The following is a 121,896-nucleotide window of genomic DNA, read 5'->3' as shown; positions in this document are numbered from 1 at the left end:
TCTTCTGTTAACAACGAAATCAAATAAAGGCTGTTTAAATATAAAATCGATAGTCAATTCGACACATTACAATCTGCAGCTCTGTGAGTAACAAAGTTCTCAACTATAAACACTATCGGATGCGATAGTCTCATTATTGGAATGTAACAGTTTTTGATATTGATATATTTATCGTTTGAATTTTCGATAGGACAATGGTGATGGTGAGGTTGTGTGATTGAAGCAAATATTGGTGGACAGTTGAATCAAAGATATTACATACGATTTTACTCATTGTCAAAAACCTTATATAATGAGTCTAGAAACATGATTCACTATGTAATTAACGGGGAAAATTCATAGTAATTGACCATTTTATTGATAGGAATGGTGCTCGTGAGTTCTTAGTCACGATAAGCAGTCCAAATTTCAAGGTTAAGTCTTTCTATGCTCTGTTGAGTTTACAATTTTATCACAAAAGAAAAATACATACTCAGTATGTTTTGTACATAGAGATATTGCGGATAGAGGGGACAAGGTTCATCGAAAACTGTCCATTGAAAGGGGTGAGAGATGGTCTACAAAAAATATTTGAAATTGTTTTCATGTCATAAATTTCTCTCGGTTGTTGGACATTGTTTGTGCATTTTCATGAAACTCACTGCAAAAATGAAAGTAATGAATATGCAAGGCACTACTGTAGTCCTTCAACTACTTTCGCTTTTTATATAATTCAGAACCTCATAGGATATTTCGAAAAAACTGAGTGTCCAATCAATTATTTTTCTATACAATATACTTGGTACATACTGGATGACCCACATAAAAAAGTCCAGGTGAATAATCTTGAATGGAAATAGTAGTGGAGTGATATATCACCGCGAAGATTTTGCAATTCTATTGATTGCGCTCGTCCCCTCTTTATACAGGGTGAATCTTTAAATTGTACATATATTGTAACAGAAGATACCTGAGTTAAAATTCAACGCTTTTACCATGTTTTCCAATTCGGTTCGGTTGAAAAGATACAGGCTATAGAAAATCTAAAAAAAAATATATATATTTTTTGTTATTTCTCACAAACGATTGTATCGAATGAAATGATTTTCGGAATAACGTTTTTCAATGATGTGATGAACACAAAATTCCACCCACATAATTGGATTCTTGGCTGAATACAAATCTGTTTGACAGATCCACTGATGTGTAGTGTCATAGATTTAGCTTAGGGAATTTTGTTTTTCCAGGGGTGGCATAGCTCATTATGAAAACTTAAAATGGCTATATCTTTTCATATAGATCGAATCGGAAAAAATGGCAAAGGAAAAAAGTGTTTCTTTTGAGCTCATAAATCTTCTGTTTGAATAAGTGTTTTACTCAAAGACTGTACAATATCTCTATGAATCTGGATCACATCAATTCTTAACATCGCAATCAGATGGTGCCGAGTTGCGAGTCCACGATCCATCTCGTAACAATTATTGCACAATTAGTTTAGTTTAGTCCAACGGAGAACTAACCAGACCCTGAAGTGACAAATGGCTAGTGGCTAGTACTGAACACTAAATGGAACAAGTGTGAAAAATTCTATAAAAATATGACTTTGGTGTAACCGCGAACGTTTTTAACCGAACCATTTTTCTCAAGTCAATGCCAGGTCCGCACTCAGTTGCGAAAGTCTCCTGGGATCTCTGCGTCCCCTATTCGAACCTCTGGTACCGCTCGTGTGGTTGCTGTAACCGGAGTCCGATCCGAAAGCCGAGTCCTGCGAGTAGGGCTTCGGCCTGAAGGTGGCCAGATGGCCAAGAACCGGCACTGTTTCGTAGGGCCCGGGCGTCTGGGCCAAGCACTGAATCCTTTCGTCTATACTCGGAATCTGCCTCCTGGGAGGCTGCTCGACACTACCCACCCTCGGATAAAGCTGCAGCAGGGCGTCCAAGAGCATGCCTTCGTGGAACTCTTGTCTCCGCCTGTCTAAAGTCCTGTTGCGTTTACTGTTAGGGATGGGGGGTAAGGGTTCGTGGGGGCGCCTAAATCGCGGTATATCCCTTCGCATAGATTGCACTTCACTCCGATAGGGGGGCGGGGGCATGTCCAGACGTCGCCTGTCCATGTCGCCGCCCAGACTTAGTTCGTCTTCGGCGAACTCGTCCTCGCTGTGCGTCGCGGGGTGCATATCACTTTCGGCGTCGCTCAGTTCTTCGTATACGGGGTTGTAGAGGTCCTGGGAGCAGTACGGGTCCGGCCCTGGCGACGAGCACAGGAACACCGGGGGATGCGGTGATATGGGGTAGCCGCTCGGGTAGTGGATGTTGTTCTTCACGTCAATCATCTGGAAAAAAGAAATGAATTGAGCAATTTTTCAAAAATTTTGCATTTTTTTCTCAAAAATAATGTAATAGTCCAGTAAAATTGGGACACAATAAGGATTTGATGCCTACAGAAGGTTAAGGAGTCTTTCAAGTTTTCATTTTCGGGAGAGAGGAGATTTGGTGGACAGAAATGGGCCTTCAAAACGAGCGTTTCTGTAGTTTTTTGCTTGTATCCTCTCAGGAAATACGAATGCCGACTAAACGCCCAATATAAGAGTTTTAAAACGCGATATTTTGCATCGAATGAGATCAGAAGCATGTTTTTTGCTCTTGACGTTTCCATGCTGCGGAGGACCTCAAATTTGGACCAATCAATGGGGAGACTACTTCTGGTTTTAGAAAATAATATCATTTAAAAATGTCATAGAACATTTCCTGCCAACCTATTACTATAGGCAATATATTATATTGCCATTTACTAATGGCAATATAATAACTTCTGTTTAAAGTTGTGCTAGTAAAAATGTCATCATCACTTAGAGATAGTTTGCATGAATTACCTGATAACAAACTGATAATATTTTTATTTGAAAAAAGTTTTATATAGCAATTAGCGCGAATCGTTATAAAACTGTTAAGTAAATCCACCATAAATTTTATAAAAATTGACATTTGGTTTCCTCGAAAAAATAACAAAAGATCTTTCTTTATTGCTTTTTCAAACTGACACATCTGCCTTTTAAGAGAAGTTTGACTAGATCTATAGGGTGAGTCTTTGACTCGTACAAATATTTTAACAGTTGATTCTTGAAGTAAAAAAAACATAATTTTTGTTCACCATTTTTTTCGAATCGGCTCGGTTTGAAAGATACAATTGAAAAACCATGAAAAAATGTTATTTTTAGTTCTATCTCACATTGATTTCGGAATATATTTCTTCATTCATTTGATGAATCCTTTTCTCATTAAGACCATTACGTATCATAAAAATACCAAAAATTCAAAGAAACCAACGCTTGAAACTAAGTTGGCTGCTATCTAATGAATATTTGAAGGTTTTATAAAATAAAAGTATTCTTCATATTTTCTCGTATAATGCGCCGTTTTCAAGTAATTTGATTTTCAAAAATCAAAAAGTATCTGTGAAATTTGAAAAATTAGGGACTTTGGCTGATTACAACTCTGTTTAAAAGATCCACAGATGTGTAGTGTCATAGATTTAGCTAGTTATTCTGAAGGTGATTTTGTTTTCCTAGGGGTGACAGAGCTCATTATGAAAACTTAAAATGGCTATATCTTTTTATCAGGACCGAATGGGGAAAAATAGTAAAAAAAAGTGTTTCTTTTGACCTCAAGAATCTAATGTTAATATATTTGTACGAGTCAAAGACTCACTCTGTATAGGTAACAGAGAATTTATTCCTGTATCCGACAGTCACCTTAAATTTTTTGTACGCTGAGATATCGATAATCTAAGACAAAAAGATCCATTTCGATTCAAAGTCCGATAGCTCAACAAGAAGTGGTCGTATCAAGGTCTTCAAAAAAAGCAATTGAAGTTGGTCCATATAGAAGTTGAGTATTTCAAATCTGTCTACCAAAAATTTTTCGAAATGATAAGGATAAATTCAGATGCATACCACCTGCCGATAGGAATATCAACAAGTGTTACGATCTGAATTGAACTAGCCAATTTGCCATCGTCAAGGCCCCAAATGGAGTACGCTCCACCGAAGAAAAGCAGATGCTGACCATGGTTTCGGTCTCATCAGAGAAACATAGCATTTTTCTCATCGGACAACGTTTCATATTGGGTGGCGCTCTGGGTAAATGTATAGTACTCAGTAGCGCGTGCCAATATTGAATAAGTTTCCATCAATTCCAAACGTTCTCCATCGGAGAAAAATGCTATGTTGCTCTGATGAGGCCAAATGATACCGAAACCATGGTCAGCATCTGCTTTTCTTCGATGGAGCGTACTCCATTTGGGGCCTTGACGATGGCAAATTGGCTAGCTCAATTCGGCTCGTAACACTTGTTGATATTCATATCGGCGGGTGGTATGCATCTGAATTTATCCTTATTATTGTATTCATTGCCTTTAGGCGTGATCATTCTATTATTTTCGAAATGTTTTTTGTCGGTGGTAATCTCAAGATAACTCAAAAACCGCTGAAATTTGGATGTTCAGATCTGCGAACTTGACACATCAGCCACCGAATCGCAAAATTCGCCACCCAAACGTCAGCGTTACCTAACATCCCCATTCACCCCCCATTCTCGACAGCATTTTTGCGGCGCGAACGAACGAACGTGTCAGAGATACTTCCGGTTCGCGTAATACGAATAGTTTGTTGGAATTATCAAGACCGCCGCCGTAACAGCGAAAATGTTTGTACTCCACGCCCCCGTTCCGGCAACCACCCCCGACCATCCCCGAATAATTGGTAGACGGATTCCGCTAGAACAAGGCACCACGGAATCGGTGCGGCTGTAATGTAGCCGAGGGAATTTATAAAACGGGAATATCTCTTCAACGCAGCTGTTCACGAGTTAATTTCGAGTTCATGTATACGTCATTCCTTTCATCAATTAACTTTATTTACAAAGCCGAACGGCGGCGCTCAAACGATACCAGAATATTACCGTTCATTGCTGGGATCTCGGCAAATACGAGAGAAGAGATAGATGTACACATTGATTTATAATAAGGAAGCCGTGTTTGAACGCTTGACGGTTTTCTTAGGTTCATAATGATAACGTTCAGGTTTGATCATACAGGGGAGGCTTTTTTGACAGGTAGAACTCATCAAAATAAATGGTTTAACCATAAATTGTCTATATAAAATATCCAAGATGGCTGAGATACAACCCCTAGAAGTTCGACAAAAATTCATTGAATTTAAGTACGGCACTGTGGAAGGTGACTCCGGCATCGCAAAATCGAAACAAAACATAAACATATGCCTGGACAATGAATGGTTCAGTACCAAGTTCATCGGATTAGATGCATCAGGTCACTTTTTAGAGCATCATAATGTTGTATCGTGCAATTTAGGGTGAAAAAAAATGTAGAAAATCGAGGCAGTTCCTTGAAAGTGCTTATGGTTATGTTGAAAAAGTGCTATGATGTTTCCAAATTTCATCCCATTTTTACGACGATTGTTGGATTGTTCGAACAAGAAGATTGTGATGCCCATTGTGAAAAAAATCGTGAATAATTTAGACGAATTTTATTGGTGAGATTTTGAAGTATTATTCTATTGTTTACACTTGTGTCCTAAGTCTCTTGTGTCAGATATCGAAATAACCATTTCATAAAATCGTGTAAGTTACTAAACAATAATGAGAACAATTCGACAATCCTAAGTTTCCATTTTCATTACCACGTAAATATCGAACGAGCCAATATCCTAAACGAAACCACATGGTCGAATCAGGAGATAAGTTTTTCTCACTGATTTTTGATAATTCAGCTGACAAACGGTCTAGGGTCGTATTCGGATCTATTTCAGTAATCATTTTAAATTTTTGTTCAACTTTGTCATTTTGAAAGTTTTGTGTAGGTGATTTTTGTTGAAACGCTTCATTTTGACCAGTTCTACCTTCTGTTGATAAAAAACATCACCTTCAAATACACCCTGTTTTTTTTAAGGAGAAGTAATACCTCAAGTACCCCCATTCAGAAACAGCATTCACTAGTTTTTAATTTACGCTTTTAATTTTTCCTGTAAAGCTTTGATTTTTTCTGTAAATTGAAGTGAAAAGACGTCTTGATGTCACCTCGTCTCTTTCTTTCCAGTTTAGTTGAACTTTAGTGTCTATAAAACTTGTTTTCACGATAATTTTTCGAGGAAATTCGTTTTCAGCTAAACTCACCTCTATCGTTGGGGCAATACGTCCCCCAGCAGGGTGGTTGTATTGGTGGTGGTGATGGTGATGATGCGTGGGGGTGGCTCTAGGCAGAACATCGTGTAAATCCTCGTAGATTACACCAGGAGCAGTGGGACCATCACAGTTATTCTGGGGCGAGTTTTTGCAGGGGAGGAAGTTTTGTACTTTTCTTTTGTGCCTGCAATAAAAAAAAAATACGAATTAGAATATGTGTACGAGTCATCATCATAATTTGATGCGAGAATGATATTTTGGATGCTCATGATTGGATTATCGATTGAAATAAATAATCCTCCAATCAAGCGTTGATTCCCCGATCAAGCACAGTTAAACCGAGGGTAATTTGGTTTTTTTTGACATTGTCAGTTGGAACAGTTCTAATATGTCGATAACTCGGTTATTTCTTCCAGTATTCATTTGCAGCATGCAGTGGAAGCATTGAAATTCGGAATAAAGCTACCTATCTGCAGTAACGTGTCAAACTGTCAAAAAGAATTCGATACCAGTGAAAACGAAACGTGCAAATCGCAGGTGAAAATCTAGATCCGTCCAGTGGAAAGCATCAGTCAGAAAACCGTTCGTTTTTATCGGAGCCAGACCCATTGAAACAAAATGACATGCAGTATCTCCGCAACTCCCTTTGTTTTCTGCACGGGGACGAGATATATGATGCTGTCGATTTCCGTGCTACGCGGCGGCTATTTTTGTCAGATGAAATGTCGGATTAGTTGATAGAGCGCGGATCAGGGGTAAATGTACCGGTTATCGTCGGGTTTGTAGGGAGTCGGGTGGGTTCCATTTACACCGAACTACACGGCAATCGAAACGGGTTGGAAGCGGATACACATTGTACATTCCCGATATAATTCTTCCAACGCACAATACATCGGAATGCCGCTCGTATTTCGGACAATCACTGTAGAGTCAGTTCATGCACTCCGGAACAGTTTGGTGATACTGTTGGTGGCATGTTATACAAGAAAGTGTGAAGGCTTCGCGTTTAAAGCGGGTACAGACGACTGAAACTACTCCAGTGTGCACTGGGCATTTATTTGCGTGCATATCAATCCAATTATAAAAATTATCAGCAAAGGCGAGTGGAAATAACTACTCTATTGATAAATGTTTCAGTGACTTCAGGATGGAGTACTCCATGTTGATGTAGATTATCAATCTTTCCAAAGAACGAGGAGTCCGGGAGTCCTTTCACTATGAAACTAATGCAGTGCCGGAGCAGTATTTTTTTTAGGGGCTGTTTTGGCTGACTAGAATTTGCAATGTTCACCATCAGATTACATTTAGGTGTGTTGAATGGATTCACAGATACACCATCTATAGCTCTCCTCTAGTTCTTGAATTCCAAGGAACTCGTATGTAGTATGTGAAAACCAGACATAAGTCAATGAAGAGAATAGTTGAAGTCGGCCATCAGGAGTACAAGGCCTTTGTTGATTTTGCGAGGCATAAGAATAAAGAACTCAGACCATTGTGGTGATTTAGGAAGAATGAAGTTATCAAAGATAAGCCTCATCTAGCAGATACTTGGAAAACCAAATGAATACAGCTTTCCCAAGAGCTCTTACGCTTACCATGATGACAAGGCCAAAGCAAGATTCAAAATCTTTCACGGACCTGGATTAGATCCTGTAAAGTTTGTGATGGTATGGGATTGCCTAAAAAACTCAATGAAATAATCATGAATAACAAGGTCCCTTTAGTCCCCAGCATTAAGGAATCAAAAGTAATAAAGAGTACAATACAGTAGCCAGATAATGGGCGCAAACTCCTTTCGTTGGCTTGAAACTCTCCTGTGGTATAGGAAAATATATGGGGAGTCCGGGAGAGTTGAACCCCTTTTTATTCTGAAGCCACTTAAGTTGTATCTGTAAAGAGTAGCAACTCATTTTTTTGCGAGAAGATATCATGCCCAAATAGGTTACCATAGATAATAGTAGAGTGATGGTGAGATGAACATTTTGAGTACAGCAATTCATTTTTTAGGAACCGAAAATTGGCTCATGTCTCCCTAACCCATGGGAGAGTTGAACAGGGGGCGAGAAAGACTTGACCATTTGTTTATCAGGAAAAACATTGAAAGAAAACAATTTCCAATGACCAACGATTGTCTATGTCAAGGTTTTCATCATCAGATGTATCAGCGTATGAAATACATATGTTCTATTTCAGAGTCACTCTCACTTATTTCCGAGATGTTTTTTACTTTTTCGAACCTTTGTATATCTTTTCATATTTATTTCTATTATTCAATTTTCTTTTTTTGAAGCAAACTATTATGTGAGCTCAGTGAAGGATACTCGGACCACTGATTATGTCTCCCAACCATTGCATGGGTCTATTCTCCCTTTCAGTATATTCAACAGCTTCACGAACCTCAGTTTGGGCTAACAGTAGGCTCATCAGCCTCAATATCGAAGATGAATATCCTCCAAGATCCTGTGAGCTCACTACGTCATTTTTTCATAAAAATAATACCATTGAAGGTGTATAATTCGAAGTCCATACTTAATTCACATTGTGCTTTCGATCGGACACATGTCAATACTTATTTTCATTATGAACGAGGTATTCAAGTCCGAGAATAAGATCCTAGCCCACGTCTCCTGCACATGCCACCCACCCATAAAAATAGGAAAAATACAGCCAGGGCTCCCAGTCAGGACAAGCTCAATTTTATATCAACGAGTAAGAATGGCCGGTGTATTATATTTATCTTTCGACATGGTGTAGGATCAGCTGTGTCGGATGTGGAACTCGACTATACAGCGTGAGCATGAATAAAAAAACTTCCCTTTGATATCGACGTATTTATGTGAGCTGGTAGTGCGAAAGGCGTAAATGTTGTTTATTGTGAGTGGGTAAACATTTTCTACATCACTCGAATCCAGTAGAGGGTAGGCGATGAATGTGAATTGATAGCGGGACGTAAGGTTCTATCTGCCAAGCTTCTAAGCCAGTTTCCCTGCATACAGACAACATTTCCGAGAATTCATGGGGTGAGACCGATTTTCCAAGGTGAAAATCCCACAATGGGGAATTCTCCTCAATTTGGGTTATCACTGCATATGCAAGTTTAAACTGAATAATTATGAGTTTCATTAATGATTTTTTCAAATTCCCCGCGGAAACTATTCAAAATCATCCTTCAAATATGGGGTTTTAAAATTTAAATCGCCTTGTGCGAAGTTTACGATTTGGCAACAGCGTCTACAAGACAATGAAAAGAACAATGTCCGATCAGCTTGTTTATAAAATAACAGCTGTTGATTTACAGGCGCGTACTTACTGGCGAGCTTCAACTGCAACCGGCCATAAAAATCTCATAAAATTTTAAGACCTTCCTCGTTCGTCGCAGACTTCATAGCCAGCTTGTGCAATTCTCACAAAACGCTTTAAACTTTAAATACCCATTTTTATTTTTCATTTTTAAGTGCTTAAAATAATTTTTTTTGGGAAACGGTTGAAATGGTTATTTCAAAATGTGACGTTTCAAAGATATTTCATAACGAAAACATCATTTTCGTCAGAAGAAGTATTCCCTATAAACTGATAATACAGTGGTAGTCGACCCCTCCCGAGGGATATACAGGGTGAGTCCTTGACTCGTACATATATTTCAGCAGTAGATTCTTGAGGTCAAGAAAAAAACACTTTGTACGTTTACCATTTTTTTCGAATCGTCTCGGTTAGAAAGATACAGGATGTTGAAATAACATTAAACATTGTTATTTTTAGTTCTATCTCACAAAGGGTTTTATCGAATGAAATGAATTTCGGAATATAGTTTTTCATTTATTTGATTAATCTTTTTCGAACACAAGATATGTATAACCCACGTCTTTCAGTTTTCTCATTATGACCATTACGTACCATGAAAATATCAAAAATTCAAAGAACCTAACTTTTGAAACTAAATTGAACGCTATCTAAGGAATATTTGAGTGTTTCGTAAAATAAAAGTATTCCTCATATTTTTTCGTGTAATTTGACGTTCAAAAATTAAAAAGTGAAATTTGAAAAATTGGGTACATTAGCTGAATACAACTCTGTTCAAAAGATCCACAGATGTGTAGTTCCATAGATTTAGCTAGTTATTCCGAAGGTAATGTTGTTTTTCCAGGGGTGGCACAGCTCATTATGAAATCTTGAAATGGCTATATTTTTTATCAGGGCCGAATCGGTAATAATTATTTAGAAAAAAGTGTTTCTTTTGACCGCAAGAATCTACTTTTAAGAAATTTGTACATGTCAAAGACTCACCGTGTAGAAACAAGATTATCACAAATAAAAACATCGAGCTTCAACCAATATAAAAAAGAAATAACAAACTTAACACCAATAATCCCCAAGAATCAAATTGAGGCATAACTCAATACCGCCCAAAATCCGCCCTAGCCTTTGTTATACGTTTTAGCGGTTTCGGAGTTAGCTCAATGCGATCTCCGATCAGGCATGAACCCAAATAGCGTCAGAGCATTAAAATAATCCGCCAAAGAGTCTACAACAAAGCCGTCCCCGAAAACCTGCAACAATCGGACACATATAAGATGCGACGGTAAAGAAGCCGACAAAGAAATTAGAAATTGTGGTCAATTGTAACCTGAACTTATATACACTCATTCAGACCGAGAATTTCAATGGAGCACGTAAACTACGGGAGTACAAAACAAGATATATTATCGGTTTACACGAACGAAGGCAAAAACACAATGGTTAAATTCGTGTAGACTCGGTCGACAAGAGAATTCGGGAAACAGCCCGGTATGGTTTGCACAGGGGAAAGACTCCCAAGATATCCACCGTTTCTAATTAGGAATTACCATAGCAACTGACTCAGTTTTGTAAATATGTCTCTGGGTGTACAAAAGGCCAGTTTGTGTGACATTGCCGACAATAATTATGAAGTTTCGACTGCTACTACCACTAATTTGAAGATTGAAAAACTAGAACAATTTGTAGAACTAGATAATCTTATGCCTGACGAAAGTTCCATTTATACCAATTTAAAATGAATGCAGTTTTTTGTTGCTCGAATAGGTCACTTTGTATTTTTAATTTCGTTCTTTTTGATGTAAGAAAATGTTTTAAAGCTTGTTCCAAACTTGGAATATTGCGTCATGAATAATTCTTTTAAGGCAATCCTCATTTTTTTACGACTATTCTCTATATCCAGTGACATATGCGTACCAAATACGAAGATATATTGAAAAATTCTTAGCCTACTAACCAAACAAAATTTCTTTGTCAAAATATTTAATTACTCAACATATTCTCCTCTTAATTAGATACAATTATTACAACGAACCTGCAACGTCTCTAGACCTTTCAAAAAAATGATTCTTCTTGCTCTGCAAACCAGACCTCCGCAGCTTTTATTACCTCCTCGTTGGAAGAATATTTACGACCTTTTGAACTTTTTTTCAGTTGAGGAAAGAGATGATAGTCGGATGGAGCCAAATCTGGTGAATAAGGGGGGTGTTCTAGTAATTCAAACGCTAAATCACTAATTTTGTGCATAACAACATGAGATTTGTGTGCAGAGGCGTTGTCCTGTAAAAACAAAACACCTTTGGATAGCTTTCCGCGTCTTTTCTCTTTAATTTTTTTTCGTAGAGTTATCAGTAATATCGAATAGTAATCTCCGGTTATTGTTCTATCCTTATACAAAATATCAATCATGAATACTCCATGGCAATCCCAAAATACTGAAGCAAGAACTTTTCCAGTAGATATAGCTTCTACCCTTGAACGCTTTTGATTCAAACATTTGGGGATCCATTTTGCAGTGATTTTTCTTATGTCCAAATTGACGTGACTATATGATGAACGCGTTCGTATGAAATATTCTGTGCTTCAGATATCCGATCTAGCCTGCATCGATATTTTCGGGGACTGACACAGAAACTTGCCTTCCCGATCGGTCATCATCTTCAGTGGAAAATTTACCTCTTTTGAAGCTTGCAGTACAATTTTTCACGGTCGCATACGAAGGACATTGATCACCAAGAGTATTAAGCATATCTTCGTACCTCTCAACCCTTTTAAATACAAGTAAATACTTGATGATGGCCGATACTCCAATTTTTCGATTTTCACAATTTCGGTGGACATCTTCTTTCTTTTAATCTTCTAATCACCATCTTACTCGAAAATGAAGGAATTTGCTATTGAACTCAATGAAATAATAGAGGCAGTCCATGAAAAAAATATCGAAGGGTACCTATTTGTTCATCATTTTTTGTCAAACAAAAAAGTTGAGTATCGCATTTTGTCCTATTAGTGGTCTCTCGTTGAATTTTCTTTGTTTTTGTTCACTCCTAAATTCGACCTATAATTGGATACATTTCCAAACCAGGCCCCATTTCCGTAAAAGCCTGAAAGCGTGGAAACTACACCAGTAACTGAAAACTTTCCAACTATAACACGATTCAACTTCACAGATAGATCTGGGATTTATCCGACCGCTATGAGCTGAAGTTGATCCGTATGAATTATTAAGCCAACATATTTCCTTGGGGTAGTAACACACAATATCGACCCATAACATAACCATCAATGACGAGTTGCCTCGTAGAGCAATTTGACGCTGTCATGGTCCATAACACCCCTAGCGTGCGCGGTTTTCGAATGCGATCCATTTTTCATGATATCTAGTGGGGACATGTGCGACCAAAGTTGTGGAGAATAAGGGAATCGTTAAAAAATGATTGGACCATTGTTGAAGTGGTCTCTGGTTGACAGTAAAGATCGAGGTACGTTTTGTATTTCCAAATTTATGCTGTAGGGAGCTTCACTACGAATTTCAACAGTTTGTATGTAGTGGCTGAATTTAGATGGAAAATAAATGTGCAGAATTCTGAAATGAGTCAGATAATGATGTTTAATACCACTATCTATGGTGTAATACTGCTTTATTAGTAACCCTCTAAATTGTTAGCTGTCAAATTGCTTTTCTTCTGGATTTTCAACCAACACTTTACTGTTCAAATGGCGACAAATTCAAATTTCGCGTAGATTTTGTAGTAGGTACTTGATGCTACTGGTTCAGTCGGAAACAAAAAGAGGGTGCATGAAAGAGACGATGCGCATGACGTGGCTGTCTTAGGTCATGTAGCAATGTATCCGACCTTTAGTACTATACTCCATTCACTTTTATTTTAGCACTCGATTGGCCATGGAAATTTGACACATTTCACTCTGTATAGTACGAAAATGTGGGGTTATGACGCTTGTCAAAACATTTTTGGGTTTTAAATCAACGCTATGTTGCCCGTTCTACGTAAAAGTTTATGTTATTACGTATTCAATCACAATGTCGAATCTCTTCGGAAAATATGTGACGAACATAATTGAAGTTTATACAAACTGATTGAAGGCATACCAAATCCAGTTATTTGCATGGAAAATACAAGAGATCGGTATAATATCATAATATGCACTAGCTTGAGGAGTGTTAATGTTCGTTATCTTCCTTGGCCAAAGTTTGAATACGTTACATCAGTTGTAGATTTCAAAAATATTAACCCGAAGATGAAATGCATATGATGAAGTGGTTGGGAATGGACATCTCTCGAAGGAATTGACAGATAATTATAAGAATGTTGAATTATTCAACAAAAATCATCTTGCATCAATATAAGTAAAAGGAATTAAAGGCTGTTTCAAGTCAAGATGAACTTCACCTGTGAACAAAAATTTCACATGAATAAACAATTAATAGGATAACTGGCGCGTATTTGTGGCTGTTCATTTTAATACATTGATATAATAATAATAATTAGGTATTTATTGATACCCAGACATTAACAATGTATAGGACAAGTCAAATGAAAAAAAGAAAAATCAATTTTCGGGAACTTATTCTACGATGACATTCATCGAAAATCCTGTAGTAAACTTTTCGCATTAATTCACTCAAATATAAAATACTCAAATGCCACCACCTTTTCGGGTCTCCCTATAGAAGCAAATTCTTTGTCATCCCCTTTATTCACAATATTTCTGATTGTGGAAATATTCAGCTGAAATATAAGTCGTTTAGATTTAGATGAAACATTATATAAATTCTCTTACATTGAACATGTTCGCCACCGTCTGACGTATTGTGGATTTTAAAATATCAGGGTATAACTATTTGAATGAGCGGACCTGAATTCTAAATAGCACTTCCTGAAACCCTGTCTCTTTTTTTCAATCACTTTCGGCATTTTCGTAATAAAAATTGATATTAGTTGTGGCAACGGCGTTATAACATTAACGACATTTCATGAGTACCAACCTTACTCGGTTCTAGTTACAAAAACTTGAAAAAATTATTTCGTGGCCAACCGACTTCTAAAATAAATTTGAATGGAGTACAGATGTATGTCCGATGTATCTGGTAATACACGCACATCATGGAGAATCCTCAAATGGTGCCCATTTCCAGTATTTATAATAACCTAATTAAAAAAGTAGGCACTCTTCCACTATTTTACCTGTCATTTCGTTATCGATGGAAATTTTGAAGCGAAACTTCAGGATAAGATAGAACTCGATAATATCTTCAACATGAGGTATCGCAACACCCCTCATCCCTTCTCAAAATCAAGGGGTTGTGCTCACGGAGAAGTTGTTCCCTCTCGAATCAGAAATTGACTTGTCCGATCGATTTTTCACATTTTTCTTTTAAAGCCGGAAAATCTCGGTGTATAAAATGACCTGTTTCGATGCGGCGGGGATCTTTCCTTCCATCTGCGGTTATAACCACGAACAACCCCCGCCTACTCGATTACAAAATAATTGGAACAATAATCGACGGCCATTTTTCTGCGGTCGACCTTCGTGTCGGTATGCGCTGTTAGGCCAATGGAAGAATGGACGAATTCACCAGCCCACTGATTCCATTTCCTGTTCGTTTACCACATATGAAGAGATTGTAAATATAGTGTTTCCGCCTTTGCATTAAAACATGCTTATTCAATTTAATCCCCACGTCAACTGGGACAAATGATGGCGGTGGAGAAGCAAAAAGTAAACAGAACCATTAGCTGGCTAAGATGGATTTGTGATGCCGAGAACTGAGCTCAGCTCTGGCTTGAGTCACCCGGAATACGAGAATATTTCATAAGGAAACAGGAAATCTGCGGCATAAACAATGTTCTGGACGGAGGGGAGGAAAATATCAGGGTGAGAAAGATTCCCAAAGTGGTCTATCATTCGATATCATTCGCATGATTTAAAAAATTCTCTTTCGTCATAGATACTACCATTTTTTTCAAATATTGAAGATATATTCAGCCTTCCCAGGTAATAAATAGTACCTATATTATAATACCCACAATGAAGGTGAGGTTTTTTTTTTTCAACAGAAGATACTGGTCAAAATGAAGCGTTTCATCAAAAATCACATATACAAAACTTTCAAAATGACAAAGTTGAAAAAAAATTGAAAAAGATTTTTGAAATGGATCCTAATACGACCCTAGATCCTCTGTTAGCTGAATTATCGCAAAGCAGTGGGAAAAACTCATCTGATTCGACCATGCATGTGGTTTCGTTTAGGATATTGGCTCGTTCGATATTCACGTGGCAATGAAAATGGAAACTTAGGATTGCCGAATTGTTCTCATTATTTTTTAGTAACTTACACGATTTCATGAAATGGCTCATTTCGATACCAACTGACAGATGAGACTTAGGACCTGTTGAAAAACCATAAAAAATTTTATTTTTAGTTCTATCTCAAAAACGATTTTATGGAAAGAAATGGCTATATCTTTGTATCAGGGTCGAATCGGAAAAAAATGGTATAGGAAAAAAGAGTTTCTTTTGACCTCAAGAATCTACTGCTGTTAGAATATTTGTACGAGTCAAAGACTCTCCTGTAGGTAAAAGTTGTTATACGCCGCCTTACATTCAGAAAAAAAAAGTAGTAATTTTGAAGCTGTCGAACTCAGATGACTTTATGGTGCTCCCTCTGGTATCAATTTTGTAACTAAAGTGTTACATCTAGAAACAGAAAAGATTTTTGTTGTTTAGTAAGAGTTTTCATGATCGACGAAGGCCGCGTATTAAATCCATTTCGAAAATCTTGTTTTAGAAAGTGTAGAAATGTCACTTCGAAGCTTGTTTCCATGATTCAATTTACAATTTTCGATTTTCAGTTGGAAAAAATAATGGTGATACCATGGAGTGAAGCCAGCGAACACAAGAGACAAGAGAATTCTTTATTCGCTAAAAAAGGCATTTATCAAAGTCCGACGACCTGAAGCATAGACTAAATACCCTCCTTCCAAATGAAAAACTATTGTTCTTCAGCGATAAATTCATAGAACCATTTCGCCCAGATTTATGGCTTCCCGTGAGATAAAGAAATCGAAAGGACATTAGCGTTTACTTTATCAAACGCTAGACTGGTGCCAAGAATGGTATTTACCCAATTCCACGTATTTTATGGCTCCTACCCTAATGTATTTTTAGCCAGGAACAGCCAAATAGAATTTCAGGATAATCTGAAGAAGATATTTCAAACAGTGCTAACTATTTAGTGAACTGACAGTGAGCACACACACAAACCTGGGCGTTATCTTAAGTATGCCACTTGAGGGCTGATTTTAGTGGCTCTAGCCGTAAAAGACCACCTCAAACAGCGCCAAGAGTCGATTGTTTATCGGGAGATATCGCTGACGAAATGGAAGTAAGGAAGGTCTCTGATACCAGATGCCCCGTTCTAATGATTGTCGTAAAGATGAAGCAATTCCAAATGAGAAATTAACGAGTCCTTATTTATTGTGTCACTTTGGGAAGCGCGTCTTGAAATCGGCCCGCAAAGGAAGTAATCTTGTATTAATCGGCTTTTCGGTCGAGATAAAAAGACCTGGTGGCCGTTTGAAGTGAACTGTTCTCCAAGAGGTTTTTATTCGGTCGTTAGTATTGAAATTTTGCCGTGCGGATGCAATGGATGCGATCTTTTCATGTTGCGCCTTTGATTATTATTACTGAAGTTCTTGGGTATTTTCGTAGCACATAAGAAGCGGTCTTTCAAGTTCCTTTCTACGAATAATGAGGTATTCCGCAACCCTCAACACTAGTGGGTGCAACCGAGTTGATAATATACAAAAACTACCATAGAAAGGTACAAAGCCTTTGATGTAATACTCAGATTTTCAACGAACAGCTTCAGAAAACGCTGCAATATTCAGGCACTAGTTAATACCATCTCCAAAATTCTCCATAAAAGAATTACTCTTATTTTTTACTATTATGTAGATAACACAACTCTTTTATGATTTTCGATTTTCAAATGAGTGCTCTTTCAGAATATGTATCACATTTCCATCTACGGTTACTTTTATGGAGAGACAAACGACTCGAAATCTGACCTTCGAAATATCCTGAAAAAGATGGGTTATTTAAAAATTCGTCAAGACCGAACGGTTGCGCCGAGATGGATGAAATTCTCAGATTTATTACTAAAAGAGTTGCTCTTTCAGAATATAGATCACATGTGCATCTACGCTTACTTTTATCGAGAGATTAACGACTTAAAAGCTGACCTTCGAAAAATCCTGAAAAAAATGAGTTCAGTTAAAAATTCGTCAGGACCGAATGGTTGCGCCAAGATGGATGAAATTCTCAGATTTATTACAAAAAGAGTTGCTCTTTCAGAATATAGATCACATTTCCATCTACGCTTACTTTTATTGAGAGATAAACGACTTAAAAGCTGACCTTCGAAAAATCCTGAAAAAGATGGGTTCAGTTAAAAATTCATCAAGACCGAACGGTTACTCACTATTTGACAGCTGTCAAAAAATTCCGCCATATTCTCGCAGAATAGCTTAAGAGCGGTTTCTCCTATCAAGCCCCTTCCTTAACCACCTCAAAATCGATTCGAGCAAAGTTCCTGCAGTCTGGCCACCCAATATCCTGCAGTTCCCCACAATGATATCAAGATGTAGCCAGAAAACAAACTTCCCAACTTCCAGCAAAGTCGTCGGCGTAGGTAGACCCTTGACCCCTCGCATTATCCTCCGTCATCGGTTTTCCTACGGGTCGTATTGTTTCCCAAGCTTTATGGGAGACCGTCTTATGACCGAATAAAAAAATAGTCGATCGAACACAATGTCCACCTCATTTAACTTTATGCAAAGGGTATACTGTTTCAGCTCGTCGAGGTTGTATGGGACGGGTGTATGGCTTAACTCTTAATCGAATCAAACTATATCAACGTTGGAGAAGTCTTCTTGATTTATGTGCAGAGGGATTAATTAATGAAGGATTGGTAGGATATCACGTTCTAGACAGCGTTATTCATATAATAAGAATATTTCGCTGACGACGTTATACACTAGTTGGTAACGGCTTGTCCTTAACATAACAGCTTGTCCTCAAACGTAACAGCTGTTATATTGTAATTAGTTGTGGAGGCATATGAACGCTTTGATAAATGTATGACATTTTCATTTGAATTGTACTGGTTTTTTCGTTAAGTTGAAACGAGTCTACGACGTACGTTTCAAGCTTAATTTCCCTGTTTATTATTCGCTTCCATTGGTTCGAAAAAGTAGAAGAGTATATACAGGTAATTTTCAAAGATAAGGCTTTTTTGACAGAAGGTAGAATTCATCAAAATAAGTCGTTTCACCAAAAATTGTCTATATAAATATCCAAGATAGCTGAGATACAACTCCTAGAAGTTCGACCAAAATTTCATTGAATTTCAAGTACGGGGCTGTGGAAGGTGACTCCGGCATCGCAAAAACGAAACAAAACATAAACGTATGGCTGGACAATGAATGGTTCAGTACCAAGTTTATCGGATTAGATGCATTAGATGCAGCCTACATCTTTTAAACCGAGTCGATTCGGAAAAAATGATAAAGGAAAAAAGTGTTTCTCTTGACCTCAAGAATCTACTGTTGAAAAATTTGTACGAGTACAATTTCTTTCTGTAGAGCAGGAGCTGAAAAAATTAGGACAAGAACAAATTTCTTTCACCAACTTAAAAATACCCCAGTATGAGACGTTCCATATTGATTCCTCACGATTTTTAATCGGAGATCAAAACTCGGTTATCAAATAATGATCAAACTTTCCCTGATTCTTTCAATGCGTGACTTCCGCCGAGTAGCAAGTCATTCGACCAAATAGAATGGAGCAACCACTGCGGATGATCGTTTCCAATCTGATATAACCTATAATGATGGCGTTTGGGATTTGAATCGACTCGGCAGGAAGTGCTATTGTTGGAAGGTGGAAGGAAATGAATTAGCAAGAGATATTCCGAGCGATAAACAGAATCGTGATATCTTCATTCAATCGAGAACGCATCAGCCGTTTGCCGACAACTAATTCAATCTTGAATGGACAATTTTTTTGAGGTTAAATATGTTTCTCTTGACATTTGACATTTCAACAGTTGGTGTACTGATTCTGAGTCATTTTCAAAGGTTGCTGCCCACAATCTTGGCTATCCTCTTTCGACAGCTGCATTTTCTCTACGTTTTTTCAAACTTCTCCTACTCTAAACCATAAAAAACTCTACGAAACAAGACAACACCATAAAATTTGGTAATTTCCGAAAAGTTGGCCAACGCTAATCTGCGAAATTGTATCCTAGGTGTATAAATATTTAGATTGGGAAAGTTTGGCCGGTAATTAAGCCTTGAAGGAGTACATGAATCTTCCCGGATAGTGCAGGGGCCATAATTCTGATCCGTTAACTGGAGTCGTTGTGCGCCGGGATTAAAAAGCCTTCTGAGATTTATTTCCAGCATCCAGCGGCTTCTCACGGGTATTTTAAATCTTATCGCATCCGAACTGCTCGACGATCTGATGCGAAGGACCAAATTAAAACATTGGCTGGAGGATTCTCAGCTGACCGATCTTCTTTGGTTGTCGCCCTGATAAGCTCCCTCACCTGACACATTGACACTCGGCTCTGCGAGAGCTGATTAGGCGCAAACTTTAAGTTTCACGAAATACGATACTTTTGGGAAGACGATAATTGGGCATTGTTCACGTTTTGGGATTTTGAGACGAAGCGAAGGTGTGAGTTCAAAACAGTGTGCTTTGAGGTTGAGATAACTCAACTTCAGGGACTTAATACCGCGAATTATTAAAATACTGAACATTGGTTGGCAATACTGTTTTATTGTCATCTCTATGAATCGAATAATTGACATACGAGGATATATTGAAAAATTCTTAGCCTACTATAGAACCAAACAAAATTTGAATGTCAAAATATTTTATTACTCGACATATTTTCCTCTTAATTGGATACATTTATTACAGCATCTGTAGTTCTTTCCTCTTCTTGCTCTGCAAACCAGACCACCACAGCTTTTATTACCTTCTCGTTGGAAGAAAATTTACGACTTTCTAAACTTTTTTTCAGTTGAGGAAAGAGATGATAGTAGGATGGAGCCAAATCTGGTGAATAAGGGGGGTGTTCTAGTAATTCAAACGCTAAATCACGAAATTTTTGCATGGCAATATGAGATTTGTGTGCAGAGGCGTTGTCATGCAAAAACATAACACCTTTGGATAGCTTTCCGCGTGTTTTGTCTTCTATTTTTTCCCGTAGAGTGGCCAGTAATGTCGAATAGTAGTCTCCGGTTATTATTCTACACTTATCCAAAAAATCAATCATGATTATTCTATGGCAATCCCAAAAAACTGAAGCAAGAACTTTTCCAGCAGATTTTTGGACACGAAACTTCTTAGGTTTTGGAGAACCAGAGTGTCGCCATTCCATTGATTGTTGCTTTGTTTCTGGATCGTAGAAATGTACCCAAGTCTTATCGATAGTAACTATTCGGTTTGAGAAGTCTACATCGTTTTCAAATCGAGCAAAGATCAAACACGATGCTTCTACCCTTGCACGCTTTTGGTCAACATTCAAACTTTTGGGCATCCATTTTGCAGCAATTTTTCTCATGTCCAAATTGACGTGATGACCTAATGATCATAATGCGAAAAAGATTCATGAAATAAATGAAAAACAATATTCCGAAATTTATTCCAATCGATAAAGCCGTTCGTGAGATAGAACTAAAAATAATATAATTTTTTTATGGTTTTTCAACTGCCTGTATCTTTTAAACCGAGTTGATTCGAAAAAAATAGTGAAGGAAAAAAGTTTCTCTTTTGACTTCAAGAATCTACTGTTAAAATATTCGTACGAGTCAAAGGTTTTGGAATTCTATTTATAAATATGCGGAAAATTTTCTGTTTTCGTTCCTTTTTGGTGTAAAAAAACTTGTTGATAGTGATGGTTATAAGTGAAGCATTCAATAGTTGAGAATCGGAATGAATTCTCGGCATTGAGATGTTGGAATTGTTTATCATTTGCTTCTAGCAAGTTATTTGATTCTTATTCAATGTATTCACCAATATGTTGTTGCAGTTAAGGTGTAATTGAAGATCCGTTCGCTCTGAAAGACGTTTGCCAGAGAAAACTATTAGCATGTAATGAAATAATACCATAATTGTTACAGAACATAGGATAAAATGTTGAACAATGGTTATTAACACTACATTAACAATTTGAACATCGTATCAATTGAAATTCGTTCTGAAGCTCGACCACATAAGTATGTAAAGTGTGTTCGATTGGATTTTGTGACTTATTCTTTGGGCCAAATATGCTATCAAAAAAACACAGTTCTTGGCGGTTAAATGCCAGAAATATTAGAATGTAAATTTGAAGTGTGAAGCAATGAACATAATTCGAAAAATCTTTCTTTCTGTGTTTAAAAAAAAATTCTTGATAATTATAATGATAAATTGCACGATATTTGCTTCCAATTAAAAATTCCTGGATTGAGGTATATAATTGTGAAATACTATTCTTCTTTCAAAAGATATCCCACCTCTCGAACAAAACCGACCTCACAGAGCGATCGTCCAATATCTCATTTCTCTCATCCCAAGAACGTTTCCTTTTCAAAGTAAAATAACCCATCCTTATTGTCTCTCAGCTAGTCTCGAGAATCATAAATCGGTAAGAAAAGCTTTCGACATTTCTACGAAATATACTCGCACCAAAACATAAACCAGCCGGATTTCGGTTTTCTTATTAAGACATTCGACTTCATGATTTATATTTTTCGGTATTGCCCATGGCCTTCTCCTTGTATTTCGGTGCCTTGATATCTCGCGGCGATGAACATTATGAAATGTTTCCTAACAAAGAATAAACACGTAACGGATAGGCATATTTCGAACCACCCACGTGTCGATCGGCTACATCTCACGATTCCAATGGATACACCTGACGTAACGCTTTGGAAACCAGTAAAAATCTCACTCACATCGACCGTTCACAGATTGGGAGTGTGAAGGATGTCTTTAGACTTTCAGGCAACGTCACAAATCGATGAGATTTCAACGTTTCATCTGGCGTCTGAAAATTCATGACGTTGGGAAATGGAAAACAACCAAAATCAACTGGGAAATGTCAGCCGAATCAATTCGGAAGACAGCTGGTGAATTGTCGAAATTTTCTGTCGATTGCCCTGCCAATTTTTCGCATTTCCCTTCATTCTCGTCAAGTTGTCAAATTGAAATGAACGCGTGGAATCTTTTCTCTATTTCTATGGCATAATGGACCAAAGACGAGTTCAGAAACGCTTGCCAACCTTGTAAATACTCCACAAAACACTTACAATGGAAACGTATGGCTATCAAACGAGGATGTATTGATATCTAGTTAGCCTAGACCAGTTCCATGCATAAAAAAATATTGCGTTACCATACCAACGAACAATGACTCATTAGAAGTGTCAGTGTGAAGTTTGAGGTCAAAAAAGTAAACCAGAGCTACGCAATAAATTAAAAGAAAGAAGATGTCCACCGAAATTGTGAAAATCGAAAAATTGGAGTATCGAGCCATCATCAAGTACTTGTATTTAAAAGGGTTAAGAGGTAACCAGATTTACGAAGATATGCTTAATACCCTTGGTGATCAATGTCCTTCGTATGCGACCGTGAAAAATTAGACTGCAAGATTCAAAAGAGGTCAATTTTCCATTGAAATGATGACCGATCGGGAAAGCCAGTTTCTGTGTCAGTCCCCGAAAATATCGATGCAGTTCATGACATGACTTTATCAGACCGCCGAATTGGGCTAAAACGGGTATCTGAAGCACTGAATATTTCATACGAACGCGTTCATCATATAGTTCACGTCAATTTGGACATGAGAAAAATTGCTGCAAAATGGATCCCCAAATGTTTGAATGTTGACCAAAAGCGTGTAAGGCTAGAAGCATCGCGTTCGATCTGTGCTCGATTTGAAAACGATGTAGACTTCTTAAACCGAATTGTTACTATATGGATGAGACTTGGGTACATTTCTACGATCCAGAAACAAAGCAACAATCGATGGAATGGCGACACTCTGGTTCTCCAAGACCTAAGAATTTTCGTGTCCAAAAATCTGCTGGAAAAGTTCTTGCTTCATTTTTTGGGATTGCCATGGAGTAATCATGATTGATTTTTTGGATTAAGTGTAGAATAATAACCGGAGACTACTATTCGACATTACTGACCACTCTACGGGAGAAAATTAAAGAGAAAAGACGCGGAAAGCTATCCAAAGGTGTTTTGTTTTTGCAGGACAACGCCCCTGCACACAAATCTCATGTTGCCATGCAAAAACTTCGTAATTTGAGGTTTGAATTACTAGAACACCCCCCTTATTCACCAGATTTGGCTCCATCCGACTATCATCTCTTTCCTCAACTGAAAAAAAGTTTAAAAGGTCGTAAATTTTCTTCCAACGAGGAGGTAATAAAAACTGTGGAGGTCTGGTTTGCAGAGCAAGAAGAAACATTTTTTTGAAAGGTCTAGAAACGTTGCAGTCTTGCAAACGGGCATCAATCAAGAAGAATTGATTTTCGCCATAATACCCAGTCGTTCGAGACCATTTCCGGCTCAAAATTCGTAAATTACACGCAATTGAACATAATGATAAGTCTTTCCTGCATAGAAACCAGCTTCGCATATATGTATACGAAGTCGTAGATTCATCGATTTTATCTGATCACAACGAATAACCACTTCCAACGTCGAAAATTGAGCCATACATTAGTCCGGTTTTTCAAAGCAGGCCCTATTGTTCTTCTCTTTGCTTCATCATCACTTCCGGCCTATGGGCAACCAATGGCGTCCGCGGAAGGGTGGAACTTTCACCAATGGCGACTTCCCATGCATAAATTACGAGACCGAAATAATTGTGGATGAAAGTGATGAATTCATTTTCGTTCACATCGTTAGTAACGCAGAAATAATTAGGGGAAATTCAAATGGGCTCCAACAACCCCGCCTGCTATGATGGTTCCATGAGGATAAGACGGTTTATGTAGAGATGAGGAAGATTGGGTGGATCTGAAGGAAATGGGGAGTTGTTTTATTCAAAGCTCGAACAGCACCTCATCGTACAGAGAATATTTCTGGTGAAATCGAGATAAGTCAATTTTTAAAAATATGGTGGAAGGATCTTCTGATTGCCAATTCGTTGCTGTAAGATCATCTCCCTAATCCTCCTCTAGACTCATGTGATATACAGGGTAAGACTTTGACTCGTACAAATATTTTAACAGTAGATTCTTGAGGTCAAAGGAAACAATTCTTTCCTATACCATTTTTTCCGATTCGGCCCTGATAAAGATACAGCCATTTCGCGTTTTCATAATGAGCTGTGCCACCCCTGGAAAACAAAATTACCTACTTGATGATGGCTCGATGCTCCAATTTTTCGATTTTCACAATTTCGGTGGACATCTTCTTCTTTTAAATTTATTGCGTAACTCTGGTTTACTTTTTTGACCTCAAACTCCACACTGACAATTCTTATGAGCTATTGTTTGTTGCTTTGGTAAAACAATATTTTTTTCATGCATGGAACTGGTCTAGGCTAACTAGATGTCAATTCATCCTCGTAGATGATACAGTTCTCCTCCCAAAATATACTTCATTCAAATTTATTTTAGCAGTCGGTTGGCCATGAAATAATTTTCTCAAGTTTTTGTAACTAGAACGTAGTAAGGTTGGCACTCATGAAATGTCGTTAATGTCATAGCGCCGTTGCCACAACTAATATCAATTTTTATTACGAAAATGCCGAAAGTGATTGAAAAAAGAGACAGGGTTTCAGGAAGTGCTATTTAGAATTCAGGTCCGCTCATTCAATATCATTCAAATAGAATGATATTCAAAATCCACAATACGTCAGATGGTAGCGAACATATTCAATGTAAGAGAATTTATATAATGTTTCATCTAAATCATCTGAATCCGACATATATTTCAGCTGGATATTTCCATAATCAGAAAAATTGTGAATGAAGAGGATGACAAAGAATTTCCTTCTATTGGGAGACCCAAAAAAGTGGTGACATTTGAGAATTTTATGTTTGAGTGAATTAATGCGAAAAGTTTACTACAGGATTTTCGATAAATGTCATCGGAGAATAAGTTCCCTAAAATGGATTTTTCTATTTTTCATTTGACTTGTCCTATACAATGTAAATGTCTTAAGGTACTAATAAATACCTATAATTATTATTATTACATCAATGTATTAAGATGAATAGCCACAAAAACGCGCAAGTTGCCCTGTTACTTGTTTATTCATGTGAAATTCATCCTAACTTGAAACTTCCTTCAATTCATTTTACTTATATTGATGCAAGATGATTTTTGTTGAAGAATTCAACATTCTTGTAATTATCTGTTAATTCCTTCGGGAGATACCCATTCCCGCATCATATGCATTTCATCTTCTAGTTAATATTTTTGAAATCTACAAATGATGTAAGCCAAAGAAGATAACGAACACTAACTCTCCTCAAGCTAGTGCATATTATGACATTATACTGATCTCTTTGTATTTTCCATGCAAATAACTGGATTTGGTATGCCTTCAATCAGTTTGTATAAACTTCAATTATGTTCGTCACATATTTTCCGAAGAGATTCGACATAGTGATAAAATACGTAATAACAGAAACTTTTACGTAGAACGGGCAACATAGCGTTGATTTAAAACCCAAAAATGTTTTGACAAGCTTCATAACCCCACATTTTCGTACTATACACAGTGAAATGTGTCGAATTTCCATGGCCAACCGACTGCTAAAATAAATTTGAATGAAGTATACAATATCATTCGAAATTGTAATGAAACACAGTCATCTGAACTAAAATGGTACTCGATTTGGCATTTACCGCCGCCCTCATGAAGATAAGAGAGTAAGTGCGGGGCAAAAGGGCTCGCCGTTAACCTTACACCCTGTCTAATGACTTCCTGGAGGTAGTAATGGATACCCAGCTGTAATGAGTGCCGACGACCGACGTCTCGCGTCTGATTAATTATTACCATCTTTGCCGACGCCTTGCGTAGAAGCGTCGTGCCCTTTCATATCAATTTCTCGCGGCTTTATCCATTAATGCCCTCGTCATTTCGCGTGCTAGCTGCAGGACGATGATTTTTTATTCGCAGTACGTTTTCAGTTTTTTTGGTCCTTCACATCAAGAAGTCTTATATGATATGTTACGCGTCGTATGAGTCTTGTTTTTGGATGATCAGTGTGTTTAGCATCTTCAACTGATCCAGTTTCGCAGAATTTTTTAATTAATTCTCTTCACAATTGACATTTTTCCATTATTTTTGCGATGTTTAATACTGAAAACACGTTGTCTATCGTGTAACGTTCCACTTAAATTAACCTTGAGGTTGATAAAAAAAGAATTTGACAAGTGACAAATGACATTTTGGACTGTCAGCTGTCAATGTTTTTCAGGGTTGCCAAATGGCGGTAGATGAAAATTTTACGTTTATTTTGGGATACGCTGTGTTTTTAGTAGGGTAGTGATTGATGAATTAACTGAAATGAAATTCACAATTACAAAAATAAATAAACATTGACAAAATCTTGCCTTGTTTATCAGTTACTAGCCTACGAAAAATAAAGAAAAAGGGTTGATAAGAAACCCCATTAATAACCAAATGAAGCCCAGAAACAAAAGGTTCAACCTTATCTGGCTAAAAACTAAAAAGTTGGGTCTGCCATCCAAAAAAATCTACTACCCTTCAACTCTTGTAGAGGGTGAATAGTCAGTTAAAAATTGATTTTTTTACAAACATAGTAGGTAAATATGAAGTGCGTCACTTTTACTCACTCTGCCTACCTCAATGAAGGAGAGAGAGACTTATTTTCTACTCTTTATATCAAGAAAATTATGCTCATAGCTTCCAATCGGAATCCTTCCATCATCCACTAAATATTTCAACGTTGACAGCCACCACCGACTCCCATGAATACACAATTTCAATGGGGAAATTGAATATTCAACCACGAGTTAATATCGCATTTCCACCCCGAAGTAATATAGTCGAACCCATCCGTATTCTAAATTCCACCCCGTCGAGAGATTCCACAATTCCCAGAGGTGAATGGGAAGGCGACACAACACAAAAAAAGGTGGAAGATATCAGTTTCGCGGACAGAGTGGTGTAATGCGAGCCCTGCCACGGTAAAAATAGCGGTTTGGTGACATTTTTGGTGTAATACATGTCTCTCAGACGTTGTTGGGGATTTTCGGAAGGTATTTCGATGGGAGGGATGGGAGTTTCTACGATGTAAGTGTGCCTTGATGGGCAGTTTTACGAAAGGGAAGAGGTTTCTTCGGATTTGCTGTCTCTGATAGGATTTGGAATCATGAACAGAATTGTCATCCTTCACTTAACCATAACAATCCGCTTTCTTGGAAAGAAGCAATCAACCAACGCTGGAAATTTTGAGCATTATTTTGGACATTGCTGGACCAATATATGTCAAGTTTCAACAACTACAGAAATACATTCTTATTTATATTTCAATCCTCAATTTGCATCCTTGAAAATATTGGATTGAAACCGAAGAGAAGAAAGATACATATGGGGAGTTCGGGAGAGTTGAACTCCTTTTCACTTTGAAGCTACTTGAGATGTATGTGTAAATGGTAGGAAGTAGGAACTCATTTTTTTTTTTGCGTGAAGATATCATGCCTAAATAGGTAACGATAGATGAGAGTAAAGTGATGGTGAGATGAACTTTTTGAGTACAGCAATTCGTTTTTTAGAAACAGAAGATTGCCTCATGTCTCCCTAAGCCATAGGAGAGTTGACAAGGGGGCGAGAAAGACTTGACCATAAGTTTATAAGGAAAAACATGGAAAGAAAACAATTTCCAATGACCAACGATTGTCTATGTCAAGGTTTTCATCATCAGATGTATCAGCGTACGATATATGTATATATTTTCAATTACTTCCGAGATGTTTTTTACTTTTTTGAACCTTTGTATATTGTTTTATATTTATTTCTATTATTCAATTTTCTTTTTTTGGAGCAACCTATTACCTAAACTCAGTGCGGGAAACTTGGACCACTGATTATGTCTCCCGACCCATCGGTCAAGTCTCCCGCACTCCCTCTTGGTCTATTCAACAGATATTTTTTTGAAACATTTACAACTATTAATTCAAACATAAATTATTCAATTTTTAAGGTTCAAAAAAGTAAAAAACAGCTCGGAAATAAGTGAGAGTAACTCTGCAATAGAAAATATGTATTTCATACGCTGATACATCTGATGATGAAAACCTTGACATAGACAATCGTTGATCATTGGAAATTGTTTTCTTTCAATGTTTTTCCTGATGAACAAACTTATTGGTTCAGTCTTTCGCCCCCTGTTCAACTCTCCCATGGGTTAGGGAGACATGAGCCAATTTTCGGTTCCTAAAAAAAGAATTGCTGTACTCAAAATGTTCATCTCACCATCACTCTACTATTATCTATCGTTACCTATTTGGGCATGATATCTTCAAGCCAAAAATTGAGTTGCTACCATTTACAGATACAACTTATGTGGCTTCAGAGGGAAAAGGGGTTCAACTATCCCGGACTCCCCATATATTTTCCTATACCCCAGGAGAGTTTCAAGCCAACGAAAGGAGTTTGTGCTCATTACCTGGCTAGTGTATTGGACTCTTCATTACTTTTGATTCCTTAATGGTGGAGACTAAAGAGACCTTGTTATTCATGATTATTTCATTGAGTTTTTTAGGAAATCCCATACCATCTCAAACTTTACAGGATCTAATTCAGGTCCGTAAAAGATTTTGAATCTTGCTTTAGCCTTGTCATCATGGTAAGTGCAAGAGCTCTTGGGAAAGCTGTATTCATTTGGTTTTCCAGATATCTGCTAGATGAGGCTTATCTTTGATAAATTCATTCTTCCCAAATCATAACAATGGTCTGAGTCTTTTATTCTTATACCTGGCAAGATCAACAAAGGCCTTGTACTCCTGATGGCCGACTTCAACTATTGTCTTCACTGAATTATGTCTGGTTTTCACATACTAGTTACGAGTTCATTGGAATTTAAGAACTTAAGGGCGAGCTGTAGATGGTGTGTCTGCGAATCCATTCAACAGACCTAAATGTAATCTGATAGTGAACATTGCAAATTTTAGTCAGCCAAAACCTCGCCAAAAAAAAATACTTCTCCGGCACGGCATTAAGATTTCCAATATTATAAACTCGATTGTAAATGACTGCTCAATTCTTTCGAGTTTCGAACCTCCTCAAGTGTTCCTGGATTTTTGTTGGACTCAGCCATTTTTACCGTTCTCCGCCTCATATCTTCACCGAGATCTTAACCTTCGGGACGTATCGGAAATATTCAGGCGAAGTCCCTTCCGGGATCTCCGAGATTCATCCCGCTGGTAGCTCCCACTGACCCATATAACTCGATGCGAGATAAATTCGTCCCTTTCCCAGGACTGCACTCCTCAGGGCCAATCAACGTTTTACGCCTCTTATGTTATCCACGCGGAGTTTTCCGCTCTTTAAGTGGCCTGTCATTTCCACTGTTTCCGTTTTCCGCAAAAGTTGCCGCCTCCGCTTCGGCTACATCCAGCGATTTCTCCGCTTTTATTTCGTCATCGATTTTCCGGACGGATTCCGGTGAACTTGGCCGTTCCGGGGGTCAAATTTCGATCCGCAGGATAAAAGGGATCCGGTTAGTCCGGGAGAGTCGGACGCATACACGTTCGGATTTGTTTTTCTTCCCTACAGTTCTGTGCTTCGAGCTATACCGGCGATTTTAGTTAGTTATGTTTGTCAGCCTAGGACAAGGCTACCTATGTCACCTATTTGGTGGCTTGAAAGGGAAGTAACAGTTTGTTAATTACCGTTTTGAATAAGGAATACTCCTACTGACGAAAATTATGTATTTTTTATGAAATATCTTGGAAATATCACATTTCCGAATAACCATTTCAACCATTTCCCAAAAAAAAATTATTTTAAGCACTTAAAAATGAAAAATAAAAATGAGTATTTAAAATTTAAAGCGTTTCATTTCGATTGCACAAGTTGGCAACATCGACTGAAATATGCCTTGATAATAAAGGACAACAAATACATTATCTTGATGGGATAGACAAAGATGGCTGTCTATGAAGTCTGCGACGAACGAGGAAGGTCGTAAAATTTTATGGGATTTTTTTGGCCGGTTACAGTTGAAGCTTGCCAGTAAGTAGGCGGCCGTAAATCAACAGCTGATATTTTATAAACAAGCTGATCGGACATGTTCTTTTCATTGTCTAGTAGGCGCTGTTGCCAAATCGTAAACTCCGCACAAAGCGATTTAAATTTTAAAACCCCATATTTGAAGGATGATTTTGAATAGTTTCCGCGGTGCATCTGAAAAAATCATGAGTGAAACTCAAAATTTTTCAGTTTAAACTTGCATATGCTGTGATAAACCAAATTGAGGAGAATTCCCTATTGCTGGAGATTATACACCAGCGAAAACCCATCACGACAGTTTCCAGTACGGTGAAAAAAAGATTTTTCGTAAGATTTCGTAAGCTTTTTCGTAGTTCTCAGAGTTTCCAATTGAACAGAATAGGGATTGTCGATTGAATGAATGTAACTAATATTGAGATCTTTATATTTTGCTATCCGAAACAGCGGTTCACTTTTCAAAGCAACATAAGCAAAATACTCGGTGCCAAACATTCAATTTGTCATTTTTTCAACACCTATAGAATGCTGTTCATGATCATTCGAAAATAATTAATCAATCATACTTCAGAGGCGCAAGATTTAGGTTAAGATAGGTATTCAATATACACAGTGACTCTTTGATTCGTACAAATTTTTACAGTATATTCTTGAGGTCGAAAGAAATACTTTTTTCCTACACTATTTTTTCCGATTCGGCCCTGATGAAAAGATAAAGCCTTTTAAAGTTTTCATAAAGAGCTGTGCCACTCATGAAAAAACAAAATTCCCTTCAGAATAACAAGCTGAAACTATGATACTGCACATCTGTGGATCTTTTAAACAGAGTTGCATTCAGCCAAAGTACCCAATTTTGCGAATATCACAGATATTTCTCATTTTTGAACATCAAATTCCTCGAAAACGGCGTATTATTCGAGAAAATATGGAGAACACTTTTATTTTAAGAAACGTTCCCATATTCATTAGATAGCGTCCAACTTAGTTTCAAGAGTTCTTTGAATTTTTGGTATTCTTATGGTACGTAATGGTCATAATGAGAAAACTGGAAGACGTGGGTGATATCTTTTGTTCGAAAAAGATTCATCAAATAAATGAAAAACTATATTCCGAAATTCATTTGATTCGATAAAACCGTTTGTAAGATGGTCCTTCAACAGCCTGTATCTTTTAAACGGAGCCGATTCATAAAAAATGGCATAGAAAAAAAGTGTTTCTTTTGACCTCAAGAATTTACTGTTAAAAGATTTGTACGAGTCAAATACTCACACTGTATACGGAGTGATAGTAGTTATTCATTTTTTTGTACTGGGTTCTTGACTGGTAGACTGCCTACTCAGAAAACAGTGCATTTCAATGTTCGACGAGAGTTAATGCGAAAAACAAATTGGATGTATGCCATTTTGAATCAAATTCCAGTTCGTTTAAAATTAAGTTGACTTTGAAATATATATAAACATCTCTCACTAAAGAATCAATCAGGAGCTGGGTTCATGATTGTGCAGAGTTAGATTAAGGACTGAGTAAAATGTAAGGCACAAAATTCATGTCTTTGGTATTTACCTACTATTTTAAAAACGGTCAAGCAGGCTGATTTTAATTTTAAGTTACCCAACTCCTGTATTATTGAGAAGTTTGTAATCCACCCTTTACGCGACGTAGTTGGGTATAGGGTAGTTATTGATGAAAGATGAAACACCGTATATATTTATTTTTGAAGTTGTGATTTTTATTTAAATTTCATCAACTACTACTCAGTGAGAAAAGCTTGAGTCTATGAAATTGAACTCAAAATACATAAAAAGTGAGATTACAATTGAAAAGTTCAACTATTTCATCCCCTTTATAGGAAACGTTGATTAGAAAACCCAATCAACAACCACATAATCCTCTGCAACAAAATGTCTAGATTCATTAGTTCCAAAATAAAAACTTCCTTGTTTGAGCATTGTTCTATTGGGTAGTATATACCGAATGCATTTATGTTATGCTATACTTTCCACTTCTACTCATTCTGTATTATCAAGTATTCCACTAAGAAGAGCAAATCTTCAGCTTTCTCTGCAGATTCAAATTAATGTTACTGTATCCCGCTTCATCTTAGAACAAGCTCAACAACAAGTAGCTCTAATAACCCAGTGTAACGGTGCCCTAAAGAATCTGAACATTCAGAACTATCACAAGTTAATTATCATTTGATACTCACTTCCACACAACAATGACGACAATGAAGACAAAAAGACCAAGAAGTACGGAGCACAGCACTATCACAGCCGAGGTCTGGAATGAGGGACTACTTCGGTAACTTGCGTCGATTAGCTGAAACAACAAACATGTCTATTAGAAAATGCTATAGTCGTGATATTGTCGAAGATACAGGCGGCTTGTCTTGGACCACCCAGGTCGATCCAAACGCCAAACAAATTTTAATGTGTCTATAGTCAAGCCTGCCACATCAAAGACGTAAGCAGGGCCTTTTCGATTTCATTAGTTTTTCGAGCCCGCGCTGTATATTTATCAGCAGTAAAATCGCTGGGAACAGTCGATGAACCTTATTATTACAAGAAGAGTTGGAGGGAACATGTGTAACATATGGTGAGGATGGGTGAGGCTAGACAAAAATTTGAATATTGCTGTCAGGATTAAATGGACAACGAAGGAAACTAAACGAGCCAACGCTACCGCCTTTAAATTGCTTTTTAGTAGACAGGTATCATTCTACAGATAATCCTTTGGGAAAATAAACCAATAGACAATGATTTCGGTTCAAGAGTGTTAGAGAAGTAAGAATTAAGCATCCAGAATCAAACTTGATCGAGGAATTAGGTACCTGGTGGACTGATCTAGTCATCAGCTCAAAATTGCAACTATCCCTATTCGTATAATTCAAGAAATACCCCAGATTCACGGCAAAACCCTGCAGGCCAAACATAACCTCTCATCAGCCAAGAAGATTACGTCAAATCCCAACACCGGATCCAGGTAGACAAATATGTATTCATGGCTGATGAAAAGAAGCGAGATAAAATGCAAACAATAATTGTCAACACGGATTTCGACAAAAGAAACAAGCCGCGTCCGGATATCCTTACAAAACCGTGTTGCTGAAGGTGCAAAAATGCTGAATTTTCTGACGTTTCTCCAAGGTACTTTTATACGGTTAAATCAACTGCTAGAAATTGCATGTTTCAGCTTTTGAAAATCCCTGAAAGGAGAAATAAATGGGACTGGGAAGATCACGAGGTGCAGAGATTCCAATTCCAAGATATTGTGGTCACCTCAGGAATGAAGTGTTGTCAACCTTATTTTTTTATGTAGTGAATTAAAAAAATTACATATTGCAAAAAGAAGTGAATTAATTTTAAACTAAACCTCTTCAATTTCATAGCTTGTTCAATTCCTAATAGGATTGCTTTGTTTAGATAGTTGTGAAACTCTTTATAGTCAAATTTCAAATATAAAGTGATTCCACCCAAGTTAGGTTTTTAATTTCTGCATTTATTGTTCAATTTGTGGATTGAAGCGTCCAAAGGTTTTCAAATAATCTTAAAATCTCTCCACATATCATATATGAGTATGCATAACAAAAACACCATCCCAAAAATAAATAAGTCCTTTATGTAACAGCATAACAAAAGTGAGAACCTTCGTTTGTTGTGGATTTCCTAACATAAATATTTGGATGAAAATATCATAAATATATTTACTTTCCAACGTTTGAATATCCCAAAGTGAAATGAGAAGATGGCTCATAACAATGAAATGTTTAAAAATGCACGAATCATCCTCACCAGTTTTTGTTCACTGCAATGCTGGCCAGATAATAGCCAATTAAGCTCTTTTGCGTCTGCATCCATTACTTAAGTAGGTCCTTTCTAACCTTTCACTAGCTTCTCAAGAGTATCTCGATCGATAATTACTTCCTAATGATCTACTGGAGATCGCAATAAGGTACCTCAAGCAACTGGGTATTTCACTGTGTTGTTGCCAATCTACCGTCGAAGATTACTGTTACTCAGTGCTTACAGAATTAATAAAGAGCAGTTCCTCTACTTCATTTGAAGAGTAGAAGTCTAAGAAGAAAGCTCTTTTGAGTCTACTCGTTTCAGATTCAAAATATGTGAATGAAGAAGGCTCGTTTACACCAATCCAACTTCAATCACCTCTTCGAGATCTTCTACGTCAACCCCTAGGACTTTAAGTCTACATCCAACCGCCCCACACACACACGAGAATATATTCACATCAAGACGTGAAATTTGCATAGCTTAATACGATCAGACGTAGACTACGTATAATTGCAATAATTCCATTCACTAATAAATTCGCAGAGTGGAGACTACATTTCCATTCAGCCTTATCAATAGCAATTAGAATCAAATCAAGCCAGATATGCTGCTCGTGATTTGTGGATAACTTGATAAAGGAATGAAATGCAATTAATTTCCTCATGATTCAGTGCCGGCGGAATATGTTGTTGCCTGCTAATGAGATTGGTACAGAGCAGATGCGACAGACTAGATTAAATGACGGAACGGCTAAACTTTAGTTATTAGCCCTAGATTATATGGATTGATTCCAAGTTTTCCAGGGTGGCTAGAAGTTCCTAAGTGGAACTAGTCCAATTATTCAGTTTCCACAACTTAATTCCAAGCGGTGATGATTGGAATTCTTCATTTCCGAAATCTCAGATGTTTACAGCTCACTAAATCGAATATTCTAAGGAATTAGAACGTCAGCTTTAGTAGACAGTGAAAAAATTCCCATTTATCTACCTGAGAAGGCTATTGTTGGCATTATCATTAAGTTTTTTTACGGATCAAACAATTATGATCAAAAAAACTTTCTTTAATGAGAAGCTTTCCAGGGAGCAAATGCATATGCAGAATAACGTGTTTATAGAGGGTGGATCTTTGACTCGTACAAATATTTCAACAGTCGATTTTTGAGGTCAAAAGAAACACTTTTTTCCTATACTATTCTTTCCGATACGGCCCTGATAAAAAGATATAGCCCATTTAAGTTTTCATAATGAGCTGTGCCACTACTGGAAAAACAGGATAACTGTGACACTACACATCTGTGGATCTTTTAAACAGAGTTATATTCAGCCAACGTACCCAATTTTTCATATTTCACAGATACTTTTTAATTTTTGGACATCAAATCACTCGAAAACACCTCATTATACGAGAAAATATGAGGAACCTCCTTTTTTTTAACAAAACGTTCAAATATTCATTAGATGGCGTCCAAATAGGTTTCAAGAGTTGGGTTCTTTGGTATTTTTCTGGTACCTAATGGTCATAATGAGAAAACTGGAAGGCGTGGGTGGTATCTTGTGTTCGAAAAAGATTAATCAAATAGATGAAAAACTATATTCCGAAATTCATTTCATTCGATGAAACCGTTTGAGAGATAGAACTGAAAATAACTTTTTTCATGGTTTTTAAACACCCTGTATCTGTCAAACCGAGCCGATTCGGAAAAAATGTTACAAGAAAAAAGTGTTTCTTTCGATCTCAAAAATCTACTGTTAAAATATTTGTATGAGTCAAAGACTCACCGCGTATATTCAATGCCATTCAAGTTTGGTGAGGTCTTGAAACATTTCACATTTCAATCAACGCGCCTGCAATGAAATATCCGACATATTCCACCATTTTTTCCGTAGAAGGTGAATCTATATGTAGCAGTGCATTGTCATCTTTCCCCTGCAGGCTTGTTTGTCGCACATCTTTTGTTTGCTGGAACGTATAGAGTGTCAGATTCTCATGCCATGACGTCCTAGAGTTTCAGGGCAAAATAAGGTTTCTCTCAGATAAAAACAGGTTGAAGGACAGATTAAACTCAGTGAGTGGTAAAATAATCTGTTCCGAGTATAGAATTTCAGTCGACGTATCAACACTATGCGGTAAGAAGTCGACAATTACGTTTAGATAGGTTCCCATGATGATTCTGTCGATGCATTGGGAAAAAACACATTTTTTTCCGGTTTTCCTATTGAAAAAGCACGTATTCCTTTGAGGGTTTGATCCAAGAACTGAAAACTCATCCCCAACGAAACCGAATGGTTAAAAAAGAGAAATTATGTTGTGAATTCAGTCATCTGACCATATATCTGCGATCCGCCCCAAAGTCAATGAACAACAGCTCTTGACATCTTCAGCTTTTTGTGATCCCTCAATAAATCACAGGCCTGAAAGGGATCCTTAATGAATCGCTGAATCAGAAAGATTTTGCCGCTCTCTGCTCTCAGTTTCACTCTAACTTAATTAGATCCCTTTCATCTATAAGTCCCGGCTAATTAGGTTAAAGATTCGAATATATTGCTACTTTGGTCTTGACGCGGGAAAAATTGTTGCGGAATTGAGCTGCTGAGTGTATCTTCTTCAACGGATGTTCGTATCGTTAAGTCTATGGCACTGAAGCTATGAAATATACTGTGTAATAATTACCCCGGAAAACATTAGGGATTGACCTGCAAATGTCCTTAGCAAGTTGGAACAATTCTATAAGTATTATGGACAATTTGAGTCCGCATTAAGGATTTATATTGATCATACATGTTTTTGCATCATTAGTGAGAATTAAAAAAAAGGTATGCTGAACTTTGCTCTCGATTAAAAGTGACTTCGGAATAAAATAACAATACACCTTTTTTATAAGTAATGAATTCTATCTATCTATCTATATCTAGAATCTGCTGGAAAAGTTATTGCTTCAGTTTTTTGGGATTGCCATGGAGTAATCATGATTGATTTTTGGCATAAGGGTAGAACAATAACCGGAGATTACTATTCGACATTACTGACCACTCTACGGGAAAAAATCAAAGAAAAAAGACCCGGAAGCTATCCAAAGGTGTTTTGTTTTTGCAGGACAACGCCCCTGCACACAAATCTCATGTTGCCATGCAAAAAATTCGTTATTTAGGGTTTGAATTACTAGAACACCCCCTTTATTGACCAGATTTGGCTTCATCCGACTATCATCTCTTTCCTCAATTGAAAAAAAGTTTAAAAGGTCGTAACTTTTCTTCCAACGAGGAGGTAATAAAAGCTGTGGAGGTCTGGTTTGCAGAGCACGAAGAAATATTTTTTTGAAAGGTCTAGAGACGTTGCAGGTTCGATGTAATAAATGTATCCAATTAAGAGCAGAATATGTTAAGTAATAAAATATTTTGACATTGAAATTTTGTTTGGTTCTATAGTAGGCTAAGAATTTTTCAATATATATCCTCGTAGTACAGGTACATCAGTCAGTTTTATTCTACTTGTTTGAAAAATCCTTCGAATGGGATCATTACCGACTGAAGAAACATGGTTACTCTCGATCATTTTGTAAGTTGGCTCAATTTTATTGTCAGCTTCCTGTATTTTTCCACAAATAATTACAATTACTTCAGTTAAAGAAGAACACAATACGATCAGATGTCGCAACCATGTTATTTTCCACCTTGAAGCGTAAATATTGAATAATTCCAACTCTCCAGTCTATAATTATTCGTACACAACAATGTATTTTATGAGGAACAAATTTCCGCTCTTCCATTTCCGAACTGAGCTTATTTCTCCAAGCATAACGAATTTCGTTCATTAATTACGTCGAATTTGAATCCAACCTGAGCTGATTACACGTTTGTCTTCAATTGGAATTGAATATACTATGTGAAATGGAAAACAGAACACCCAGTATGTATTCCTGACATTATTAAGAAGAATTTATGGGAATTCATTTGATAAAAAGTGAGTACTTGATAATTATTGGGTTTTTCAATTCGCATTTGATCGTTATTTGAATATAAGGTAAAATATAATATAAAATAATAATAAGGGCATATTATAATATGCCTCGAAGTTCCTCTGATATGAGAGTACACCGTAGAGGACTAACACATTATTAATTTTGATTGATTACTCACCTAATCAAAAGACACATTTAACAAAAAACTTGTTGTGAGAAATTCAACTGGGTGTTCTGTTTTCTATGCCAAAGTATAAATGTACCAAGGCAGAATGTCCTTTTTTTGGTGCAGACTTTAATTGAATTTCCTTCGCACAAATCAATACATACAGGAGATCATAATGAACTAACTATTAATTAAACAGGTTTGGACGTAGCTGTGGAAACGACCGTGGCCGGCAAAAAGTGGTCTCGCGTAGAGCACTTCCTTGTCATGTGTCATTTTGAGGCAGGATCTCATTGACCCCACTCATTAGCGAACTATGCAACTGTTCAGCTGGATTAATTGCATGCCGCTGTACACTCATCCTGGGCTTTTTAATCGTTAAACTGAAGTTTTAAACGGAAAAGTTGGCAGACCATTACGAGTGGCATCTCAGGTATTGAGGTGAAGGCATTCATTATCGTGGATGCTGAGTAAATTATTTTGTAGGCGATTTTTCAGCTGCCATTGCACGCGAGATATCTTGGAGAGTCGCAGTGCAGTTCATTCTCACAGAATGACGCGAACTTTTTGGTTTTAAACATAAAAATTCGGCGGACCAGTGAATCTTCTGAAAGCTTTCGAATCGTATCGTGTTGGACCTCATCGAGGACCTCATATTTGCAATACCAGGTTTTCTCTGTTTTGGCTTATTCAATATTATACAGGGGTGGCCCTGGCCCAGGATTGATGGGTATAAAAATGAAAATGGTGAAAATTTATGGTAGAAATTCAAAAAGGTTTGTCGATTTGACCCATCTTCAGCTATGAAGGAAGGGGTGAGAAAATTGGTTTCAGGTGCTCTATCCAAATAATTGCTCTGCAAAGTTTCATATTTCATTCGTATTGGTCCTTTCAAAAACTTGAATAAACCCATAAATAAATCATCCATCTTTGAATCCACTAACTCTTCAACGAAATATTTATGTTTATGAATGCCTAATTTGTGATTTGATGATTCCTTTGCAAAAACAATTTGCATGCTTAGCGTTAGGTTTTGTTATTTCTGTCGAACAGAATACTGCGGTCGTTTATCTGGTCCCACAATTCAGACACCCAATATCAGTGGAAATATCAAATCTCTTGGTATATCTGAGCCACAAAGAAATCAATTAGATATGCCTAACTGTAAACTGAGATGCCAGTCACCTAACCGGTCAATATTTATCTTTAGCCAGAAAGTTGGGGAGTGGGTTGAATTTCATATCTTTCTGGTCATAAACTAGATTGCTTGTATGTTAAAATTTGTTGATTTACGCGAGGTTTATATTGCCAGTAGGAGTTAAGTCAATATGAACGTTGCTAATAGCTAAAAGTGTGATTTGTATTCAGTCAGTATTCGATTAAGATCGTGAATTTTCGATAATGAAATGCGATGAAAAGAAATTAGCATTTCAGAGTAGCAATTATCAACAATTCATGATGGACCGGTGAGTATGTGAAAATTCAGAAATTTAACGATGTGTTGCTACCATTTTCAGAGTTTAGAATTTCAGATTTACGAGCTGTGGACGGTTCTCACAACAATTTTGTTATTAATCACCCAGTTGATTTCGATTTTAATATTTGAGAAGAAATTTGAATAGTGGTTCAGTACGAATGGAATTTAGATGAGTTGAGCTTGTCGAATACTTATTATACCTCTCCAGTAGAAAGGAGATATTATCGAATTTATTCGACGATAATTCTCGATTGTACTATTTCATTCTGTCCGGTAAATTGCTCCACTTTTACTTCGCAGGTGCGCTACAGGACTGGAAGTAATTAAATTATGAGAGCTATCCAACGTAAATCTAAATGTAAGAGTTAAATTACACCTTATCGATTCCGATTCTTCAAAAAGCAACACCTAAGCACCTGCGGTAATTCTCACGGAAATCTTCTGGTTATTTACGTCTATAATTCACCATCCAACCCAAGAGAAATTCAGGCCGTAAAAACCCAATTATATCTAGTCCTGGAAGTTAACTATTGGAAATTTATTTGAAGTGAAGCAGAGTCGATCCAGAGGAACTATATCATGGGTTGTCATGACTAAAAACTGAGGAGACCACCAACGTTAAGTTGATGATATTTTCATGAAAACGAAATCAATTTTGCATGTAGTATTAGATGAGAGAGTTATCAGTGAAATGTTCATTAGCGTATAAATTAAATGTCAAGGTTTAAAAACAACATCAATATATAGAATATGTGGGTAATTAAGGTATTGGTTTTCATGTACTAGGTATAATTGGCCAGAAAATTACGTGAAATTCTAGTGTGTGAAAGTGAACAAGAACTTACTTTACCCATTCGATTGATATCAATTGCCAAGATATAAAGGACACATATCAGCTGAATAAATGAACTAAAAGAACGAGTTATAAGTATGAAGCTGAATTAAAATCAGAGTGAAACATTGATGTACAAGGTGAGTCTTTGACTCGTAAAAATATTTTAATAGTTGATTCTTGAGGTCAAAAGAAACACTTTTTTCTCCTACCATTTTTTCCGAATCGGCTCGGTTTGAAAGATACAGGCTGTTGAATAACCATAAAAATGTTATTTTCAGTTCTATCTCACAAACGGTTTTTATCGAATGCAATGAATTTCCGAATAGAGTTTTTTATTCATTTGAAAATCTTCTTCGAACACAAGATATCACCCACGTCTTCCAGTGTTCTCATTATGACCATTAAGTAACATAAAAATATCAAAAATTCAAAGAACCCAACTGTTGAAACTAAGTTGGACCCTATCTAATGAATATTTGAACGTTCTGTAAAATGAAAGTATTCTTCAAATTTTCTACTTAATGCGCCGTTTTCGAGTTATTTAATGTTGAAAAATAAAAAACATCTGTGTATGAAATTCGAAAAATTGGGTACTTTAACCTTATGTAACTCTTTTTAAAAGATCCACAGGTGAGTAGTCACAGATTTAGCTAATTATTCAGAAGGTAATTTTGTATTTCCAGGGGTGGCACAGCTCATTATGAAAACTTAAAATGGCTTTTTATCAGGGCCAAAACGGAAAAAATGTTATATTATAGATAAAAGTGTTTGTTTTGACCTGAAGAATCTACTGTTATTATTTGTACCAGTGAAAGACTCCCCCTGTATATGGGACCAATCTGAGGCTTAGCATCTTCTGAGGTCGTTAAATGCTGTTTGCAGAACATAACAACTAACAATCTATTTTAAAAACCCATTATAATCGTGTAGGTTTGGACAGAATGCCAATTTCTAAAAAAGACCTTAAAACCTTTGTGTTTCTGAGTGAGATACAAGGTAATCAACTATTGTCGTAAAAGAACCATATAGTTCAGGAAGAATGGGGGATGTCAACACTATCAAGAAGGGAATATATTCGATCCTATCAAGATAAAGTTCGGAGCCTTGAATAGGGAGATTTATCTAATTTCAGTGCATCCTTAAATTGAATCTTTCAGCATGCCAGAGACTCTGCAGATGACTGCACTGAACCTCGTGAAATTAGTCCGAAGCGTCAGTCCTTCAGCTTCCTTGTTTATTTTCAACTCTGACACTAAACAGAAAAACTGGAGTAGCGGCCGAGGGGTTAGCTATTTGAAGCTCGTTAATAGAAGTGTTTGACTTATCCCAAATTCTCCGGATTTCTCTAAGATGGAATTTTAATTGAAATTCCCTCCTTTTCCGACGGGATCCTCATGAAAGCACGAAAATAGATCTCTGGCTTGTCGGCCGACGTGAATGATCCGTGAAATGATCCATTGGACGCATGTTTATCATTTCGGAGACGAGCGCAATTTTCTGCATGGCTGAAAAATTAATTTTCGATGTAAGCGGACCATTCTTGAAGACAGCTCAATATCCTGACATCGCAGGACTCACAGGAGAAAATGGATTTCACAGAAACGTAGATGCATCGGGTGAAAATTTTGCGAAATGAAAAATTGTCAAGATGAGGATGACCAGGTGTTGCAACAATATGGTGCAAGTAGGTGTTGACATCCTGATATAAACAGTTTTATTGTATCTGAAGTGCTACTGAAATGCTCATTGTATTCAAGATCTACTATGTTGCCAAACAATGTAACAAGATCTTCATCGTGTTGGATTCTCCTTCTTTGTGAGGTTAACACTCTATCGATCTCTTTCTTTAGGAGATATGTCCATTGGTTTCAGATTGCATGGCGGTTGGATTTTGGTATACAATAGATCGAACAACGAGAGCGGATTTTTTTACCAGAGCCCTTTATGTGTCACTCACGTAAAATGAAGGAAAAATCCACAAACAACCTTGTTTTAGAAATCACGCATAATTCAAAGGAAAACAACTATGTAGGACATCAATAACTCATGGCTTGAGACCTCTAACTTAATGAATACAGGTTTTGGGTAGAACAAAGTTAATATCTTAAAAAAAGGACGATATTTATAAAACTCTACAGTACAATAATGACCCCTTATGTAATTTTCCTTCCACCAGAAATACCCTCAACTTTCCCAATTTGAAATTATTTCCACTAAATTTAGTATGAACAAATTCGAAATAACAAGGTCTCGTAAAATCTGGGAAAATTTATAGGGTGACACATTTAAATTATTCCTATATACTTTGTCCAAACCCTGTATAACGTCTCGTTATGCATTTCAACCTTAATGTCATCATTTGTATCACCTCAGTAGAATAAGCCGTGACAACTCCGTTCAGGATTGAATTAATAAACATTTCAACATTCACAGACTCTCTAATGACGTGCAATTGTATAACACAATAAACGAAGATTTCTTGAGGAGTTCCCATAGTACCTTCGGTAATAAACATGTAGTTATAAATACACTAACAAACTCGTATTTTCCCATCTCGGCTGATGAATATTATACTGATGTTAGATTTGACACGAAATGTAGCACTACAAAGTTGATGGCCGAGGATAATGATGATTTCGAATTATAACTCTACCCTTTTTAAGCGGTTTTTTCTTTAATTTTATATCCTGTACTACTCCCATTAGTTGAACATACTTAATGAAGTTGTTCGTTAGATTTATATACATAATAAATACTTTAGGTTCAGGATACAAGCCTCACTAACCATATACATTTCCCTTTCTGCTTCTCAGGAGTTATCTGTGGTTACCTTCCAAAATCATTCAACATATCACCAGTTCTAAGTCCATGAAAATCCATAAACTCCAGAGATAAAACTTGTAACTTTCCTTTGTGTGTAATCTCTGAGTAGTAAACCGCCAGACAAATAAAACAAAGGCTAATTGAACAGACGAAGTGGAAACTTCCCCAATGTTATCATCATGCCCTGACATGAAGCTTTATTTCGAGCTAGATTCAACCGTAACAAAATATTTTGTGTTTATACGAACCACTTTGAGAATCGCAAAATGAACGCACAGAACGATAGAAGGTTAAAATACAAAGTTTGGGAGAATTAAAATATATTTCCAGAACTTCGATACCTTCGTACCATGAAAATAGCAAAAATTCAAAGAACCCAAATCTTGAAACTAAGATGCACTCTATCTAATGAATATTTGAGCGTTTTGTAAAATAAAAGTGTTCCTCATATTTTCTCGTATAATGCGCCGTTTTCGAGTAATTTGATGTTTAAAAATTAAAAAGAATCTGTGAAATTTGAAAAATTTGACATTTTGGTTAAATACGACTCTGTTTGTGAAAGATCCACAGATATGTAGTGTGACAGACTTAACTAGTTCTTCTGAAGGTGGTTTTTCCAGGAGTGGCACAGCTCATTATGAAAACTTAAATGGCTATACGTTTTTATCAAGGCTGAATCGGAAAAAATTGTATAGCACAAAAGTGCTTCTTTTGAACTCAAGAATTTTCTGTTGAAAAATATGATCGAGTCAAAGACTCACCCTGTATTGTTTAAAAGTACGGATTTATACTCATTCTACACCCATCTATACATTTTCAGAAATCACAGTATCCTCATTTTCCGAGTCATTTTCTTTCTCTTTTAATGAACACCACAAAGAATATTTCTACAATTTCGTTTTGGCCATCTTCAAATACCCTACGCTCCAATTCTCTTCCTCTTTCCAAACATTTCACAGGTCCTCCAATCTTTCACCTGCTTCTCTTACTTCTCTTGAATGTGGCCGCAGAGTTCAATGTTTCACCGAGGTATAATTCCTCGATACAGGGCTGACTGTTCCGCGTCACAAAGATGCTAGAGTTGAAAAACTAATGAAGCAGAAGAACGAACTCATCCGCTTGAGTGCTTCAAGATGTTACCAGATAGTGAGGGAGAGGGATTGAGGTTTCTATTAAAATTGCTCGCGAAAGATTTGTCTCCGCTGGCAGAGGCTGAGTTGGTTTCACTCCGTAAACGGGCGTCGATCTGTGCATAACAGCGTGAAAGGTTTTGGAATCGAAGCTATGCTCAAAAATGCGTCATTCGATAGTGTTTTTGCAACCGAGAGCGTTTATCTTCCTTCCAGAGAAAATTTATAAGTTTTGATAGAAAATTGCTTGACTCCAATTAATTTTTTTTTATAATTTCTAACCATACGTTACCCCGACTGAGAAACACCATCCACCGATCAAATAAGCGTTATTTCATCCAATTTCTATGATTTCTGCAAGGGACCATTACCCAGCAGTTTTTTATGAACACAAATTCGATTTGGGGATTTAGATGACGGACAAATGTGGTCAAATAACTTTCTTCGAAACAGTCCAAACGACACTATATAATTTGCCGACCCTAAGCCAAACCATGGGTGAATAATAACCCAGTCATCAACAAAAGCTGCAATTCCGAAATGACAGAGGTAGTTTCGGAAAACGACTCAATTTCGAACAGAAATCCAAACGGTGGGTAGAAAAACAACAAGAACATCTGTGATCTTTTTAATCGTAACATAACGACGTCTAATAACTCTTATGAAATATTCATAATCGTGACCTGGACAAGAGGTCCCCCAGTCAGCATCTGTTCATCGCCTACCTGCTTTACATACATTTCGTTAGATAGATGGCGGAAAGTATCTTCCTCAACAAAGATGCATCAATCACCTGTGTCAGGCCCTTTTCATAGGTTCAAATTATCGCAGTCCGGAGACGAAGCCGATCTCGAACAGAATAACATATCAATCATTTCTTCCTTTGCCGCGTTTCACCCTCAAAATTTGACCTGAAAAAGCTTGATCGGATGGTACGGGGGCTGGCCGATAGATTTTTGGATAAGTAGAGTCATTCGGGGCAACTGTGCGCACTTTTGCCTTTCAAGCCATACCCTGTTTCAAATGTTGAAGCTAGGAAAATTAAAACATATTCATAACATAGAGAATTTTCTAATCAAAAAAAAAACATCAAATCGCAAACAAACAAAAACGTTTTTTTTTCCGCAAAAAAAATTTAATAGTGAAAGTCGGAGTGCCTTCACATGCCCCGTATTTTGGGTAAGTGTGCGCACCCTCACAGGGTAAGTGAACGCAGTGCTTAGCGAACCACACAATCAAAACAAATCACAAAATAATGTCATCAAAATGTTACAATATTAGAGGAATGCTGTTTATTGTCAATACAGAAGCGCCTTTTTGCAAGCACTGCATTATTGTGCATGCCAACATTCCTGGTGAACACAACACTTGATACATTTCCCTGTTGGTGGCTCTTCATATTTTTCTGAACATATAGGACAATATTGATCGAGTCTTAACCAAGAAAATCAACAATGTCATAATTTATTCCTCACTGAACTAATGCCGAAATAATGAATCTATGCGCACACTTACCCGCGCACACTTTCCCCAGTAAGCCAAATTTTGAATTGACGTTCTTATAGAGTTGAGCAGCTAAGAAAACCTAAAATTTTTTATTATATATTTAGATTAATATACGCATAATCGAATAAAATATTGTTTAACACTGTCGACCTCGGAACTTGGACCTGGCAGAATTTGCGGAGATGCTAAAAATTAACAAGAAAACTAGTGAATTTGATTAATTGCAAATGAAAAGTTAACGAAACGTCGCACGGCGCACTCCTATGAAAAACTAATTTGGCGATTCTGCGCCCTTGCTTCACCCAAATGAACCCCTCTTTCATACATTGCATAGTCGAGATATACGCACTGCGCACACTCACCCACTGCGCTCAGTTACCCCGAATGGAGGTAACTGAGGAAGCCACCAATATTCAAAACACGAAGGGTAGGCTAATGTCCTCGTTGACTAGTGACATCTTTGAGCATCTTAATGGATGTCAGAAAATAAAGTCCTTGTACTCAAGAAGATAAACGAATGAGGCTGCAATTCAATGGCTTGGTTGAGCAGTGTGTTCGAGGAAACCACAAATCAGGAATCGCCATATAAACGTGCCGGCAGATTCTAGATTGACGTCCTTCTGGATTATGAAGCGACGGAATCAGGATTCAATTCTGAGTTCCAATTTTCGAACCGAATGAATACCTCAAGCCGCAGCATTCGCGATCCATCCAGGTTGGGTGACATCCCCCCAATTAAACTGGATTAAATCGATTCCAGGCAGTTTCCACGTCAAAATGGGGATTGAAGATCGTCAGCAGATGCTACGTAGGTGGATTTAAATTGGAAAAGAATCGTGCTATCAATAGTTTCTTCGTATTACGTAAGAAGATCTAGCGGCGGAGCTTGACGTTAATTGCTATTTTATAGGGAAAACATTCCGATGCGAAGCGTATTCGCATAATTCTGTCTGGATTGAACAACTTGGGACTCGGCGTTAATAGACAGGCATTCTTTCCTATTCGAAATACACCAACAGAGAAAAATGTATTTTTTTTTCAATTATTTCGAACAATTCTTCAGTTCAAATCCAGACCAAGTCGTAGGGGAAACTAGGGAGCATTGATACATGGGGAGGCTTGATACAGGCTTATATCCGCGATCTGTAGCCGTTTTCAAAAGTTTTATACTAGTGAACACTATTCTTTGGCAAAGGGCATTGCGTGACGTTAATCTGTAAGGCTTACAGTAGTTTGTTTGTGAAATATTCAACGAAGAGTGTTTCGAGGTGAGAAATTGTAAGTTTTTACTCAAGTTACCTAAGGGTTTTATGATCATGCATTAATTCTTCGGCATAAACAAACATTTCACTGGGAAATATGCATAAAACTACTCAATTTACAGTTTTATTCGCCTTTCAAAATATATGAGTATAATATGAAAACATAAATCCCTTTAAAAATTGCTTTCGGGAAGGTTTGAGACATTTGTCGTGGGGAGGCCTGATGCATGAATCATCTTCAAAAAAATATTCCGTAGCTAGTTGGATAGGCCTACATGAAGGCGTTTTCACCATCCAACATATCAAAGGGATTTTTAACAACTGGAATTTATCCGTACAATCCCCATGTATTTAACGAGGTCGACTTTTCTTGTGCGGAAGTGACTAACCGACCATTTCACGATTTTTCTACACCTATGGGACCAAAGCAAGCCAGTATCATTGCTGACCTACCTACTGAGCTTAATAATCCTCTCGATTACTCTCCCAGTACATCGTATCAATCCTCCCATATGTGGGGAGGCTTGAGACAGTTTGCATGTTTTTGTGTTCAACGTTCTGTATAGAATAAGATGGTTATGTTTTGAGACTTCTATATTTATTTTGTTGAACGATTAATTGAAGAATTGTATAATATAAGAAAAGTCCTGTTTCTCATATAATTCAGTTTCCAGAATAAAAATTCCAAAAAACGTATCAACCCTCCCCAGTCTCCCCTATATTCTATTAGGTGCAAGATATGGCAACTCTAAATTTTCTGCAGGAGCTATGCCACCCCTGGAAACCCCCACTGAAGTTTTTCCAAGCATATAATATATATTATACAGGGTGAGCCTTCGACTTGTATATTTTACCAGTAGATTCTTGGGTTCTATGAAAACACTTTTTTCCTATACCACTTTTTCCCATTCGGCTCTGATAAAAAGTTATAGCCATTTCAAGTTTCATAATGAGCTGTGCCACCCCTGGAAAAACAAAATTATCTTCAGAATGACTAGCTAAATCTGTGACACAACACATCTGCGGATCTTTTAAACAGAGTTGTATTCAGCCAAAGTACTCAATTTTTTGAATTTCAATTTTTGAACATCAAATCACTCGAAAACGGTGTATTATACGAGAAAAAATTAGGAATACTTTTATTTTACAAAACGTTCGAACATTCATTAGATTGCGTCCAACTTAATTTCAAGAGTGTCTGGTATTTCATTTCCTGAGATCATAATTCTAGATTTTTGACAGGTTATAGGAAACGTGGATGGTCCAAAAACTAAACTAAAGGCAACTAAACCCAACTAAAAGGCATTAGTTGAGTTTAGTTTTTGGACCATCCACGTTTCCTATAACCTGTCAAAAATCTAGAATTAATTTCAAGAGTTGGGTTCTTTGAATTTTCTGTATTTTATGGTACATAATGGTCATAATGAGAAAAATGGAAGACGTGGGTGATATCTTGTGTTCGAGAAAGATTCATCAAATGAATGAAAAACTATATTCCGAAATTCATTTCATTCGATAGAACCGTTTGTGAGATATATACAACTAGAATAACATTTTTTTATGGTTTTTCAACAGCCTGTATCTTTTGAACCGAGCCGATTCGGTAAAAATGGTAAAGGAAAAAAGTGTTTCTTTTGACCTCAAGAATCTACTGTTAAAATAGACTCACCTCGTATTTCAGGGGAAATAAGCTACTGATGGTCTGAACTGTAGAAATGCTGTTAAAAAGTTGATAAAAACTGATGATTAGAAACCATCAATTTATCTTCAGTAGTTTCATAGATATGCCATTACAGATTTGTTAATCCCTGTATTGGATTCTTCTAAACAATCTAAACCATAACGGAATCATTCTCTCTTCACTTTTGGACCATTAATATTCCGTTCACTGGCCAATACGATCCAAAGTTTAGTTGAAAAGATAACACGTTAAGTCCGAGGCATACCTGCAATAAGTTTCGGAAACAAATATAGATTTACGTCCGCGTATTTTCGTGACCCGTCCACAGGTTTCTCGTGAACATCATCCAAGGAGGATTCCTCGAACCATTCGCCAGTTTCCACTTTTTCATATAGAAACTTTCTTGTCCGCACGAATTCCAATAATGTCGACCTGTACGTCCAACCGGACAATAAAAATTAATCATGACCCGTTCATCTAGATCCCTTCCAAATTAATTGAACAGATGACGTACGTGTTCCCAGTTGCGTCCATAAAAAGGATCAAAATTGATAGCGTTAATTTGCGCTGCAGACGGGAATAAAACCCGAAAGTAGTAGGACATCCAATTTTACCTTTAACGAAACCTTTGGTGAAATTTACACCACTATAAATTTCCATAGTTAACGATTTCATTTACGGCCTCGTAAATTAGACCGTGTAAAAATAAACCGTTTCCTAATGTCGACTAGATAAGCGCTTTATGGTGCAACAGGTTGTGTATCGAATTATAGTCTATTACGAAAATGAGCTGGTATAATGAGAACTAGATACTTTGTTAACATGATGGGGAACGATTTGACTCAACCATCAGTCGCTACTGAAGATGGGTCAAAAAGTAATATGTATAACCTGTGAACCAAGCTCTTTAGCTTAAGCCATACGAGGATATATTGAAAATTTCTTAGCTTACTATAGCACCAAACAAAATTTCATTGTCAAAATATTTTATTACTCAACATATTCTCCTCTTAATTGGATACATTTATTACAGCGAACCTGCAACGTCTCTAGACCTTTCAAGAAAAATGTTTCTTCTTGCTCTGTAAACCAGACCTCCACAGCTTTTATTACCTCCTCGTTGGAAGAAAATTTACGGCCTTTAAACCTTTTTTTCAGTTGGGGAAAGAGATGATAGTCAGATGGGGCCAAATCTGGCGAATAAGGGGGGAGTTCTAGTCTTAAATCACAAATTTTTTGCATGGCAAAATGAGATTTGTGTGCAGGTGCGCTGTCCTGCAAAAAAAAAAACAACTTTGGATAACTTTCCGCGTCTTTTCTCTTTAGTTTTTTTCCGTAGAGTGGTCAGTGATGTCAAATATTTAGTAATCTCCGGTTATTGTTCTACCCTTATTCAAAAAATCAATCATGATTACTCTATAGCAATCCCAAAAAACTGAAGCAAGAACTTTTCCAGCAGATTTTTGGACACGAAACTTCTTAGGTCTTGGAGAACCAGAGTGTCGCCATTCCATCGATTGTTGCTTTCTTTCTAGATCGTAGAAATGAACCCAAGTCTCATGTCCAAATTGACGTGAACTATATGATGAACGCGTATGAAATATTCAGTGAATGTTTCAGATATCCGGTTTAGCCCAATTCGACGGTCTGATAAAATTATGTCATGAACTGCATCGATATTTTCTTGGACTGACACAGAAACTGGCCTTCCCGATCGGTCATCATCTTCAATGGAAAATTTACATCTTTTGAAGCTTGCAGTCCAATTTTTCACGGTCGCATACGAAGGACATTGCTCACCAAGGGTATTAAGCATATCTTTGTAAATCTGCTTACCTCTTAACCCTTTTAAGTACAGTTACTTGATGATGGCTCGATACTCCAATTTTTCGATTTTCACAATTTCGGTGGACATCTTCTTTCTTTTAATTTATTGGTTTACTTTTTCGAACTCAAACTTCACACTGACACTTTAAATGAGTTTTTGTTCGTTGCTTTGGTAACGCAATGTTTTTTTTATGCATGGAACCGCGGTCTAGGCTAACAAGATATCAATACATCCTCGTATGTATGTGTTTCTGGAGAAGAGAATGTCTACGGTCAATAATATAAGAAATGCTTGCCCATATCTTGAAGTGACTAAATTTAGTGGCACAAAAACGTAGGAATACAAAAGTCCCCTGCCCAATTCTGGCATGAGCGATTTACTAAATAAATTTCAATTTCAAAGGATACCGCCAGAATCGTTAATTATTCATTAAGCTCCGCCATAAAGGCTACTCAATTATTAAACTTGTTTTCGAGCTGTCAGAGTACATTTTATTCTTTCCACTTCCTAATTAATCTCGCCACTAGAACTCATTCTTTTCCAAATTATATAATCGCTCATATTTCACTGGTCCCCGTTCAAAGAAACACTTTCCATTGTATCCTATTTTTAAGAATGAAAGGGAATTGAAGGATTTCTTATAACCTCGTGAACGATATTTTCTTCTCTGAATGGAATGGAATACGAAAAAAAAAAAATTCTGTGACAGTGTTTGCTGCTGTTTTCTGTTAATTGCCTTAATATTGACATGTTAGAACGAGCGAACGACAACAGTAGCTTTCAAAAACTTCCGGAATTAAGCTTGAAATTGGATCATTGTTACTACCTCCAAACATCTATTACTCCGCTGAATGAAGCTCTTGATCGTGGGCACATGTTATCTAATTATCACATCCTGCATGATATAATGATGAATTGCTGTTTGACTTGAGGATTTCCACTTGGAATACCCTAATAAAAGACTTAATTTTCACAGTCAGTTGCACGAAGGTACGCTAACAATGCCGCAATTTTTTTTCGACAGGCATGAATTATGTGTTAAGCGATCGTTTTAATGCATAGGGAAGACGTTATAGGAATTTTCGATTAAGTTGAAGCGATTCCAGACACAATAAGCAGAAGCTGAAGGGTATTGCAAATCGTCTAGATTGGAGAATCGATAAATGAACGTTTGTCGTTCGTTATTTGATGTGACAACCAAATATCGATTCAAAATGAATCCGCCAATCAAGCGCTTGATTGCAACGCTTCGTGAAACTTGGTATTAAATCTTCCTTACTCAAAAATTACCATGAATGATTCAAATAACACAGTTGCATTGTGAATGATAGTCTAGCTACAATGTTGTGGTAACTATGGTTTTTACGAGGATGTATTAATATCTAGTTAGCCTAGACCAGTTCCATGCATAAAAAAAAATTGCGTTGCCATAGCAACGAACAATAACTCATTAGAGGTGTCAGTGTGAAGTTTGAGGTCAAAAAAGTAAACCAAAGTTACGCAATAAATTAAAAGAAAGAAGATGTCCACCGAAATTGTGAAAATCGAAAAATTGGAGTATATCGAGCTATCATCAAGTACCTGTATTTGAAAGGGTTGAGAGGTAAGCAGATTTACGAAGATATGCTTAATACCTATGGTGATCAATGTCCTTCGTATGCGACCGTGGAAAATTGGAGACCTAGGAAGTTTCGTGTTTAAAAATCTGCTGGAAAAGTTCTTGCTTCAGTTTTTTGGTATTGCCATGGAGTAATCATGATTGACTTTTTGGATAAGGGTAGAACAATAACCGGAGATCACTATTCAACATTACTGACCACTCTACGGGAAAAAATTAAAGATAAAACACGCGAAAAGCTATCCAAAGGTGAATATCATATCTTTCCTCAACTGAAAAAAAGTTTAAAAGGTCGTAAATTTTCTTCCAATGAGGAGGTAATGATAGCTGTGGAGGTCTGGTTTGCAGAGCAAGAAGAAACATTTTTTTTTAAAGGCTGAGAGACGTTGCAGGTTCGCTGTAATAAATGTATCCAATTAAGAGGAGAATATGTTGACTAATAAAATATTTTAACATTGAAATTTTGTTTGGTTCTATATTAGGCTAAGAATTTTTCAATATATCCTCGTACACAATTTCAAGCTTTGCTGATTGCAGGCAAAATCTAGAAAGAAGGATATGCAAATTCTACTGATTTTTGGATGGAATACTGTAGGGATTTTCAGTTCATATCCTCGAGTCAACCAGTGCGAGCTAAATTGGTGCCAAAAAAATAAGAACAGTTCAAATACCGGTTGTTTTAAAAGTTATATCCAAGTTGGAGTGAAAAATAATTGCGTTCATTGAACATAAATTAATCTCAAAGCCTTTATTAGAGAAGATAGATAATGAGGTAAATGAATATCCATAATCATATACCTATAAAATGCTCCGGATACACTGCTCAAAAATTGTCGTTAATTAGCGTAATACATGCAGTAATACATGGAGAGAAATAAAAAACTACACTTTGCAAAACCTGCAGGCAGTTTGTGAGTTCTGTTGAGCTGAAGCTTATTTCAACTTCGAAGGCTTCTGAACGAGCTTCTCAACATGTTAAATTCTTGACGATTAATCCACATTTGATACTTAACAATCCCAGATGAGTTGCAATAGCACATACTCAGCATAAAAACAAAATATACACCTACAAGAAATGAGTATTGTGATTTTTTTAAATTAAGCCATTAAGTGTCATGAGGACCATATTTTGTCCGTTTGTAATGCATACGCGAACAGTGCAAAAAGTGAATGTTTTCTTGAATATCCTCTCAAATTTTCGAGCAATTTATTTTCCTTGTCGCAAACTTCAGGATATGATCGAATCATGTTGTTGAGGAAGAAAAGCTCTTCCTACCAAGCTAGCGGTCATTAAAAGATATTCGCATCGTGCTTCAAGTCCTCACGTAAAAGAATCACGTGAATCCGGTTCCTGTTCGACACAATCTTAATTTATCGCATGAAGATCTTCGTTAGACTATTAAAGTATAATGCCCGAAAATTTACGAGCTGTCGTAAAAGGTGCCGTTTTGTTTCACGGACAATACCAAGAGCGTTGGCAAAATCCGAAACCCCCCCTCTTCGATAAACCTCTCTACCAATCGGAAATCCGATACCGTTAAAGTATATCGGCTTAATGAAGTAATAAAATTTAAAAAATCACGATAAATCGTGGCCTTTAATCGATCCACCCAGCCGCCTCTGATTAAGTCCGCTGCCCGACCAATTTCTTAATTTTCGATCCGAAGGCCCCATCTCCTCCGGTATATTTTTTTTATTAACGGCCATTAGCATATTTTGTGAGCTCTTTATTACGGAACATGCTGTGCGTGCTGGTTCTCCGTCTTGTTTTGATTAGAGCGACTGTAGTCATCTCGTATACCGAGAGCAGGGTTGCCAAGGCGATCGACTCAAAAAAAGTGATAATCAAAGTTGTATTTCCATTTTTTTGTACACGCATTTTCGAGAAGGAAGGGAATAGCAATTTTTTAATTTTTTTAGGAATTTCAAATTCAGGTGTTACGATTTTTCGAAAATTGCATTCAGACTCTATATTATACCCGTTTAACTTTCAATTATCCAATCTTTAAAATAATTTGTTAACCACCTACACCAAAGGTTAATCAAGTTCAATTCAATGACTTCAAAAGAGCTAAAAAAGCAGCCTCTTCTTGCGTTCGTTCAAAAAACCAACGTTTTCGTGAAATTTCATGAAGCTTGTAACAGCATAACATAAAAGTTTCAAATTGAACCAAATCTTAAAACAAAGTTGGAAAAAAATTATTTTTGGGAAAAATCTCTCTACTTGGCAAACCTGCGGCCCCATTCTTGTCCCCGGGTCCATGGCGGTAATCTCAGGTATCGGATGATGATCACATCTTGCTCTGTAATTACATGACTGAAGAATAACCTCCGAAACGTTGGAGTACCACTCGAGTCTTAACTGCAGGCTCCGAGAGTGAAAGGGAGACCAGATGGATGAATGCATTACACTGGAAGACTTTCGAAGCCGTTGAAATTTTTTCGGTATTTGTGAATTACAAAATGGAATGTGACAAGGCACCAAAAAATTTATTTGATCTCACCGAATTCCAGAAAGTTTTGACAGTATACAAGAAATTTTTTTATATCAAGCAGAGTCTTCAAAGATTTTTATGGGAACATCATTCACTGTATATTTCAAAACTTTGTTACATTTCAATACGAAGATATATTGAAAAATTCTTAGTCTACTATAAAACCAAATGAAATTTCAATGTCAAAATATTTTATTTCTCAACATATTCTCCTCTTAACTGGATAGACACATTTATTACAGCGAAGCTGCAACGCCTCTAGACCTTTCAAAAAAACTGTTTCTTCTTGCTCTCCAAACCAGACCTCCACAGCTTTTATTACCTCCTCGTTGAAAGAAAATTTACGACCTTTTAAACTTTTTTCAATTGAGGAAAGAGATGATAGTGTGGTGAGTAATTCAAACCCTAAATCACGAATTTTTTGCATGGCCTTAAGAGATTTGTGTGCAGGGGCGTTGTTCTGCAAAAACAAAACACCTTTGGATAGCTTCTTTTCTCTTTAATTTTTTCCCGTAGAGTGGTCAGTAATGTCGAACAGTAATCTCCGGTTATTGTTCCACCCTTATCCAAAAAATCAATCATGATTACTCCATGGCAATCCCAAAAAACTGAAGCAAGAACTTTTCCAGCAGATTTTTAGACACGAAACTTCAGTCCAATTTTTGCACGGCCGCAAACGAAGGACATTGATCACCAAGGGTATTAAGCATATCTTCGTTAATCTGCTAAATCTGCTTACCTCTTAACCCTTTTAAATACAGGTACTTGATGATGGCTCGATACTCAAATTTTTCGATTTTCACAATTTCGGTTGATATCTTCTTTCTTTTAATTTATTGCGTATCTCTGGTTTACTTTTTTTACCTCAAACTTCACACTGACACTTCTAATGAGTTATTGTTCGTTGCTATGGTAACGCAATATTTTTTTTATGCATGGAACTGGCTTAGGCCAACTAGATAGAACAATACACCCTCGTAATGTTATCATTATTACGTAATACAACGTTGGATTAAAATCCTACTTAGCTTTGGGTTCTATAAGAATTAAGTAGTAGAACTTCTTTATACCAAAGTAATGGCTGTTCAGTAAGATCCCAAGATTGAATGGCCATTTTGGCTGTCATAATGATTTATTTCATGACCTATAGGTGACTTTTTAGTTAACATTGAGTGCTGCAAGTTGTAAAACTGAAAAACTTGGCTTCAGAAACCCCTATTTTTTATTTCACCAATTTCAGTTGGTGACCTGTGTATTTTCCTTCAAATATACAAGCTGAATCGAAAAAAATCAAGAAATAGGTCGGCATAAGGCAAGCGCCACCGAAGCTGGCGTTTGTGAGCATCATAGAAGACGTTCGTCTTTGAGAATACCAAAACCCTCAAAGGGTTAGAATGAGTCTGGTCTAATTACCCCCAGTTACTGCCTGGAAATGCGGGGGTCCCATCGAACCATCCAGGGAACATCTGCGGAACGGGGAACCAAAACAGAGCACTTAAACACCGACGAAGGCCATCAGAAAGGGGGACCCACACATTTTAACAAATCGTGAATGTCGTTTTTTCCGTTCATTAAATTCCCGGTGAATTACACCAAGGACCATTTAGTCCAAGTTTATATTTCTCGCAACATTGCCCGCAGACTGCTCGAATTATGTTTATTCCACCGGAGAGGTCTATTATGACAGGATATTTAATAGAGAGTTCGTTCGAACGAAATATTCATGAAAATTGGCGGGATTTGGTTTCCTCCGTGCCTCCTTTGCGCCCCGTTCTTATTTTATTACTCCTTGGTCGGAGGGATTGGGGGATTACTCCACGTCGGCCGTAGCGAAGCCGTATAATGAGTTGAGCTGGGGGGAAGGCACCTATTGATATTATCACGTTACACGGGGGGCCCTTCACTGTTCGACTCATCGGCGAGTTCTTGAGTTTCTGTTCGGATGTGTAATAATTATGATTCGGCATCGGGTTGCCTGGGACTTAGCACAGAATCTCGGTATTCGATCTCGTGAAATTGATATGCATCGAGAAGAGAACGGAAATTTTTTTGGGTAGAAAAAAATTATGGTAATCCTCGTGATGGATCAATTTTTGGACCACAATAATTTCAACCATCAGAAACCATCGCCAGATGAACTCTTCTCCTGACAGATCTTGGGGATGCAGCTGGATAGGATACCCAAATCTTTTTTCTCCTGAATATAACGGAAAGAAACTTTTGTTATTGCAAAATTTATTATTATTTTTGAAGTTTTTCACTTCGAAAATGCTCGAGGAATATTGGAGATATTCAAGACATATCGGAAAAATATAATAAATATCATAAATATACCAGAATTTATCTAGAATATTATTTTCGAGCCAAAAACCATCGCCACATGATCTCCTCTACTGAAAAATCTTGAAGATCTTTCTGATCCAATATTCGTAATTTTCCTCTTATTTTATTTTCTTTCTCATAATTCTTCTCCACCCACAAAAAAAATTGAGAAAAGGAACTCTAACCATTCCTCCTTCAAATTTTAATAGGTTGGTGTTGAAACAGATCAAATAGTGATAATTTAAAAAAAATCCTCTCGAAAAATGAAAATAGACACACAATTGGACTGCAAGCTTCAAAAGAGGTAAATTTTCGATTGAAGATGATGACCGTTCGGGAAGGCCAGTTTCTGTGTCAGTCCCCGAAAATATCGATGCAGTTCATGACATGATTTTATCAGACCGTCGAATTGGGCTAAAACGGATATCTGAAGCACTGAATATTTCATACGAATGTGTTAATCATAGAGTTCACGTCAATTGGGACATAAGAAAAATTGCTGCAAAATGGATCCCCAAATGTTTGAATGTTGACCAAAAGCGTGCAAGGGTAGAAGCATCGCGTTCGATCTGTGCTCGATTTGAAAACGATGTAGAATTCTTAAACCGAATTGTTATTATATGGATGAGACATTTCTACGATCCAGAAACAAAGCAATAATCCATGGAATGGCGACACTCTGGTTCTCCAAGACCTAAGAAGTTTCCCGTCCAAAAATCTGCTGGAAAAGTTCCTGCTTTTTGGGATTGCCATGGAGCAATTATGATTGATTTTTTGGATAAGGGTAGAACGATAACCGGAGATTACTATTCGACATTACTGACCACTCCACGGTAAAAAATTAAAGAGAAAAGACGCGGAAAGCTATCCAAAGGTGTTTTGTTTTTGCAGGACAACGCCCCTGCACACAACTCTCATGTTGCCATGCAGAAGATTCGTGATTTAGGGTTTGAATTACTAGAACACCCCCCTTATTCACCAGATTTGGCGCCATCCGACTATCATCTCTTTCCTCAACCGAAAAAAAAATTTAAAGGTCGTAAATTTTCTTCCAACGAGAAGATAATAAAAGCTGTGGAGGTCTGGTTTGCAGAGCAAGAAGAAACATTTTCTTTGAAAGGTGTAGAGACGTTGCAGGTTCGCTGTAATAAATGTATCCAATTAAGAGGAGAATATGTTGAGTTATAAAATATTTTGACATTGAAATTTTGTTTGGTTCTATAGTAGGCTAATGATTTGCATCCCATATCACTTTTTCATCCAGGGAGATCACAAGAATCAGACACGTATCATAAGGAAATAATGAAGAGAAGCCAAATTCCGTTCCTTACAATAACGATTTTTTCCGCACACCTACATAATCATCTTTTCCCGGTTATGGAATAGACAGATAAGTTTCCTTTTATGGCCCATAAATATATCATTGTAACTTCAAACCCTTGTTTATAGTCAACAGCGCCAGACTTGTCTTTGTACTTTGAAGTGCTTTACCTGGTCTCACATACACCTTAAATACCCTCAAACTTTCAAATCATTATTGCATTATTAAATGTTACAACTTCCTCTGGAACCTTGAGATGCTCCGCTGAAGATTATGACATTGATAATGCCGAAAAGACCTTGAGACGGTTTTTAAAACTTTTATTCTAGGGAATGTCGTCGTCTAGCCAAAAAATAATATTTTGAAAGGCATGCATTTTATCAGTCGTAGGTTAAAACTGGAAAGATAAAACCCAGTTTTTGAGTCATAGATATTGAAATGGGACTTTCTTTGTTTGGCTTCGTGATAGATAATGAAAATGTGAGATACATCAGGTGAAAATGACAAATATTCTACAGGCATTGAACTAATTTTCGTGATTAAATTATTTACAGCTTGTATACAAATGTACCCGATAAATAATTTAATACGGTCGTGTAAAATTCAGATAGAAATTGCCATAGGTATAATTAATTAGTTTCGAAATCTGTTTTTTAAAATCATTCACTAATTAACATTTATAACGAATGCATCGTATTTATCCGCTAATAATTAATCCCCGAAATGGAATAATTGTCAAAATCAGGAATAAAATTATTATAATGAATAATGAGTATTTCAATCACAAAATGAAGCTTTTGATTGTGAAACTATTTCTTTAACGAATTCTACACCTGCATCATCCCAAAGGCATTATTAATGGTATTCGACATCAAAATTTCAGTAAATAATGGAAAGTTGTTTCCCCTGGGTCATCAATAATTATGCTCTATGTGGGATATTGTCAATATTACATCAACAACGCTCGAAATGTCCAGTTTACCAGATACTACATATTACGATTTTCGACCAGTGTTGGAGAAACGGTATTACGTATTTTATGGAATACGAGTGTTAGTTGTTGTCATGTAGATTTTTCCTGCAATTTCAACAAAACAAAGCTTGATGATTGATAGTGAACAATGATGAAAACATACAGGTTTGGCGTCGACACATTGGAAAATGAGCCATCTATCATCAGTTAATTAATGACAAATGACTTTAATGGAATCGAATATACAAATACAAAATGATGCAATTTTTTTTAAATCCCAACTAAAAATTACTCTTGGCTACATCGCTCCTTCAATAGATTCTACTAAAGGCTGTGAACATTTCGAAACTGAATTTATTTTCCAAGTATATTAAAAAAACTTAGATAAAAGCATGATGTTTTGCAAAAATTTTAATATTTTTTTTTATTTCACATCCTAATACTTTCAGATTCATCGACAGATATACAGGGTGAGTCTTTGACTCGTACAGATATTTTAACAGCAGGTTTTGAGGTCAGAAGAAACACTTTTTTCCTATACCATTTTCCCGATTCGGCCCTGATAAAAAGATATAGCTCATTTTTATAATGAGCTGTGCCACCCCTGGAAAAACAGAATTACCTTCAGAATAACTAGCTAAATCGGTGACGCTACACATCTGTGGATCTATTAAGAAGAGTTGCATTTGGTCAAAGTAACCAATTTTTCGAATTTTTTTATTTCTGAACATCAAATTACTCGAAAACGGCGCATTATACAAGAAAATATGAAGAATACTTTTATTTTACAAATCGATCAAATATTCATTAGATAACGTTCAACTCAGTTTCAAGAGTTGGGTTTATTGAATTTTCAAGTATTTTCATGGGTCATAATAAGAAAACTGGAAGACGTAGGTAATATCTTGTGTTCGAAAAAAATTCATCAAGTAAATGAAAAACTATATTCCGAAAGTCATTCCATTCGATGGAACCGCTTGTGAGATAGAACTGAAAATAATTTTTTTTATGCCTGTATCAGCCTGTATCTTTCAAACTGAGCCGATTAAAGAAAAATGGTAGGGGAAAAAAGTGTTTCTTTTGACCTCAAGAATCTACTGTTAAAATATTTGTACGAGCCAAAAACTCACCCTGTATTTTGGGGAATGAATTCAAAATTGAGAAAATGGAGGAGGTCTTATAAAACCAGCTGTGAATTCGATTAAAAAATGTCATATTTCAATGTAGAAAGAATAATTCGTGAGCAGCAAACAAGATTTCCTGAATTCGGACCACTAATCTCAGTAATTAAGTTGATAAACAAGCTAACCTCACTTTCCCCTGAATAATTTATTAATCGCCATAAATATTTATGTCGTTTTCAACAGAAATCACTAGCATTACCCGTGTAATAGCGCTTTCGTAGACTTCAACATATTAAAAAGCCCGAGGCACGAATCCCACCTTGTAATTTGCCATCATGGTATGTTTTAATTAATTTGTATTGGCAGAGAAGACCGATCCACTCTCTAGATTATGTAAGAAAGACTCAATTTTGGTCTTTAACAGGACCATCCAATCTGCATCAGCCTTCAAAGCGAAGACCGAAAAACGTGTTTTAAGCTTCGCGAAACTGATTTGAATGTAATGAAATCTTGTGTCCACCTCCCTTTCGACGTTCTAGGAACTTGACAGCCCTATTTAGGGGCTAAAATCCCGTTCATCAACCGACTACAAGTTTCCAAAGGCCCCTTGGTTACATTTAGGGTCCACTGAATTTGTGTGTGATGAAACAGCCAAAGGACAAATATTTACATTCGCGGGGTTCAAAATATGAGGGTAAAGGAATATCAGGAAAACGATGAAGTTTGGGGAATTCAGCATCCGAATAGCAGGAATTCGCTCTTTCATTTTCTTAATTAGGATTTGAAATGAGAGGATAAAAACACGTGTGGAAACGCACACAAAATGAATCATTCATAACTGATCCACGAATGGAGAATAAATCTTTTTCCTCTACTCCAATTTTTTTTATCTAGATCACTCTTATTTTATGTTCAGGATAATCGGTATTCTTGCATGGCTTTTGTTCGCCAAAACCCGAAGACATAAAATGCCTTCTTCGCTGAATTGCCCGTACCTCAAAGTGTCCACATTGCGATCAAATTAACGTTCACTAAATATGCAAATTTACTGTCTCACAATTCTGGAAACAATGTAGCGTGAAAGTATATACCTTCCATTCTTCTCAAGCACGCCTCGTATATTTCTTTCACTGCGTTTTTATTGCCCATGTTGGCAATCCTTCTTCTGGAGCCTCGTATACTTCTACGGTCTAATGATACGATCTTGGATAATATTTCGTACTTTGTAGGTAATTGCTGTTATGTGAGTCATGTCATGAATATTTTGGTGCTTCATTGCTAAGGATTCTGGAGTATGCATTCAAATTCTGTCGAAGAAGAGAAAGCGTATATTATACGAGATTTCAGTCTCTCATTCTTGTTCGTTTGAATTCTTGACAGTTGTTTTGCAGGGGGATTTGGGAATGAAAATGTCTTGTTTTGGACGAGAAGGAAGGGATCTCCTTGAAGCTACCCTGGTTCATTGGAACTCTGAAACTGGAGGATTAGCTTTATGCGACGTAGTGGCACAATCGAAACCCCACTTACAATGGCCACCGTGTTCTCCTGATCTTACGCCCCTAGAGCAGGTTTAGGAAAGGGCTGAGAAACCCGTTGCATTTCCAATAGAGGCTGCTTTTGGTCTTTAGTGTAGAATATCTTGCTCATTTAAAGAAAAACTGGAGCAATGAAGGGTGAAGTATAATAGCCAAATTAGGCTATTATTGAGTTGTTCCCCAAATCCAGTCAGGTCAATTTGCGGTCGTGCCTTTTCCCGAATTGAGATAAGCCAAACTTAATTACCCCATTGCGTCTAAAAACACGCCCGATGCGATCCACGTAAAACGCACACGTGGGCAAAAAGGGCCCCACGCAGGCAAAAACAAAGGTGCCGAATTAAAATGGGGCAAGATGGCGCGTAATTCAGTTAACTGGCTGGTGTGCTGCGGAATCCGAAACGAGTAGACCGATTTAATAACATAGGAGCAGCAGGTGAAGATGACGACCAGGATCTGACTGAAATAAACACAATATAACACTAATCCGGCCTATTCATAGAGGCAAAACGACAACTATCCGCGTTTACGTCCGTTCATTGTTGCCTTTTATTCCACCGTTATGTCGTATAACGTTCGCTTGATATTGCCAGCCTAAGGACCTTATGTTGTTGGGCAATTATTCACAATATACCGCGCTCCAGCTTTGAGATTTATTAATAAACGGTTATAAATTATCTCGGTGTACGTGCAACGTTTTAATAATCGTTTCCCGATTTGATCGGATCCGAAATTTCATTATCTACATGCCTGACGCAACTGTTGCCTTACAGATTTTAATGCCTCTAGGGGGGTACAGCGAGTAACATGCCTTTGAAGTAACATCTGTGCCGGTGTAATGTTACAAGTCAAAACAAATACCAGAGATGAAAAATTGAAATAGGATTTCGACTGAAATTGCGACAATCGAAAAATTGAGCTGTCAAGTATCAGAATAAGAGGAGGTGTAAGAAAATACTCAATATTCTTGACGATCAATATCCTTCTTCTGACAAAAAGAGCAAGCTACGACACAGGTCAAACTTTCGATCGAAAAGAACTACATATGCATACTCCATTCACATTTATTTTAGCAGTCGGTTGGCCATGAAATCATTTTTTCAAGTTTTTGTAACCAGAACGGAGTAAGGTTGGCACTCAAATGTCGTTAAGGTCATAACGCCGTTGCCACAACTAATATCAATTTTTATTACGAAAATGCCGAAAGTGATTGAAAAAAGAGACAGCTGAATATTTCCACAATCAGAAAGAATGTGAATGAAGAGGATTACAAAGAATTTCCTTCTATTGGGAGACCCAAAAAAGTGGTTGCATTTGAGAATTTTATGTTTGAGTGAATTAATGCGAAAAGTTTACTGAAGGATTTTCGATGAATGTCATCGTAGAATAAGTTCCCGAAAATTGATTTTTCTATTGTTCATTTGATTTGTCTTATACATTGTGAATGTCTTAAGGTACCAATAAATACCCAATTATTATTATCATAAGAATGATGAACAGCCACAAATACGCGCCAGTTGTCCTGATAATTGTTTATTCATGAGAAATTTTTGTTCAAAGGTGAAGTTCATCTTGACTTGAAACTTCCTTAATTCCCTTTACTTATATAGATGCAAGATGATTTTTGTTTAATAATTTAACATTCTTGTAATTATCTGTTAATTCCTTCGGGAGATACTAATCCCAACCACTGCATCATATGCATTTCATCTTCGGGTTAATATTTTTGAAATCTACAACTGATGTAACGTATTCAAACTTTAGCCAAAGAAGATAACGAACATTAACTCTCCTCAAGCTAGTGCATATTATGATATTATACTGATCTCTTGTATTTTCCATGCAAATAACTGAATTTGGTATGCCTTCAATCAGTTTGTATAAACTTCAGTTATGTTCGTCACCTATTTTCTGAAGATATTCGACATTGTGATAAAATACGTAATAACAGAAACTTTTACAAAGAACGGGCAACATAGCGTTGATTTAAACCCAAAAATGTTTTGACAAGCGTCATAACCCCATATTTTCGTACTATACAGAGTGAAATGTGTCAAATTTCCATGGCCAACCGACTGCCAAAATAAAAGTGAATGGAGTATAGTTGACGACTCTACGTGGAACTCATTTTTATAGTAATCTAGAGCAAGCAGGTGCGTCCTAGGTAGCTAGTCAGCCTACCTGGTCATAGGTGGAGCACCTGTTTCTATATCTCTCCTCTCAAACTTACGGATGCTTCCTACATACAGTTCCAAGATGAATAACACGAAATCTAAGATTTTCTTCAGAAAATCCTTGTACAACTTACATGCATATTATATTATCACAACTTTGAGTGAAACCTGTTCAGTTCTCACTACAGTTATATGGATGATAACAAACTGACCGTTCAGTCCTGGGCTTGAAACCACAAATACCACCATCCTTCTGAATCAATCAACTTTTCTTGTTCATACCAGAATCAGACTCTTATCTTCTCAAAAGTTTGTCGTGTTCGAATTAAAACTTTACGAACGAAGCTGTGTATTGTGCAGGAAACGGGATTCTGCATCGAGGAAAGTACAGGAAGTAATTGAAAGCATTAGAGTTACTAAGAACTGGTTCCACTAAATTCTCAATTCCGCCGAACTGTACAAAATGAGAGTGCTGGTTCGGATCTCACCAACTTCTTCGGGCCTGTTATTTTCGTCCAACTCTTGATTAAAATAACCGAAAGGTTAACTTTTTCTGGTGGATACCACTTCGGAAAATTAGAGGATACGTAATTCATTCGATACCTGTCTCAACAGAAGGCAGTAAGCAGCAGAAGTTCCATTACAGGTATGCGCCCATACACCAGTATTACGTGTCTAAAAAACCTATTTTAGTGGCAATAAATAAGCTCAAGTGTCGGTTTGCTTGACTTCCAATTCCACTCTACACTTAAACGATATTTCCGATTCGTTTTACCTGACCCCTGCTCATTTAGCTGCAGCACAATAAACTTGTAAATCAGAGGGTGTTTAACAACATGGCTATCTTTGTTGAAGGAAGAGGTTTTTCATGGTTGTGTGAGTAATTTGGCGCGATGATCAAAGCATTCCAAGGATCCAGTAATAATCGGTTACTTTTTGTGCTTCGCAGAAGGGTACACTCAGAAAAAAATATATTCAATGAGAATGTGAACCTTCAGCGAAGTGAATTTTTATGGAACACAATTCAATTCTGCGTTGAAGAGGACTGGATTCCACGGTGAATCACAGAAAGTTACGACAGTGCTTGTTTCAACTTTCAAATAGGAAGAAAGCAATTTTTTTAACAGCAGTTTTTCTTAGAGGTCGAATGCCTTGAAGCTAGTTAAAGCAATTTTTTGGTTTTATATATTACCAAAGTGAATAATTTTTTGTCCTTCAATTGTTCAGGACATTTACATTAAGCTAAATGGCTTACAGATTGTTTATACAGGGTGAGTCTTCCTCGATAAGTTTGATTCAGCGTTTAAATTTGCAAAAAAACAAGATCTTTCTTCGTTACCTCTTCAAACTGATGTAGAAAAAACAAAAATTGCGTTTGAGAAAAGTTTGATTAGATCTACAGGTTGAGTCTTTGACTCGTACAAATATTTTAATAGTAGACTCTTGAGGTCAAAAGAAACACTTTCTTCCTATACTACTTTTTTCATAATGAGCAATGCCTCCTTTGAAGAAACAAAAATACCTTGAATCTATGACACTCCACATCTGTGGATTTTTTACTGAGTTGTATTCAGCCAAAGTACCCAATTTTCGAATATCACAGATATTTTTTAACATCAAATTACTCGAAAACGGCGCATTATATGAGAAAATATGAAGAATACTTTTATTTTACCAAACGTTCAAATCTTCATAAGATAACGTTCAACTTAGTTTCAAGAGTTGGGTTCTTTGAATTTTTGGTATTTTTATGGTACGTAATGGTCATGATGAAAAAACTGGAAGGCGTGGGTGATATCTTGTTTTCGAAAACGATTCATCAAATGAATGGAAAACTATATTCCGAAATTCATTCCCTTCCATAAAACCGTTTGTGAGATGAAACTAAAAATAATTTTTTTTTTTGGTTTTTCAACAGGCTGTATCTTTTAAACCGAGCTGATTCGGAAAAAATGGTAGGGGAAAAAAGTGTTTCTTTTGACCTCAAGAATCTACTGTTAAAATATTTGTACGAGTCAAAGACTCACCCTGTATACACCTCGGTATACACAAAATTTGGGTGATCTTCATTTCTGAAGTATGTAATGGAATTCTTCTCAAAATACCCAGTTTAATACCTCAGTAAACTTAGAAGAATAATATATATTTTGTGTTCGATTGACCGTTACTTTTATTTCGATACAGAAAAGTTTTAAACTGGCATCTTATCAGGAAGATCTTTCTATAGGATCCCAATCCCTCCGACATTTTTCAAATTCTGTGTATCGAGAAACGCCAGAAATCTCCGATGATATCTGTTGAACGATCCGAAACATCTCCTTGACATGTTACGATCAACATGCCAAAAGACGTGGAACGTCAAAAACCCAATCCAGATGTGGAGAGAGAGATAAACGCGCCATCGGAGTGGGCAACCTCACTTCATTACGGAATTTGGGTAGGAACTTGCTGCAAACTATCACTATTTAATGGCCATTTAGTACGAAGGGTCCACACCACTGACGAAGGATCCAGCCGCATATTGGAATCTCAACTTTCTTACTAAATTAGTAAACGACAGCTTAACGTCTTCCCAGAACTTTTCGGCATCCCCGTTATAATGAATCTTCCTCCCTTCGGAAGTAACATGTATTGGATTTCTAGATTTATGTTCGTTTTGAAAAATGACACAACATGGGCAGAGCTGATTGCCTCTTATGGGCAAACAAATTGGATTTTGCCTATTCCTAGTTGTCGGCGTGGAATATCAATCTATTTCGTACTTTTCACGACACAAATTGAACACAGATTCATTTTACATGTTTCTCTTTCGACTATCGGATTGATAAGACTATTTTATCGGATTCTGAAAAGCCACCATTTTATTCTTCATGTCTCCGTAGGTTTTAAATCCAAAGGATTCATATTGCAAATTGTTTTTCTGCGTTTTATACGAATATATTCTACTTACAGGTAAGGCGTCACAAGTTTCTATGGATATTGTTTCTTCAGAGCAGAAAGACGGATCCGCAGATTGAAGAAAGGGTGGTCGAGGTGGTGGAGGGAGGAGAAATTCCGGGGGCGGCCCTGGACAGTCACAGTCCGCCCCTGTTTCCACACCCCACATGGCCTCCAGACCTGGTGGTGATTCTTCACCTTCTTCACCAGGTCTTTCCATAAGCCCTATCCGAACACTGAAAAAAAAAATCGATTTTATTCAACAAGAAAACATAACGAAAGAAATAAGATTAAAAAATAAGTTGTAGGTATAAAAATGGTCTGTCCTCTGTTGTCCTTCTTTTCAACAATTTTTTCCACGTGGGGTACAGTTATTCGATATTGATGCATTGAAATTGCACTACTTACAACTTACTTATAGGAAATCGAGATTGTTTAAGGAAGTATTATAGTCACGTCACAAATTCGTTTACTGATATCCGTTAGCAGTAAGTTGAAAAAAAAATGATGGCGGGAATTGACTTCATATGGTTTCGAAATATCACACTGAAACCACTGCGATAATAGAAATTCATTCAGGGAATAAACACCAGCAGAAACCACTACCTCTTCTGGTAAATTTGTAGTCCGTGTCCATTCACTTTCATAAAAGCTTAAAAGCAGGCATTACCTCACATGTTCGACTACACTGCGTAGGATGTGTCAAATTTCTAAGGCTAACCGACTTGTTTTATAGAAGTGAACGGACTAAATGCATCGAAATCATACGTAGTTTGGTTCGATGAATGATAGGTACAAAAAAAATCAATTGAAATGATTTGGTTTGACTAAGGTACCGGTAGGTTCGGGTGACTTGGAACAGTCCTGTAACTTGGGACAATTACCCCACTTGCAGATTTTTTTGTTTTTTACCATTTATGAGTGAAGGGACAAACTTATAAGATTAAGTAGCGTCTTTTCGGTTACTTTAACAATTAATTCCTGTTGATTTTGTCGTGACCAGAGCGTTTGAATTGACAGGAAAAATTAACGAATTCAGGAGAGTAAAAGCGCGTTTTTTATGGCCCTTATACTTTCTAGTGTCCTGTACATATGTTTCACTTTGTGCATGTGTAATTTTTTTTTCCTGGATACTTGGGATATTGGGATATAAGATATGTCATGAAACAAGGTTGTTTAAAAATCAAACGGCAACACGGATCTTATTCATTTATTTTCTTGTTTCATAGGGTGACTTGGGACAATGCCGAATAGATATAAGCGGCGCATTGGCAGCAGGAAATATGCCGATTTTTCGCAGGATATTATTATTTACGTTATTTCAACAGAGAAATCACTAAAGAATGAAAGAAATCAAAGTTTCCTTGTTTTGTTAAGTTTTTTTACATTTGAATTGCAATATATTTACTTTCGCTGTACTAGGGGTTTATCATTTAATTTCCTGTCGAATTTCCACTATATAATCACAAATTCTAATTTTTCAAAACTATACACAGTCCCAAGTGACTTATTTCATTTGAGACTGACTTGGGACAAGTATATTTTGTTTTTTTTTTAAATTTATATCCGAATTCTGAAGCATAGCATCCTAATCAACAGTCTGAGTCATTAAGCATATTTGAACCTTTTTCTCACATGATTATTTCAACTTTGTAACGAAATATTTCTTTGAAAATAAACTTAATGAATTTTTTTTATTTGTTTCTCTGATCCCGAGCCTAATCCTCTTGTTTCGAAAAAAAAATGGATAAAATAAGGAATCACATGAAATCTATTCAGTTCGTTTTTGTTCTGCCACTATTTTTATCAATACCTAATGTGAAATTGAATTATTACTATAAAGGTTTTCACATCAGCTTGTTAATACGATGTGCCATTTTCAATAAATAATAGCTTCTCATGCTTGATCAAGTTCTCAGAATGAATTCTTTTTACGCCGATTTATTATTTCAACACAGTCTGCGAAGAATGGAAGGATTGCCCCAACATACAATCCGATGGAAAAGAGAGCAGAGAAACTCAACAAGCCGATTAGATATCAAATCCTCTGGTTTATACATCATTCCGTAATTTATAGCCATTCCGAACAAGATAAAGCGAAATATGCTACGAACATCTATTTGAGCAGCCATAAATATTTCATCCATTCAACGGAAACATATTCTGTGATAATTCAATTAATTACAGGCTTTAAAAAACTTGTTCGATTTTCAATTAGCGGGATCCTCCGATACTGGCAGACTTCATTAATATCTGTCTCCGACTGGGCGATAGCCACGCTGTTTCTTCGGCTAGCGAGTGGGTGTTTATGAAGTTGGGGCAAGGTGGGTCATCATCTCACTAATGCTGGAGATATTGCATATTCAATAAGGCATATAAAAATAACATAAAGATACGCCGGTATAAATTTTATCGGCCAACTCGTGTATTCGTAAGTGACGGTTAATTTATATATCGTCAATGGAGATAAGAAGAGAAGGGGAACACTCAACCATTTATACGAAGTTACCGAAAGTTTCAATAATATTTCTGTATTTCCTTTTATGGTTGGGTAAATTTTGACACGGCTTTGATGCTATGAAACAAGGTATTCTGTGGAATAGGTTCAATTTTCAATTTCATCAGGTTGACAACATTGAATTCGTTGCAGTAAATTTTCTATGATTGATTCCGTTATGGTGATATGTTTTTATGATTTTTCAAATTGCAAAAGTTCAATCGATCAAAACAGACCCAGAAGAGTGATATCTTCGTTACTTACTATTTTGTAGAAGAACAGGTCAATCTTTTATTCAAATTAAGCAACTTTTCACGTATAATTGAGTAGTTTATCATGTATCCCATACGAGAGGTAGAGGGTTGATGGGGTTTTATATTGACCTCGATATTGACGCTTTCTTTATTATGGGGATGAAATGGTTATCTATTGAATTCGAATTTTTACTTTTTTTATGTATTTTGTCAGTAAGATACACTTTAGCGGTGATTTATTATTTTTTCATGTACGAAAATTATATGTTTTCTATAACATTTTGGAAACATCACTCCTAAATTGTATGTCATTAAGGTACATACCTCAAAATAAATAAAAGTAAAAATTCGAATTTAATAGGATAAACTATTTCCGAGCTATTTCATATCCTTATAATGAAAAACGGATGATAAAATACCTCGTCAATGACCAAACCATCCTCAAGAACGATGATCTATCCATTTCTGGCACGAAAAATTAGTACATATATATTGCCATAAAAAATTAACTGCCCTCTAACTCATGAAAGGGGCTCATAATGAAACCCTTCATTTATACATGAATACATGGTTGAGTAATTTGAAATAAAAATTTACATACCTGTTCGAGCATTTTTCTACAGAAAAGTAAATAGCGAAGAATAAATTTTGTGCATTATTGATATATTTAGGATGTGGAGAAAATATCAATTTATCCTCGAAAGTTTTCGAAATAGGGCCTAAAAATCAAAGAACCTTTATGTCTACTACATATTTGTTTCAGTACACTCCAGTTGATTATTGAAAATAGATAGGAACTCGAATTTTGGATTAGAAATTCTCAAATTACAAAGAATCAGAACAAAATTATATTTTACTTGTAAGAGCCTTTTCAAGGCATTTAAATATAATTATTGAGTATATACATCCATTAATACTCAATAACCATATATACAGTTTGCAAAATGTTCGAATGAATCAATCCAAGCCTTAATTCTATAAAAGAATGCCATGAGCGTTGTCAAGTGGATTGAGCACCGGAGACCACATTCTGAAAAACAGAACCCAAGAAAGACGAGAACATCGAGAACACACAGACAGTAGGGTCTTCGCAGTAGGAGGTAAAACATTGGTAAATCTTTCATCTCTTCGCTCCAGGGACTGTCCACGATTGACAAAGGCAGTGAATAATTAGGCTTGAAATTGGACAGGGGCAAAAATGTCACCAGGAAATGTTTCCATTCAGGGTGATAATTCGAAATTAGCGGGATATGCCCCTGTCTATGATGAGATGGGATATTGTGGCGACCAGATGATGGAAAAGAGACTGGGGACCAATAAGTCACTGGAAGAATGGAGGAGACAATGGGTAATAATGGGGTACATCGGCTCTTGGCAGATCTACATGTGTGGCTACTTGAAACCGTCGAGAAAAAGAAGGGCCAATAAATAAGACAGTAGTGGCAGTTCGGCTATAAATTTTTAAGAGTGGCAGTCGAAGCAAGTACCTGCGATATTCTATTTTACTAGAGGGATTTGTGAAAAATTAAGAAGAGTTCTTATACTACTCTTTTTTTGTTGAAATATTTATTGCCCACAACGAAATGGAAGACTAGGATATATAAAAGGAGGTAGTTACAGATCGCCAAAATCTGTTAATGAAATATTGCCCAATTTCAAATATGATTAACTGGTGGGTGGGTTAAATATAAAATACGAAAAGTCTTTCCCAGACACAAACATCTGTATGGGGCACATAGGTACCGCCAGAGGGTCTACACGTCTATACGATCTGGTGGGTGTTCAACAACCACTGAAATGCATGCCGCTGTTATGTAAACACAGAGAAACATGGTTTGCAAACAACAACGCTCACAGAATGGGATTCAAGAACTCAGAGTAGTATCTATCACCCACGACTAGAGCGAGTGCAGAAAACATGTGTGAAAGTAGATGCAGAAGTTTTCGACTTTGCAGAAATCCTCCAAGGATTCCTCGATAAAATTTGATGATGTCATTCATGGAAGCATTCAATGAAGTGTTGTTTATGTATGCATGAGATTTCCAATGATGGAAAAGTATGAGAATTCAATCAGAAGACGTGTTGAATCCCACCTGAACGACTTTAATCAACTGAAACACCTCAGAAGATTTATGAGATTGGGGAAATGTGATAGAACTCGAACACCAAGAAGAAATTTGGTTATGTCTGATGAAAATTCTCCAAGCATGGACAAATTTCAAGAACTACGAAGAGATGCTTCAGTCAACTCCAGTTGACTGTGGGAGAATCTAATCAGAGATCTGATCACTTCAATTCAACTTTGCCTAAAATTCTCGGAATATCGAATGAACCTAATTGTGGGCTTTCGTACAGAATATTCTCATTTAGCTAGGAAATCTATTCCAGTTCGAATTGAGGAAATCTGGCAGCTCATTTTTCACTTTAAACCGTGGAGAAAACGGTGCATTTTCCATTCAGTCGTGTCAAATTCATTCGGACATATCTGCTTCAATTTTAATGGGAATAATTGGGCTTTCAACATAAATCCAAGTCCCGCGGACCAACCTTTGTCAAGCATAATCCAACACAGAGGAACGAACACAACACACAATAACCAAAACAAAAATCGTAACTTCATCCAACTTCACTCCGGAAAAGGGCCAAATATCAGACGCACACGAACCGGAAGACTTTATCTCATGAATTCGTATAAACTTTTTGCGCGCCCGGACTTCGAGAGCTTTCGCAGAGCGCTTTTCCACACGTAGCGCCTTCGGATACAACTCTACGCGAACGCTTACGTCAAACTGAGCGCTCCGCGTTTACCGGAAAGCTCCGTGAGTCCTGAAAGTCAGCCGCACATGCTTCCAACCCCCTCCAAGGCGCGCTCAGCCAATGTCGACCTATTGTGGGGCTATTAAAGAAGTGGGGATAATAATGTCATTATTCTCTAATTTAACAGTTGGCCATGTTTACACCGGCGAAGGCCAGGTATAATCACAGAATGGTCTGCGGTATAATCGAGTATCTATGCATGGATGACGGGTTTTGGTGGTAGCCAGGTAGTGAGCTGCGGTCTAGATTTGGATCTTGAAAGTGAATCGGTTTTACGCACTGTGCTTCCGTTCTTTCATTGTTTGTAATGGACGTTTAATTGGTGGCATCAGGAAGATCCAGATAGCTTAATCGGCGACAATTGCGTTTTTCATTGTCTAGAGTCGGCGGTCAGCCTGTATATTTCATTAAATGAGGAAAATAATTTTGCCAACCACTCGTTGGGAATAGATCATTTTTGGCAAAGTTGGAAAATTTCAATGTAAAGAACTCTCACCGTCATATTAAATGCTCGAAAAAACTCTTTCTCTGGAATTATACAGGCTGACTCTTTGATTCGTACAAATATTTTAACAGTAGATGCCTGAGTTCAAAAGAAACACTTTTTTCCTTAACCATTTTTTTCGAATCGGCTGGGTTTACAGGCAACCACAAAAAATTTCACTTACGGTTTTATCGAATGAGATGCCAAGATATCACCCACGTCTTTCAGTTTTCATTGCATTTATCATATTCATATCTGTTTCTTTCGGTTATCCAATAATCCTTTGAATTTCCACGGTTAACAAACCCAAGTCATATGAATTTCTGTAAAAGTTCTGACACCTGACACAATTTGATAGATTGTTTTCATCATATCATTTGGATTTGAAACCTGAAGAAAATTCCAAGGATTGTTGATAGATTAAGGCACAGACAAAATTTAAAAAAAATGCGATTTAAGATTTAAGTGATAGAGTTTTTTCGAGTACCATTTACAAGGTTGTCAATAATAAAATTTCTGATCAAGGTGCTGACAATCCAGGGGAAAATTTCGAAACATTTAAAATTCGAATTTCAATTTAAAATTTCCACGAAATTTTTAACAGACCTTTGAATTTTTTTCTGTTGATGAATTTTTCTTCCTGTCTAAAATTGTATTAGTCAGTGTCTAGTGTAGTTATTTTCATCAGATATTCTTTCTCAAAAAAAAAAAGAAAAATAGTGTGGGTGGATCATTTAAATATACAGGGTGTTCCTAAATTGAACGTACAAACGAAAAGGGGAGATTCCTTAAGTGATATCGATTGAAATTTATTTTGGGAGGATTTTGCATCTCTTCATAAACTTTTTAGGGTTTTCACTCCCAATCTCTGAAACAAAATCAATTAAAAATGAAATCAACGATTTGCTCCTGCGTAAATTCTTGCACTAATTTGTCAGGAGCAAATTAACTAGAAAAAATTGTTGCCTAACAATGAACTCAAAATAAATAACGTTGAAATTATAATTCTTCGTAATTGATTTTGTTTCAGAGATTGGGAGTGAAATGAAAACCCTAAAAAGTTTATGAAGAAATTCCTTAAGTGAGTTTGAGAAAAAAAAGTCCCATAAACATGGGGTCGCAAAAGTTTCGTTTTCGAGATACAGAGTGAAGTTTGAATTTTTTTCAAGTTTTTTTCTCATAGTATCCACGTTTCACAAGATATTCCACTGAAATTTGGCATAGATATTACATTTTAGAGTTCTCACCACGTGACATGGCAATTTCCACAAAAACTGACACTGAATTCATTCACCACAGCTTACAAAGTGGCCTTCCCATCATAATTTGGATTTTCACGAGGATTTCGAGAGAATCGTTCAAAATTTTTTTTCTCGAAATCGTTGGTAGATACGACAAAACTACAAGAGACCGAAAAGTTTAGTATAAGAACAAAGCTTCTTTTCACATTTTTTCAAATTAACAGTTGCTCACCAAAAAAAAGTTCTGCAGAAGAACAGGTGGCAGTGTTCCAGAAAAAATATCACCCTGTAGATCTTCTATTGAAATCGCCATGTCACGTGGTGAGAACTCTAAAATGTAATATCTATGCCAAATTTCAGTTGAATATCTTGTGAAGTGTAGATACTATGAGAAAAAAACTCAAACTTCAAACTTCAACACTCTGTATCTCGAAAACGAAACGTTAGTGACCCCATGTTTATGGGACTTTTTTTTTCTTAAACTCACTTAAGGAATCTCTCCTTTTCGTTTGTACGTTCAATTTAGGAACACCCTGTATATTTTCATTTTCCCATCTGTTACAGCTGGAGAACAATTCCCATAGAACCAAGAAACCCTTTCAGATTAAAAATCGAAACCAAGCACTTTACATCATCTATTCAGGTGCTAATAATGCAGATTTCTTGGTATGGTAGCTCCATATAATTCCACACAATCAATCGTAATACGAGTCAGCAGTTCGATATTCATCTAAACAAATAGTTAAACTGAATAATATAGGTGGTTGCCCGATACGGTTATCTTATCAATTGGAGCAAATATATATTTTCCCGTTCAGTGAATTCAACTCTCCGATTTATGACCGATATTATCGGTAAGGTGTTCGAATCAGTCTAAAAGATTTATTCACTGGAAACTGTTCATATATCTAGCGATAGCAGTATTTCTCACATCTCCCCATTTTCCGGAATAAAGATGAATTTGTTGAACTGAAATATTGAACCATCACTTGGTTAAATTCTCTGGATTCATGAATTCATACATTGGTGATATAGTCGTAGGTTATACATTCAGTTCATTTCACGAGCACCTGCAAGTTCAATTTTCTGAAATCTGAAAGTTACACACTTTCATAACATCTATTGTCTGCCTATACCTGATTAAATTGGGGTGGACCACCTGTCCATTTACCTGACCTACAAAGCTTATGACACTATTCATAGATGACACCACTAGTCCAGGTTGGGGTTGAGAATTTATACATATATTCTTTTGATATAGAGAATTTTTAATATCAAACAATAATTATAGCTTGTACATAAGATACCGTCTTAGTAGAGGTTATCGTAACGGTGTACCATACAATTTGGCCTATGATACAAGAGCTTAAGAAAAAAACCCAGTAAAATACCCTTTCTACCCGTGAGTGTAGTGGATTGTAAGAGAGGAAACTATTTATAAAATAAGCTGAAATAATTCATATGGAAGGGCATCTCGCACTGCAATAATTATGAAGAATATCTCTACATACGAATAAACTTACCCTGAATTTGTTCCCCAGATGTTTTGAGTCCGCTACTGTCTCCTAATTTGACACGAATGAATTTTAATGAAGTCCAGGTGCTCCTGAGCCATTGTTATAATATTTAGCCGTTCGATTAGTATTAGTCGGCACCCTTCTGAATAATATCTGCTGCATCATCCCCAAAAATGGGTAGTTAGGTTTGATCGTCGAAACGATGATGGAGATGGTTGAACTTTATGAGTGACTCTGTCTGTAGGTAGTAGTGGGTTGCCTCACAAGGCTGCAGTATTCACTATTTTGTAGGAAAATACTCATGGTACTCATGGTACTCATACATACGAATGGTAACCCTAACTATCTGTGGCAGAATTGAGGAATACGAATTTCTCTTCTATTATGTATTTAGAGTTCAGTAATACATGAAACAGTGATTTATCTTTTTGAAGAAAAATTCATCTGTGGAAGGGTAGTTCAGATAAAAAGTTTTGAAATGAAAATTGACCTGAGCATTTTCCCCATGAATTTTGTAAGTTTTACTCACTCCCTATACAGGGTGAGTCTTTGAGTCGTACAAATATTTTAATAGTAAATACTTGAGGTAAAAAAAAACTTTTTTCATACCATTTTTTCCCATTCGTATGTCTTTTCATCAATGCCTAAGTAGCCATTTTAAGTTTTCATAATGAGCTATGCCACCCCTGGAAAAACAATATTACCCTCAAAATAACTATCTGAATCTGTGACACTCCACATCTGTGGATCTTTTGAAATGAGTTATATTAGACCAAAGTACCCGATTTTTCAAATTTCACTGATACATTTTAATTTTTGAACATCAAATTCCCAAAAAGATCAGTCCGTCAGTTGAAACTTCCTCAAAATCGAACGGTTGTGCCGAAATGGATGAAACTTTCAGATTTTTTACTAACAGAGTTGCTCTTTCAGAATATGTGTCACATTTAGATCTGCTATAATTTTCCTGGAAGAAAAATCACTCGCAAGTTGACCATCGAAAAATTCCTAAAAAGATGGGGTCAGTTGAAACTTCCTCAAGACCGAACAGTTCTGCCGAAATGGATGAAATTTTCAGATTTTTTACTAAAAGAGTTTCTCTTTCAGAATATGTATCACATTCAGATTTACGATAATTTTCCTGGAAGATAAATGACTCGAAAGTTGACTCTAGAATAGTAATAATAATGAGAAAACTGGATGACTTGTGTTTGAAAAAGATTCCTCAAATAAATGAAAAACTATATTCCGAAATTCATTTCATTCGGTAAAACCGTTTTTTGTCAAAATATTTTCTTATGGATTTTCAACAACCTGTATCTTTTAAACCGAGCCGATGCGGAAAAAATGGTAAAGGAAAAAAGTGTTTCCTTTGACCTCAGGAATCTATTGATGAAATATTTGTACTAATCAAAGACTCACCCTGTATAGGGAATACATATTTTGCAAAAGATCCCCTATGTTGAACCTAACCAATGAAATGTTATGAGTCTTGCAAATACAGGAATTCATTTAGAACCACCCCGTATACTTTTCTCTTGAAATGAATTCTCCATTCCATTCATTTTAGCAAATGTAAAAAATGATACACCCAATATTAAAATTCCGGTCGTTTAAAATGGTACAAAGGCTCAAAACGCATACCTCGCAAGCGTTCCCTTGGAAGCGGTGTCTCTAAGCCTATATCTCGTTGAAAAAACACCGTATCCGATCGAATTAGCCGAAAAAACAAATTCGAACTCTCATAATTCGTGCAAGATCGCTGCGGGTTAATTTTTTTCATAATTCCGAATCCACCTCCTTCATCTTCATCTGCGAGCGGTACTTGATGAGCTCACCAGGTAGAAGAACTCAAAAATTACGAAATAAATTGTTTTCCTAAGGAAAGCCGAGGCAGCTGGCTCACGGGCGAATCTCTGCCCGCGCCCCGAAGGAGATGAGCGCCGGGTCAGCGCATGTTAAGGGTCCTCGACACGGGAGAGGTATCAAATCAGGCGTCATTTGCATTGCTAATGCCCCAAAGTCCCGGGATGTGAGCGGGACGGCGTTAATCAAAACGAAACAACCTGACAACTAGACGAAATGACATGTCAGGTCCAAATGGTGTTCGAACCGGGCCGTTTCGAAGGTGGAATAACACGCACAAAACCGATAGGAATCTGGTCTCTGGAGAAACGTGAAAACTAGATGACGTACATAATCTGGCGCGCGGATTTCCATCGGGATGCATTTTCATGATTACCGATGCTGTTTGTGCGCGGGATATCTAATGTTAATTTCGATTCGGATGTATTGTATGCGGTTATCTGAACTGACCGCTGGCCAGGCCAGGGGCGGCAAGGGAGGCTGATCCACATAAATCTCTATTGCTATTCTAAAAATATTTTAAAACAACCAAATGGTTGTGCCGAAATGGATGAAATTCTCACATGTTTTACTAGAAGAGTTGCTCTTTCAGAATATGTTTCACATTCACATCTACGATAATTTTCTTGAAAGATAAATGACTCGAAAGAAGACCTTCGAAAATTTTTCAAAAAGATGAGGTCAGTTGGAACTTCCTCAAGACCGAACGGTTGTGCCAAAATGAATGAAATTCTCAGATTTTTTACTAGAGGAGTTGCTCTTTCATAATATGTATCACATTTAGATCTACGATAATTTTCCTGGAAGATTAATAACTCCAAAGATGACCTTCGAAACATTTCCAAAAAGATGGGGTCAGTTGAAACTTCCTCAAGACCGAACGGTTGTGCCAAAATGAATGAAATTCTCAGATTTTTCACTAGAGGAGTTGCTCTTTCATAATATGTATCACATTCAGATCTACGATAATTTTCCGGGAAAATAAATGACTCCAAAGATGACCTTCGAAACATTTCCAAAAAGATGGGGTCACTTGAAACTTCCTCAAGACCGAACGGTTGTGCCAAAATGAATGAAATTCTCAGATTTTTCACTAGAGGAGTTGCTTTTTCATAATATGTATCACATTTAGATCTACGATAATTTTCCGGGAAAATAAATGACTCCAAAGATGACCTTCGAAACATTTCCAAAAAGATGGGGTCACTTGAAACTTCCTCAAGACCGAACGGTTGTGCCAAAATGAATGAAATTCTCAGATTTTTCACTAGAGGAGTTGCTTTTTCATAATATGTATCACATTTAGATCTACGATAATTTTCCTGGAAAATAAATGACTCCAAAGATGACCTTCGAAACATTTCCAAAAAGATGGGGTCAGTTGAAACTTCCTCAAGACCGAACGGTTTTGATGAAATGGATGAAAGTCTCAGATTGTCACTAGAAGAGTTGCTCTTTCAGAATATGTATCACATTTAAGAAAAACTACTCGCAAGTTGACTTTAGAATAATTCCCAAAAAGATGGGGTCAGTTGCTATTCTAAAAATATTTTAAAACATTGATAGGTGAGGAGGATTTATTTCAACAGGCCAATGACGTCGAGAATCGGTTAAATAATATCGTTGCCATACTTTCAAGCCTTCTTTTAACTGTTTACATTATCAATTATTCATTTCATAGATTCATATATTCTTGGAAATTAATAATACTCATCACCTTTTGGGAATTTTTCGATGGTCAACTTGCGAGTAGTTTTTCTTCCAGGAAAATTATCGCAGATCTAAATGTGATACATACTCTGAAAGAGCAAGGAGAGATGAAGAGGATGTTGGAGGTCCATTCATTATTCAGTGCAGAAAAACATATTCATAAGAATGTAATAAACGTCTGAAAAATTATCGAATGAAAATGGAAGAATCCAACCTTTCACAGGTCAGTCCTTTTATTTATTGTTTCAGGGAAATTTCTTCACATTCATACACCCTATAAGTTGACAAATTTATTGTTCCAGCATGCATAGATTTTTGTTCTCACAATCTATATTCGACCCCCCTAGACTTCTAAGTGGGGGGCGCTTGATTTTGAGGCGACATGGTAGGTACCTGTGGTCCCAAGGTGTCGCCAGGCCATTTCACCCCATGATTCTACACCAAACATATCTCAAGATATATTGGTCTTGGCACTCTTAGCGTGAAAATGAAATCCATTTAAGCACCCCCATTTGACGATTGACTTCTAGTTTTTGAAATAACTCACAATCAGAAGACAATGTTTTTCTGTTGGAATACCTGGTGAAGTATTTTAATTTTATCCACACATCTGTGGATTTTCTCGATTACTCGAGGAGGTTTTGAATACTAGCTTCTCTCTAGATACTCAAAAAAACGGAAGATTAAGTTGTATAACGAAAATTTAAGCTTTTTGCAACTGGATCTTCTTTTTTCAATAATATACTCCATTCACATTTAATTTAGCAGTCGGTTGGCCATGAAATTATTTTTGTAACCAGAACGGAGTAAAGTTGGCACTCATGAAATGTCGTTAATGTCATAACGCCGTTGCCACAACTAATATCAATTTTTATTACGAAAATGCCGAAAGTGATTGAAAAAAGAAACAGGGTTTCAGGAAGTGCTATTTAGAATTCAGGGTCGCTCATTCAAATAGTTATACCCTGATATTCTAAAATCCACAATACGTCAGACGGTAGCGAACATATTCAATGTAAGAGAATTTATATAATGTTTCATCTGAATCTAAACGACTTATATTTCAGCTGAATATTTCCACAGACAGATTGAGAATGAAGAGGATGACAAAAAATTTCCTTCTGTTGGGAGACCCAAAAAAGTGGTGGCATTTGAGAATTTTATGTTTGAGTGAATTAATGCGAAAAGTTTACTACAGAATTTTCCATGAATGTCATCGTAGAATAAGTTCCCGAAAATTGATTTTTCTATTTTTCATTTGACTTGTCCTATACATTGAAAATGTCTTGAAGTACCAATAAATACCTAATCATTATCATTATATCAATGTATTAAGATGAACAGCCACAAATACGCGCCAGTTGTCCTGTTAATTGTTTATTCATGTGAAATTTTTCAAGTTCATCTTGACTTGAAACTTCTTTTAATTCCTTTTACTTATATTGATGCAAGATGATTTTTGTTGAAGAATTTAACATTCTTGTAATTATCTGTTAATTCCTTCGGGAGATATCCATTCCCAACCACTGCATCATATGCATTTCATCTTCGGGATGTTATTTTTGAAATCTACAACTGATGTAACGTATTCAAGTTTTAGCCAATGAAGATAACGAACATTAACTCTCCTCAAGCTAATGCATATTATGATATTATACTGATCTCTTGTATTTTCCATGCAAATAACTGGATTTGGTATGCCTTCAATCAGTTTGTATAAACTTCAATTATGTTCGTCACATATTTTCCGAAGAGATTCGACATTGTGATAAAATACGTAATAACAGAAACTTTTACGTAGAATGGGCAACATAGCGTTGATTTAAAACCCAAAAATGTTTTGACAAGCGTCATAACCCCACATTTTCGTACTATACAGAGTGAAATGTGTCAAATTTCCATGGCCAACCGAGTGCTAAAATAAAAGTGAATGGAGTATAGTTGGTCTATGGTCATCATATGAATCGTAAATGCCATGAAAAATTGATTCTACCGACATCTCCAAGACAGATCGCGACAATCGAAAACATACACATCACCCAGGCAACATTGTAATCGTCCACTTAAAATCCTAAGCCTAATATATCATCGTCTTGTTGTCCGCCACTGTCTAACCGCATGCTGGGCTGTCTGCTCGTATTAATTACATTATTTCGAACGAGCAGCGGAATACGTTAAAAGCTCCATTCCGCGATTATGATTATGTATATTAAATGTTAATTTTCGGATTTATACGGCCCTACTCGGCTCGTTTTTCAAAAGACTGCTCCGGGACACAATGACGAAGGCCAAGAGGCAATTAATCAACCCGTGAATTTTATAGATGGGAAATGAATAAATTACCAGGTATCGTCTTAACTTTTCAACTCCCATTAGCCTAAACGAGAGCTATTAGGTTACGTCTCCGAGAAATTCCAGTCGGATGCCTGATCAAGCTGAAAATTCGCGGCCGATCAAAGCGGTCAAGATCAGGCTTCGCATATGGATGGGCCTTGGGAATGTCAGTTTGGGTCAAGCTGTCATCTGTCGTGATGCGGCGATCCATGCAACGCAGTGGGCGATATCTATTTATTCGAGAAAGGCAGTGACGTCAGGTAATAGTTGGAAACATCGTTGCCAGACAACATACTGATTTCATTCCCCTAAATGCCTATGGAGTGAATATTTTATACAGTGTTCTCTTTTTTTTCCAACTCTCTGACGATTTTCGAAGGTCAACTTCGGACACGCGTTTATCCCAGAAAAATTAATGAAGATCTAAATGTGATACATATTCTGAAAGGGCAACTCTTCAAGTAGAAAATCTGAGAATTTCATCCATTTCGGCACAACCGTTCGGTCTTGAGGAAGTTTTAACTGGCCCCATTTTTGGGAATTTTTCGATGGTCAACTTGCGAGTAGTTTTTCTTCCAGGAAAATTGTCGCAGATATGAATGTGATACATATTCTGAAAGAGCAACTCTTCTTGTAAAAAAATCTGAGAACTTTATCCATTTTGGCACAACCGTTCGGTCTTGAGTAGGTTTCAACTGACCCCATTTTTTGGGAATTTTTCAATGGTCAACTTTCGAGTAGTTTTTCTTCCAGGAAAACTATCGCAGATCTGAATGTTATACATATTCTGAAAGAGCAACTCTTCTAGTGAAAAATCTGAGAATTTCATCCATTTCGGTACAACCGTTTTGTCTTGAGAAAGTTTCAACTAACTCCATCATTGTATGTAAAGTCAACTTTAGAGTAGTTTTTCATCCAGGAAAATTATCGCAGGTCTACAAAAAGCAACTCTTTTAGTAAAAAATCTGAGAATTTCATCCATTTCGGCACAACCGTTTTGTTTTGAGGAAGTTTCAACTGACCCCATCTTTTTGGAACCTAACCTAACCTAACCTAACCTCTCTGAAACAGCAAAATTCTGTTAATATCTGTTAATAGTCTTTCATTATTCAAAAAAATAAGGCCTTAAAACCACCCTAATTTCCCACAAAAAGAGTAGACAAGCTTATTTTTCCCCTTAAAAAACAGCTAACAACATAAGTCCAAGAAATTGCTTAGAGTGGACAGAAATTTCTATAGTTTTTGGTGAAATGCATGGTTGGCTAACTTAGTCTAACCAAAATCGATCATTATCTTGTTGAAATAAATGAACTATAGTGATATGCTCGATAAATTTCTCCATAAGTGTGTTCGTTGGAAGATTCTCGTGAACCATTGAATGTACTATAGTGGCTTTACATGCTCTTGATGATCCATCCACCACTTATGAATACGAAAATTAGTGTGTCACGTCATAGATCTGTTTACTTTTTGTCGGAGTACCTACACGATCCTATTACCTGTTTTAATGTGCAAATTCTAGGAAGAAACTATCGCCAGAGACTGGAATTCAATTACCCCTCTCAATAGTAACCGAATACGCGATATGTTCTTGCCGTATCAATATCACTCTCATATTTTCGACACTTAATATATCGTTTACTGCTTGGTAAGGCAACACAAGGAGGTGACATTAAATACCTTTTGCACCGGAAGCAGAATGTGTACGTGATTTCGCAAAGTAAATTATACAGCTACCTCACAATAAATCTTGCCAGAATGTCAGGTTGTTGATATTATATGATTGTAATTGTAGTGTAGGTGTTTTGTTCTGTACATATAATCGTGATAAGGTTCTCAGATACGTGAACTGTGAGAAAAGGAGTCGAAGTTTTCGCTTGATTCAAATAGAAAAAAATAATTCTCTGGTTAATTCATTCATTCAAACGAAAAATTCATTGAAAAACAACCACAATCTTTCAGTTGCAATAATGGCGAAGAAAATAGGTCCTTTCGTTTGCATAAAACGTGTAGCACTTTTCTACACTCGATTTTACTATTCGTTTGCTGATTGAATTTACACCAGTATAGAGGAGGTATATAATTTATCTACATCTCCTTTTGACTATGTATAGATAAACTACACTTCCTCTATACTGGTGTAAATCAAATCGAGTGTAGAAAAGTGCTACACTTTTTATGCAAACGAAAGGACCTTTCGAGACATGTTTGAGATCAAGTAGAACTGCTAAATTAGGGAAGTTCAGAAATTTTGGGACATTTATCTAACCCATTCTTTCGCCAATTTATTTACAAGTTTAACAGTCTCAGGTCTTACTATTCGTAATGAAAAATCACACTTCACTAAGAAAATTGAAAAATTAAAAGCCACCATACGGTCGATCAGATGGTTGAAGCTGTTGCATATTCGACAGTTTCTTCAGTCTACTTGTTGACGAAATTCCTCTATGATACTATGATTCAGCAAGTCGTCAAAGGCTCTCCAAGGTAGACAAAGTCACAAACCGATCTTGTATAGGAGAGGTAGATCTTGAGCGTTTATCAAACGAGGACCAAGAAAAAAAAAGATTAAGATATAAGAGAGTAAACATTTGATTTCTCATAAATAACATAACTGCCACAAAATTACTGAACTTCCTCAACTTTAGTGCAGCATTACGAGTATAGTCATGGCACGAACTTGGATTTTTCTCATTTCGAAAATCAGTGATTTTCATGGGGAATCGATTCGACATCAATCTATTCCGTGTAAGTATCGGATGATGGCTTTCGTTTCATAATAGGGTAACTTAACACTTTGGAAGGATTACCACCATTCCTTCCGGCAGTGAAGTTTCGCATCAGAAGTTGAGGCTAGTGGTTACCATTACATACTGTAATTATAGGAGATCCGGGCAACGGAATACTTGGTAACTTCGTTATATCTCAGTTCATCTGATTTTAGGAACTTATAATTGGAATTAAGTAAGAGAGCTTACTAGTAGTAGCGGTATAGTTTATCCAAGATCTGAAGATGAGAACTTAAACGAATTGCTTTTCGAAGATGAGTTAAATTGAAAGCTGAAGAAATTCTTGTTGAACCCACTGTACGTAACAGATATTTTACCCTCAATGTACTTACAGTACACAGCTATATCGTATGATATTTATTATGTTAATGAATACAAGAAAACTTTTTATATCAGTGTACGTTGTACAGGTGTCCAAAATTGCTTGATGTTGACATTTACTACAGTGCAATTAGATAAAAAGCCCCAACATCCAAAGTGGAAGCTTCGATCCAATTCCACAGTCCATTTATACAGAGAGAGTCTTTGACTCGTACAAATATTTTAACAGTATATTATTGAGGTCGAAAGAAACACTCTTTTCCTATACCTTTTTTTCCGATTCGGCCCTGATAAAAATATATAGCCATTTTCCATATTGAGCTGTGCCACCCCTGGAAAAATAAAATTACTTTCAAAATAACAAGCTAAATCTGTGATACTGCACATCTGTGGATCTTTTGAGAAGAGTTGCATTCGGTCAAAGTACCCTATTTTTCGAATTTCACAGACATTTTTCATTCTCGAACATCAAGTTAATCAAAAATGTAAGATGAAATATAAGGAATACTTTTATTTTACAAAACGTTCAAATACTCATCAGATGGCGTCCAACTTAGTTTCAAGAGTTGGGTTCTTTGAAGTTTTGGTATTTTTATGGTACGTAATGATCATAATCAGAAAACTGGAAGACTTGGGTGAGATCTTATGTACGAAAAAGATTCATCAAATAAATGAAAAAATATTTTTCGAAATTCATTTTATTCTACAGGGTGTTCCTAAATTGAACGTACAAACGAAAAGGGGAAATTCCTTAAGTGAGTTTAAGAAAAAAAAGTCCCATAAACATGGGGTCGCAAACGTTTCGTTTTCGAGATACAGAGTGTTGAAGTTTGAATTTTTTTCAAGTTTTTTTCTCATAGTATCTACACTTCACAAGATATTCAACTGAAATTTGGCATCAACATTACATTTTAGAGTTCTCACCACGTGACATGGCAATTTCGACAGAAGATCTACAAGGTGATATTTTTTCTGGAACACTGCCACCTGTTCTTCTGCAGAACTTTTTTTTGGTGAGCAACTGTTAATTTGAAAAAATGTAAAGGGAAGCTTTGTTTTTATACTAAACTTTTCGGTCTCTTGTAGCTTTGTCGTATCTACCAACGATTTCGAGAAAAAAAATTTTGAACGATTCTCTCGAAATTCTCGTAACTATGATAGGAAGGCCAGTTTGTAATCTGTGGTGAATGAGTTCAGTGCCAGTTTTGACACATCAAATTATTGAACGTTTGTTCTTTTAAAAAGTGAAGGTGGGTGCATTTGTGGCTATTTATTTTTTTGAATGTAGTTAGACTACTATTTCATTACGATTTTTATGACTGTCACAACAATATTTGATCAGAAATTAGAACCTCTACACATTTCAATATCAAAACATGCCGAATTTCACGAATTCCGAAATGACTGATATGCATTTCATGTATGTTTAGTATAAGAACAAAGCTTCTTTTTACATTTTTTCAAATTAACAGTTGCTAACCAAAAAAAAGTTCTTCAGAAGAACAGGTGGCAGTGTTCCAGAAAAAATATCACCCTGTAGATCTTCTATCGAAATTGCCATGTCACGTGGTGAGAACTCTAAAATGTAATATCTATGCCAAATTTCAGTTGAATATCTTGTGAAGTGTAGATACTATGAGAAAAAAACTTGAAAAAAATTCAAACTTCAACACTCTGTATCTCGAAAACGAAACCTTTGCGACGCCATGTTTATGGGACTTTTTTTTCTTAAACTCACTTAAGGAATCTCCCCTTTTCGTTTGTACGTTCAATTTAGGAACACCCTGTATAAAACCGTTTGTGAGATGGAACTAAAAATAACATTTTTTTATGGTTTTTCAACGGCCTGTATCTTTTAAACCTAGCCGATTCGCCATAAATGGTAAAGGAAAAAAGTGTTTGTTTTGAACTCAAGAATCTACTGTTGAAACATTCGATTGATTCAAATACTCACCCTGTATATTGGCTGGAAAGTCTCACCATTTTGACCGTCAGGTTTCGAAGGGGGAGAGAGGAATTGGAAGAATTGCTAGTCTTTTTCAGTTTTCCTCAAATATGAAATGAATGAGATGCTGTGAATAAAAACAGAATTGTGATCATTTCTATTTCAAAAAATGCCCGTCCTGAAAACGTTCTTCCTCATCAATGCGCCACACTGTATATCTATCTAATTATTCACAGGTTTAACCAGAAGTAACCTGTAGAAATCGATCCTCATTCGACTAAATCATCAAGCTGGCTGCTCCTCACGCTTCACCGATACGAGAGCACTTTTTCATTCTACCTGACTTGAACCACGGGTAACACGACACCACCTCTACAAAAGGTCTCCTGCACAGGAATACCGCAACTGTAAACAATCCACGGATTTTCTAATACACCCGCCTTTGTCGGAGTAATGGATTTTATCACCTGAACTAACCTCTTTTAGCTTTTGACTTCGGCCGTTTCAAACAAAGCTGTGAAAATATTAGGGCTAGCTTGGAGTCGATAATAACAAACGCATGCAGAATAGGTGGTCTCCTTTGAGGAAGTGACCCACAATTCTTTAGGTCGGGTGCTGAAAGGCAGTCAAAAGAGCTTGGCAAGTCGCAAACTGTGAAAACACATCGAACAATGGGTACACATCGGTTTTGAATATTTTTATATTCGACCCTTCGAAGGTTCATTCTTGAATTATGCTCAAGGCAAACTGGTACTCCAAAGAAGGTATGAAAGTCGATGAAAGTTAGTTGGGGAACCGACGATGCTATATCGGGATTTACTCGAGCGTCGTGGAGACCTAGTGGATTTTGAAGATTAGATGGTAGAAAGAAAAAAAGGTTGTATGCACTTTTAGCGGTGGAGAAAGCATCTGCAGGGTCTCAAAGATGCAAAAAAAATCGTCAGGTGTACATACTCGATACTGTTTATGCTCTACGTGTCTCTGATAATGAACATGCTTATCTGACAGTTTGCGCGTTGGGACTGGAAGAGTTGAAAATGGTAAAAAAAAAAAAATTCCAGCGTTTCAGATTTTTGAAGGATATGTTAATTGGACCAAAAGGAAGCTACTTTTCAAGGGACTGACAATTTGGACGTGACGCAAAGTCACAGCGGTCCTTTGAAAATGTAAAAAAAAAATCGTTACTTGTACATACTCGAGCGTGTCAGATTTTCATACAGATGGTTAATCTCGGTGTTTTAAACGTGTTCACCCATTACTTTGACACTAATCAGGGGGGAGGGTTTCTTAATCTGACACTTTGAACATGATAAAAATGCTTTTTTTTTCGAATATTCCCCTGCCTGTACCTCTAATCGTTTTTGTATTCATTATGAAAGTTTACATACTCTTAACCGTTCTCGAGTTAGAGGGCGATAAGGACGAGAAGCTTAGCCACACATGCGAAAGGGTAAGGTCAATGTAGAATCCCAGTCTAATCTACAATTGTCAAAATGACAAGGTATTTCTATGATGACAATTTCGAAATTAGTCACGAAAATTTTAGTGTTGTCTGTGACTGAACCTTAGAATGTACTATTTTCCAACGAGTGAATTTTCGCTTCAGCATGTATCGCTAAAACCTCGCATTAATCGCCATATATCTCAAAAACGTTTGAACGTAGAAAAAATTGCTTTGGACAAAATTTGTAGAAAATGTTATGCTCTACAACTTTTACAATGAATTCAAAAAAGATTTGAAGCCCAGGGAAGGAGATAATTCAAAAAAACTTATTTTTGTGATATTTATGGCCAGTTTTTATTGTTTCGGCTTGCTAAAACTGTCAGATTATATTTTTTCCGTTATTCTTGAATCATTAGCTTCAAAATAAGAAAAAACGCCACCGCGCTCGAGAATGTACACGTGACGTTTTTTTTTGCGACTTTGGCGCCCTCCCACACATTTTCGACACCCTTACATTGTCAGATTAAGAGAATGTATACTTTTCAACATGTAATTATCCACCTATATCTTAATCTGACACGCTCGAGTATGTACAATGATCGTTTTTTTTTTACTATTCTGACAGGCTGTCCTAGACAATTCCCCCTATATACAGGTCTAATTTTTGGTAGAGGTACTCTACAAGATCAAAGGTATCTCCCCTTATATTAATCTGACACGCTCGAGTGAATCCCGAATTTCCCTCTTCGGCTCCCCAACTAAGTTGGGCAATCATTCCCTCCGAAAATTAATGATACTATCGTTGCCAGAAAAATCTGCCTATACTCAAATATTGTTTTATTATCCACATTGTGATTCTGAAATATGCATTTGTGCCTCAGGTAGTTGCCCTAACCCAAATCACATAACTCTCAAAGTGTGAAATATCCCGCATACAACAACCAACAAACGAAAAAAAAATTCCCCATCGTCAAACACAAGCATGTTTGGGCTCTCGAAAATCGCAAAAAGTATCACAATGTTATCAAATCATATAATTCGTTCGAGAGGAAAGCAAACTCCCCAAGTTTTCCGAGTTAAAGTGCGTGGAATCGCACTTCGGCGAACATCAAAGGGACCGGCATCGATAACTAAGCGCCTTAATAAAAATGGCAAATATTTCGGAAGGACTCTCGAGTGCCGGGGAGATTTGTGGCGAACCCTGCGGGTCCGTAAGCCCATCCGACCCGGTCCAAGTCTTAGGCAGGGTAAACACATTATGATGCACTTTAAAACAACTTCAGCATGAGTAAATATTGAACGCCGATGCCAAAATCAATAAAGCACGATTATCGGGATTTACATGAGAAAGCTCGGCGGTCGTGAGCTTGGTGACTTCGAAACTTTACACCTCTGAAGTCCTGAGGCATCTGTGGCTTCAGGTAAAGGTGAACGGATCCAGTAAAAGCTCTTATAAGGGATATTTCAGAAAAAATCAGTTATTTTTCAGAATTTTGAACACACTCAGACCAAAATTTGAATATCTGCATTGAATAACAATATAATGATTGAGGAGAGTCAAAATTGGGGGAAAAAGTTGTATAGGAAAAGAAAACACTGACTTAAACCTATACCAGCCAAATCACCCTGCCAAAACTGGATGCATACATTTTTATTACAATTTATTATACCAGGTTCAATTTTATTGTTCTTTATTCAATCTGAGAATGACCATCATAATTGAGGATTGAAGTCATTTAATACACAATGGTATTAGCTATAACACGCCAGTAGAATACTCTACCTTTTGAAACTACCGAGTTATAACGTGTCCAATCGTGAATAGCCTGACGCGGGTTTGTCAGGCATTTTTTGTCCTAGTTGGTGGCGACGCTTTGCGAGCAGAAAAAACTTTCGTCATAAATGACGTTCTAAAAACAGTTGAAAAACCGAAAAGGGAAATTCAGGATTTACTCGAGCGTGTCAAATTAATATAAGGGGACATACCTTGGACCCTCTACCAAAAATTAGACCTGTATATAGGGGGAATTGTCCAGGAATTGTCAGAATAGTACAAAAAAGAGATCATTGTACATACTCGAGCGTGTCAGATTAAGATATATGTGGTTAATTACATGTTGAAAAGTGAGGACCCTGGTATCAAAGTCGGCAATCTCCACTTTTGGTCAAAATTGAGTTAGATACATAATATTTCTCAATTTTTCGCGCTACATCTGAACATATGGTTCGCGCGTGTCAAGAAAGGCTATATCCCATTAAAAAACCACTTTGAAACTTCGTCTGAGAATCAAACCTGGCAATCTCCAAGACCCGCTTAGAATCAAAGCCGGCAATGTCCGTTCTGCCCAATCAGCACATGTGTGTCGTGACGTTCGTAATTCATCTGAATTCCGAGCGTCAATTCCGTTCGTTTTTGCAAACCTTCAAAAGTGTACTTAGAAAAGGAAAAACCCTTCACATGATTGAACGAGTCATCATAAAGAAAAAAACTTAAAGATGTTGACAAACTTCTTGCAACACACTTTGGGGCTACCTGGAGAACTCTCGAGTCAGGGCAAGCAGGCCAAAAAGAAGAAAACGCATTGCCAGACATGGAAGAATCAGCAGCAGAAGGAGAAACCTGTGAATTTATCGAAGAAATACCCTCTGTATATGTATAATATGTATAATAAATATGTTATGTTGATAAAAATATTTTTGATTACATGTTTTCTTGGAATTATTTCAATATTGTTATTATTCTATTCGTGAATCTTTTTCAAAACACTTGATATTCAGATCCCAACTGATTTCAGTAGAAACTTTGGTATCAAATCCGGCAAAATCCAATAGTCAGTATCAAACACGGCATTCTCCATTCATTTTTTCTCATTTTTTCGAAAACGAAAAAGAAATTATGCATAATAACTTCATTATTCGATGGAGTTTAGTATTTTATTCCGTTAGAAACTGCGCACGCAGTAAAATATGAAACAATATGGATGTAGCCGTTTTTTGCGCTTTACTCAAATAGGAACACGGTGGAGATTGCCGCCTTTGATATTAGGGTCCTCAAGTATATATTCTCTTAATCTGACATTTTAAGCGTGTGGGAGGGCGCCAAAGTGGCAAAAAATAAACGTCACGTGTACATTCTCGAGCGCGGTGGCGTTTTTTCTTATTTCGAAGCTAATGATTCAAGAATAAAGGAAAAAATATAATCTGACAGTTTTAGCAAGCCGAAACAATAAAAATTGGCCATAAAAGTCACAAAAATCAGTTTTTTTGAATTATCTCCTTCCCTGGGCTTCAAATCTTTTTCGCGTTGATTATAAAAGTTGTAGAACATAACATTTTCTACAAATTTTGTTTCAAGCAATTTTTTCTACGTTCAAACGTTTTTGAGATATATGGCGATTAATGCTAGGTGTTTAGCGACACACGCTGAAGCGAAAATTCACTCGTTGGAAAATAGTACATTCTAAGGTTCAGTCACAGACAACACTAAAATTTTCGTGACTAATTTCGAAATTGTCATCATAGAAAAACCTTGTCATTTTGACAATTGGATGAATGTAGATTAGAGTGGGATTCTACATTGACCTTGCCCTTTCGCATGTGTGGCTAAGCTTCTCGCCCTTATCGCCCTCTAACTCGAGAACGGTAAAATTGTTTCAGACAGAAGTTGTGTAGAATTTTATTACCTACAACTTTCATAATGAATACAAAAACGATAAGAGGTACAGGCAGGGAAATATTCGAAAAAAAAGAATTTTTATCATCTTCAAAGTGTCAGATTAAAAAAACCCCCCTGATTAGTGTCAAATTAATGGGTCAACACGTTTAAAACACCGAGATTAACCATCTGTATGAAAATCTGACACGCTCGAGTATGTACAAGTAAGTAAAAATTTCTTCACATGGAATTCAATATTACACCACTCAGGAGCTCATAGTATTCATTGGAGCTGTGGTGAAATAATTTTTCAATATATAGATCGCAACTTTGTGAGTGTACAACATATTCAAGTTCTCTTTTCTCTTCTTACGATGATATTTGTTTCATTTTCCACGATTCTGTCCCTACAGGCAAAAAATTGGCGTGTTTCCAGCCTCTTTCTCTTTTCCCACTTGAGAAAAAGACCAAAACCACCAAAACCGGTCCATTCGAAACTTCTTGACCGCAACATATCCTGGGGGTACTTGGGAAAGAACGTCTCACATAAATGGCTTTTTTTTTCTCCGAAGATTTCCGAATTTCGTTCTGAAACTTTCCCACAAATTCCCTCCCTTATAATTCTTCGGAAAATAAAATGTTGTCAACAATTCGAGCCTGGGGATGAAACAGTTTGTTGATTTATCGAAATACTTTAAAGGTCGATCGGGTGCCAGTGCAGCCAACTCCCCCAGTGACAACGGAACGAATGAAATTCATTTGCTGGTTCCAAACTTCTATTACATTCTCAACTCCATCTCCGCGCCTTGCAGGAACGTGCAAGATAAACTCGATAAAGGTTGCCTATTAGGAACAATATATTACAACTTCAATTAGAGTGTCAGGGATGTAATTCATTTTTTCTGGTTTCTCCACCTCCTTGTTCACGAATAAATTCCATTCAGTGACGCGCTATAGATCTGGGTTGGAAGGGGTTGAGTAGGTTTTCCTATGGGAACAATAGCTATTTACATTGAAAACCAAGATTCAAATTTCGCGCCTGCTTAGATCTCATGACGCCGCCTATCCTAAGACATATATAATCCACTCATTTTTACAAAAGCAGTCAGTTAACCTTGAAAATTTGACATATTCCCCAATGTCAAAACATTTATGGTTTTATACAGTCACATTAATTTTTGAGAAGGAATCTCTGCCTAAATTTTCACGCAACTATACATTTACACCCTTTTTCATACGAAAAATTGATAATTCTGCCCTGACACTGCCCTGCCGACCGAGAAGGCAATATCAACCCTTTCAGGTCGCAATGGTTTCTTCTCTCCCAATTCATTATACAATTTTCAAGCCCAGAGTAAACTGAGGCAATAAATTACAGGACTAATTGTTTGCCCTATCACTTCAACCTGCATATATTTAAATGGAAAGGTGGAATTCATTATTAGGCTAGACGTTTGTTATTTATACGAACCATTGGAGGATCTGCATACTTATGAACTTCAATCCGGCTGTATGAAATGGGTGGGTTGAAGTTTGTGGTGCCCACAATTGCGTAGGAACAGCGTTCAATTGATCAGTGCTTCCTCGATCTGAGTGAATTTGCTCGAAATAATATGATTTTCGGAAAGAATAAGGTGTGGATGTGTTTTCAACTTGAATAGATATGCTTAAGACCCTTGGTGATCAATGTCCTTCGTATGCGACCGTGAAAAATTGGACTGCAAGCTTCAAAAGAGGTAAATTTTCCATTGAAGATGATGACCGATCGGAAAGGACAGTTTCTGTGTCAGTCCTCGAAAATATCGATGCAGTTCATGACATGACTTTATCAGACCGTCGAATTGGGCTAAAACGGATATCTGAAGCGCTGAATATTTCATACGAACGCGTTCATCATATAGTTCACGTCAATTTGGACATGAGAAAAATTGCTGCAAAATGGATCCCCAAATATTTGAGTGTTGACCAAAAGCGTGCAAGGGTAGAAGCATCGCGTTCGATCTATACTCAATTCGAAAACGATGTAAACTTCTTAAACCGAATTGTTACTATGGATGAGACTAGGGTACATTTTTACGATCCAGAAACAAAGCAACAATCGATGGAATGGCGACACTCTGGTTCTCCGAGACCTTAGAAGTTTCGTGTCCAAAAATCTGCTGGAAAAGTTGTTGCTTCAGTTTTTTGGGATTGCCATATGGAGTAGGTAATCATGATCAATTTTTTGGATAAGGTTAGAACAATAACCGGAGACTACTTTTCGACATTACTGACCACTCTACAGGAAAAAATTAAAGGGAAAAGACGCGGAAACCTATCCAAGGGTGTTTTGTTTCTGCAGGACAACGCCCCTGCACACAAATCTCATGTTGCCATGCAAAAAATTCCTGATTTAGGGTTTGAATTACTAGATTTGGCTCCATCTGACTATCATCTCTTTCTTCAACTGAAAAAAAGGTTAAAAGGTCGTAAATTGTCTTCCAACGAGGAGGTAATAACAGCTGTGGAGGTCTGGTTTGCAGATCAAGAAGAAACATTTTTTTGAAAGGTCTAGAGACGTTGCAGGTTCGCTGTAATACATGTATCCAATTAAGAGGAGAATATGTTGAGTAATAAAATATTATGCCATTGAAATTTTGTTTGGTTCTATAGTAGGCTAAGAATTTTTCAATATATCCTCGTACAATAGAATTGAACCTTGGAATATTGCCCCAACTTTTCCTCAGAGGAGCAATAATGAGATTTCAGGGAGGTCTAAGCCCTCGCTCATTTTTGACAGAAAAATTCGAAATTTTATAATGCGGTTTCTTGATTCATATAAACGCTCAGGTGATACTGGATGCTATACAGAATTTTCAATCGGTATGAAGAATATAATGGCAAGTATCTCACATAGTTTGTAATTTTGGAAAAATGTTACTTCGGAGGATAAAATCCAAATGAAAATGGCGGTAGACTCTTGATTTAACAATAACTCAACTCAGCTCATTCGAAAACCTATATTTCCATACCATATTCTGGTTACCAGTAAAAAATTTCTAGTAAATCGAAAAATAATGACAAAGATAGACTACAGATTCAGATAATATTCTTAAGAATATCAAAGGAACTGGTGAAAATCGTATGATTTGTTCGGACCTTTCACTAAAAATTATTACCCATTAGGGACGTCTGAGTTCGCCGCTTTTAGAAACTTTATATATCTGGTTATCTGGAAAAACCTCACGGATACACTTGCTCCCTATCTGTCCCCGATTTTACCAATTTATATCCGACATTTGGTCAGATCGTCTGCGGTCGAAAAACAACAGAGGAGAAAAACAGCCGCGCTTAGTGAAGTTATCACCCCCAAAACTGACATCTGTTATGGAAGCTCACAACTTTATTGTGCTGCTCGTGATTCTTTTATTGTTTAGTTCACGCCAATTATCGATCCTGTCAGCTGGGGGATACAGTAAGATGTTATCCGCCTGTCTATCTGTCTCACCAAATTATTATATGTATTAAGGATTTTTACCTGCCTTTTTTCTCGGAATAAAGGACTGACTGACGTCCCTAAATTGGATCTTCCTCAATCGGCTTACCTTCAACAATTAATTGTGGGTGTGTGTGTCTTAGAGGACCTTCGACTCCTTATCTCCGATCTCATTGTGGAGAATATTCTCTCGTTTAGTCAAATGGCTTTTTTATTGAGACTCAATAAAGTTAAGGGGAGTATTCATTACCGTGAACCGGGCGAAGTTTGGGAAAAGGATCGAGTTGCAGCGTTTTGGGAGAGTTTTTATACGTTATTTGAGTATCTCGACGATATTTAAAGTTTACTGATTGATTTTACAGTCGATAAAGTTGACACTCGATATTTTCGGAGGAATATGAGCGGATCAAGGTGATTTTTTAGGGCCACCAAGGGGGATGAATTCCTCGACGATGCAGAATTAACTTCGGCGATTCCATCTTGAAAATAAAACAGAGTCACTATCAGGAAATGAATCCGAATTATGTAATAATGATTTCCTCAATTAATTAAACTCTATTCTTACTTTATTTCATTCACTAAGACTCCTATATAAAACCAGAATCAATTTGGGGTAGAAATTATACCATCTTTTTCTCTCAATATCACTTGCATTTAAGAATAGAGGCACCAAAGTGTGAGTAGCTTATATTTCCTGTACATTTCCATATACCTTATCATTATCAATTCATTCACAATTTGAGTGTTTCTCGCACATCAGAAAAAAAACTTTTTATATTCTGTATAATACCAATTTCTGGTCCAACTTTGATATAGCGTCCTTTAGAATTTCGGATGAGAGCTCATCTTGATTCGAAACCATTTTGGATTTATCAATCATAAGCAGATTTACTTCTCACCAACAACTGCTTAATCCATCTCAAGAAGACGTGACATCAGATAGATATACCTTAAAAATCCGTTTAGCTGTATTTGAATATGACGATTTATTGAAAAATTCTTAGTCTACTATAGAACCAAACAAAATTTCAATGTCAAAATATTTTATTAATCAACATATTCTCCTCTTAATTGGATACATTTATTATAGCGAACCTTCAACGTCTCTAGACCTTTAAAAAAAAAGTTTTTTCTTGCTTTTCAAACCAGACCTCCACAGCTTTTATTACCACCACGTTAGAAGAAAATTTACGACCTTTTAAACTTTTTCCAATTCAGGGAAGAGATGATAGTCGGATGCAGCCAAATCTGGTGAATAAGGGGGGTGTTCTAGTAATTCAAACCCTAAATCACGAATTTTTTGCATGGCAACATGAGATTTTGTGTGCAGGGGCGTTGTCCTGCAAAAACAAAACGTCTTTGGATAGCTTTCCGCGTCTTTTCTCTTTAATTTTTTCCCGAAGAGTGGTCAGTAATATCGAATAGTAATCCATCGATTGTTGCTTTGTTTCTGGATCGTAAAAATGTACGCTAGTCACTATAGATGACTATAGTAACAATTCGGTTTAGAAGTCTACATCGTTTTCAAATCGAGCAAAGATCGAACGCGAGGCTTCTACCCTTGAACGCTTTTGGTTACATTCAAACATTTGGGGATCCATTTTGGAGCAATTTTTTTCATGTACAAATTGACGTGAACTATATGATGAACGCGTTCGTATGAAATATTCAGTGCTTCAGATATCCATTTAAGCCCAATTCGACGGTCTGATAAAATCATATCATGAACTGCATCGATATTTTCGGGGACTGACACACAAACTGGCCTTTGAAGCTTGCAGCCCAATTTTTCACGGTCGCATAAGAAGGACATTGATCATCAAGTGTATTAAGCATGTCTTCGTAAATCTGCTTTAACCCTTTTGAATACAGGTACTTGATGATGGCTCTATACTCCTTTTTTTCGATTTTCACAATTTCGGTAGACATCGTCTTTCTTTGAATTTATTGCGTAACTCTGGTTTACTTTTTGGACCTTAAACTTTAAACTCCACACTGACACTTTTTATGAGTTATTGTTCGTTACTATGGTAACGCAATTTTTTTTTATGCATGGAACTGGTCTAGGCTAACTAGATATCAATACATCCTCGAATAAGGAAAATCAGCCTGATTTGAAAATCATTTCGAGCATTCATATTGTTATAATGCATCAGGTATGATCAGAAATGGTGAATGATACACGTGTATAAGTCGTAATTCACAAAATGAATTAACCCCAACTATGTTACTTCCTGAAATACTTCGTTAGCGCTGAACCAAATACTTTAATCCCATGCTTAACCGAAAAAGAACCAACAGAGAATCCCTCTTCCACTTCGACCGACTTTAAAGCCAGAGATGAGTACTTGTTTGTGATTTTCACCCTTCACCTGTCTAAACGATTCATCACAGACGGAAGTTGTTAATGTACCCGGTCGAGCTTCAAGCGGGTAAATATTATTCATCTTTTCATGGCTGCAAACTTCCGCCCAGACTCGAACACGTGGTACACATAGTAAGCGTTGAAAATCACAGATAAATGCGACTGAAGTACTTTATAGAGAGGGATGCGAACAATATACGGAGAAAAATCAGGGAAAACCGTTTCGACTTTTGGAAAAACATAATTAATTGATTCATTCCTTGATCATCCTTGAAACTTCAAAATCAAATTGGTTGATTTGAATTTCTGGACACTTTTTTTATAACTGACACCGTTCGTTCGTTCGTTCACAGCCTGTCATTGGGATTATAGAAAAACAATCGACTTCAAATCAAATCCTAAAGTGTTATATGCATTTAACCTCAAAATACACGAAAGAAAATGAAAATTCGTTTCAAAAAGTTAAACCATTTCTCCATATAATGAAAAAGAGTTGATAAAAAATCCTATCGATGACCAAATCATCTTCATGATGATCGTGCCTTTATGTCTGACACGGTTTCCATTCAAAAAAAAATCAACTAACCTCAACCACTTGTAGAGGGGTGCATTTCAACCTCCTAATTATACACTTCCGAAGAATGAAATTCTCGCATGGTTTCCCATTAAATTCTGTAGAAAAAAGTCTCTTGCAAAATTTCGATGCAGTCGATACTTTTCTCGGAATAAATGAAAACTTACAAGCAGTTCTGATCACTGTTCATTCCATTTCATCGTATAAGTGTTTCATAGAATGACTACCTCCCGCTAAACTACTTGTTGTTATTTTCAACCCTCAATATTAAAGTTATAATCTAAATAAATTGTGTGAGTAACATCTACTTAGTGCTTCATATTATGTACCTATAGTTTTATGACTCAGTGTTTTTTAGAACCCGTAAAAGAAATGAAAAACTGTCAACACGTCATCGCCCTTCCCTTGGAAGGGAGGTCGATTTCGAAAAAAAATTTATAGGAACTACCCCTGCTCATTTTCATCTCCCTAGGTCCTTTGCATTTGTTTACAGTTTACCCTGTATATGAGAAAATGCGTAGTTGGGTCCTTTTTTCTGCTTTACTTTTTACACACTGTGTAATCCACAGTATAATGAATAATAGAACGGGATATTTGAAGCAGAACCTCTAGATTTGTAGCAGCACCAAATTGCCACCCAGACTTCCACCCCTTCTCTTATTCAGAGATGAGAAAGACTGTTAAAACAGAAGGCATCATTATCAATTCAAGTATCTCATCCTTCCCGAGCTAGGAGGGACGTAAAACTCAAACGTTATGGGTCTGTCTTCGGGTCCAGAACTTAAATGACACAAATTTTGATGCACTCGGTATGTCAATGGAATATACAAAAAGGCGGTGGCTTCTGCTTGTCTCTGTTTTATTAAAATCTGCAGGTGCATCGCACAAAGAGATATATTTGAATGCAACGCGACGCGCCGAAAATTTAAAAGTTTTTTTAGACCTGCCCTTTCGTTCATTTGCGTTAGAAGCACGTAGCCTCCATAATAAGTTCAATTTGAAATTACGGCTAAAGTTTTTTGACTTTTTATGCCGGCCGGGGACGTGATGAATTTTTACATGTACGGTTATTATTTTAGCTGCGACGGGCGGGTGTAATTTCTCGTTGTCATTTCGCATTTTTAGTCCTCTTTTCAGCTGATCTGTGTATTTAGCTAAGCAACCGTGATGTCCCATTGAATTTACGTTTGTCTGGAGGCTAGATTACACGACTGTGGAAATTATGAGAGAGAAAAACGATCGGTTAGGCCCCAAAAAAGAATTACGGAGAACTACTCCCAATTTTCTATATTTTTTATGATTATTCAAATTGAATGATGATGATTGAAACATCGGCTTTATTTGGGTTAGGACTCAAATGCCACTCGAAAAAGCAATTCCTCAAAAAAGAGGACCTAAAACTCTTGGAACAACATTATTCAAAGTTTTAAAACTACTACTGGAATCATCAACTAGATTAAAAAGTTTAGAAGAAAAACTCAAGATATAAGCGAATTTTTTATGACATTTTCATCAATTAGGGGAGACTAGGGAGCATTGGTACATGGGGAGGCTTGATACAAGCTTATATTCGCGATCTGTAGCCGTTTTCAAAAGTATTATACTAGTGAACACTATTCTTTGGCAGAGGGCATTCCGTGACGTTAATCTGTAAGGCTAACAGTAGTTTGTTTGTGAAATATTCAACGAAGAGTGTTTCGAGGTGAGAAATTGTAAGTTTTTACTCAAGTTACCTAAGGGTTTTATGATCATGCATTAATTCTTCGGCATAAACAAACATTTCACTAGGAAATATGCATAAAACTACTCAATTTACAGTTTTATTCGCTTTTCAAAATATATGAGTATAAGATGAAAACATAAATCACTTTAAAAATTGCTTTCAGGGAGGTTTGAGACATTTGTCGTGGGGAGGCCTGATAAATGTATCATCTTCAAAAAATATTCCGTAGCTAGTTGGATAGGCCTACATGAAGGCGTCTTTACCATCCAACATATCAAAGGGATTTTTAAAAACCGTACAGTCCCCATGTATTTAACGAGGCCGACTTTTCTTGTGTGGAAGTGACTAACTGACAATTTCCTGATTTTTGTACACCTATGGGACCAAAGCAAGCCATTATCATTGCTGACCTACCTACTGAGCTGAATAATCCTCTCGATTACTCTCCCAGTACATCGTATCAATCCTCCCATATGTGGGGAGGCTTGAGACAGTTTGCATGTTTTTGTGTTCAACGTTATGTACAGAATAAGATGTTTATGTTTTGCGACTTCTATATTTATTTTGTTGAACTATTAATTGAAGAATTATATAATATAAGAAAAGTCCTGCTTCTTCATATAATTCAGTTTCCAGAATAAAAATTCCAAAAAACGTATCAACCCTCCCCAGTCTCCCCTATATCTAATGATTTTGTGACAAAATTATAAAGTCTGTGCATAGTTTCTCTCCATCAACAGATACTAGAAGAAAAACGAGAAAACAATGTATTTTAACATCGGATTTTTCCCCGAATATAAACGTCCAATTCCTCCTTTCATTCCTGCTTATTGGCAAACTGAAACACGGACTGAATTCTCATACGTTTATTCAATTCCAGGAAAATTCGAAATTCCTGGATCTCGGGAGGTGCAGGAGGCATTTCCACGAAATCTAAAGGAATTTTCCCTCCCCGAACGTGAAACGATTCTTAATTACCCTTATCGGAAATTCGCAGAGATTCCAGTGTCAAAACCTGACAAATGTTTCACAATTGGCTGAGCACCACATGGAAAAATCATCTTTCTTAGTCTAATAGCGTCCCTGCGGGGGCGGTCGGGGGGCGTTCACCGCCACTTTTTATTATTATCTCAAAAGTTCAGCGGCGGAACCATCTAGGGGTGGGCAGTTGGGCGAGAACGGGAATTATATCTGATACACATCGGAGGGGTCATATTGAGATACAAACGGAATTAGTCCTTGCCCGAAATAATAACGTTCGAGGTCGCTGGACCGTGTGATTGGCATTATTCCACCCCCGGCATCCGATACCGCTTCCTGGGGACTCCCGTACTCCCCGAACCCGTTCATCATCGCTATTCCGCCGGGCTCGCGAATAATATTTTTCGGCCACGAGCTGAAAAGTCATTTCTGCTGGCCTTTCAGGTCCCCAAACTCCGACAATGATCCGAGGAGCGTGACAGAAATAATGCAATTACGTTAATGAAAAAATCCGGATCGAGATGGTGGCGGAAATTGAAAACTGCATTCTTCGGCCTCCGGATCCTATTCGATCTCTGTCGACGGAAAAGACTCATTTTCCAGTCGGTTCGCGTATACTGCTGCCTGGGCGTTTTTCACTCCAAATCGGAAATTTCTTTGTGACGTATGGAAAGGTGGAAACCTCATCAATACGAAGCATTTGTTGATGGAATAAAATCCACTCTCAATATCCAACTTTCACCCAACCAGACCAAGACATATTCAAAGTAAAATAGGTCTGGTGATTACAGGTTTTTCTTAATTAACTCTAAAATGGTTGAAATATGGACGATACAACAAAGGTACCTAAATGCTGTCAAGAAAAAGCTCTGAAGAATATAATTTGAATACCTACTTATATAATTATTAAAAATAATAAAGTCTAGTCCAAATCCATTTCCATTTGAATAATCTTCAAAAATATAGAAGATTCGGCGCAGTTGTCAATAACTTCAATCCAAAATATCTAGGATTTAAGATTTAAGCTTGATTCCTCGCTGAATTACAAAGCGCAATCGGAAAATTTGCGTCTGAAGTTGAAAACTAGGAATAATATCCTACATAAACTAGTTGGTACTTCATGGGGTGCTTTGATTTTTTTGGCTGCTGAATATTGTTGCCCCGTTTGGGTTAATTGTGCTAAGTTGCAAAAAATTTATGTACAGCTAAATCTTTCTTATGAAATTCTTATGAATTATTACTGAAACTATTAGATCTCCACCTATTCAATGGTTAGAGTTCTTTTACTCTTTCAGAGTGCAGTTATGAATTCTTGGAATAAATGATACTCATTTCCAAGTCTGTCTTATATTCCGCAAAATAAGATTCCAAGACCCCTATGTTCCAACTCTTATCTTAATTCGAATGTAAGAGACAAGGATATTTGACAGTCTGAATGGAATACGCGCACTATTTTCAATTTTTTAGGGCTTTTTTGAATAGGGTTGTGAATTTCAGGTCACTCTGACAGTTAGAATAACTCAATTTTATCATCTCACGTTTTTCTGCTTTTTTATTTCAGATAAGATTTTCTGATAACTTGGAAACAACTGCCTGGATTTTTGCAATGCAAGATGCCTTTCAATAATAAATATTTTAGCTAATATTGTAAACAGTTTCATCTCTTACAATCCAATACATTCACGAAGAGAAGGGGTTTTTTTCTGGGGTTTCTCGCTAAGTTCTAGTATCATACGCAAAATTGTATGGTACACCGTTACGCTTACCTCTGCTAAAACTGTATCTTTTACACATGCTATGATTATTGTTTGATATTGAAAATTGTATTGCTCTATAACAAAAGAATATATATAATCTAGTCACAAGGCCAGTGGCGTAGCTTGCCTTAGAGGGGCCCTGTATCAAAATGTGTTGAGGGGCCCTAAGGAAGGGTGAAGTAAAAATAAAAGTAGCAAAAAATGTTCGATTTGTATCGAAATAATTTTATGTAGGTACTTATAATTAAAAGTTCTAACTCATACTTGATGCGAAAATAGCGAAATAATATACAAACAACATAAAATGATAAACAAACAATACAAAAAATTAAAGATACACTTTTTTAGCCTTTATTTCAGCAAATCTATTTAATAAATCAGCCATGGCTGATGATTTCAGTTTTTTAAGTTGTTCCCTCTCTGCCCTCTATTGACAATAACGACATGTCTGAAAGCCGTTCCTGTCCCATAGAAGTCCTCAGATATTTTTTTATGAGTTTTAATTTTGAAAAACTCCTTTCAGCAGTTGCAGTTGTAACCGGAAGGGTTAAAAATGAAAGGCATGCAGTGATAACGTCCGGAAAACTGGATGCAAGGCTATTGAATTTTATCAGGACTAATTCTAAAAGTTCTTTGATGGCACGAATTTCAGATTTTAAGTATTCGTATCTATCTGAATGATCAATTCGGTGTAATGAACGGGATTTTGAAATGAATGGTTGTCTTAGCAGTTATTCTCAAAAATGCTATTGTAAAACCTGTAAGAGGTTTTGGATAATATTTTAAGGAATTTTATGCTTACAGACATTTGGGGGCCCCTAAAGCCTGGGGGCCCCGTATCACTGATACCGCGGTAGCTACGCCCCTGCACAAGGCAATGACATTATACAGCGTGTTACAAATAAGGTAGATCTGATAGATTTACATCAAATTAAGTACCTAGTTTTTGTTGGTCCAGTGGGAATCTACAAAGTAACTCACTCAAAAAGAAAAGAAGATAAAGTTTGTGCAACTTTTAAGCCATGAGGAAGATATTTTAAATATATATATATGTATGAGTTTTAGCAAAGGTTAGTGTTACGGGGTACCATACAATTTGGAGTATGATACAAGAGCTTAGGGAAAAACCTCTTTAAAAAAACCCTGTCTCCCCGTGAGAAGTGTAGTGATGACAAATTTGTTTACAGAATAAGCTTTTAATACTGAAGGGCTTTCTGTCCATTGACATAAAAATTTCTTTAGCCTCGTTCCATTTCGAAATAATATCTGAAACAAAGAAACAGAGCAGAAAACGAGAAAGAAATAATAAAGCCTTCCTCCAAACTTATTCTAAGACTTGATGATGACTGAAGAAAAAAATAAATAATCATAGGTAAATAACTAGTTTTTCAATTGCATTGGGAGGAATATCATCTCTGCGTCAAAAATCTTCTGCTGATCTTGGTGGAGTTTCACCCTCGTCGTTAGAAATGCTTTCAGTACTAAAATTAATAATAGCCAAATCTTGCTTTTGACTGGGAGGGTCTTTCGACCAGGTCCAGTCTTCCAAGTGATGATTCTTCTATTCTTCAGTTGTTCGAGGAACGCTACAGGACCCTTATATTGGGGAATCATCTCCCATAGATATACCAGTGGTTATTCAGTAGAAAATTGAAAAAACGGGAAAGAAATTCAAAAAACTTCTGACACTTTATTGACATATTTTAGATAAAACGATAATATCGAAACATTTATGAAATTTATATCGTCTTACTCGCGTTTTGATGATCCAAAAATATGATTATTCAATTTCTACATTTTTGTGCGCTAGTTTCTAAGAAACAGCGTTATCGCAGTTTGCCCAAATGTCTCTTATTTTCGAATTTTGTGCCGAAAATTGTCATAAACGATTGACTCCGTGTGTAAACAATCGTATTACCGAAAGGAAAATAGCTAGGGACTTTGAACCCTCAGGGTAAGTTGAGGATCTGATGAACACTCCAGATCATTCCGCTTACGAGGAAAATTGGCTGGATTCTCTGCATATTTCAAATACTAACTACAAAATTCCTCACAGTTAAGTACACATTAGGAATATCGATTGCAATAAACATTCTTAAGAATTAATCAAACTACAGTCCAACTCTGCAAGTCATTGTTTTCCAAATTTTTGTAGAACAATTCAACAACTTCCACAATAATTTGAATCGAATTGCTCATGCTGATGAAATGGAGGGGAGAGGAAAAGTTTCAGTTCTCCCTATAGATGAATCGAGTCTGACTTCCTCTAACTAGACTAGAACTCCACTCAGGTGGATCAGGTGAAAAGAGCAATAACATCACAAACAGATGAGCGGGAATAGAATTCGCTGAGTAATCACATCTATAATAGGGAGCGGACACATTTAATGAAGCATAAATTATTTATTGGATTCAATCTCCGGAACAGTGATACACTATCTCCAATCTATCAACGCATCGAATTAATTACAGCGTTGAATGAGGAAAGATTCTAATTGCGGCAAAAAACAAACGTTGACAATGCGATGACGGATATCACTTAAACGGGCGATATTCATTTACATTTTGATTTACACCCGGGCGCTGAACACACAAAACAAACGCCCAAATGGTGCGGATGATTCGAAAAAACGCTAATGAAACATCATATCTTACAACGCTTATGTGTTCGGGGAGCTATTTTAAACTGGCGCTAAACTTCTCCGCTGTTTATGAGTGGCAGACACATGTCTGAATGTTTGCTTCTTTTGTTTTTGGGAAATGTCGAGGGAGCTTCATCTTGATTAAACGGACGGATGCATGACTTGGTGGCATCTAATTGTTGTTCGTGGTGGAAATAGACGGCGGCGTTTGGACGCTGATTGAGTAGGTGAGAATCGATGCTTTTTCATTGTCTGGGAGGAATTTCTCAGAGGGAAATGAGGGGAATATTGACTCTGTATCGGCGCCACATGTTGAAACACAAACGACAGAAATAACTCGTTGATAGCGGCGGAATTTTCCGTGTCTAATTTGTTCGATTTATACCACCGATTACTTCAATGAACTGCTCTCAAGAAGTTAAGGATATTGATGTTTTCCAAAGATGCATATTTTCCTTAAATCTTCATAATTTTTTTTCAGATACATAAACGTTGAATAACAATGTATAGTTATAGTTTTTCGAATTTATTTATCATTTTTTCAATTTTCTACAGAATAACCACTGGTATGTCTATGGGAGATGATTCCCCAACAAGGGTCCTGTAGCGTTCCTCGAAGAACTGAAGAATAGAAAAATCATCACTTGGAAGACTGGACCTGGTCGAAAGACCCTCCCAGTCAAAAGCAAGATATGGCAATTATTAATTTAAGTACTGAAGGAATTTCTAACGACGAAAGGATCCTCCATCAAGATCAGCAGAAGATTTTTGACGCAGAGATGATATTCCTCCCGGTGCAATTGAAGGACAAGTTATGTACCTATGATTATTTATTTTTTTCTTCATTCATCATCAATCTTCGAATAAGTTTTGATGAAAGCTTCATTATTAGCTTTTTTTCTCTATTTCTGCATTGTTTCTTCGTTTCAGATATTATTTCGAAATGGAAAGAGGAAAGAGGATAAGGAAATTTTTATATCAATGGAAAAGAATCCCTTCAGTATAAAAAGTTTATTCTGTAAACAAATTTGTCATCACTACACTACTCACGGGGAGACAGGGTTTTTTACTGAGGTTTTTCCCTAAGCTCTTGTATCATACTCCAAATTGTATGGTACCCCGTTACACTAACCTTTGCTTAAACTCATATATATGCTATATTGTTCGATAACTAAACATGTATTGCTGACAAAATTCAAACCCAGCTCTTGAAACTAAGTTAGGAAAATTAGGAAAAATATTTGAACGTTTTGTGAAATAAAAGTGTTCTTCATATTGTCTCATGTCATGCGCCGTTTTCGGGTAATTTGATGTCCAAAAATTAAAAAGTACCTGTGAAATTCGAAAAATTGGCTACTGTGACTGACGGCAATTCTGTTTAAAAGATCCACAGATGTGTAGTGTCATAGATTCAGCTTGGTATTCTGCAGTAAATTTTGTTTCTCCAAGGGTTGCATAGCTCATTGTGAAAAATTAAAATGGCTATTTCTTTTTATCAGGGCTGAATCGGAAATCATGGTATAGGAAAAAGTGTTTCTTTTAAATTCAAGAACCTACCGTTAAAATATTTGTCAGAGTCAAAGACTCACCCTGTATAAGTGTCTGAATCATAATAAATTGGGTAAAAAGAAACAATAAAAGTGGATATAGTGGGGCCAAATTTCAGAGAAAAACCTCATCAAGCAAAATTATGCCGTGAAAAACTAGATGCCTCAGCAATGATTTTGCGAAAAATAACCGAAGTTTTCATTCGAGCGAACATGGCCGAAATGGCGAGATTGAAAAGGCCCAAAGGATTATGTATATTCGAAGGTTTGCATAACAAAGAAAGCGTTAATGAGCCTTCGCAAAAAACACAAAAACACATGGCGCTTTTGTTAACTCTCAAAATAACCGTTCGAGCTTTGTTCGAAAACAGGCCCGCCTTTGATTTCAGCAAAGTGGATTACTTAATGGGGAATCTGCAACGTCGCACCGCGGACAAAATTCACTCCGCAAAAAAAATGGGAACGGAAGAGTGAATGGACTTCATTTATATGTAAATTTTGCTGAGATGATACATTCATGGTGGAAACGCATAAACCCTCCAATATGGAAAACTTCTGATGAAATTTTTTTTCACGAAGTGTAACGTAAGGGTCGTTTGGCCAATCATATGGAGTGTTCTGGAAAATGCTTTAAGAAATAGAAAAGTCACAGTTATGGAGCAACAAAAAATGTTTTATATGATTCAATATCCATAATAGTTGGGGAGCCGACGATGCTATATCGGGATTTACTCGGGCGTCGTGGAAACCTAGTGGATTTTGAAGATTAGATGGTAGAAAGAAAAAAAGGTTCTATGATGTATGCACTTTCAGCGGTGGGGAAAGCGTCTGCAGGTTCTCGAAGATGTAAAAAAAACGTCAGGTGTACATACTCGAGCGTGTCAGATTAAGATACTGTATATGCTTTACGTGTCTCTGATAATGAATTCATGCTTATCTGACAGTTTGCGCGGTGGAACTGGCCGTACAGAAGTGTTGAAAATGGTTAAAAAAAATTGTTCCAGTGTGTCAGATTTTTGGAGGATATGTTAATTGGACCCAAAGGAAGCTACTTTTCAAGGGACTGACAATTTGGACGTGACGCAAGGTCACAGTAGTCCTTTGAAAATGTAAAAAAAATCGTTACTTGTACATACTCGAGCGTGTCAGATTTTCATACAGATGGTTAATCTCGGTGTTGTAAACGTGTTGACCCATTAATTTGACACTTTCAAGATGATAAAAATTCTTTTTTTTCGAATATTCCCTTCCTGTACCTCTAATCGTTTTTGTATTCATTATGAAAGTTGTAGATAATAAAATTCTACACTACTTTTGATTGAAGCAATTTTACATACTCTCAATCGTTCACGAGTTAGAGGGCGATAAGGGCGAGAAGCTTAGCCATACATGCGAAAGGGCAAGGTCAATGTAGAATCCCAGTCTAATATACAATTGTCAAAATGACAAGGTATTTCTATGATGACAATTTCTAAATTAGTCACGAAAATTTTAGTGTTGTCTGTGACTAAACGAGTGAATGTTCGCTTCAGCATGTACCTATCGCTAAACACATCGCATTAATCGCCTTATATCTCAAAAATGTTTGAACGTAGAAAAAATTGCTCGGGACAAAATTTGTAGAAAATGTTATGCTCTACAACTTTTATAATAAATGCGAAAAAGATTTGAAGCCCAGGGAAGGAGATAATTCAAAAAAACTGATTTTTGTGACTTTTATGGCCCATTTTTATTGTTTCGGCTCGCTAAAACTGTCAGATTATATTTTTCCCGTTATTCTTGAACCATTAGCTTCAAAACAAGAAAAAACACCACCGCGCTCGAGAATGTACACGTGACGTTTTTTTTTTGCAACTTTGGCGCCCTCCCACACATTTTCACGCTTAAATTGTCAGATTAAGAGAATATATACTTTTCAACATGTAATTAACCACATATATCATAATCTGACACGCTCGAGTATGATGACAATGATCGGTTTTTTTTTTACTACTCTGACAGGATGTCCTAGACAATTCCCCCTATATACAGGTCTAATTTTTGGTAGAGGCACTCTACAGGGTCCAAGATATGTCCCCTTATATTAATCTGACACGCTCGCGTAAATCCCGAATTTCCCTCTTCGGCTCCCCAACTACAACAATATCGTGTTGAAACTGTAGAAAACAAAACACCTGATATCAATAATTTCTAGGAATGAATTTTATCTGCAGAGTGAGCTGACGATAAAAATCCCAACCGAAGGTAAAAACATGACGGCAAAAACCGGATAGTGTGGAAGGAGCCTTACATCTAGTCGCACCGAGAACTTTACAATCAAATCTATTCTCCATTCTCACGATTCCTACAAGAAAAACACAACCCGACAATTCGATTATATTCGGATTTACCGTTGAAAAAACCAACATGACTGATTACTTTTTTCACCATTTATCACTCCACAACAACTGACTCGTTATTAAGAACAAATGCGACTTCCTCATCCTTAAGGTAAGCGCACATACATCGGCATCGGACGGACGGCATGGAAGGAACGTCACGGCAGCGGCAGAATTTTTATGAAGGTATCGCACATATAACATCGGAATCGCCGGACTCCGGAGGAATAGATTAGTAGCGAATATGTCTTCAAGCGGTGAGGAACTAGCGTTTGTTCTGGAGGAAGAAGAGTTTCAAAAGCGAAGGAATCGTAGACGAATGTGGATACATGGCATATGTAAAAAAGGAGGGATTTTGGAGAATATGTTCATTTATTTCCGCACTTGATGAAGGAAAAAAAAAATGGTTGCTATAATTTCTGTCACTTAAATTGTACAGGGTGGGCAAATTTCGATGTTTTAGCACTACAGCTTTTAAACCAGTGGAGATAGACAAAATCTGATACCTCATTCTCGGTCTCTTTTTCTGAGAAACTAATAAGTGTTATAGTCCTTTTTGGCCACCTTCTTTTGTTTTCGAGTTATAAGCGAAAATTGAAAAAATGGCGATTTCGAAATAAATTTATATCTCCGCTAATACTGATGATAGAGCTCTGAAATTGAAACATTATACAGGCACTTCTTTAAGTAGAATCCAGTGGCGTGCTTGCTCTTTCAGCAGGATGTTTAATTACGGAGCTATGACCCAAAGTTATGTTTTTTTGAATGGAAACACTAGATTTCTGTGCAATTTTTTGAATGCTCAATTTTTACTGATTTCAAAAATATATAACGTCATATGGTTTGTATTAATAAAAATAATAAAAAATGGTCAAAAACCTTCTTTCTCAATATTTCTATGGTTTCAACTTTCGATGAGAATAGAAAAATGTAGCATCTTATCATTACCACAGTCTCCTTCTATTAGTCCTTTCATTTCTATGCTTCTTACTCAATTTCTCCAAGATTCAAATTTTGTGAAAATTGGTAAAAAGCATAGAAAGAATGACATTGCCGGAAGGAGACTGATCTTGTTTTAGGAAGCTCTATTTTTCTGTTCTCGTCAAAAGTTGAAACCATAGAAATATTGGGAAAACAAAGGTTTTTGATCATTTTCTATTTTTTATATTGATACAAATAATATGATGTTATATATTTTTGAAATCAGTAAGAATTAAGCTTTCAGAAAATTGCACAGAAATCTGATGTTCCCATTTAAAAAAAAAAAACTTTGGGTAATAGCTTCGTAATTAAAAATCCTGCTAAAAAGGCAAGCACGCCACTGGATTCTACTTGAAAAAGTGCCTGTATAATGTTTCAATTCCAGAGCTTTATCATCAGTATTAGCGGAGATATAAATTAATTTCGAAATCGCCATTTTTCCAATTTTCGCTTATAACTCGAAAACAAAAGAAGGTGGAAAAAAATGACTACTACTCTTGTTAGTTTCTCAGAAAAAGAGACCGAGAATGGGGTATCAGATTTTGTCTATCTCCACTGGTTTAAAAGCTGTAGTGCTAAAACATCGAAATTTGCCCACCCTGTACAATTCATTATAATTTTGTACGCGCAGTATTAAGTTCTCCTGAAAACTCATGCTTCTTCCGTGAATTCGTATTTCTTATGACTACCCGTACAAGCCGCTGCATGTAGAGACTTGTAAAATGACGCAGATGCCGCAGCAATCTCCGATTGGTATCGCACATATGTCGGTATCGGCCGGCACAGCACGCATCGGTTGGAATTCGATTCTCGTTCCTCAATTCCGTCGGATGCGATGCGATGCGATGCCTGCCGTCCGCACATATGTGCGTTGCTCCATTCAGTTCCATTGAAAGTAATTTATTCCGATCCATACCGTCCGTCCGATGCCGTTGTATGTGCGCTTACCTTTAGTCGGATGATTTGGAAAAAATAAATGTCATACACTGCCATTCAATACCCAAAAATAACAAGTGGTGTAACTACTGTCATCCTGTGGCTGTTTCCCGTCCGAAACGCCCATTAAAATTTCACGGTCGCTGGTATCCGAAGACTAAATTCGGATTTTTCATTACCCGCGTTCAATTCCCGCTATAGCAGTTTCCTTTTTTTTTTCCTCGACCGGTGGAAGAGTAGAACATTCGACTTACTCGTTTGACGCCTTTAATTTAGATGAATGGTGGCGCTGTCAGGGCTGGCTACATTTAAAAACTGTTTACTGTTCACTCGTTATTCTCTAATTACATTGCTGGTCTGCATTCTCCGAGAACAAAGAGAATCCCCCGCTTACGGATGCACTTATCGGAATTTTATGTGCCGCAGAATTGTTTTCGGCCGATTCGTTTCAATTTGGCCGAGGGTTATGTGCGTGTTATGATTATTCTGTTGGGTTTCCAATATAGGGATGACCAGGAAAAGAAGGAACGATACATTTAAGGCACATTTCTCAACATTATCGAGCTTTCAGATCGAAATTACAATAGTTGGGAAGCCGACGATGCTGAATCGAGATTTACTCGAGCGTAGTGTAGACCAAGTGGATTTTGAAGATTAGATGGTAGAAAGGAACAAATGTTCCTTGTTCAGCGGTGGGGAAAGCGTCTGCAGGGTCTCAAAGATGTGAAAAAAAATCGTCAGGTGTACATACTAGAGCGTGTCAGATTAAGATACTGTATATGACCTACGTGTCTCTGATAATGAATTCATGCTTATCTGACAGTTTGCGCGGTGGGACTGGCCGTAGGTACGGAAGAGTTAAAAATAGTAAAAAAAATTTTTTTTCCAGTGTGTCAGATTTTTGGAGGATATGTTAATTGGACCCACTGGAAACTACTTTTCAAGGGACTGACAATTTTGACGTGACGGAAGGTCACAGCAGTCCTAAAAAAATCGTTACTTGTACATACTCGAGCGTGTTAGATTTTCATACAGATGATTAATCTCGGTGTTGTAGACGTGTTGACCCATTAATCTGACACTAATCAGGGGGGGTTTTCTTAATCTGACACTTGGAAGATGATAAAAATGCTTTTTTCTCGAATATTCCCCTGCCTGTAGCTCTTATCGTTTTTGTATTCATTATGAAAGTTGTAGATAATAAAATTCTACACAACTTTTTTCTGAAGCAATTTTACATACTCTTAACCGTTCTCGAGTTAGAGGGCGATAAGGGCGAGAAGCTTAGCCACACATGCGAAAGGGCAAGGTCAATGTAGAATCCCAGTCTAATCTACATTCATCCAATTGTCAAAATGACGAGGTATTTCTATGATGACAATTTCGAAATTAGTCACGAAAATTTTAGTGTTGTCTGTGACTGAATCTTAGAATGCACTATTTTCCAACGAGTGAATTTTCGCTTCAGCATGTATCGCTAAACACCTCGCATTAATCGCCATATATCTCAAAAACATTTGAACGTAGAAAAAATTGCTTGGGACAAAATTTGTAGAAAATGTTATGCTCTACAACTTCATCAATGAATGCGAAAAAGATTTGAAGCCCAGGGGAGGAGATAATTCAAAAAAACTGATTTTTGCGACCTTTAGGTCCAATTTTTATTGTTTCTGCTTGCTAAAACTGTCAGATTATATTTCTTCCGTTATTCTTGAATCGCTAGCTTCAAAAAAGAAAAAAACGCCACCGCGCTCGAGAATGTACACGTGACGTTTTTTTTTTCGCAATTTTGGCACCCTCCCACACATTTTCGACACGCTTAAATTGTCAGATTAAGAGAATATATACTTTTCAACATGTAATTAACCACATATATCTTAATCTGACATGCTCGAGTATGTACAATGATCATTTTTTTCACTATTCTGACAGACTGTCCTAGCCAATTCCCCCTAAATAGAGGTCTAATTTTTGGTAGAGATACTTCACAGGGTCTAAGGTTTCTCCCCTTATATTAATCTGACACGCTAGAGTAAATCCCGAATTTCCCTCTTGGGCTGCCCAACTAGAAGGAATTATTCGAAACAGTTTATCCCATTGGGGACAGAAAATCGATTCCTTGAACAAATAATGGGAGAAATTCAATGCTTCGAAGATCTAGCACCACCAGTTCTCAGCAGAGTCCCTTAAAAATACCTTGAAGACTCAAGGTGTGGCAGCATGTTATTTGCCAGCTTATTTTCCGCCTTTATCTCCAATGAATATTCCTGAGATACGTTGAGAAGAAGAGTTAAAGCTCATCAAAACAACCTGCAGAGCCATTCAAGCCCAGTCGGAGACAGCGGTAATGACTCCTCTCATAATTAAAGTTGTTCAGGTCGTGAAATATGGCATGGCGACGCAACCTAGCCCATAAGGCCACAATTGATCATCGCACCGAACCGAAAACGACTCAATTTCGTTATGGTTCGCGTCGCAGATTGAACGGATCGGTTATAACATAATCAAGTCATTACGGAATTAACTCGGTACGAGTGCTGTGCCATTGTGGTCTCAAGAATAGAGATTAAAATATGGTAATTGCCCAAAATAACAGGTTTAGAGTATTAGTTTGCCCGCGGCTCAATTCATTTCACGCAATGGAGATTACATTATCTGTTTCGGATGGATGAGATTGGCTAGAGCGAGGAGAGAGGTGAGACGTCGTGGTCGTGGACGTCCACACCCACATCTCGTATTTTTGGCAAGCCAACGGAAATGTTGGCGAGCAGATAACACCGATTTATGATGTTCAAATCGGCCGGCGTATCTCCATTAAATTATACTATTTATATACTGCCCCACAAGAGTTGAGGAAATTTTGTGGTCGTTTCAAAAGCTGCAGATTTTTGTCCACCATATGTTCATTCCTAAGAAATCAAATCTTTACTCTCTTATATCTCAATGGTCTTTTTGATCTTCCTTTTATAACTCTCTAGTTTCAGGCTAGTTCTTGTCTGCGTTTATGAGAAATTTGTACCAGTTTTTATTTCACGTTCTTACAATCATCTTTCATTCAAAATCTTAGAATTTGATTTGCTATAAATGCCAAGACGTAAACTTAGTGCGGATGAAGCAAATAGTGCTATTGGTAAGATCGAGGCAGGTTTTAATCAGAGAGAATGCGAATTCCTCTCAAGTTGGTGAAAGCATTGTTTCCCGGCTCATTGTTTCAATATCGAGAAACTGGAAAAGTGACCAAAGGACCGAGAAGTGGATGCCCACGATCTGCGTCTACTACACAAGATCGGTTCCTGATTGTGTCCACTCCTAGATATAGTCCTTGAGTACTTGACGAATCATGAGCAGCAGCTTTTGAACATTTTAAAGTCTTAAAATTTCTGAATTTCCTTAACTTCTGTGGAGCAGTATGTGGAGTTCAATATCTCAAAGTGGCTTTGAAGTAGTAATTTACTTATCCAGGACTGCCATAAGCAAAACCTATAGACTTGATGAATTAAAATAAGAATGATAGATTTCTCACAAGGGATATGTGATATTATTAAAATATTAGCTGTCAGTCATACATAGGGCACATATACAGTTAATTTTGGTTGGCATATTCGTTATAATGGCTGATAATGGATTGTGCATGGATTATACGTATGTAATCATCACTGATTAGGAATTAACTCTCGATTAACTATCGTACTGCAAATCTTATTGCACGCTGGGATTAATAGATATGAATATATTAATGGATGTGATGCATGCAACTGTAAATTTTCTGGTGATGATGAGGGCATTCAATCTGTGTTGATTCAACGTTCCCATTTCAAATGCATCGTTTCAGCTCTTCTTCGATATCTCTGTGAGTTAGCAAACAGGGTGCGCAATATTTCAATCACTTGTAATTGAAATACAAATACTTAGGTATGTAACTATAGGTTGGACGATTTTCAAAATAATAAAATTTTTTATTCCTGCCATCAATATTGCTAGCCATTGCTAACAACGCAAAAAAATGGCACAAGTAGTTAGAGAATAGCATTAGAATAGTGGGTGTTCTGTTTTCTACGTGTATTGAGGTGATAATATAATCTAATCAACGTCCTAAAAATCGCATGCCTCTTTTTTTATCTCTAAAGGGACAGACCCGCCACCGTTCTTATTCACATGAACAAATGCTTTCACATGCAGTGGTTTTAAAAAACGAAATGGGGTGAAAATTATGTGAGTTAGTGCATGTACGTAAAATTGGATAGCCGGTAAATTTAATAATGGTATGTTCTCATCTCATCGTCAAGAGGAAAAACAAGTTCTCACTAATACCTCCATGGGCCTTAATGATCTCAAAATACACCATCATCAGAGCCATCATTAATTCAACTTGTCCCAAACGATACAGCAAATACTCCCGCATCATCTTTTCCTACCACTCAACCTCGAGCATTCAAAAATACCACCTAATTTGTAATCATCAATACCACGGATTTCACGCTGTATCGAGAAGCATTTATCGCCTTATCTTACGCCTATAACAAACACACCGTTCCTTAAATGGAAGTATTGAACCCTCATGAATAGTGCGATAATGAATTCAAATAACCTAATTATGCCGACCAGCGACTTAACTAACTTGAAGCAACGTCATCCCGTCTCTCGCTCAACACTCCGCACTAATGAATACGGAACGCAGGACGAAGGAAAGAAGCCTTCAATAAGAACCGAAATTCATCATCCCGAGATCAAAAACACTCGCCATCTATTCATTTAAGAAACGGACGCAGTCTACGGATTTATTGCAAGCCCGAGATTTTAATTAATCACCTCGCGGGAAAATTGCTGGTCATGATTATGGAACGCTTTTCTGTTTTCTGCGGAAGCGGGCATAGTTGGCCGATCGATGTATCATAGAAGATGGATTCTGAGGGATCTTGCCATTTTGGAAGCGTACCGATAAGTGGTCGAATCATTTCGTTTCATTTTATTTTATTTTATTTATTTCTGTTTTTCATTTTGTAATTCGGGCATGACAAGAGTCATGGGAACAAAATATCAATCTTAAACTACTAGAAAGTGCATATATACAGGTGAATCTTTGACTCGTATAAATGTTCTTGAGGCCAAAAGAAACACTTTATTGCCATACCATTTTTTCCCATTCGACCCTGATAAAAATATATAGCTATATAAGTTTTCATAATGAGCTGTGCCACCCCAGGAAAAACAAAATTACCTGCAGAATAACTAGCTAAATCTGTGACAGTACACATCGGTGGATCTTTTAAAGAGAGTTGTATTCAGCCAAAGTACCCAATTTTTCAAATTTCACAGATACTTTTTAATTTTTGAACTCGAAAACGGCGCATAGCACCATATCTTCCTCTCTTTCTACAGAGCATACATGAAAAAAGAGCTCGAGAATGTGTCATCCGTTTTCTTCTTGCTGCTATAGTTTGAGATCCCCTCAGTAGACAACGAATTTTGCCCATCCTGTACTTAGAGAATGGAATGAGCATCCCCTATTTGGCTCTACAGTAAAAATTGCAGAAAAATGTGACAGTGCACATGCGGCGGTTGTTGCCTTTTTCTAGAATTTTGATTGGTCCACACTAAGATGTCTAAAACTCTGGTGTATTCACTGATTCGATTTTGTTTTTAATTTCGTGGGGATATGGGATCAGTTTCGTTTTTTCCACTGTAGGTAGCGCTGTTTAGAATTTGACAGAGCATTGTCATTTGATATTTGAAAATAATTTCCTACGACGTACGAATATGTTGTATTTATAAGCGATTATTGGTGTGTGAAAATGTATTAGTTTCGAGAAAGAGGTGTAGAACATTCATTTATTCAACATGTCGTTCAGTAGGTTCAGTTTTCCATATGGACAATCAAGAGCTACAGCTAAGAATTCGGTGTTGTTGGAATTTGAAGCAGAACCAAATCAGATGAACGAACATTAGGAACCGATATAGCTAAGTTTTATGGAAACTTCAGCAATATTTCAAAGAAACTGTATTGGAAATATGTAATGTGAATTGTGAGCATGTATTGAGAATCAGAAATACATAAATCTATTCGAGTCTGTTACTTCAAATATTCTTCCTGAGTAGATATAGTGAAAATTTCCTTTCCGTCAACTGAATATACTGGATATCACAGAACACACCGATATCTTGACTTACTTTATGCTGGATATTTGACTGTGTTTATTAAAATCATATTGAATTACCCCCCTCACGAATTCAAGTTGTCAAACGGAAATTATCTTGAAGAACAGTAATCACTATCGAACCCTTATTCGATAGTGTTTGTTTTTACAACGAAAATTGAACTGCAAAGCACAAATATTCCTTAACAGCTGACAAAATGCACCAGTTCAAGTTTATATTTTGAACTCGTTGGACGTTGATCGACATTCGATATCAACGCAAAACAAAATAAAACGAGAGAGTATCATTGGACTTCCTTTGGTAGAACAAGGATAGAACGAAGCAAATGACATGGTGGCGCCGCCACGAAACTGATCCCATATCCCCGATTTTCTGAAATGTTGATGCTTGCAAAAAGTGACAAGTGCACACACCAGTGTTTTAGACATCTTAGTCCACACTCAAGTCTGTGTCCATAGAAAGGAGACAAGTATTGGCCGTATCATAGATTCCTCTCTTTCCACAGAGCAGACACTTTCATGTGGGTATTCGCGAATCCAATTACCGTTGAGGGCGCTGCGAAATGAAAACAAACTTTGACGTTTGTCAGTACTCTTTTCGAGATTTGTACGGCCTAACAGAGTTTTTCTAGAAAATCAAGATATTTATCGGAATTATCGGAAGTGATAACGATTTAGTTTCGTAAAGAAAGATCAACATTCTTTGTAAATATTTCATTTGAAAAGGATGAATTGTGGAATAAAATAGAGCGATGATATTGGTGATCCACTGTACCTAGACACAAAATCCTATTATTTCATAGATTCTTTCTTGAATTAAACCTAGCTAATAATGTTGAGGCAGCAAATACTGAGTTTGTGAAGTTTCTATTTGAAGTGTATTTCAATTCCATGTTATGATATAGGTATTCCTCATACTGAAATCTCAAGTGACATAAATATGATTCAGTTCATGGAACAAGATCTACAGATGAGAAAAAGCATTCATTTGGAAGTATGAAAATTATGAAATTGTATTCCTAAATCATCAATTGAATTTAGCAGAAAAATCTCGCAAAGAAAAATCGTTTAACCTTACTGCTGGCAGTTGAAAGCACTGATATAAATACCTTTTCCAATATTTTTTCGAAATCAATATTTCTATTCAGAAACCCAGACAATAATCCCAATATAACTTCTCCAAATAATAATTATAATACTTTGTTGGACAACGTGAGATAAGAAAAAACATAAGGAACTAAACTTGTTTTGACTTTGCAGTACTGACAAAGTAGTTTCGGAATTCAGTCGGCAGAGGGCGTCTATATTTTTGGATTCGCCAATTGCTCAGTCTATTCTCCTCCCAATACTCAATTGTCGGCACCGATGAAAGACAGGGGTGGGTAATACCGATTTGTATTTCAATTTTAAGGCAAATCTGCACGAAAAGGCGGATCTTTCGGCCTACTACCCTACTAGTTAGGAAAGTAACTATTTTCGCTCGGAAAACACGTTCTCCACTACCTCGCGCCTTCTGAGCAGTAGAAGTATGCCTCAACCGGCATTTCTGTTTCTTTCGCATTAAAGTACGATCCTGGAAGATTCAAATTACTTTCGTTCAATCCGATTAGTGTGCGAAGTTCAGCGAAACCAGCTAATGCGTGTCCGTGTCGAACGATCCTGAATAAGAAGGGAATCGGTCGACATGCGGAATGCCCATCAGAGTTAAATGTCGAGGATCGGTTGAATTAATGAAGTAGAGTGCTGTTGCCTGCCAAAGGCCGAAGGAATGGCAATAGAGATGTCAAGGAGGAGTGGCAACGCTGGCAGCCGGTCGGCAAACGGTCTCGCAACTAATTATGTCGCGCCTGAAAATAAATTAACTGGCACTAGATTTTCTTTGCTTTGAGTCCTAACTTTATAGTAAAGACGTCATCGTTAATAAGTTGAATTATATTAGCTACGAGGTGGTGGGCTTTTGATGTACATCAAAGATTTAAGTTGCATTACGCGCGTCGAGTGGCATAAATTACTGGCATCTCCATACAGGACTAGCCTCATGTTCTTCAGGGAATGCAGCTGCCGCATATTGGTATTTTGGTTGAAGTCCGTATTAATTATTTCCGAAGCAATCATTACGGAAATGAATGAACCGGTAGATTCGGGTGACTTGGGACAGTCCTGTAATTTGGGACAATTACCCCCTCGCAGATTTCTTTGTTTCTTAGCATTTATAAGTGAAGAGACAAACTTATTAGATTGTTTAGCGTCTTTTAGGTTAGTTCAACAATTAATTCCTGTTGAGTTTGCCGTGACCAGAGCGTTTGAATTGACTGGAAAAATAAACGAATTCAGGAGAGCAAAAGCGCGTTTTTTAATGGCCTTTGTACCTCCTATGTCCCGAACATGTGTTTCACTTTGTGCTTTTTTAATTTTTTTTCTGGATACGTGAGATATTGGGATATTAGATATGTCATGAAACATGGTAGTTCACAAATCAAACGGCAACGTGGATCTCATTCATTTATTTTGTTGTTTCATAGGGTGACTTAGGACAATGCCGAATAGATACAAGCCACGCATTGGTAGCAGGAAATATGCCGATTTTTCGTTGGATATTATTATTTACGTTATTTCCTCAAAAAAAATCACCAAAGAATGAAAGAAATCAAAGTTCCCTTGTTTTGTTTAGTTTTTTTACATTTGAGTTGCAATATATTTACTTTCGCTGTAATAGGGGTTTATCATTCAATTTCCTTACCGAATTTCAACTATATAATAGCAAATTCTAATTTTTCAAAACTATACATTGTCCCAAGTCACCGATTTCATTTGAGAGTTGAGAAATCAATAGATTTTAACTTGTGTCCCTAGCCTCCCAAATCGATGGGTGACTTGGGACAAGTATATTTTATTTTTTTCAAAATTTATATCCGAATTCTGAAGCATGGTATATATCCTAATCAAAAGTCTGAGTCATTAAGCATATTCGAACCTCTTTTTCAGATAAAAATAGGTCACCGTTTTGAAAATATGACAAGTTGAATTCAACAATCGTCCCAAGTCGCCCGAATCTACGGTATATACCTTTTTGAATAGTCAGAGCCAAACCAAACAGAAACCAAACAAGGATAAGAGGAAGAGGAAGAAAAAGTCCACCACATTGGTGAATGGTTTTTCATGAGAAACGACAAATTTTTGAAAACTTCAAGGCATATTGAATCTTTCAAAAATGTCTATGGACATTGGTTTGCATCGAGTATAGTTTGATAAATAACCCTGGCAATATACAAAATTGGTATATTCATTTTAATCCTTAGTAATATTATGAATGTGGAAGTCTGTATGTTTGTTAGTTTGTTTGTATCTTTGTCTTTTCATGACTCCGGAACCTGATATCCGATTTTAATGGGAATTTCAGAATAGTGTAGAAAATTTATCAAATTAGGTTTTCTACATAATGAACAGATGATGGCCAATTCGATTTTTTTCTTAATAAGTCGTGCATGAAGCTTTTAAGACCGACGCCGACGCTGAGTGAAACATGTATTTTGTTTGGGACACTGTATACAGTATTCACCAACAATATATATACTAGAGAAAAAAAATCGAAATGATAGACGTGAAATGTAACTGGAGACTGCATATCTGGAGTTATTGGATATTGTAAAGGCTACCTGCTTTGTAACCTGCCATTTGGAGTAGAGGCGCCTGCAAGATATTTCTACGCGACTACTAGTATTTGATTAGGGGTAGCGACCGATGCAGCCTGTATTTAGATGGTAATTGGAGGTTACGCGA

The 121,896-nt window shown here is 36.8% G+C and overlaps 1 protein-coding gene across 3 annotated transcripts; it reads right to left on the bottom strand.

The window, feature by feature from the left end:
- Positions 1 to 1,119: 1,119 nt before the first annotated feature.
- LOC123307938 lies at positions 1,120 to 76,788 on the bottom strand. Of its 3 annotated transcripts, none has more exons than XM_044890440.1 (5): positions 76,545 to 76,788; positions 67,741 to 67,963; positions 32,981 to 33,093; positions 6,171 to 6,363; positions 1,120 to 2,311 (listed from the first exon to the last, which is right to left on the bottom strand). In XM_044890440.1, exons 2-5 carry the CDS (start codon positions 67,945 to 67,947, stop codon positions 1,622 to 1,624), a joined length of 1,203 nt encoding a protein of 400 aa, XP_044746375.1. In that variant the 5' UTR covers positions 67,948 to 67,963; positions 76,545 to 76,788; the 3' UTR covers positions 1,120 to 1,621. The 3 variants fall into 3 exon arrangements, with proteins under 3 accessions (XP_044746375.1, XP_044746374.1, XP_044746376.1); XM_044890439.1 differs by lacking the exon at positions 76,545 to 76,788 and adding an exon at positions 73,027 to 73,274; XM_044890441.1 differs by lacking the exons at positions 67,741 to 67,963; positions 76,545 to 76,788 and adding an exon at positions 34,566 to 34,755.
- Positions 76,789 to 121,896: the final 45,108 nt, after the last annotated feature.

The sequence above is a fragment of the Coccinella septempunctata genome, chromosome 2 (genome assembly GCF_907165205.1).
Source record: "Coccinella septempunctata chromosome 2, icCocSept1.1, whole genome shotgun sequence".
Taxonomy (NCBI): Eukaryota; Metazoa; Arthropoda; class Insecta; order Coleoptera; family Coccinellidae; genus Coccinella; species Coccinella septempunctata.
Note: the sequence above shows the minus strand (reverse complement) of the source record. Positions and strands in the feature narration are given on the sequence as shown.

Excerpts from the sequence above, each read along its gene's own strand:
- LOC123307938 (XM_044890440.1), bottom strand. The coding sequence starts at position 67,947 with ATGGAAAGACCTGGTGAAGAAGGTGAAGAATCACCACCAGGTCTGGAG. Across the intron at positions 6,364-32,980 it reads GTCGTCATTGTTGTGTGGAA|GCACAAAAGAAAAGTACAAA; the intron begins GTGAGTATCAAA and ends TTTTTATTGCAG. Across the intron at positions 2,312-6,170 it reads GTATTGCCCCAACGATAGAG|ATGATTGACGTGAAGAACAA; the intron begins GTGAGTTTAGCT and ends TCTTTTTTCCAG.